We start from the raw sequence: 123,094 nt of genomic DNA on the forward strand, positions 1-123,094 counted from the left end.
AATTTTTTCAAGGACATAGATTAGATTAGGGACTGCTTCCACATCCAACATTAGTAGTGTGGTAGAAGGCGTCCCCATAGGAATATACTGTAGCACAGGGGTCGGCAGCAGGCAAGTCATATCTTTTTGGGGATTGTAGTTTTTAGGTTAAAAAAGATTGCAAAATCACCAGGAATTCAGCTAATAATTAGTATAATTACAAAATCTGTTCCCAAGTATTCCAACGAATATAAAAAGAGATATGTGATCATGTCTCAAGGTAATCAAGGAATGAAATAATAGTTACAGTGGGGAAAAAAAGTATTTAGTCAGCCACCAATTATGCAAGTTCTCCCACTTAAAAAGATGAGATTTTCATCATAGGTACACGTCAACTATGACAGACAAAATGAGAATTTTTTATCCAGAAAATCACATTGTAGGATTGTTTATGAATTTATTTGCAAATTATGGTGGAAAATAAGTATTTGGTCAATAACAAAAGTTTCTCAATACTTTGTTATATACCCTTTGTTGGCAATGACACAGGTCAAACGTTTTCTGTAAGTCTTCACAAGGTTTTCACATACTGTTGCTGGTATTTTGGCCCATTCCTCCATGCAGATCTCCTCTAGAGCAGTGATGTTTTGGGGCTGTCGCTGGGTAACACGGACTTTCAACTCCCTCCAAATATTTTCTATGGGGTTGAGATCTGGAGACTGGCTAGGCCACTCCAGGACCTTGAAATGCTTCTTACGAAGCCACTCCTTCGTTGCCCGGGCGGTGTGTTTGGGATCATTGTCATGCTGAAAGACCCAGCCACGTTTCATCTTCAATGCCCTTGCTGATGGAAGGAGGTTTTCACTCAAAATCTCACGATACATGGCCCCATTCATTCTTTCCTTTACACGGATCAGTCGTCCTGGTCCCTTTGGAGAAAAACAGCCCCAAAGCATGATGTTTCCACCCCCATGCTTCACAGTAGGTATGGTGTTCTTTGGATGCAACTCAGCATTCTTTGTCCTCCAAACACGATGAGTTGAGTTTTTACCAAAAAGTTATATTTTGGTTTCATCTGACCATATGACATTCTCCCAATCCTCTTCTGGATCATCCAAATGCACTCTAGCAAACTTCAGACGGGCCTGGACATATACTGGCTTAAGCAGGGGGACATGTCTGGCACTGCAGGATTTGAATCCCTGGCGGCGTAGTGTGTTACTGATGGTAGGCTTTGTTACTTTGGTCCCAGCTCTCTGCAGGTCATTCACTAGGTCCCCCTGTGTGGTTCTGGGATTTTTGCTCACCAATATTGTGATCATTTTGACCCCACGGGGTGAGATCTTGCGTGGAGCCCCAGATCGAGGGAGATTATCAGTGGTCTTGTATGTCTTCCATTTCCTAATAATTGCTCCCACAGTTGATTTCTTCAAACCAAGCTGCTTACCTATTGCAGATTCAGTCTTCCCAGCCTGGTGCAGGTCTACAATTTTGTTTCTGGTGTCCTTTGACAGCTCTTTGGTCTTGGCCATAGTGGAGTTTGGAGTGTGACTGTTTGAGGTTGTGGACAGGTGTCTTTTATACTGATAACAAGTTCAAACAGCTGCCATTAATACAGGTAACGAGTGGAGGACAGAGGAGCCTCTTAAAGAAGAAGTTACAGGTCTGTTAGAGCCAGAAATCTTGCTTGTTTGTAGGTGACCAAATACTTATTTTCCACCATAATTTGCAAATAAATTCATTAAAAATCCTACAATGTGATTTTCTGGAGAAAAAAAATCTCAAGTTGTCTGTAATAGTTGACGTGTACCTATGATGAAAATTACAGGCCTCTCTCATCTTTTTAAGTGGGAGAACTTGCACAATTGGTGGCTGACTAAATACTTTTTTTCCCCACTGTATTTTCAAATACAACCTATTATTGGGGTTAATTGTGGTCAATTTGCAGTGGACAAATTATTGTAATTGTGTTGCTACCCCCGACCATCCGGCCCACGGCTGAATCTAGTTGCCTACCCCTGCTGTAGCAGCTGCTAAACTACTTCTTTCACCTCTGCCTTTCTATCTTGTTGTCATTCCAGCAGAGTGAGTCATCCCATACACTATCCCCACAGAGAACCAGGTTAGGAAGTAATAATGACTCAGCAATACTATGAGGATGTTTGCAAGTATGCGCTTAAAAAAAGAAAGATTAAAGAACCAAACGGCACACTATTGGGATAGGTGAACAAAGACATGGCAGTCAGATTTTTCTTGACCTATCAGGTCACACTAAGTGATCTTCTGAAAAGCGTAGAAGGAAAAAGCATATATAGATGCAATCCATTATCAATGCCTTATCATTTTACACATGATCATCTTGGTCTCGAGTTTTACACTCTTCAAGTAGTCTTACTACAGTCAACCATTACAGAGCAAATCCTGGTCATCTACCTCCCTCTGGTGGTGACAGGTTAACCATAGAAACAATACAAAATCAAACCAACCCAGAGCCTGTGGAGGATGGACCAGGTAGAATGGAACTCATTGACCACCCTTGCAGAGCATTTGACCATATCAGGAAACATAAAACGATATTTGAGACATATTGAATGTATTTATTGAAAAGGACTGAAATTCCAGTTTAACTACCGTACATTGTAGCTACACAGTGTTTTTTTCTTAAACCTTAAACAGCAGAGAAATACAAAACAGTTATTCAGTACTCATGTGCAAAAAAAAATGGGGTCCAGCAGCAAAGTTTCCTACAGTAGAGAGTACTTACAGTAAACACACCTGACCTGACAATATAATAACATAATAATAACCCAGTCTGCGTCCGAAATGGCACCCTATCCCCTATACAGTACACAATTGTTTTAACAGGGCCCATAGGGGTCTGGTCAAAAGTAGTGCACTATATATGGAATAGGGTGCCATTTGGGATGCAGACTCAGTGTCCATATGGAGCTTAACATGTATGAGTGAAACACTGTTTTAATACTGTATTGTATAATAATAACGCAAACCAAATCGGAGGCAAATGCACAGTAAAACATGATTGATCTCAGTCGGACCTCACTGTGCAGTGTGTCGCTATGCAATCCATAGTCTCATCGTCAGCCTTCATGTGAGCATTGGACTGAAATCAATGTGATTGTATGACACTTATCAGTGTTAAAATAACTGAAAATGGGTTTTATTATATAACACTTATCAGTGTTAAAATAACTGAAAATGGGTTTTATTATATAACACTTATCAGTGTTAAAATAACTGAACATGTGTTTTATTATATCTAGCACATCTAGCATTCCAGTGTTAATACTAATTGTAATTATTTTGCACTACAGCCTATTTATTGCCTTACCTCCATAACTTGCTACATTTGCACACACTGTATATATATTTTCTGTTGTATTTTTTGACTTTATGGTTTTTTTACCCCATATGTAACTCTGTGTTGTTGTTTTTATCGCACTGCTTTGCTTTATCTTGGCCAGGTCGCAGTTGTAAATGAGAACTTGTTCTCAACTGGCTTACCTGGTTAAATAAAGGTGAAATAAAAATAAATAAAATAAAAATATAACACTTGTCAGTGTGGTATGACACTTAATCATAAGCTCGTTGCTACGTGCATGAACAGGGGACAAAGAGAGTGGTTGTATGACTTGCTCTAGACCAACTGTACTCAGTAGATACAGTATATTTCCCCCACTCAGGAGTAACCAGGTCTCAGATCTGTTTGTGCTGTATAGCCTATGGTAGTTGTGGAGTTGGCTATACAGCACAAACAGATCTGAGACCAGGTTTACTCAACAGGGACTTAAGCATGAAATGTGCTTGTATACAGTGCCTTGCAAAAGTATTAATCCCCCTTGGCGTTTTTCCTATTTTGTTGCATTACAACCTGTAATTTAAATTGATTTTTATTTGGATTTCATGTAATGGACATACACAAAATTGTCTAAATTGGTGAAGTGAAATGAAAAAAATTACTTGTTTCAAAAAATTCAAAAAAATAAATAACGGAAAAGTGGTGTGTGCATTGTATTCACCCCCTTTGCTATGAAGCCCCTAAATAAGATCTGGTGAAACCAATTACCTTCAGAAGTCACATAATTAGTTAAATAAAGTCCACCTGTGTGCAATCTAAGTGTCACATGATCTCAGTATATATATACACCTGTTCTGAAAGGCCCCAGAGTCTGCAACACCACTAAGCAAGGGGCACCACCAAGCAAGCAGCACCGTGGAGACCAAGGAGCTCTCCAAACAGGTCAGGGACAAAGTTGTGGAGAAGTACAGATCAGGGTTGGGTTATAAAGCAATATCCGAAACTTTGAACATCCCACGGAGCACCATTAAATCCATTATAAAAAAATGGAAAGAATATGGCACCACAACAAACCTGCCAAGAGAGGACCGCCCACCAAAACTCATGGATCAGAGGCAACAAAAAGACCAAAGATAACCCTGAAGGAGCTGCAAATCTGCACAGCGGAGATTGGAGTATATGTCCATAGGACCATTTTAAGCCGTACACTCCACAGAGCTGGGCTTTACGGAAGAGTGGCCAGGAAAAAGCCATTGCTTAAAGAAAAAAATAAGCAAACATGTTTGGTGTTCGCCAGAAGGTAGGTGGGAGACTCCCCAAACATATGGAAGAAGGTACTCTGGTCAGATGAGACTAAAATTGAGCTTTTTGGCCATCAAGGAAAACGCTATGTCTGGCGCAAACCCAACACCTCTCATCACCCTGAGAACACCATCATGCTGTGGGGATGTTTTTCATCGGCAGGGACTGGGAAACTGGTCAGAATTGAAGGAATGATGGGTGGCGCTAAAAACAGGGAAATTGTTGACGGAAACCTGTTTCAGTCTTCCAGAGATTTGAGACTGGGACGGAGGTACACCTTCCAGCAGGACAATGACCCTAAGCATACTGCTAAAGCAACACTCGAGTGGTTTAAAGGGAAACATTTAAATGTATTGGAATGGCCTAGTCAAAGCACAGACCTCAATCCAATTGAGAATATGTGGTATGACTTAAAGATTGCTGTACACCAGCGGAAGCCATCCAACTTGCTGGAGCAGTTTTGCCTTGAAGAATGGGCAAAAATCCCAGTGGCTAGATGTGCCAAGCTTATAGAGACATACCACAAGAGACTTGCAGCTGTAATTGCTGCAAAACGTGGCTCTACAAAGTATTGACTTTGGGGGGGTTGAATAGTTATGCACGCTCAAGTTTTCAGTTTTTTTGTCTTATTTCTTGTTTGTTTCACAATAAAAAACATTTTGCATCTTCAAAGCGGTAGGCATGTTGTGTAAATCAAATGATACAAAGCCCCCCAAAATCCATTTTAATTCCAGGTTGTAAGGCAACAAAATAGGAAAAATGCCAAGGGGGGTGAATACTTTCGCAAGCCACTGTAAATGATGTGAAGATACTTTACAGGGTTTCCAGTGTGGTGTGGTCCAAAAGACAGCAGAGCATACTGGCACATAGACCAGTGACCTTTTTGTTCATGCATTATCTAACATACATACATACACACACACACAGGAGTATTTCAAGGTGGGGCTGGTCACTGGTGTACAGTACAGCCATTGTGCTATATACAGCTCCCTCCATTGTATTTCACAAGTTCTTTTTTTCTTTCAAGAAATCAGAGTGTTCTTGTCGTTTTGTGTTGGTGGGAGATTGTGGCATTGTTTCTGCGGTGGTGGTTGTGTTTTGGTCAGGTCACGTCTCGACCTTAGTCCTAGGAGTGTGGACAGTCTTCACCACCTTTGCGCTGCTCTTCACATCATGCTCTATGATCTCTGGGAGCAGGGTGTCTTTGGATCCATGCTTCTTCTGGAAAACAACACACAACAAACACACCGATCGGAATATCAATGCTAGGAGATTAATCAACTGACTGGAGGATCTGGTAATAAAATCTAGTATTGTACTTTAGACATGTAGCACTGTCATTCAAAGGAAAGAAAGCACCCCACTATGCGCTTGCAAAGTATAACTTGTATTAATTGTTATCATGCCTGCCTCACAGCCTTTGTCAGAGCTTGTACGTGTGGCATTGACCACAGCAAAAGGAGACTGTGACTAACCTGAGAGGGGGTGGAGCTGGAAAATGGGTCTGTGACTGACCTGAGAGGGGGTGGAGCTGGAAAAGGGGACTGTGACTGACCTGAGAGGGGGTGGAGCTGGAAAAGGGGTCTGTGACTGACCTGAGAGGGGGTGGAGCTGGGAAAGGGGTCTGTGACTGACCTGAGAGGGGGTGGAGCTGGAACCTGGGATGTCTGCTGTTCGTGTCACAGGTAATGGGGGCACAAGGTCTGTCCGGGCACTGTGGAGAGGGTAGGGATGCGTTAGATCTTGGAAGACATAAACAGGATAAAACTTTAATCATATGATACTGTACATATATATTATTATTATTTATACAGCATACTGTAGCTCCCATTATCATGTCTCAAGGTGCTGAACAATACAGGAAAGAACCATCAGCATCAAGTGTCAGTACAATAACTAGACTAGGGTCGTGCCCGAGATTCAATTCGAAGCGCGTTGCAGCGTTGCAGCATTGAAGCGCGCTTGACATTTAAAGGTAATTTCCAATTGGGCAGGCATTTGCAGTGTTTACCGTGAATGCGATCTCCACGAACGTCGGTAATTGCCTTTCAAAGGCACATTGTCGACAGCCCTCTATAACGCGCCTCGGATTGAATCCCACCCGAGATAAGTTTCTAGTGAGACTCTGAAGAGTGAAAAACCATAAGATCTGGCTTGAGACCAGTTTAGACTCACTTGACCTCAGAGAGCACGGATCTCTCCCCTTCGGAGCACTGGGAGCGCCGGTACTGACGGAAGCTCCGGGGAGAATGAGAGTGCCGGATTTTTATTGGGTCTCCTTGGGTTCTGGAAGGAAGGATGAACATAGAATCATTCACGTTATCTATTGTGTAGGACAGTAGGCCTACCTCTTATTTAGCCTAGGGATATAAGCCCTCTCCATAATGAATCCATCAACTTCAGAGGAGGTGAGACATAATTCAATGGAGCATAATGTATCTCTACAGGGTGCAGTAGATTTGTGACCCCACAGAGACGACTATGAAAATGCCAGACTCAATAATTAACACATCAGTCTAGCTTTGAATCTCTTATTTTCTTATCCAAGTGCAGATCAAGAGACCCTACCCCAACGTATTGACTGAGCATGATCAATTCATAACTGTCTGTGATTATCCTTTAGACCATTTTTCATCCTTAACATGTACAGACTTTCTAATCTAGTGAGGAAGGGAGGAGCAGTCACTCACTCCACTTTCTTGTAGGGGATCTCCTTCAGCTGATCCTCTGTGAGGTCTGGAGCAGGGTCCACCAGCTCCTTCCTATAGGGATAAGACCACCAGGACATGTTATATCTCTCTTCCCATAACCCTATGAAGGCTGTGTAAGTACATATTTTTCAACAGTATACACTTTATAAATAGTTTATAAATGCTTTGTCATGGTTGGTTAAGTTATTATAGTGTTACACATTTCACTTTCCATAACACAGGAAAAAAGGCCAATTTCTAAAAGACCACTGTTGAACCTCATAACTGGAGTCATGGGACTTACTGGATGTGCTTCCACAGCTGTTCCTTAGCCTGCACGTCTGGACTCCGCCTGGAAGACATCACAGAATTATAGGGGTTAATAGTTGAAGGGTTATTTATAAGAGGGACCATCTGACAGGGAGGTTGTATTGAAATGAATGGACATTATTCTCTCTGTGTCGGGGAATTGAGGTGATACCCAATAATGTTGTATCTAAAAGCTTAAGACATTTTCCCAGGTCAGGTCTGAGGTGGGGGTTTCTGGAGCAGGGAGGAGAGGGAAGGAAGGTTTGTGTGTGTGTGTGACGTGTGTGGTGTAGTCTGTGTAACTTACGATCGAGAGCGGTGTCGTGAGCGGCGGTGGTTTGGGTCATTCTGAGATCTCTCCTTCTGACGGCGGAGCACAGCTTCCCACTGAGGACCAGAGTCCACCATCTCATTCTCTTGACGAGACCTGGAAGATCCATTATAATACAATCATAATCAATACCAGTTATATGAGTTATTATACAGTAGAACCATTTTACACTGAAAATACAATACAAGCATATTTACACGATAGACCTGAAGAATATGCATTAAAACCTCAATTCTATCTGCACAGACAAACACAGAGATGATAGTACGGTTGCAACTTGCAACTTGCAACTACTATGACACATGAACCATCTACACTACCCTCAGGGACCTCGCAAACCGATACAGTACATACATCACCATTTTCACTGTCACAACAGATACACACGATTTCCATGAAATATACTCTTTCATTTTCTTCCTAGTTCGTTTTGCTGGGTCATGCGCTGAGATATTTAGACACTTGAGACTGTCTATAGTGTATCGTATGACCCGGTTAGGGGGCCATTGTGGGCCTACAATATGATATAGCTGTTCAATAAGATATGGTATCATTCAGACAACAATAGCAGCCTGATGATATGCTTTATCTCTTCAATTTACAACGTCCACTACAGACACTGGCTTAGGAATATAGGTGTCTTGGGAGCAATACCTCCATGTACAGCATATGAGGGTGAAGTAGTAGTAGTAGTGGTAGTGGTAGTGGTAGTGGTAGTGGTAGTGGTAGTGGTAGTGGTAGTGGTAGTGGTAGTGGTGGTAGTGGTAGTGGTAGTGGTAGTAGTAGTAGTAGTAGTAGTAGTAGTAGTGGTAGTGGTGGTGGTGGTGGTGTCAGTGTCTCCCGACACCCCCTGTCTCAGCCTCCAGTATCTATGCTGCAGTAGTCTATGTGCCGGGGGGCTAGGGTCAGTCTGTTATATCTGGTGTTATTCTCCTGTCTTATCTGGTGTCCTGTGTGAATTTAAGTATGCTCTCTCTAATTCTCTCTCCCTCTCTCCCTCCTCTCCCGGAGGACCTGAGCCCTAGGACCATGCCTCAGGACTACCTGGCCTGATGACTCCTTGCTGTCCCCAGTCCACCTGGTCGTGCTGCTGCTCCAGTTTAAACTCTTCTGCCTGCGGCTATGGAACCCTGACCTGTTCACCAGACGTACTACCTTGTACCAGACCTGCTGTTTCCAACTCTCTCTCTCTACCGCACCTGCTATTTCAACCTCTAAATACCCAGCTATGAAAAGCCAAGTGACATTTACTCCTGATGTACTGACCTGTTGCAACCTCTACAACCACTGTGATTATTATTTGACCCTGCTGGTCATCTATGAACGTTTGAACATCTTGGAGAAAATTCTGGCCTTAATGGCCATGTATTGTTATAATCTCCACCCGGCACAGCCAGAAGGGGACTGGCCACCCCTCAGAGCCTGGTTCCTCTCTAGGTTTCTTCCTAGGTTTTTGCCTTTCTAGGGAGTTTTTCCTAGCCACTGTGCTTCTACATCTGCATTGCTTGCTGTTTGGGGTTTTAGGCTGGGTTTCTGTATAGCACTTTGTGACATCTGCTGATGTAAAAGGGGCTTTATAAATACATTTAATTGATTACTATAGAGCTTTGTATATGTAATTTATACCTGTAGGGAGCACAGTGACATCACTCACCGGTTCCTCTTTTTACGATGATCCCGGGTGGAGTTCTCAGACTCGCTGCCACTACTGGTGTTGCCACGGGAACGTGACCTGCAGGTGGGAGGCGGTGAATAAAACAGAGTTAATAGTTTGCGAGGGGAAAGAGAATGAGATGGAATGTTGTTTGTGTATGACCTTTCAGGGAGAGAGAACAAATGTGTGTGGGAGAGAGGGGATGAATGAGAGAGTTAACTCTTACTTTTACAGAAATGACTCCAGGACTAATGTAACTACTGACAAACAGAACCACACAATGAGTAAATTGTTATCTGTGTACAACTGTGATTGGACATAGAAATAGAGCACATCAATGACCATCTGGGCTGGTCACTGGGTTTCCACTCATCTGACTCATTAAGTCAGTGTGTATGTAAAGATGTGGCCCTTTAGTTGGAAACAGGACAGAGGCTGAGAATGTAAGAATTTAGAATTTAGCACTGTAAGTGAACTGTACCTTCTCCTCTGCTGTTTGTTCTGCTGCTGGGGATCTGTTGGATCACTGGCCTGGCCTTTCCTGAGGGACCATATCACAGAAGTGTCACTATCATGTTATTACTGTTATATTATTATCACTGTGTCACTGTCATGTTATTATTATTAAACATCAGAGGAATGTCACTGTCAGTACTATTAAAGGGATGTTTTATGAGTTTAACATGTTTTAACAATCATAAACATTCATGACTCTGACTTAAAAGTGAGAGCATCTATCCAACCATGCTTTCTGCTAATCATCAGTATCTATTTTATTCAAAGAGACTACTCCATCGCACCCTAGGTGCAATCTGATTCACTGTTTCTACCCAGAATCTCTGCATCTCTGCCGCACAACAGACAGCCCAGACTAACCTTTATGAATCATCATATTAAATTGTATCTGATTACTACAATGGCCTACTTTATACAAACATACTACTATGCCATTTTCAGTTGCTTCAGTACAGTATTGTCACATTTACAAGGCAATTTAAACAATGTTTTCACAATATTTGTTTTGTAATTAACTGCCTGTATAGGAACAATGAAAAGCTATTACAAGGTAAAAATACACAATATTGTGGTAATGCAATTGGACAGTTCCACATGACACCACTAGAAGGCAACATTATCCCATAGATGTACCAATGAGTTTTATAACTAACGCAAGATAGACCACAGCCTGTCCTTTCCAATGGGAACAAATTAGTCATAGTGGGCAGAACAAGCACAAGCTAGCGAGATCCTATTGGCGCGTTCTAGCAAATATTTGCATGTTTCGGTTCGGGAACGCCTACTCTGTGCACTGCGCGTGTGCAATACCTAAAACGCCTTTGCACTCCTTCTAAACAACGTGATTTAAAAAAAAACTTTGGCAAAGGGTAAAGTCTGCTAAATTTAGTCCACTCTGTTCATAACATATTATAGTTTTAAGAACAGAAAACTGTTTTCAGATCAAATGTTTCATCGATGAGAAAATGTGGTAGTGAGTGGAAACATTTACAACTCCGGTGAGATATCTGTCTCATTGTTCTATCTATGGAGGTACTTTTCAACAGGGAAATGACTGAAGGAGCAACAGCAGTGAATGCATTCTCCTCTCCCCTCCTGTCACTACCTGAGGTTCACGTTCTACCTGCAACAAGCACACATACCTGGACACACCTGGTAAGGCTATGGATAGCCCATATAACTGTCAGTTATTAGGGTTGACAGGTGAAATGTAATTGGCTAGGGCCTCGAAAAGTCTAAGGTACTAAGCTAACATATGGAATTGTTTTAAGATGGTCATACCATGGATCATTTAGCTATTTGATTTATAATTTTAGGACCCCTTTAGGTATAAAAACAATATATAAAGAAATGATTTGATAAAATATTTAATTTGGCCTTTACTACTATATCCCATAGAAACGCATTGAATAACACATTAATAAATGGCAAAAAAAGACAGGCAAAAAAATAAATCATAAGGTTTGAAGTGTCTGTCCTATATCTAGGAGATATATGAAACCTCAGGAAAAGTTTTCGTTAGAAGACCGACTTTCAGGATGTCTCATGGTCTGACAAACACCCCTGTAGCTTCCACCGCAGATGCGGAAGGACGCCATAGGCGGATGCGGTGGATTGAGATGCAGCCCATGTAGAAAAACGGATAGCTCTAGTTTAAACTGACAGATTCTGAAGTTTATTTATTTATTATGTTACTTAGATTGACGCACGGCTGCTCTTGTGTCACAAACCCTTCCTTATTATCCTTACTGCGTCAGAAGTTCAAAACAGCGCTAGAAAGTGTAGGCTAATGCATGTTTTCATGTTCAATTGGATGGGGGGATTTATAGCCTATATCAATCTAATCGAGGTGTAGACAATAGAACACCACCTATTCGAATGTTTGAACTTGTAACGTGGCTGCATGAACTTGTAACGCGGCTGCATGGGATTTGTCAGATTATACATTTGTGTGGTTTCGTTGTATCCAATGGCTTACGCAAGGAGCCGCTTCTGGATTTGACAGCTCTAACGTAGTTCCACCTCAAAACAACTGCTAAGCAGGTGTCGGCTAGCGCGGCTCTGATAGAATGTAGCCCTATGTGAAGGGGACACACCTCTACCAGTACAGGGTACACCTGGACAATTTATGGACAGTTCATACCAGTATCAGCTGAGATATTGGGAGGAGAGGTGAGATAGGTTGACAGGTGAAAGGTGAAATGACCAAGGTGAGGAGTACACACCTGCGTCTGTTCTGGGATGGCTCGTTCTCGCTGCCTCCTGACGGGGTGCGTCCACGTGCCGTGGGGAATTTAGGCGACTTTGTTCGTTCGTTGGCCGTGTTGTACAGTCCACTGGGGAGAAAAATAAGGAAACGTGCTCAGAATTACCATCAGGCAGCTAGCTGTCAATCCTACTGTATGATGAAAACTAACTAGTGGCCTGTTGCCAAAAACTAATTACAAAGTACAGTCTTTTTTATTTTATATATATATATATATATATATATATTTATTTATTTATTTTCTTTCTTTATTTTTTTTATATATTTTTTTTAGGGGGTAGATCAGCTTTAATATTGCAGATAGATTGTAACTTCCATCAACGTAATTGTCTGCATCACTTCCAATCCCCCATGTTTTTTTTCTCGCAAATATATATATATATATATATATATATATACACATACATACATATACATACATATGTATACATATCCTTAAAAAATATATATTTCCCTTTATTACTTTCCAACCCCACCACCCCTTCCCTAATTGGAGTAAACTAGTGAACAACAATGCTTAGGCCTCTACTTCCTACATTCTATATACATTTCATGGACACAGTCAATTTTACAATAATTCTACTTTGTTTGTTTTTACTCCTGAAGTTTTCATGATGTCCATCCGGTTTGCTTCTATATGCCATATCTTTCTAACTGTGCTCTTTCACAAAAGCTCTCAACCTATAACCTATATACTTATTATGGACACAGTATGCTTTACATTAGTTATCTTGTTGTTATTAGTTGTTGTTAGTTGTTATTAGTCCCATCCTTCAACTCCATTCAACACCTCCTATCTATCTCTTAACACCATCCATATTGGATTTCTATTTGCCATATATTTTTCAACTGTACTGTGATGTTTTGCAAAAGTTCGGAACCCTTCTATTGTCATTGTTTCTACAGATTGTAAATTGAAAATAAACATTTTTGCTAAAAGTATTATTTTATTATTGATCGATTGACTGTATGACTTTTCAGATCACCCAGTAGTTATATCTGCAGGGTTAGCTCCTGGTAAATATTGCAATCCTTTAGCCATTCCTGGACCTGTGTCCAAAAACAAGCTACAAATGGACAGTACCAAAACTAATGATCTAATGATTCTGTCTCTTTGCAGCAAAATCTGCAGAGCTGGGAAGATTGTATCCCCCATATAAATAACATTCTATTGGTAGCAAGAATTTTGTATAATAATTTAAATTGAACAATTCTAAGTTTTGAATCCGGCGTCGTTTTGCGTATCAGTTCATAAACACTATGCCATGGAATCAGTATGTCAAAAATATCTTCCCAACTATTTTGCAATCTATATGGGACGGCTGTCAATCCTTTGGCCCTTAAATTAAACTGGTATACTTTTTTATTTATCACAATTTTCTTTAACCAATTATGTTTTTTAATGCAGGGCCGACAGTCAAGTTCCTAACTTTTCCCCCTTCCACTTTCCTCTTCCATTTTTGCGGTAATGCTGCAATTATTTTGTTTTAATTTTGGGTAGAGCAGACATTTCCATATGTTTTTGTTAGCTGCATGTGCGACATAACTCCACCAGTCCTACCTATGATATAATTTTCAAAGATTATACCTTTCTTAAACATTTTGTCAAAAAATAATGGTTTTTTATCAATTAGTATATTTGAGTTTAACCACAATATTTGTTGCATTATTTGTTCTGTCGTTTCTGGAGGATTAAATTGAAATTGCAACCAACTTTCTATGGCTTGTTTTAGAAATAGTGATATTTGGGAGATGATTTCCTCTTCAGATAACTGAAAATGAGAGGTTGTAATCTGAATAAAGGGAAAAAGGCCATTCTTGAACATTGGGTGAGACAATCTTACTAATTTGCTAGAGAACCAGTTCGGATTTAAGTATAACTTTTGTATGACTGAAGCGTTTAGTGATAGGTCTAATGCTTTAATATTTAATAATTTCTGTCCTCTGAATTCATATTCATTATATAAATAAGCCCGTTTAATTTTGTCTGGCTTGCCGTTCCAAATAAATTGAATATTTTTTTCTCATATAATTTAAAAAACGGTTCGCTAGGCATAGCAAGACCATAAGCAAATAGGTAAACTGGGATAATACTAAAGAGTTAATCAGGGTGATTTTTCCACAAATTGACATGTATTTACCTTTTCATGGTAGCAAGATCTTATCTATTTTTGCTAACTTTCTATAAAAATGTATTGGAGTGAGATCATTTATTTCATTTGGGATATGTATTCCGAGTATATCCACATCACCATCAGACCATTTTATTGGTAAACTACATAATGTAAAAATTGTATTTTTTAGTGATCCAATAGGTAATATAGTACATTTATCATAATTGGGTTGTAATCCAGAGAGGTTTGTATCCTCCCGAGTGGCGGTTCGAATCCAGGCTCTGTCGTAGCCGGCCGCGACCGGGAGACCCATGGGGCGGCGCACAATTGGCCCAGGGTAGGGAAGGGAATGGCCGGCAGGGATGTAGCTCAGTTGGTAGAGCATGGCGTTTGCAACGCCAGGGTTGTGGGTTTGTTTCCCACGGGGGCCAGTATGAAAAAAAATATGTATGCACTCACTAACTGTAAGTCGCTCTGGATAAGAGCGTCTGCTAAATGACTAAAATGTAAAAATTTTAGAAAATGTATCTAGATCCTCTATGAGGCTGTGGAGGGATTCTAGTTGTGGATTTAAAAGAAAACATGAATCATCAGCGTAAAATGACACCTTTGTTTTTAAGCCCTGGATTTCTAATCCCTTGATATTATTGTTGGATCTGATTTTAATAGCTAAAATTTCAATGGCCATAATAAATAGATATGCCGATAGTGGACAACCTTGTTTCACTCCTCTTGACAGTTTAAAACTTTAGGAGAAATAGCCATTATTTACTATTTTACACCTAGGGTTACTATACATGATTTTAACACATTTTATAAGAGATTGTCCAAAATCGAAATGCTCCAGGCATTTATACATAAACCCCAGTCGTACTTTATCAAATGCCTTTTCAAAGTCTGCTATGAATAGCAGGCCTGGTTTCCTAGATTTTTCACAGTGTTCTATTGTTTCCAGTACTTGCCTTATATTATCTCCAATATATCGTCCATGTAAAAAACCTGTCTGATTAGAATGAATAATGTCTGACAATACCTTTTTTATTCTATACGCTATACATTTTGCTAGAATTTTTGCATCACAACACTGAAGTGTAAGGGGCCTCCAATTTTTTTAATGGACTGGATCTTTATATTTTCCACTTGTATCCTGTTTCACTAATAATGAAATCAGACCTTCTTCTTGAGTGTCTGATAATCTACCATGTACATAGGAGTGGTTAAAACATGCTAATAACGGTCCTCTGAGTATAACAAAAAAGGTTTGGTATGCCTCGACTGGTATGCCATCCAACCCTGGAGTTTTCCCGGACTTAAAAGTATTTAATTGCATCCAGAAGTTCCTCCTCTGTAATTTCACCTTCACATGAGTCTTTCTGTATGGCTGTTAATTTTACATTATCAATAGAAAAAAATCTCTACAATTAGCTTCAGTTAGAGGAAACGGAGGCAACTGAAACGAAAACATATGCTTAAAGTACTTTGCTTCCTCCTTCAAAATATCATTTGGTGAATCATGGGTGACTCCGTCATTTGTAACCAGTTTCATTAAATTATTTTTGGTAGCATTTCTATGTTGAAGATTTTAAAATAATTTAGTGAATTTTTTCCCATATTCCATCCAGTTTGCTTTATTTTTATAATATATTACACTTGATCTTTCTTGTATAAGATTCTACATTTCTTTTTGTTTTTCCTCTAATTTATTCTGAGCCTCTATGTTACAGGTTTTTATTGCTATCTGTCTGTTCTGTTAGAACTTCTATTTCCTTTGTTAGTATGGACTCTTTTGACCTAAATTGCTTTTGTTTTCGAGATGAGTACTGAATTGCATGTCCTCTAAAGGCACATTTAAAAGTGTCCCATACAATAACGGGATTTGCTGTACCTACAGTGGGGAGAACAAGTATTTGATACACTGACGATTTTGCAGGTTTTCCTACTTACAAAGCATGTAGAGGTCTATAATTTATATCATAGGTACACTTCAACTGCAAGAGACAGAATGTAAAACAAAAATCCAGAAAATCACATTGTATGATTTTTAAGTAATTAATTTGCATGTTATTGCATGACATAAGTATTTGATACATCAGAAAAGCAGAACTTAATATTTGGTACAGAAACCTTTGTTTGCAATTACAGAGATCATACGTTTCCTGTAGGTCTTGACCAGGTTTGTACACACTGCGGCAGGGATTTTGGCCCACTCCTCCATTCAGACCTTCTCCAGATTCTTCAGGTTTCGGGGCTGTCGCTGGGCAATACGGACTTTCAGCTCCCTCCAAATATTTTCTACTGGGTTCAGGTCTGGAGACTGGCTAGGCCACTCCAGGACCTTGAGATGCTTCTTACGGAGCCACTCCTTAGTTGCCCTGGCTGTGTGTTTCGGGTCGTTGTCATGCTGGAAGATCCAGCCACGACCCATCTTCAATGCTCTTACTGAGGGAAGGAGGTTGTTGGCCAAGATCTCGCGATACATGGCCCCATCCATCCTCCCCTCAATACGGTGCAGTCGTCCTGTCCCCTTTGCAGAAAAGCATCCCCAAAGAATGATGTTTCCACCTCCATGCTTCACGGTTGGGATGGTGTTCTTGGGGTTGTACTCATCCTTCTTCTTCCTCCAAACACGGCGAGTGGAGTTTAGACCAAAAAGCTATATTTTTGTCTCATCAGACCACATGACCTTCTCCCATTCCTCCTCTGGATCATCCAGATGATCATTGGCAAACTTCAGAAGGGCCTGGACATGCGCTGGCTTGAGCAGGGGGACCTTGTGTGCGCTGCAGGATTTTAATCCATGACGGCGTAGTGTGTTACTAATGGTTTTCTTTGAGACTGTGGTCCCAGCTCTCTTCAGGTCATTGACCAGGTCCTGCCGTGTAGTTCTGGGCTGATCCCTCACCTTCCTCATGATCATTGATGCCCCACGAGGTGAGATCTTGCATGGAGCCCCAGACCGAGGGTGATTGACCGTCATCTTGAACTTCTTCCATTTTCTAATAATTGTGCCAACAGTTGTTACCTTCTCACCAAGCTGCTTGCCTATTGTCCTGTAGCCCATCCCAGCCTTGTGCAGGTCTACAATTTTATCCCTGTTGTCCTTACACAGCTCTCTGGTCTTGGCCATTGTGGAGAGGTTGGAGTATGTTTGATTGAGTGTGTGGACAGGTGTCTTTTATACAGGTAACGAGTTCAAACAGGTGCAGTTAATACAGGTAATGAGTGGAGAACAGGAGGGCTTCTTAAAGAAAAACTAACAGGTCTGTGAGAGCCGGAATTCTTACTGGTTGGTAGGTGATCAAATACTTATGTCATGCAATAAAATGCAAATTAATTACTTAAAAATCATACAATGTGATTTTCTGGATTGTTGTTTTAGATTCCGTCTCTCACAGTTGAAGTGTACCTATGATAAAAATTACAGACCTCTACATGCTTTGTAAGTAGGAAAACCTGCAAAATCGGCAGTGTATCAAATACTTGTTCTCCCCACTGTATGTTGTCGGAAAAAATCAGTTATAAATTCCTCTGTCCTAGTTAAAAACAAGTTATCATCCAATAGGCTTTGATTACATTTCCAATATCCTCGCCCACGTGGAAATTCAGTAAGAGTAATGTATATGCCAATTATATGATGGTCTGACCACATTCTGTCCCCTATCAACACTTTTTAAACTTTTGGTGCAAACAAGAATGACATAAGAAAGAAGTTAAGACGACTAGCTTGATTGAGTCTACGCCATGTATATCTCACTAGATCAGGATATTTAAGCCTCCATATATCTACTAGTTCTAATGTATCCATGACATGCACTATTTCCATTGAGCTATTTAAAACAGTATTATAATCTCTCACCATAATAATAGACTCTTGTATTGCTTGCAGGGTTGATAATTTATTATATATATTGTCAAAGAAGTGTGGATAATCATTATTTGGTCCGTAAAGGTTAATGAGCCATATCTGTTTATGGTCCATTAACATATTTAAAATAATCCATCTACCTTGCGGATCTGTTTGCACATTCGGATCGAAATTACTGTTAATTAATATCATCACCCCTTTTGAGTTTCTTTGTCCATGGGAGAAGTATATTTGCCTGAGGTCTTGCCTGATTTCTTTTGATTTTCCCATGAAGCTTCTAAAGCCATGACATCTTTTTCTGGAATTCTCCAAGCTGTTTAAAGGCACAGTCAACTTAGTGTATGTAAACTTCTTACCCACTGGAATTGTGATACAGTGAATTATAAGTGAAATCATCTGTCTGTAAACAATTGTTGGAAAAATTACTTGTGTCATGCACAAAGTAGATGTCCTAACCGACTTGCCAAAACTATAGTTTGTTAACAAGACATTTGTGGAGTGGTTGAAAAACAAGTTTTAATGACTCCAACCTAAGTGTATGTAAACTTCCGACTTCAACTGTATCTATTCAAATATCTTGCATATCTTAATTTCCATCATTATCAATTAATATGCGTAATAATGTTGGCAGTTCACGCGTAGGATTGTCACCTATAACCCGGATTGCCATTGTGTTACATTACATTTTTGTCAAGCAATTATTATTTTAGCAAACAATTATTGTGGTTCATCCTATATTCTCTCTAACATCCTTACCCCATTGCAACAGATGTGGGATAAACACACACACACACACACACACGCACACACACACACGCACACACACACACACATACTCTAACACACTCAACCCCTTTCCTCCACAATCAACCATAAGATCATATGCTCAACGGTTGTTACATCCCCGAGCCCAACTCAAGAAAGGACCTGATTTACGAATGCATATACAGTTACAGCTGTTTGAGAAAGCATGCAAGATTGAGTGAAAATTGACAACAATGTGAGATTTGATTAATCTATGTCAAGTCCTAGGTGATGGAGCTCAGATCCATCCTCTTCCCCTGAGACACAAAACACTCTTGTTCCCCGTTGTAACCATTTTCACCAAACATTTCCGTGCAGTCAGACCTTTGATTATTTTGTGCCACCAGGGCCACAATAATATGCCCCCTCTCTGATTGTCAGAGTGTGACCCCCTCACCATTGGTTACTGCAGCCAATGTTGCCAGCACTGCCACTACCTGGGTGGGGGTACCCCACCGGAATCTCCACCGGCTAGGTACAAGGTCGTCAAGGTTCTCATTAGCAGCTTTGAGAATTTCGTTGTATATTATGCTCTCCCATCAACGGGCTCTGGCTTTGTAGGACCAACCCTGCCAGGCAGGTTCAGAATCTTGAGGGGGCGGTGCTGCTCAAGTATATAATATAATAATATAATATGCCATTTAGCAGACGCTTTCATCCAAAGCGACTTACAGTCATGCGTGCATACATTTTTTGTGTATGGGTGGTCCCGGGGATCGAACCCACTACCTTGGCGTTACAAGCGCCGTGCTCTACCAGCTGAGCTACAGAGGACCACAAGTAAGTCTCTGACCGCATTTATTTTTCTGTTTTGGCTGCATATAGGCAACTCACAGCAGGGCTATAAAACAGATGCGGACTTCTCTTTGGTGTATGGGTCGCTCAGGTGGGTGTCTAGGATATAGGGTTGGGGATCGTTCCATCATGATAGGACAATAAAAAAATAGATTAGATGTATACTTTATTTTAAAATGTATATCCCTCATCTGCACAAAATTGAAAGCTCTCTCTCACAACCCCTGCTCACAGACTGTGGTGAAGGAGTCAGGCGCAGGAGGGTAAATCACAGAATAACAGGTGTATTCCGTTGACACAGCGGTATGCAGCAATGCGTCAAACACTCCAGAGGGGAATTGAAACCAGGTGTGTGTAAAAACAAGACAAAACAAATGGAATGATGAGATGAGGAGCTGCAGTGGCTAGAAGACCGGTGACGGCGAACGCCGAAGCCTGCCCGAACAAGGAGAGGAGGCAGCTTCGGAGGAAGTCGTGACAGTACCCCCTCTTGACGCGCAGCTCCAGCAGCACGCCGACACCGGCCTCGGGGACGGCCAGGAGGACGTGGAGCAGGGCGAGCCGGATGGTGACGGTGGAAATCCTGCAACAGGGAGGGATTGAGGATATCCCTCACCTGGACCCAACACCGCTCCTCCGGACCGTACCCCTCCCACTCCACGAGGTACTGAAGGCCCCCCACCTGATGCCTCGATTCCAGGATAGAATGGACGGAGTACGCCCCACAAACTGCGGGGTCAGCTTCCGGCAGGGCAGGCGGAGGGGCAGATTCCGGGTCGAGAGCCAGACCTGATCACCCGGTACAAAAACCGGGGCCTCACTGCAGTGGAGGTCAGCGTTGGCCTTCTGGCGATGCACGGCGCACTGGAGGTGAACGTGAGCAGGAGGAGACATACACCCTCACGTCCTTAGCCAAGGTAGGCCACCAGTACTTTCCAGTCAGGCAGCGCACTGTACGGCTGATACCTGGGTGACCAGAGGAGGGGGACGTGTGGGCCCAATAGATCAGACGGTCACGGACAAGAGACAGCACGTACCGCAGCCCAGCTGGGCACTGAGGTGGAGATGGCTCTGTGCATAACGCCCTATGTCCGCGTCCACCGCCCACACTACCGGCGCCACAATGCAGAAGTCGGGAGTATGGTGGTATTGTCTATGGGCCTCTCCTCTGTGTCGTACAGTCGTGACAGACGCGTCTGCCTTCATGTTCTTCGTACCCGGGATGTATGACAGAGTAAACTCAAACCGGGTGAAGAATAGGGCCCACCTGGCCTGGTGAGGGTTCAGCCTCCTTGCTGCCCGGATGTACTCCAGGTTACGGTGGTCCGTCCAGACGAGGAAAGGGTATTTTGCCCCCCTCGAGCCAGTGCCTCCACAATGTCAGGGCTCTGACTACAACCAACAGCTCCCGATCACCAACGTCGTAGTTCTGCTCCGCCGGGCTGAGCTTCTTGGAGAAGAAGGCACAGGGGCGGAGCATGGGTGGCGTGCCCAAGCATTGAGACAGGACAGCGCCTATCCTTACCTCAGACACATCCACCTCCACTACGAACGGTAGTGATGGATCGGGATGGGCCAGTAACGGGGCTGAGGTGAACAGAACCCTCAGGTTAGTGAAGGCCCTGTCAGCTTCAGCAGACCAGCGGAGCCGGGACGGCCCACCCTTCAACAGAGATGTGATGGGAGCTGCGACCTTGCCAAAGCCCCGGATAAACCTCCGATAGTAATTGGCAAAGCCAATAAAGCGCTGCTCCTCCTTTACCATGGTTGGAGTCGGCCAATTACGCACGGCTGAAATGCGATCTCCCTCCATCTCCACACCTGAGGTGGTAAGGCGGTATCCGAGGAAGGAGACTGACTGCTGGAAAAACAGACACTTCTTGGCATAAAGGTCATTTTCCAACAGTCGGCCCAGCACTTTGCGAACCAGGGACACATGCTCGGCGCCCGTAGCGGAATACACCAGAATGTCATCAATGTAGACCACTACACCGTGACCAAGTATGTCCTGAAACACCTCATTCACAAAGGACTGGAAAACGGATGGAGCATTCATCAAACCGTACGGCATCACCAGGTATTCGTAATGCCCTGTGGTTGTGCTGAATGCTGTCTTCCATTCCGGAGATCTAATGTTGTGAAAAAGCACGCCCCATGCATTGACTCGATCGCAGATGGGATGAGGGGCAGAGGATAACTATAACGTATTGTCCCTTTGTTCAATGCTCGGTAATCAATGCACGGCGCAGACCTTCACAAAAAAAAAACTTGAGGAGACGGGCGAAGTGGAGGGACGTATGAACCCTTGGCACAGGGACTCGGAGACGTATGTCTCCATCGCCTCCATTTCAGCCTGCGACAGGGGATATACATGACTCCTGGCAGGCACAGCGTCTACTTGTAGGTTTATCGCGCATTCCCCCCCGCCCCGATGAGCTGGTAATTTGGTTGCCTCCGTTTTGGAAAACGCATGCACCAAATCAAGGTATTCGGGGGGGATCTGCACGGTGGAGGAAGTGTCTGGACTTTCGTGGTTGCACCAACGGAAACAGCTAGGCACCTATCCTGACACTCTCGCGACCACCCGTGAGAACCCTCTGCGGCCATGAAAAGGTGGGGTTGTGTAGTGCTAACCAGGGAAGACCCAACACAACAGGGAAATCGGGGGACAAAATAATAAAAAATGTGACGTGCTCTCTATGGGTCCTTTGGGTAACCATCGTGACTGGTGCTGTAACTTCCCTAACGAACCCTGACCCTAATGGTCGACTGTCAAGTGCTTTGATGGGCAGTGGAGTGGATAGGGGAACCAATGGAATACCTAGACGTAGAGGTAATGACCTGTCCATAAAGTTCCCAGCTGCGCCTGAATCGACCAGCGCCTTACACTGGGAAACTACGGGGTAGTCAGGGAAGGTGACGTGTATGGTGCAGTGTGCAGCAGAGGGCTCTGACCGAGTGTGGGTTTGCGCTACCTGGGGTGATGCGAGAGTGCCCTGCCTGCCACCTCCAGACCCGTAAAAACCCTGACGACAGCGTGCAGTATAATGTCCTCTTCTGCCACAAGAGTGACATTGAAGCTGTCCTCCTCCGTTCTTCCGGATCGCTGCCCCACCCAGCTCCATCAGAACGGACTCCAAGATGGGGGGGAGGGGGGGGAAGCAGGTTGTCCAACTGGATGGTCATGTCCACCAGCTGGTCGAAGGTTAACATGACAACCCGGCAGGCTAGCTCCCTTCGGTCGTCCTCTCGCAGGCTGCACCGGAATTTTGTCGATCAGGGCCCGCTCGTTCCACCCGGACCCAACTGCTAGGGTCCAAAACTCCAGGCCGAAGTCCTGCGCGGTCCTCGTCCCCCAGTTAAACCAGACGCTTGCCGGAAGAGGTGTGCGAACTCCCCGTTGTTGTCCCCACTCCAGGGCTTTCCCCGAGAGGCAGGAGACAAGGGCGGAAACTTTCTCCCGCTCCGATGGAGCCGGGCTAATGTTCACGAAGTAGAGGTCCAGCTGCAGGAGGAATCTCTGGCAGTGGGCAGGCGTCCCGTCAAACTCCCTCTGTCGGGATAGATGAATCCCTCGGGGTGCTGGAGTGTGGGTGGCCGGATCCGGTCGCTCAGCTGGTCCCGACGGGTCGGGTCCTCTCCTCTCCAGGCGTTGGACGACCTGGAGAACCCGATCCATCGCTTCTCCCAAGCTGGCTAGCATCCTGGAATGCTCATGGACCCGTGCCACGACTCCAGGCATGGGCTTTTCTCCTGCTAACTCCATGGCGGGTGTGTGATTCTGTGGTGATGTGATTTGAAGGAGTCAGGCGCAGGAGGGTAAATCACAGAATAACAGGTTTATTCCGTTGACACAGCGGTACGCAGCAATGCGTCAAACACTCCAGTGTGGAAATATACAGCGCACTGGAAACAACAAGGCACACGGCTGAATATCCTGGCGATACAAAATACAAGAGCTCCACCGAGCTAAACTAACCTCCACAATAAACAATCACACACAAAGATAAGGGGGCAGAGGGAACACTTATACAGGTACTGATGAGGGGAATTGAAACCAGGTGTGTGTAGCTCAGTTGGTAGAGCATGGCGCTTGCAACGCCAGGGTTGTGGGTTCGATTCCCATGGGGGGCCAGTATGAAAAATGTATGCACTCACTAACTGTAAGTCACTCTGGATAAGAGTGTCTGCTAAATGACTAAAATGTAAATGTAAAACAAACGGAATGATGAGATGAGGAGTGGCAGTGGCTAGAAGACCGGTGACGACGAATGCCGAAGCCTGCCCGAACAAGGAGAGGAGGCAGCTTCGGTGGAAGTCGTGACACAGATACACGTTGGTTCTGGGATATACAACCATTTCCTTTCTCACTCACTTAACGCCACACTTTTCCAAACGCACACTACACCTTCCATCACAATAGATACCCACATACTATGTCTTCTGTTTGCTATGTTTCTTTCTCCACTATGTTGATTGAGTACTTGTGTTCTAATTAGTTGTATTTGAAGATGTACTATTTTGCTTGTTTACCGGAAGTCTGACTTGTTTCTATCCTGTTAAGGATGCATTCTCAAACAAAGTACAGTCTTTAGTGTGAAAGAAGACATCCTGCCTACACAAACAACAACAACATTCCTGTCCACCTAGCCACATTGACACAGATATGCCAGGATGATGACATCATAGCCTCAGAGGATAAAGCTAAATGCCAAGGGTAGCAGGTCGCAACACTGGCTGCTGCTTAGTGACCCCAGGCTTCACACACATCCTGTCTGCATTCATTAGCTTCAGATAAGGCCCCTCCGACACACAGTTACGCAAGCACGCATGCTGGAACACACACACACAAACACACAGCCCCCAAGAAGGGCGCACAAATCAATATGTAGATTAAATAATGTTGAAACCAGCTTATTGAAATGCAAATGGCCCTAGATAATACTTAATTATAATAGCCTGGTCCCAGATCTGTTTGTGCCGTCTTGCCAACTCCTATGTTCATTGTTTGGCCCATGACAATGACTATAAAAGTTGGCAAGATGGCATGAATCAATTGGAAAGTCTACTATGTTTCGCCTCCTTCACTACTGGAGGGCTTTATTCTGTTCCTACGTTGTTGTCAATGGACAATGTGTGCATATGTGTGTGTATACATGCTTCATCCATGAAATATAAATAATGTAGGCAACACACATAACACAGACAGTATTAGGGATGATTAGTCTATAAGACAACAGTGTAATTGAAACATATTAGACAAGACCAATCGATCACAGAGCAGAGAATCCAATCAGACAGTACTGTACCTTTGTGGGGCGTTCTCATCCCATGGTGCATTGGGCTTCCCTCGCTGTTCCTCTGGACCACCATTCACCGCCTTGGTTACTTTGGAGCTAAAGGTAAACAAAGTATTTTGTCTGGGCTAAGCATTTTTATGAAGAGCTGTCACTTTATACTGCAAAAGCTTCTCACTCCCCACTCAACTTCTCTTTTCTCTTTCCATCTCTGTTTATATCCCTTTCTCCATTTGGTCCAAAATTACTGCCTCTCTCATTTGTACACTATTTTCTACATGTCTTGCCCATGTCTGATACCTCTTCACAGGCGACAGTGCTGTAATCTTAGCCGTTCCTTCTTTTTCCGAATTCTCCGTCTTTGTGTTTGACCGATTCCCATTGTTCAGTCCTATAAGGAAAATAGACGTTCTGTAAGGTTGAAATCTGAACCAATTTGCCTCTCTCTTTCCATTGTTTCAATACTAGAACAATCTCTGCCCGTAACTACGTGTGGCATGGTAGCCTTCCCATGAAGGGCTCAGATTTATTGAAATATACACAGCTTTGTTTATTTTCGAGCCCTGTAATTGTAATTAGAGCGAATTCAATCACTGAATGTGTCTGAGAGAAATGACTCTGCCAATGCACACAGTGAAAACAACAATGCTAAGTCAAGCGCATTATAGCAACATACTGTGTGTCTGTCTGTGTGAACTGCTGAAGTGAATTTAATATAATATAATTAGCTAATTGAAGCCCTGTGTTCAATTAGGAGGAGGAAGTGAATACTAAACTTACTGTGACTGAGACTCAACTAAGCTGCTTTACACCTGACATAAGTGTAACTGTCATTAGGAACCTGAGAGGTTCTACTGGGAGTCAGTAGAGGTGAAAGGTGGGGAAATGTTTTGTGGCTATGTATGATGTATGGCATTAGTTACCATTGATACGTAACCCATGTCTTAGTGACATTGTGCTTGTTAGGTGTTGTGTAGTGTGTCTGTAGATGTTATGTATGCTTTAGGTATGCTGTATATCCAGCTGACCTTTGGTCTGTGGTGGTCTCTTGGGGTAGGTCTTGCTGCGGGTCCTGACAACCTGCAGGTCTGGCCGAGGCAGACTGACAGACGGATCCCTGCCCATCTGCATAGCTGTCTTACCACTGTAGGGAAAGAGAAAGAGACACACACACACATACATACACACACACACACAGTTGTTTACTCTTCTTATATTTTCAGGGTTTTAGGGGGCAGATGTTCCTGGTCTGTCAAGTTCTTATGTGAGACAGAGATGATCTGGTCTTGACCTTTCATATGTCAAACCCTTTTGTTACGCACACAGTGACAGTGATACACAGTCTGATGCAACAACGAGGTGTTGAAGAGCAACATGAACATAGAAAACACAGCCACAGTTGTGACTGCAGTGACCCTAAACCTAGCAGAGGTCAGTAGTAGATCATGTATAAATATTGCAGAAGAAAACTGCAACTGGTGAATAAAACAATCACTGGTGTACAGAGTGGCAGTCTTCTCTGAGTAGATACAGCAAGTAGACAACAGAATGGAGACAAAGGAGAGATGGATGTTGTGTGATCTCTGATTTATTCAGGTCTTCCACTTCTCTGTGGTGTCACACACACACACATACGCGCACACACATACGCTCACATACACAAACAGTGTCTCTCTGTCTGTCGAACACTGTATCCCCCTTCAGCTCCTCTACTAAAACAGTCTCCATTATTCATGAAGTTGTGGATTCTAGAATGAATACATGCTGGGAGAAGTTCTCTAGGATTTACCTACACCACGCTTTCCCAACCAAAATGATAATATTTCTATGTATAATGTATACCTTTGTGTGGAGTTCCATCTTACAGATTATAGAAATGCATTATATTCTAAATATTCTATACAGTTCCTACAATACTTTTCATACATAGCTAACTGCATTTGAAGGGGATAAAGAATAGAGGTTTGCTCACCTGTACCGATGTTTAGATCCCAGGGAACCAAATTTGGATAGTTTTCTTGTCAGTGTGTTGGAATCATTTTCTGGCATTCTAGAAAAAGCATTCAACAACAATGGAGAGTAGGCCTAGATGAAGAATGTAAAAGTACTATACTTCCACTAAAGTCTCATATGGGGTGCACATTTCTACAGTACATTATTCCACAGGTAATACATTCTTTATGAATTTTGAATGTGACTAACCCATGTTAAAGAGGATTAAATGCTCAGGCTGAAAGGAAAATGTGCGTCTTTCACAAAGGTGTCCGGCGATGCGTGTTTGAATTCTGAATTCACTTTGTAGTTTTTATTAATTTAAAAGGAAGAGAAAAAAAGAAGCAGGTCTCTTGTTCTGATCATTGCTTTAATGACACAATGACTGCTGGAACACCACTAAGAGCTTTTGGGCTTCATAAAAATTCAAAGCTCTGAGTCTGAGAGAGTGTGAGTGTGAGTGGTACTAGTGGTACATTACTGTTCAGAAGTAAAGTAAAAGCCCATTATAAAAGCCTCTTGTAGTCTCTCACCCAGCCATGTTTTATTAACACAACCATCACCACTAACACCACTACAGCATTGAGCTAAGTCCTCTCTCTCACAGGGCTCAGAAACACTTCAGATAACTCAAATCACTGTTGAAAAGCACTTAGATGGAAAGATAGATGGAGAAAAGTACTGAAGGTAGGTGGACGTAGTTAGTACACCCAACCAGAAGCTCAAATTAACCTATATTTTCCCTCTCTCTTCTCATTGTTTTTTTTCACTCTTTCTTCAGGTGTCTATAAGGGCTTGTATAACATATCCACTCACATTAAAGCTGCAGCATATACCTGCCTATTTTCATCCGATTGATTATACCCACTTCTCCCACCTTCATTCCATAGTCCCATCACAGCATAACACATTCTCTCCCATTCTCTCATCCAAACCACCCAACCCCCCCAACCCTCTCCCTCCCAGAGGCCTATAAGCCAGGGGGGGGTATACCCTGTCAAGCCCCCTCCCCTCCTCTCTACCTGTCAGCTCCATGTCTGTCTGTGACACAGGGACCCAGCAGACTGCAGGGTTCACACGCGGATTAAACTGTGTAAATCCAGAGCCTCGCGCACCTTGCTGCTTCTCCTGCTCTTTAGGGTACAGTCAGTGTAAGTCTGCTCTCATTAGGCCAACACACACACACACACACACACACACACACACACACACACACACCAGGGACCGCACTGAGCAGCGCTGCCTGACAGGGGCCTTGTTCACTTTGATTAAGGACTGAGGGACGCTGGGATCTTCATGTTAAGAGGTATGTGATAGTGTTAAGTTTCTACCTGAGGGGGTAACAGAGAAGGGCTTTTGTTGGAATTAGTGTGGGTGAACGTGTTGTAGATAAAAGGGAAAATTTTTCACTGAAGCAGTGATAGTTTGGGGTTTTCCCTGTGTACGGTGGTAGAGATTCTAACTGAAAAGTTACAGTAGTGTTGGTACAGTATACTGTAGTATTTGCCTATGACAGTGTATTGTGTATGTGTGTGTGTGAATGCGTGCGTGCATTTATAGTTTTTTACCTGAAGAAAGTGTGGTGTTCTACGCAGCACTTCCACAGATGTTTACAGGCCGTCTTATTGGGTGCCTCGAAGAAGAACGACGTCTCTGTACACTGCAAATAAACAACAACATAATCTCTTATACAAACAACAAACAAACAAATAATATAAATCACATTCATCAGCTAAACCAATAAGATATATTTCGAAGTATATCACAACAAAGGCCATTTATTTCATCCGTAATTCTGAAAACAATATAATTGTGGTGGTGTTTGGTGGTGGTGGAAAGGCCTCGTGTCAAATGTACCATTAAATGTGTTTTCTCTTTAAGTGTTTATGTAAATGAACAGGTAGTGTGTAATCTCTCAACCTAGATGGGATGTCTGTGTTGGGTCATTAGGCAAATAGATATATGACTGTAGAGAGAGGACAATTCACACTCTCTCTCTCTAAACTCCCCTACAGCTAGTCTCAGAGAGGAGGTTGCTACAGTAGGCCCATAGGTCTCTATATTATTGAAATGAAGCTCCGTTCTGAGCTGCTTTGATATTGTCAATAATGGGGTTATCATGGGTCTCTGCTCCACGGCCTCTCTATTCACAGCTTATTGAGACTCTCTCAGGTTGAATAAAGTAAATAATATCATTCAGCAAGACTCACAGGTCTCAACGAGTCTAACTATCTCAACAGAGAGATGAGAAAAGGGAAAAGGGGATATCTAGTCAGTTGTCAACTGAATGCATTCAACTGAAATGTGTCTTCCGCATTTAACCCAACACCTCTCAATCACAAAAGTGGTTCCGCTTCAGTGATATATGAAGGTGTAAGGCCCACCACTTCAGTTTTTCCATCACTTTGAAAATGATCAAGAAATCCTCCCCAAAAAGCCCAAAAGTTCAGCATTAAGCTGGATGTGTTTTGAGGAAGTTAAGTTTGTGTGAAGTGTCTATCTTTTCTCATTTGCACCCGTGAAGTGAACATCAGTGAAGATGGGAGATTCGAGGCTGCACCAGCATCACGTACTCCTGCACTGTCATGTTTCTTTAATTCCTCTCCTTGAACATTAGGAGGATGTCGAAATGTCTCAAGATCAAACACACATTTGATCTTTCAAGGTTTCACATGGTGGAACTGCAGATACTCCTGGGAATATTGTGCCGTTTTATTTTATACCTCATAATAAGGTCTGATATGGGGATGATTTTTTACAATGAGGCTTCCACACCAGTGATATCCAAACAAATTGGTTTTGATTCATTCAGTCATTATGAGTTAGCTAGTGTGAATGATCTCACATTATTGCGTTAATGAAACATGCAAAATAACTTGAAGAATCACAAACAAAGCCAAGGTAAAAATACAGTATATAACTTCACAAAACATTCCTTATGCAGATAATTACTGAAAGATAATAACTGACAACTTACATCTTTTCCAACAACTCGAAGCTCAAATTGTGTTTCCTTAAAATGCACTTTAGTTATCCTTGGCCTGAAAAGATAAATGTAAACAAACAGATAATGAGGTGCATATCTACAAATTAGGGGTTCAACAAGGGTTCTTCTAAGATCTTCAAAATTCTTTGAAGGACATTAGGGTCCATGGCACTGAAAATTGCCCCCAAAAGGATCTATCAAGAACCCCATAGGAGGTGGGGTTCATCGAGGAACCTCCTTAGTTGGTGGGGGTTCTTGCAAGAACCTAACTGCCCAACTGAAACATTTGGATTTTCATTTGAAAGGACAGCAGGTGCAGGCACTTGTAATTTTCATCATAGGTACACGTCAACTATGACAGACAAAATGAGGAAAAAAAATCCAGAAAATCACATTGTAGGATTTTTAATGAATTTATTTGCAAATTATGGTGGAAAATAAGTATTTGGTCAATAACAAAAGTTTCTCAATACTTTGTTATATACCCTTTGTTGGCAATGACACAGGTCAAACGTCTTCACAAGGTTTTCACACACTGTTGCTGGTATTTTGGCCCATTCCTCCATGCAGATCTCCTCTAGAGCAGTGATGTTTTGGGGCTGTCGCTGGGCAACACGGACTTTCAACTCCCTCCAAAGATTTTCTATGGGGTTGAGATCTGGAGACTGGCTAGGCCACTCCAGGACCTGGAAATGCTTCTTACGAAGCCACTCCTTCGTTGCCCGGGCGGTGTGTTTGGGATCATTGTCATGCTGAAAGACCCAGCCACGTTTCATCTTCAATGCCCTTGCTGATGGAAGGAGGTTTTCACTCAAAATCTCACGATACATGGCCCCATTCATTCTTTCCTTTACACGGATCAGTCGTCCTGGTCCCTTTGCAGAAAAACAGCCCCAAAGCATGATATTTCCACCCCCATGCTTCACAGTAGGTATGGTGTTCTTTGGATGCAACTCAGCATTCTTTGTCCTCCAAACACAACAAGTTGAGTTTTTACCAAAAAGTTATATTTTGGTTTCATCTGACCATATGACATTCTCCCAATCCTCTTCTGGATCATCCAAATGCACTCTAGCAAACTTCAGACGGGCCTGGACATGTACTGGCTTAAGCAGGGGGTCACGTCTGGCACTGCAGGATTTGAGTCCCTGGCAGTGTAGTGTGTTACTGATGGTAGGCTTTGTTACTTTGGTCCCAGCTCTCTGCAGGTCATTCACTAGGTCCCCCCGTGTGGTTCTGGGATTTTTGCTCACCGTTCTTGTGATCATTTTGACCCCACGGGGTGAGATCTTGCGTGGAGCCCCAGATCGAGGGAGATTATCAGTGGTCTTGTATGTCTTCCATTTCCTAATAATTGCTCCCACAGTTGATTTCTTCAAACCAAGCTGCTTACCTATTGCAGATTCAGTCTTCCCAGCCTGGTGCAGGTCTACAATTTTGTTTCTGGTGTCCTTTGACAGCTCTTTGGTCTTGGCCATAGTGGAGTTTGGAGTGTGACTGTTTGAGGTTGTGGACAGGTGTCTTTTATACTGATAACAAGTTCAAACAGGTGCCATTAATACAGGTAACGAGTGGAGGACAGAGGAGCCTCTTAAAGAAGAAGTTACAGGTCTGTGAGAGCCAGAAATCTTGCTTGTTTGTAGGTGACCAAATACTTATTTTCCACCATAATTTGCAAATAAATTCATTAAAAATCCTACAATGTGATTTTCTGGAGAAAAACATTCTCAATTTGTCTGTCATAGTTGACGTGTACTTATGATGAAAATTACAGGCCTCTCTCATCTTTTTAAGTGGGAGAACTTGCACAATTGGTGGCTGACTAAATACTTTTTTTCCCCACTATATATGATCTAAATTGGTATTGTTTTATGATGATACCATCTATCTTTTGATTTTTGTGCAAATCTTTCTAAAACAGAAAATGGACACAATTCAATGGATATCAATCAACAAAGACGTAAGAATATGTATGCTATAACATAATGTGGAAGGCTAGCTGGATTGGGTGCAGATGACTGAACTGCTCACTTTTGTGTCTGTATCTGCAGGTATACAGACGAGTAGGCATACAAAGGTATGTCAATTGGTATTGGTATGTTATGCAGATCACATGTACCATCCTCCTCCCTTACCTCTTCAATGAAAATCCCATAGGCCTCTACATTATGGACAAGCTATGTGTAAAAAATTAACCCCAAAAGGTTATTTGAGGATCCATTAAAAAGGGTTCTTCAAATAATCTATAGGGCTTCCCCCACAGTTTCAATTTGAAGAACCCCTAAAGGATACTCCAGGAACCTTTTCTTTTTAGATTGTGTATTGTATTCAATGTTGTGATAGCAAATTAAAGTGGATGATTCTCATGAAATACTGCCACAAGGTATCAAATAAACATGAAGCAGGAGTTATAGGTCAAACTATCATTATTTAGTCTGACTACGAAAACAATACCTACCAGAAATACTTCCCAACTTGTGTTTTGTTTTTGTAAAGAACAACTCCAATAGGTGTCAGCCCCAGGAAGTATTCAGCCTGATTCTCTCCCTGCAAAACACCACAATAACAGGTATTATACCAAACACAATTTACATAATAAATGGCAACCAGAAATAACACACAGTAAGGATACTAAAGTGTGTGTCAAAGAAAAAAGGAAAATAGTCATCTCAGCACCCAGAACCAAATGGTTGCCATGAGAGACAAGTGAAATAGTAAGGAACAAGATCAAGGTAAGGTGATTGTGATAAACCACAGAATACAGCTCTAACAAGTATCTCATTCTTCTCCACAGTCAGCGAGTCCAGCTTCTACTTACGAACACAGGGTGAAGGTCGACTCCATACATATCCAGTGTTTTGGCTATTCCTAAATAATTGGCTTCAGCCTCTGAAGGAACCTGACCCCTGAAACACAGAGATGTTATCTTGTTAGTGAAGCATCAGGAAAGGCTTTAAAGTCCATAGAAAAGGCCACAGAATATACAGTACCAGTCAAAAGTTTGGACACACTACTCATTCCAGTGTTTTTCTTTATTTGTACTATTTTCTACATTGTAGAACAATAGTGATGACATCAAAACTATGAAATAACACATATGGAATCATGTAGTAACCAAAAAAGTGTTAAACAAATCAAAATATATTTTATTTTTTAGATTCTTCAAAGTAGCCACCCTTTGCCTTGATGACAGCTTTGCACACTCTTGGCATTCTCTCAACAAGCTTCACCTGGAATGCTTTAAGTGCCTTTGAACGGGGTATGGTAGTAGGTGCCAGGCGCACCGGTTTGAGTGTGTCAAGAACTGCAACGGTGCTGGGTTTTTCACGCTCAACAGTTTCCCGTGTGTATCAAGAATGGTCCACCACCCAAAGGACATCCAGACAATCTGACACAACTATGGGCAGTATTGGAGTCAACATGGGCCAGCATCCTTGTAGAATGCTTTTGACACCTTGTAGAGTCCATGCCCCAATGAATCGAGGCAGTTCTGAGGGCAAAAGAGGGTGCAACTCAATATTATGAAGGTGTTCCTAATGTTTTGTACACTCAGTGTATATATATATATATATATATATATATATACACTGCTCAAAAAAATAAAGGGAACACTTAAACAACACAATGTAACTCAAAGTCAATCACACTTCTGTGAAATCAAACTGTCCACTTAGGAAGCAACACTGATTGACAATACATTTCACATGCTGTTGTGCAAATGGAATAGACAACAGGTGGAAATTATAGGCAATTAGCAAGACACCCCCAATAAAGAAGTGGTTCTGCAGGTGGTGACCACAGACCACTTCTCAGTTCTTATGCTTCCTGGCTGATGTTTTGGTCACTTTTGAATGCTGGCGGTGCTTTCACTCTAGTGGTAGCGTGAGACGGAGTCTACAACCCACACAAGTGGCTCAGGCAGTGCAGCTCATCCAGGATGGCACATCAATGCGAGCTGAGGCAAGAAGGTTTGCTGTGTCTGTCAGCGTAGTATCCAGAGCATGGAAGCGCTACCAGGAGACAGGCCAGTACATCAGGAGACGTGGAGGAGGCCATAGGAGGGCAACAACCCAACAGCAGGACCGCTACCTCCGCCTTTGTGCAAGGAGGAGCAGGAGGAGCACTGCCAGAGCCCTGCAAAATGACCTCCAGCAGGCCACAAATGTGCATGTGTCTGCTCAAACGGTCAGAAACAGACTCCATGAGGGTGGTATGAGGGCCCGACGTCCACAGGTGGGGGTTGTGCTTACAGCCCAACACCGTGCAGGACGTTTGGCATTTGCCAGAGAACACCAAGATTGGCAAATTTGCCACTGGCGCCCTGTGCTCTTCACAGATGAAAGCAGGTTCACACTGAGCACATGTGACAGACGTGACAGAGTCTGGAGACGCCTTGGAGAACGTTCTGCTGCCTGCAACATCCTCCAGCATGACCAGTTTGGCGGTGGGTCAGTCATGGTGTGGGGTGGCATTTCTTTGGGGGGCCGCACAGCCCTCCATGTGCTCGCCAGAGGTAGCCTGACTGCCATTAGGTACCGAGATGAGATCCTCAGACCCCTTGTGAGACCATATGCTGGTGCGGTTGGCCCTGGGTTCCTCCTAATGCAAGACAATGCTAGACCTCATGTGGCTGGAGTGTGTCAGCAGTTCCTGCAAGAGGAAGGCATTGATGCTATGGACTGGCCCGCCCGTTCCCCAGACCTGAATCCAATTAAGCACATCTGGGACATCATGTCTCGCTCCATCCACCAACGCCACGTTGCACCACAGACTGTCCAGGAGTTGGCGGATGCTTTAGTCCAGGTCTGGGAGGAGATCCCTCAGGAGACCATCCGCCACCTCATCAGGAGCATGCTCAGGCGTTGTAGGGAGATCATACAGGCACGTGGAGGCCACGCACACTACTGAGCCTCATTTTGACTTGTTTTAAGGACATTACATCAAAGTTGGATCAGCCTGTAGTGTGGTTTTCCACTTTAATTTTGAGGGTGACTCCAAATCCAGACCTCCATGGGTTGATAAAATTTGATTTCCATTGATAATTTTTGTGTGATTTTGTTGTCAGCACATTCAACTATGTAAAGAAAAAAGAATTTAATAAGATTATTTCATTCATTCAGATCTAGGATGTGTTGTTTAAGTGTTCCCTTTATTTTTTTGAGCAGTGTATATATAATACAGGTAATCTTACGTGCCAAACTTAATATTCAGAGACAGACTTGTCTGGTCCCACGAGACGACAATAAAATAAACTCAAAGGAACTAATAGAAGTTACACTTTTCAAAAACGTAACATAACATACTTTCCCCCCTCCTCATCTAATCAGTAATGGTTTTTCTACGTTCCTGAAATTCCATGTGAGATAATGTTCAACTAAGTTGTGGTCTGGGTTACGTATCTTCTATTACTGATTAACTACAATCTCATAGAGAAAGGGTCATTTTTAAAAACCACAGCTATGGAGCAACTCCCTGTGCTTTTACGGTATGTTTATTGAGGGTGAAACGTGTCCCAACAGCCTACTAAGTCTACAATATGGTGAAAATATCTATGAATGTGGATGAGGGGTGATAGAATACCTAGGTCAATAAGGTGTTAGTGTATGTATCATGAAGCCCACAGTGTAAGCTCTGGACTATAAGCAGTGTGTCTGCAGTGTAAGCTCTGGACTATAAGCAGTGTGTCTGCAGTGTAAGCTCTGGACTATAAGCAGTGTGTCTGCAGTGTAAGCTCTGGACTATAAGCAGTGTGTCTGCAGTGTAAGCTCTGGACTATAAGCAGTGTGTCTGCAGTGCAAGCTCTGGACTATAAGCAGTGTGTCTGCAGTGTAAGCTCTGGACTATAAGCAGTGTGTCTGCAGTGTAAGCTCTGGACTATAAGCAGTGTGTCTGCAGTGTAAACTCTGGACTATAAGCAGTGTGTCTGCAGTGTAAGCTCTGGACTATAAGCAGTGTATCTGCAGTGTAAGCTCTGGACTATAAGCAGTGTGTCTGCAGTGTAAGCTCTGGAGTATAAGCAGTGTGTCTGCAGTGTAAGCTCTGGACTATAAGCAGTGTGTCTGCAGTGTAAGCTCTGGACTATAAACAGTGTGTCTGCAGTGTAAGCTCTGGACTATAAGCAGTGTGTCTCCAGTGTAAGCTCTGGCTTTGGTAAACTCTACACATTATACTGTGCTCTAAATCTCCCTTTGAGGTTGGAGTGATGCAACCCCTCCCTTCCCTTCTCTCGAGCCGTATCATTGATCTTCTGATCACAGACATTAGCAACACAAAGACTCAGACTCATTCAGCCTGTTCAAGCATGACCCCTAGAGCTCCTCACACCTATCCAACTCCTCCCCCTCTACTTCTTCCCCTTCCCTACCCTGAAGACACAATGTCACCCCGGGCTTCCTTACGAGTCCATTATGGATTCTGTTCACATGTTCTTTATAGGTGGCCGGGGCCTGGGTTGAGATGATTGCTGGTATAAATACGGCGGGTGACGAATGGCTTGGAAAGGGGGAGTTATTTACGGACGCTCTGGGGTGGGCGGGGGGAGACGGGCGGGAACGGGTCTGCCTGCCTGTGTGTATGTGTGTCGTTGGTGTGTGTGGTTAGCCCTACGTCTCTCCGCCTGGCCTGTCTGCTGCCTGTGGGACCAATGGGACCGGGACCGCCCGGTATGACGAGGCTGGAATAGGAAGTGGAAGAGTGTCAGAGAGCAGCAGATATATGACAGGGGGTGGGCTGTTGGGTGCTTGGTACTGACTCTATATAGCAGATCACAGTGAGGATGACATCCACAGGCTCTGGAGACTACTAGGGCAGATACTCAGCCCGCTACGTCTGTCTCTCTGCATCTACCTCTCCCTCTGTCTCGCTCTTCCGCCTTCTGCCTCCTCTCTGTCTCCACTCTGTTCTCTTATCCCCCTCTCTCTATTTCTGCCTCTCTGCATATAACTCTCCTGCACTCTCTCCTGCTCCTTCTGTCTCACTTTTCATCCCTCTGCTTCACCTCTGTCCCTCCTTGTTGTCATATTTCAGCGTCTCTATGTCTCTCTCTCTCTCCCCACTTAATGCTGCTGAGAAGACAACAGTACGCACAGTAAGAAGTGAAAAGGGTTCAGGCAGCTATCAATGATTAAGAGACACTGAGCATCATTGGGCTCTTAGCTCCTCTCGCTCTCTCTCTGAGTCCCACTCCCTTTGTCTATATCTTCCTCTCTCTTCCTCCCCCCGCTACTCCTCTGTTCTCATATCACAACCTCTCTCTATGTCTATCTCCATCTTCTCCCACCTCTTCTCTCTCTCTTCCTCTCTTTTGTCCCCCTACCCCAGCTTTTCTCTGACCATCAGTCAGTCAGATAGCAGTGGGAGGAAAGGAGGATGCATGGATGAACTCCCTAGTGGCTGACCTCCAATCAACCCAGCCTCCTCCACTCTCCTCTCTCCATGGAACACTTAGCTCACTGGGTAAATAATGACCGAGGCCTGAGCCTCATCAGCAGGCCAGAGGGCTGAGACTCCCTCCAGTATTACAGTCAGTCACAGTAGCGAGCGAGCGAGCGAGAGAGAGAGAGAGAGAAGAGCTGCTAGAGGAGCTAAGAGCCCAATGATGCTCAAAGTCTCTTAATCATTAATAGCTGCCTGGACCCTTTTCACTTCTTACTGTGCGTAATGTTGTCTTCTCAGCAGCATTAAGGGGATGTATGATCATAGACTAACACCCTTCAGGACTTATGGGGTTGACACTGAAGAGGTACTGTAATACATAGATGGTATACACTCTAAAAATTAGGGGTTCAACAAGGGTTCTTCTAAGATCCTCAGTTTTTTTTATGAACCGTAGGGTTCTTGGCACTGAAAATTGCCCTCAAAAGGTTATTCCAAGAACTCCATAGGAGGTGGGGTTCTTTGAGGAACCTCCTTAGCTGGTGGGGGTTCTTGCAAGAACCTAACTGCCCAACTGAAACATTTGGTTTTGAATTTGAAAGGACAGCAGGTGCAGGCACTTAACTGAAAAATGTAAAGATCTCCTCAAGTTAAGGTAAGGTTTGTCCTTTATATGATCTAAATTGATATTGTTTTATGATGATACCATCTACCTTTTCATATTTGTGCAAATCTTTCTAAAACAGAAAATGGACACAATTCAATGGATATCAATCAACAAAGAGGTAAGAATATGTAGGCTATAAGAATATGTTGAAGGCTAGCTGTATTGGGTGCAGATGACTGAACTGCTCACTTTTGTGTCTGTGTCTGCAGGTATACAGACGAGGAGGCATACAAAGGTATGTCAATTGGTATTGGTATGTTATGCAGATCACATGTACCATCCTCCTCCCTTACCTCTTCAATGAAAATCCCATAGGCCTCTACATTATGGACAAGGTACGTGTATGAAAAACATTATCAAAACAGTTTTTTTCCCCATTCACATTTACCACAAAAACCAAGGTATAAATACTGTCGTGTGAATGTTTTGTTAAACATCGGTATAATTACTATTTTATGGATTCACAGACTTCACCCGCCCTACACCTCTGATGTTATAACAGGAAACCTGTTCGATCACCATGCACTGCAAAATCATTAAATACATTAACATCAACACGCCAGAGGATATACCCATTGGACTTGGGGCTCTGCTGGGAGTTTACCTCATATTTTTATTTTTTTTATTCTGCTTTGCCACTAAAATCATAATAAACACTGACAACTAAAATATTGTGTTGTTGTTATGCATATTAATAATAATAATAGGGGAGGGGGGGTAGTTAAAAAATTTACCCCAAAAGGTTCTTCGAGGATCCATTAAAAAGGGTTCTTCAAAGAACTTATTGGGGTTCCCCCACAGTTTCAATTTGAAGAACCCCTAAAGGATACTCCAGGAACCTTTTATTTTTAGAGTGTATGATATTACTGTCTCAATCTCAGAAGAGCAACCCTATAGGATTCTGTTATAGAATAATAAACTGTCTGACTGCGAGGAGAATGTTGTTATCCACAGAGAGACAGAGGACCAGACTTGGTGGCAGAGGGTATGGTGGGTCTGGTTTGTTAGTATGTGTGTGTGAGTGTGTGTGGTTGCCTGTCAGGCTGCCGGGGGCTGCATGGGGAGATTGTGTTGGTGTAATGGAGTGGACATTAGCGAAGAGGAGCTGGCTGTTTCTCGTGTTTCACACTGAGATTAAACCACATACAGTGAGGGAAAAAAGTATTTGATCCCCTGCTGATTTTGTATGTTTGCCCACTGACAAAGAAATGATCAGTCTATAATTTTAATGGTAGGTTTATTTGAACTGTGAGAGACAGAATAACAACAAAAAAATCCAGAAAAACGCATGTCAAAAATTTTATAAATTGATTTGCATTTTAATGAGGGAAATAAGTATTTGACCCCCTCTCAATCAGAAAGATTTCTGGCTCCCAGGTGTCTTTTATACAGGTAACGAGCTGAGATTAGGAGCACACTCTTAAAGGGAGCTTGTTACCTGTATAAAAGACACCTGTCCACAGAAGCAATCAATCAATCAGATTCCAAATTCTCCACCATGGCCAAGACCAAAGAGCTCTCCAAGGATGTCAGGGACAATATTGTAGACCTACACAAGGCTGGAATGGGCTTCAAGACCATCGCCAAGCAGTTTTTCTGCTAAGGGGACAGGACAACTTCACCGCATCAAAGGGACGATGGACGGGGCCATGTACCATCAAATCTTGTGTGAGAACCTCCTTCCCTCAGCCATGGCATTGAAAATGGGTCGTGGATGGGTATTCCAGCATAACAATGACCCAAAACACACGGCCAAGGCAACAAAGGAGTGGCTCAAGAAGAAGCACATTAAGGTCCTGGAGTGGCCTAGCCAGTCTCCAGACCTTAATCCCATAGAAAATCTGTGGAGGGAGCTGAAGGTTCGAGTTGCCAAACGTCAGCCTCGAAACCTTAATGACTTGGAGAAGATCTGCAAAGAGGAGTGGGACAAAATCCCTCCTGAGATGTGTGCAAACCTGGTGGCCAACTACAAGAAACGTCTGACCTCTGTGATTGCCAACAAGGGCTTTTCCACCAAGTACTAAGTCATGTTTTGCAGAGGGGTCAAATACTTATTTCCCTCATTAAAATGCAAATCAATTTATACATTTTTGACATGCGTTTTTCTGGATTTTTTTGTTGTTATTCTGTCTCTCACTGTTCAAATAAACCTACCATTAAAATTATAGACTGATCATTTCTTTGTCAGTGGGCAAACGTACAAAATCAGCAGGGGATCAAATACTTTTTTCCCTCACTGTACTTGAAAATGTATCAATTGACCAATTCGGAACATTTGGGCAGACTTGATACAAAATAGTCCAGTATTGCAATGCTTCACTGGATCAATCTGAAACTTTGCACACACATTGCTGCCCCCCAACAAATTCATGTTTTTTGTTTGTATTATCTTTTACCAGATCTAATGGGTTGTATACTATACACACACACAGGGTCATTCCACGAAATGAGGCCATTTTCACTACCTCTTATATTTACCTCTAATATTTTAAACAAACTTCATAGTGTTTCCTTTCAAATGGTATCAAGAATATGTACAGTGAGGGAAAAAAGTATTTGATCCCCTGCTGATTTTGTACGTTTGCCCAATGACAAAGAAATGATCAGTCTATAATTTTAATGGTAGGTTTATTTGAACAGTGAGAGACAGAATAACAACAAAAAAATCCAGAAAAATGCATGTCAAAAATGTTATAAATTGATTTGCATTTTAATGAGGGAAATAAGTATTTGACCCCTCTGCAAAACATGACTTAGTACTTGGTGGCAAAACCATTGTTGGCAATCACAGAGGTCAGACGTTTCTTGTAGTTGGCCACCAGGTTTGCACACATCTCAGGAGGGATTTTGTCCCACTCCTCTTTGCAGATCTTCTCCAAGTCATTAAGGTTTCGAGGCTGACGTTTGGCAACTCGAACCTTCAGCTCCCTCCACAGATTTTCTATGGGATTAAGGTCTGGAGACTGGCTAGGCCACTCCAGGAGCTTAATGTGCTTCTTCTTGAGCCACTCCTTTGTTGCCTTGACCGTGTGTTGTGGGTCATTGTCATGCTGGAATACCCAATACTTTTTTCCCTCACTGTAATCACTTCACTCAGTTCACTGTCACAATACCATGGACCATGCCACTGTTTGGAATACACAAACAACAACAGAGAATGGATGGATGATAACCTTTGTGTGCTATGGTCAAATTCCTCATATTTCAAATGTACAGTATAACACTTTCACACTGTCAAAATGGGTTTAGTCTCCATTGTATACTAATTCCTTCTATAAAGATGGCTTCACTGAACTGACCTGATTCATATCATTACATTTTAATATGAGATGATCAAAATAACTAATCAAATGGATATTTATTTATTTTCAATCCAATCTCTCAAGGATCTGAACAGAGCTATCTGTCTGTCTGTATGTGTCTGTCTGTATGTGTCTGTCTGATTTATATTACCATGTAATTCACACTATTGCCTGCTCTCACACAATGAGGACCGTGTTCGTGAGGGCAGACCAGTCATCACAACTGTAATCCATAATCCTCACCAATAGGGTTGGGGTCCTGGCAGCATGGTGTAATCTGACCTAATACTAATATGGGGGTGGCGGTCTCTCTACCTCTTATCATCAGGCCTCTGGTATTTTCTTCTCTGTCACAGCTCTATCTGTCATCCCTATAACCTTCAGGAGGAGAGGTAGTGAAACACACCTCACGCTCGCACACTCATGCACACACACGCATGCACACACACACACACACACACACACACACACACACACACACACACACACACACACACACACACACACACACACACACAGGGTCATTCCACGAAATGAGGCCATTTTCACTACCTCTTATATTTACCTCTAATATTTTAAGTAGAAATTGTGCACCAATATTGGATTTTAATTTCCTGTTATATTAAATGAAGTGCCCTTTAATATAGACCACATGTAAAATTCTATAAATCAGATTTTTTATATGAATAAAGACTTGCTAAAGTGCCAACATTCTGCCTTTTGGCATGTCCCTTTGTGCACCCTCTGTGACTTCTAGGAATATTTTAACCCACTTAACCCCCAAATTCCTCCAACTTTTCACCATCATTGTAAAGTTATTTTGTTGCTTTGACAAAGCAATTTCTGTAGATTATTATTTATTTCATTTGATTAGAGATTCAGTAAAAAAAATAAAAAATAAGAATGTCCCTCATTTTAAGGTCAGCCCTGCTGCGTGAACTGAACTCTCGTTTTAATATGGTGAAACTATTCCTTTTTAAATATTTTTTTCAAAATAAACTTTGAACATCTAATAGTAAAATCATAGTGTACAAGCAGGTTCTACTCTTTTTAGCCATTCTCTGGTGCTTTGTTGTGAAAAACTGAGCGAGTCAAGCATCACACGTCAACCCTGTTACAGATAAGACAGGCTTGCGTTCAATTGCCCCTCCCTGCTGCACACAACAAGCTTCCATTCATGCTGTCACATTGGGATTTATGGCTGATTTAAGATGAAATTCGTCAATCCTGTTGAGCGATAGTAGAAGAGAAGTGGAGAAATTCCGTGATGTCTCTCGTCTCATGTCCCATAGCAAATAAATTGTAAATATATAACATAGATAACAGTATGTCTATGTCAACAGTCTTTGAGAGCAAACAAAACACTTCAGAACAGATAAATGAAGGACTCGACTTGGGTTCAGTATTACAGTGGCAGTACTAGCAAACAGTTACAGATAAAGTAGTCTCTGTTATATCTCACCGAGTTCAAAATCACAACAGAGTTACACGATTCCCTTGCTTTCTGAGAAATGATTAGATCAGATACTGTAGATTGTCCAATCCCTTATGAGACAGACTTTGCATTAAGTAAGGTAGCAATAATACACCACCAGAGACTGACTGCATAACCCAGCCACTGGAACAGCACAGTCACAGTAACAAACAGATTATATCTGACTCATAGAACAGTGGAGATAGAGGGGACCCTTTCACACGCATAGTCTGTAATCTGTTATGAGGGGATTAGACTGGGATTAGGGATTGGGCTGGCTGTCAGAGCAGTGAGGAGAGGAGAGTGGAGAAGGAAAAGGGGGAGAGGAGGAGGAAAGGAGAAAAGAGGAGAAGGGAGAAGGAGAGGGGGAGAGGAAGGTCATCCCTATAACCTTCAGGAGGAGAGGTAGTGAAACACACCTCACGCTCGCACACTCATGCACACACACGCATGCACACACACACACACACACACACACACACACACACACACACAACACACACACACACACACACACACACACACACACACACACAGGGTCATTCCACGAAATGAGGCCATTTTCACTACCTCTTATATTTACCTCTAATATTTTAAGTAGAAATTGTGCACCAATATTGGATTTTAATTTCCTGTTATATTAAATGAAGTGCCCTTTAATATAGACCACATGTAAAATTCTATAAATCAGATTTTTTATATGAATAAAGACTTGCTAAAGTGCCAACATTCTGCCTTTTGGCATGTCCCTTTGTGCACCCTCTGTGACTTCTAGGAATATTTTAACCCACTTAACCCCCAAATTCCTCCAACTTTTCACCATCATTGTAAAGTTATTTTGTTGCTTTGACAAAGCAATTTCTGTAGATTATTATTTATTTCATTTGATTAGAGATTCAGTAAAAAATAAAAAAAATAAGAATGTCCCTCATTTTAAGGTCAGCCCTGCTGCGTGAACTGAACTCTCGTTTTAATATGGTGAAACTATTCCTTTTTAAATATTTTTTTCAAAATAAACTTTGAACATCTAATAGTAAAATCATAGTGTACAAGCAGGTTCTACTCTTTTTAGCCATTCTCTGGTGCTTTGTTGTGAAAAACTGAGCGAGTCAAGCATCACACGTCAACCCTGTTACAGATAAGACAGGCTTGCGTTCAATTGCCCCTCCCTGCTGCACACAACAAGCTTCCATTCATGCTGTCACATTGGGATTTATGGCTGATTTAAGATGAAATTCGTCAATCCTGTTGAGCGATAGTAGAAGAGAAGTGGAGAAATTCCGTGATGTCTCTCGTCTCATGTCCCATAGCAAATAAATTGTAAATATATAACATAGATAACAGTATGTCTATGTCAACAGTCTTTGAGAGCAAACAAAACACTTCAGAACAGATAAATGAAGGACTCGACTTGGGTTCAGTATTACAGTGGCAGTACTAGCAAACAGTTACAGATAAAGTAGTCTCTGTTATATCTCACCGAGTTCAAAATCACAACAGAGTTACACGATTCCCCTTGCTTTCTGAGAAATGATTAGATCAGATACTGTAGATTGTCCAATCCCTTATGAGACAGACTTTGCATTAAGTAAGGTAGCAATAATACACCACCAGAGACTGACTGCATAACCCAGCCACTGGAACAGCACAGTCACAGTAACAAACAGATTATATCTGACTCATAGAACAGTGGAGATAGAGGGGACCCTTTCACACGCATAGTCTGTAATCTGTTATGAGGGGATTAGACTGGGATTAGGGATTGGGCTGGCTGTCAGAGCAGTGAGGAGAGGAGAGTGGAGAAGGAGGAGGGGGAGAGGAGGAGGAAAGGAGAAAAGAGGAGAAGGGAGAAGGAGAGGGGGAGAGGAAGAGGAGAGGAGAAGAGAGGAGATGAGAGGAGAGGGCTTCCTTACGTTACGGTTTTGTGAATCGTCTCGATGGCATCTTCCAGTTCCTCTTTCTGGTCCGGGACGAAACGGTACTCTGACACGTAGCCCGACACATGTTTGTACGGGTCGTAGTCGCCAAGTTCAGCTGGAGAGAAAACGTGAAAGACATATGAGCGTATGCACACATGAACACACACACATTTTGACTGTGTGAGAGATCATATAATACTAGGAACAGTGACATCACATAATACTATTATTTAATCTCTATTCATTCACAATTTTTCTCTCTATTTCTCTCTCTCTCTTTGTGGGTACTCACACTGTATGGCAAGGGCTGCCAGCTGTGCGCTGATATCGAGGGGACAGGGGATTCTGCCCTGTAGTACATCTTGCTTTACCTGCAGGAAGAACTGGTACCTACAGTACCCAGGCACAGACACTGGCCAAGTGAGACACACGTCCTTTAATCCCACACATATAGCACATTAAATACAGTACATACACATAACAACACAACAACCAAGCATGGAGGGTCCATGTGTACTGTGCAAGGTTATTATAGTTTTGTGTTTTTATATTAGTTTTTATTTATATACATACAGTACCAGTCAAAAGTTTGGACACACCTACTCATTCCAGGGTTTTTCTTTATTTGTATTATTTTCTACCTTGTAGAATAATAGTGAAGACATCAAAACTATGAAATAACACATATGGAATCATGTAGTAACCAAAAAAGTGTTAAACAAATCAAAATATATTTATATTTGAAATTCTTCAAAGTAGCCACCCTTTGCCTTGATGACAGCTTTGCACACTCTTGACATTCTCTCAACCAGCTTCATGAGTTAGTCACCTAGAATGCATTTAAATTAACAGGTGTGCCTTCTTAAATGTAAATTTGTGGAATTTATTTCCTTCTTAATGCATTTGAGCCAATCCGTTGTGTTATGACAAGGTAGGGGTGGTATACAGAAGATAGCCCTATTTGGTAAAAGACCAAGTCCATATTATGTCAAGAACAGCTCAAATAAGCAAAGAGAAACGACAGTCCATCATTACTTTAAGACATGAAGGTCAGTCAATACGGAACATTTCAAGAACTTTGAAAGTGCAGTCGCAAAAACTATCAGCGCTACGATGAAACTGGCTCTCATGAGGACCGCAACAAGAAAGGAAGACCCAGAGTTACCTCTGCTCCAGAGGATACGTTCATTAGAGTTAACTGCACCTCAGATTGTAGACCAAATAAATGCTTCACAGAGTTCAAGTAACAGACACATCTCAACATCAACTGTTCAGAGGAGACTGCGTGAATCAGGCCATCATGGTGGAATTGCTGCAAAGAAACCACTACTAAAGGACACCAATAAGAAGAAGAGACTTGCTTGGGCCAAGAAACACGAGCAATAGACATTAGACCGGTGGAAATCTGTCCTTTTGTCTGATGAGTCCAAATTTGAGATTTTTGGTTCCAACCGCCGTGTCTTTGTGAGACATAGAGTAGTTGAACAGATGATCTCTGCATGTGTGGTTCCCACCGTGAAGCATGGAGGAGGAGGTGTGATGGTGTGGGGGTGCTTTGCTGGTGACACTGTCAGTGATTTATTTTGAATTCAAGGCACACTTAACCAGCATGGCTCCCACAGCATTCTGCAGCGATACGCCATCTCATCTGGTTTGGGCTTAGTGGGACTATCAAATCAAATCAAATTTTCCACATGCGCCGAATACAACAGGTGTAGACCTTACAGTGAAATGCTTACTTAAAAAGCCCTTCACCAACAATGCAGTAAAAAAAAATAGATAAGTAAAAAATAAAAAAAATAAAAAAATTAAAGAGCAGCAGTAAAATAAAATAACAGTAAGAAGGCTATATACAGGGGATACCGGTACAGAGTCAATGTGCTGGGGCACCGGTTAGTCGAGGTAATTGAGGTAATATGTACATGTGGGTAGAGTTAAAGTGAATATGCATAGATAATAAACAGAGTAGCAGCAGCGTAAAACAGGGGTTGGGTGGGGTGGGGGTGACAATGCAAATAGTCCAGGTAGCCATGATTAGCTGTTCAGGAGTCGTATGGCTTGGGGGTAGAAGCTGTTAAGAAGCCTTTTAGACCTAGACTTGGCGCTCCAGTACCGCTTGCCGTGCGGTAGCAGAGAGAACAGTATATGACTAGGGTGGCTGGAGTCTTTGTTTTTCAACAGGACAATGACCACACACTTCCAGGCTGTGTAAGGGCTATTTGACCAAGAAGGAGAGTGATTGAGTGCTGCATCAGATGACCTGGCCTCCTCAATCACCCAACCTCAACCCAATTGAGATTGTTAGGGATGAGTTGGACCGCAGAGTGAAGGAAAAGCAGCCAACAAGTGCTTAGCATATGTGGGAACTCCTTCAAGATGGTTGGAAAAGCATTCCTCATGAAGCTGGTTGAGAGAATGCCAAGAGTAAACAAAGCTGTCATCAAGGCAAAGGGTGGCTACTTTGAAGAATCTCAAATCTAAAATGTATTTGGATTTCTTTTTTTTGATTTGGAACACTTTTTTGGTTACTACATGACGTGTTATTTCATAGTTTTGATGTCTTCACGATTATTCTACAATGTAGAAAATAGTAAAAATAAAGAAAAACCCTTGAATGAGTAGGTGTGTCCAAACTTTTGATTGGTACTGTATATATATATATAAAAAAAAAAAATAGTTTTCAGATCTGATTTACTTATTTCGTTTAAGTTTTATATAAAAAAAACTATTTGTTTTTTATATTATATTATTTAGTTTCAGTTTTAGTGTTAGGGACAGAAAGTAGCAATGCCTGGGAGGCTAGGAGCCATTTATGTGTTGTATAGTTTTTGTGTTTTTGGGGATATCCCTTCTTGCCACTGTGGGGCAGTAATGCATAAGGTGATGAGTCAGAGCATAGGTTAGGTTAGGTTTAAAGGGAGACTCAGTGAGATGACAAACAGTGAGGGAAAAAAGTATTTTGTACATTTGCCCACTGACAAAGAAATGATCAGTCTATAATTTTAATGGTAGGTTTATTTGAACAGTGAGAGACAGAATAACAACAACAAAAACCAGAAGAAATCATTTCAGATTGATCCAGTGAAGCATTGCAATACTGGGCTATTTTGTATCAAGTCTGCCCAAATGTTCCGAATTGGTCAATTTATACATTTTCAAGTACAGTGAGGGAAAAAAGTATTTGATCCCCTGCTGATTTTGTATGTTTGCCCACTGACAAAGAAATTATCAGTCTATCATTTTAATGGTAGGTTTATTTGAACAGTGAGAGACAGAATAACAACAAAAAAATCCAGAAAAAATGCATGTCAAAAATGTTATAAATTGATTTGCATTTTAATGAGGGAAATAAGTATTTGACCCCCTCTCAATCAGAAAGATTTCTGGCTCCCAGGTGTCTTTTATACAGGTAACGAGCTGAGATTAGGAGCACACTCTTAAAGGGAGTGCTTCTAATCTCAGCTTGTTACCTGTATAAAAGACACCTGTCCACAGAAGCAATCAATCAATCACATTCCAAACTCTCCACCATGGCCAAGACCAAAGAGCTCTCCAAGGATGTCAGGGACAAGACTGAAGACCTACACAAGGCTGGAATGGGCTATAAGGCCATCGCCAAGCAGCTTGGTGAGAAGGTGACAACAGTTGGTGAGATTATTCGCAAATGGAAGAAACACAAAATAACTGTCAATCTCCCTCGGCCTGGGGCTCCATGCAAGAGCTCACCTCGTGGAGTTGCAATGATCATGTGAACGGTGAGGAATCAGCCCAGAACTACACGGGAGGATCTTGTCAATGATCTCAAGGCAGCTGGGACCATAGTCACCAAGAAAACAATTGGTAACACACTACGCCGTGAAGGACTGAAATCCTGCAGCGCCCGCAAGGTCCCCCTGCTCAAGAAAGCACATGTACAGGGCCGTCTGAAGTTTGCCAATGAACGTCTGAATGATTCAGAGGAGAACTGGGTAAAAGTGTTGTGGTCAGATGAGACCACAATCGAGCTCTTTGCCATCAACTCAACTCGCCGTGTTTGGAGGAGGAGGAATGCTGCCTATGACCCCAAGAACACCATCCCCAACGTCAAACATAGAGGTGGAAACATTATGCTTTGGGGGTGTTTTTCTGCTAAGGGGACAGGACAACTTCACCGCATCAAAGGGACGATGGATGGGGCCATGTACCGTCAAATCTTGGGTGAGAACCTCCTTCCCTCAGCCAGGGCATTGAACATGGGTCGTGGATGGGTATTCCAGCATGACAATGACCCAAAACAGACAGCCAAGGCAACAAAGGAGGGGCTCAAGAAGAGGCACATTAAGGTCCTGGAGTGGCCTAGCCAGTCTCCAGACCTTAATCACATAGAAAATCTGTGGAGGGAGCTGAAGGTTTGAGTTGCCAAATGTCAGCCTCGAAAACTTAATGACTCTGAGAAGATCTGCAAAGAGGAGTGGGACAAAATCCGTCCTGAGATGTGTGCAAAACCTGGTGGCCAACTACAAGAAACAGTTTTGCAGAGGGGTCAAATACTTATTTCCCTCATTAAAATGCAAATCAATTTATAACATTTTTGACATGCATTTTTCTGGATTTTGTTGTTGTTATTCTGTTTCTCACTGTTCAAATAAACCTACCAATAAAATTATAGACTGATCATGTCTTTTTCAGTGGGCAAACTTACAAAATCAGCAGGGGATCAAATACTTTTTTTCCTCACTGTACATAACTATAGAGAATATACAAAAATGATATGGTAATACAAAATGTAAGTTTACACACTCCCAGGAATGTCATACATGATGGATCATTAGCTTATACACTAACTTTCACACATCTAGATGGAGCCAGAGACAGCAGGGGTTCAAACTGTAGAACCCAGTTCCTACATTTGAATATAAAAATGGATTTGATCAAACAAAACAATGCTACATTTTATCTCTGGGACCCTTAGGATGACAAATCAGAGCAAGATTACTGAACGTAAATTAATTTACCTTCAGAGGTGAATGTATCAAACCAGTTGCCGTGATACATTTTTTGTTGTTGTGCACTCTCCTCAAACAATAGCATGGTCTTTTTTTCACTGTAATAGCTACTGTAAATTGGACAGTGCAGTTAGATTGACAAGAATTTAAGCTTTCTGCCCATATAAGACATGTCTATGCCCTGGAAAGTTTGCTGTTACTTACAACAGTCATGCTAATCACATTGGGGCACGTTAGCTCAACCGTCCCGTATACAGGACACCGATCCCGTAGAGGTTAAACAGCCTGCGCCGCCGTTCTTTACATGTGTCTTAATAAATGCGCTCTTTTTGGGATTGTCAACTTTTTAGAGAGGGATGTTGGCACTTGCAAATGCCATATCTTCAGCATTTTTTAAAAATTTCTATAGCGAATGAAAATGGCTACTTTGTTCAGAAATAGGCTACATTTTCTTAGATAAAATGCCTATTATTTTCATATAATGTTGATAACAGACAATGAATAAGTTAAATATTTATGTTGATAATGTCCTTAAGATAGGCTAATAATTTGATGCATTAGGCTAAAGCGTAGGTTGCTGATAAGAATAATTGTCGGCAAACATTTCATTTGAAGTCAATCCACATGGTTCGACATTTATTTTGGATTAATTGGATAATTACGTTAGATGATCATGGTATGCACATCGTGATAATTAATTCACACAGTGTGAGAAGGTGCTATAATCGGCCTCTTGAGGTCAGATGATCGACATACAGGGTAGAAAAAAACTATCAAAATGCCTGGCCCTAGCTATGTGGAAGTTTCACCATATAATAATAATAATATAATAATAATATGCCATTTAGCAGACGCTTTTATCCAAAGAGACTTACAGTCATGCGTGCATACATTTTTGTGTATGGGTGGTCCCGGGGATCGAACCCACTACCCTGGCGTTACAAGCGCTGTGCTATACCAGCTGAGCATTCAAATCCTCTTAGATCTCCATCTCTCTCACTAATTGATTGCACAATGTACACCCATATTATTTCAGTTTTTGAGTGTATGATATGGGGCTTGGAGACATAGAGAGAAATAATAATTTTAAACAATAGCAACACTGCCATGTTGTTCTGAGCCTTGCTGCTGGAAACCCACATAGTGCCCGACTTTCGCACTTCTCCCGACTTCACTCCTCAACTTTCGTCTACAGTCGGTTGCTTCAGCCTTACCACTCATACGCGTCCAGTCTCAATGTCCCCTGCCAAATTTAGAAGCTTGAAAGCCGCATTAGAAAAAAAAAGCTTGAAAACCCCATTGGATTTTTGGCCAACATTTTGATAAAGAAAACTAAAACTGAACATAATTCATGTTTTCTTTTAGTTTTAGTTAGTTTGGGAGTCAAATATAATAGTTTCAGTATACTTTTCATTTTTCAAACAGGTTTTTAAAATTATTTTATTTCAGTTTACTGAATAGTTCTCATGATTCGTTTTGTTTTCGTTTCAGTTTAAGTGTACTATAATGACCTTGGTACTGTGAGTGTATGTGCTACATGTAGGCCATTTTGTATGTGTGGAGGTGCTAGCCAATTAAGTAAACAATAGTGAGACATGAGAAGTACTGACAATGCACACCTTGTTATTTCTTCTTTTAGCTTGCAGGGATCCTCAGCATAAAACTTGACCCCAAAATAGAGTGTGTATGGAGGCCCTGCTGAGAGAGAGAGAGAGAGAGAGAGAGAGAGAGAGAGAGAGAGAGAGAGAGAGAGAGAGAGAGAGAGAGAGAGAGAGAGAGAGAGAGAGAGAGAGAGAGAGAGAGAGAGAGAGAGAGAGAGAGAGAGAGAGAGAGAGAGAGAGAGAGAGAGAGAGAGAGAATTTATTTTAACTATTTGCACATTGTTACAACACTGTATATTTACATAATATGACATTTGAAATATTATTTTGGAACTTCTGAGTGTAATGTTTACTGTTAATATTTATTGTTTATTTCACTTTTGTTTACTTGCTTTGGCAATGTTAACATACGTTTCCCATGCCAATAAAGCCCTTAAATTGAAAATTGAATTGAATTGAGAGAGAGAGAGAGAGAGAGAGAGAGAGAGAGGGAATTGAGAGAGAGAGAGAGAGAGGGAGAGGGAGAGAGAGAGAGAGCCTTCTATTTCACTAACTGCAGCAACCTTCTACTGTAAATCACTGTATCCAAACAGCTGAGAGACATTCAACTCAACGCAGAGAGAAGAGGAGATACTTACTCGTTATTAAATCCTTGTGTTCTGAAAGGGTTTTTGAGGGATCTAGCCAATACTGCAAACAAACAAAAAAACACAAACAGAAAACATTTAATTACATACAAAAATAACTGCCATAATGATTATTTGTTTACATAAGTAGTACCATACGTAATATACAATATGTAACTAGTAGCCTATGTGTACGGTAACAATTACAGTATGTTCTGTAACAAGTACCTTGAGCATGAGTATTCAGTAATTGGCTGGAAGAAAGAGATGCACTTTGTCAAATCATGGCTGAGCGGTCTGTGCAGTGTGTGTATATGTGTGTGTGTGCAGTCAGTGTATTGGACGGAATGCAGGCAGCTCCAGAGAAGGATGTTCAGTCATGCAAATTCTGGCGTAATATTGAAGCCACATTAAAACCAACTTTTATCCAAACTGTCTTATTAAAAAGGAGTGTGACTGTGTGAGTCATTAAAATCTGCATAAATAAAACATGGAGTTAGAACAGGTCACAGCATGTTGCCACAGAGGCAAAAATATAACATACCATAATTTTTTTATTGGCTTTTATGAATGATCTTATCCTGTACTGGCATTTTGGATTTCTAGACAGTCTTTGGTGGATCTTTTTATCTTGTTGGGCCTCTAGCTCTCACATCAATTAACATCTGATTTGGGTAACTTCCTGCAAGACTGCCTGGCTTTCTGTGCACAATGTCCTTATGGCACATAATGCTGTTGGACTGGAATGTGATGTGACATGTATAGGACTTTTATTGTGATCCACCCATACCTGCGTTCTAATTGGCTCCTGTATTAAAGCAAGGGCTTCTGGGTAGAAGACCAGTCAGAGCTGCCATGATGTAGTGTGTGGAGGTGTCGCCATTCCCCCTCCCCATATTATTTATTTTATATCCCGTTATGAGTTATGCAGAGTCTCAGCATTAAAGTTTGCAGTCGAATGCACTGATGGCGCATTTTCAGCTTCGTCAACTAAAAGACCTACAACCCACGGCCTTACAATGCTTTATAATGTGACATAAGTGCTTGAAATAAAATAAAATAAAAGCACAGTACCTCCTGCAAGACTGCCTGGCCTGCACAATGTCCTTATGTCACACTGATTAGGCATAATACAACAGGGATCATCAACTAGATTCAACTAGGCCAATTTTTTCTTGAGTAGATGGTCGCGGGGCCGGAACATAATTACAAATAATTTGTAGACTGCAAATTGACCGCAAGAAGCCCAAACAGATATAATATTTGACTAAAACCTTGCTTACATTTGTATACGATCATGTGTCTCTCTATTATGAGTAGGAATACTTGGGAACAGATTTCCAAAATTAAAATCACTTACAGCTGATTTCTTGGTGTTTTTACAGTTTTTATGTCCAACAATTACAATTCTAAAAAGATAATATACTATATATTTATTATTGTTTTTGCTCAGAAACTTGGGGGCCAAACAAAACCACCCACGGGCCAAATTCGTCCCGCGGGCCGCCAGTTGGGGAACCCTGTTGTATAATGTGACATAACATAAGTGGTTGAAAGAAAAAGCAGAGAACACTGCTAAAATAAGGGTGCTTTTAGGTTCTATGTAGAAACCTTTCTTCTCTCAGAGTACAGTGACATCACTCCCAACAAACCTCAGCAGTGGATTAACAATAAAACATCCTGCTTTAAACAGCCTTTTCAGTGGCTAATCATTGAGCATGTTCAACGCCGCTCTAAAGACATGTACAATTACATACAATTACCCTATGTGACAATGTGTCATATAAACACTGTGTAGGTCTCAAACGAGAAGAACCTACATGAAGCTAAATAGATATGTTCCAATACCCACACTAGCATATGACTTTGAAGGAAAGGTTTGCATTCTAAGTAGTATGGTAGTGTGGATATTGGAACATGTCTTCATCTCAAACATAACAATCCACATCTACAAGTGTCATATTCACTGGTTATACAGTACATTCACTGGGTGGCAGGTAGCTTAGTGGTTAGAGTGTTGGGCCAGTAACTGAAAGGTTGCTGGTTCAAATAACTGACCTGACAAGGTGAAACATCTGTCAATGTGCCCTTGAACAAGGGACTTAACCATACTAGTATGTCTGACCCTGTAAAAAAAAAACATTTCACTGCATCTATCCAGTGTATGTCACAACATTATATATACAGTACCAGTCAAAAGTTTGGACACACCTATTCATTCAAAGGTTTTCCTTTATTTTTACTATTTCCTACATTGTAGAATAATAGTGAAGACATCAAAACGATGAAATAACACATATGAAATCATGTAGTAACCACAAAAGTGTTTAAAAAAATCTAAATATATTTTATATTTGAGATTCTTCAAATAGCCACCCTTTGCCTTGATGACAGCTTTGCACACTCTTGGCATTCTCTCAACCAGCTTCATGAGGTAGTCACCTGGAATGCATTTCAATTAACAGGTGTGCCTTCTTAAATGTTAATTTGTGGAATTTATTTCCCTCTTAATGCATTTGAGCCAATCAGTTGTGTTGTGACAAGGTAGGGGGGTATACAGAAGTTAGCCCTATTTGGTAAAAGACCAAGGCCATATTATGGCAAGAACAGCTCAAATAAGCAAAGAGAAACGACAGTCCATCATTACTTTACGAAATGAAGGTCAGTCAATCCGGAAAATGTCAAGAACTTTTGAAGGTTTCTTCAAGTGCAGTCACAAAAACCATCAAGCGCTATGATGAAACAGGCTCTCATGAGAACCGCCACAGGAATGGAAGACCCAGAGTTACCTCTGCTGCAGAGGATAAGTTCATTAGAGTTAACTGCACCTCAGATTGCAGCCCAAATAAATGCTTCACAGAGTTCAAGTAACAGACACATCTCAACATCAACTGTTCAGAGGGGACTGTGTGAATCAAGCCTTCATGGTCGAATTGCTGCAAAGAAACCACTACTGAAGTCGCTCTGGATAAGAGTGTCTGCTAAATGATGTAAATGTAAATGTAAATGTAAATGAAGGACACCAATAAGAAGAAGAGACCTGCTTGGGCCAAGAAACACAAGCAATATACATTAGACCGGTGGAAATGTGTCCTTTTGTCTGGAGTCCAAATTTGAGATTTTTGGTTAAAACCGCCGTGACTTTGTGAGACGCAGTGTGGATGAACGGATGATCTCCGCATGTGTAGTTCCCACCGTAAAGTATGGAGGAGGAGGTGTGATGGTGTGGGGGTGCTTTGCTGGTGACAATGTCTGTGATTTATTTACAATTCAAGGCACACTTAACCAGCATGGCTAACACAGCATTCTGCAGCGATACGCCATCCCATCTGGTTTGGGCTTAGTGGGACTATCATTTGTTTTTCAACAGGACAATGACCCAACACACCTCCAGGCTGTGTAAGGGCGATTTTACCAAGAAGGAGAGTGATGGAGTGCTGCATCAGATGACCTGGCCTCCACAATCAACCGACCTCAACCCAATTGAGATGGTTTGGGATGAGTCGGAAGGCTGAGTGAAGGAAAAGCAGCCAACAAGTGCTCAGCATATGTGTTAACTCCTTCAAAACTGTTGGAAAAGCATTCCAGCCGAAGCTGGTTGAGAGAATGCCAAGAGTGTGCAAAGCTGTCATCAAGGCAAAGGGTGGCTATTTGAAGAATCTCAAATATAAAACATATAAAATATAAAACTTTTTTGGTTACTACATGATTCCATGTGTGTTATTTCATAGTTTTGATATCTTCACTATTATTCTGCAATGTAAAAAATAGTAAAAATAAAGAAAAACCCTTGAATGAGTAGGTGTGTCCAAACTTTTGACTGGTACTGTATATATATTTTTTTCATAAAGACATACAGTACATACAGTCGTGGTCAAATGTTTTGAGAATGACACAAGTATTGGTCTTCACAAAGTTCGCTGCTTCAGTGTTATGAGATATTTTTGTCAGATGTCACTATGGTATACTGAAGTATAATTACAAGCATTCCATAAGTGTCAAAGGCTTGTATTGACAATTACATTACGTTTATGCAAAGAGTCAATATTTGCAGTGTTGACCCTTCTTTTTCAAGACCTCTGCAATCTGACCTGGCATGCTGTCAATTAACTTCTGGGCCACATCATGACTGATGGCAGCCCATTCTTGCATAATCAATTCTTGGAGTTTGTCAGAATTTGTGGGTTTTTGTTTGTCCACCCGCCTCTTGAGGATCGACCACAAGTTCTCAATGGGATTAAGGTCTGGGGAGTTTCCTGGTCATGGACCCAAAATGTTGATGTTTTGTTCCCCGAGCCACTTAGTTATCACTTTTGCCTTATGGCAAGGTGCTCCATCATGCTGGAAAAGGCATTGGTCGTCACCAAACTGTTCTTGGATAGTTGGGAGAAGTTGCTCTCGGAGGATGTGTTGGTACCATTCTTTATTCATGACTGTGTTCTTAGGCAAAATTGTGAGTGAGCCCACTCCCTTGGCTGAGAAGCAACCCCACACATGAATGGTTTCAGGATGCTTTACTGTTGGCATGACACAGGACTGATGGTAGCGCTCACCTTGTCTTCTCCGGACAAGGTGTTTTCCCGGATGCCCCAAACAATTGGAAAGGGGATTCATCAGAGAAAATGACTTTACCCCAGTCCTCAGCAATCCGATTCCTGTACCTTTTGCAGAATATCAGTCTGTCCCTGATGTTTTCCTGGAGAGAAGTGGCTTCTTTGCTGCCCTTCTTGACACCAGGCCATCCTCCAAAAGTCTTCACCTCACTGTGCATACAGATGCACTCACACCTGCCTGCTGCCATTCCTGAGCAACTCTGCACTGGTGGTGCCCCGATCCCGCAGCTGAATCAACTTTAGGGGACAGTCCTGGCGCTTGCTGGACTTTCTTGGGCGCCCTGATGCCTTCTTCACAACTATTGAACCTCTCTTCTTGAAGTTCTTGATGATCCGATAAATGGTTGATTTAGGTGCAATCTTACTAGCAGCAATATCCTTGCCTGTGAAGCCCTTTTTGTGCAAAGCAATGATGACGGCACATGTTTCCTTGCAGGTAACCATGGTTAACAGAGGAAGAACAATGATTTCAAGCACCACTCTCCTTTTAAAGCTTCCTGTCTGTTATTCTAACTCAATCAGCATGACAGAGTGATCTCCAGCCTTGTCCTCGTCAACACTCTCACCTGTGGTAACGAGAGAATCACTGACATGATGGCAGCTGGTCCTTTTGTGGCAGGGCTGAAATGCAGTGGAAATGTTTTTTTGGGGATTAAGTTCATTTTCATGGCAAAGAGGGACTTTGCAATTAATTGCAATTCATCTGATCACTCTTCATGATATTCTGGAGTATATGCAAATTGCCATCATCAAAACTGAGGCAGAAGACTTTGTGAAAATTAGTATTTGTGTCATTCTCAAAACTTCTGACCACGACTGTATATTCATGTGTTTATCATTGGTTATAGCAGCTACGGTGCAGTGGTGTCTATCTGATGGGATGTTGTCGAGCTTCTCATGATCATGAATGCAAACTTCTATCTTCTTATTTGCATTGTTGTCACAGTGAGCCCTTGCTTTGCTATGATTTTGTGTCAGAGCTCATTATGTCAATGCAGCTCAGGCTTCTCTTGGGACCTATCGTAAGGAGGAAGACAGACTGATCACAATGTTCCTCTTCCTCTGTTCTTTTAATAAGTTAAAGGCCCAGTGCAGTCAAAAACGTGATTTTCCTGTGTTTTATCTATATTTCCACACTATGAGGTTGGAATAATACTGTGAAATTGGGAAAATTATGATAATGCCCAATTAGTGTAAGAGCTGTTTGAAAAGACCGCCTGAACTTTCAGCTTGTTTTGGTGGGATGGAGTTTTGTCCTGCCTGGCGACATCACTTTGCGGTATAAATGTATAGACCAATAACAAAGAGAGTTTAAAACCTCTCAATAACAGCTCAGTTTTCAGGTTACATATCCCTCCCATAGGCTCATCCAATTAGGCACCTCACTCAGACCACTCCCAGACAGTCCTAGCAAAAGCGTTGCTTGAGAAATTGTTTTTTTCTAAGAAGCTATTTTTATTTCTTATTGACCATTTAAATTGAAAACAAGGACAATAAGGCACTTGATTGTTACCCATAAATGATTTGATATTGAGATCAAAACGGCTGCAATGGACCTTAAACAGTGATAAACAAAAGTCTGTTCACTTCTCATCGGCATCAAACAGCGGCAGCACATTTTCAAAACAAACGTGATAACTTATTTTCGCAGTTACACAAAATAGCAATAGGATTCAACTGTTTTAAAATGAGACTGCAATAAATATGATTATCCACTCACTATTTTCTTCTTTAATATGACTGTAGGGCATGGAGCTGATAACATGTTATTGAAATTGCTTACATTTATGCTATAAATTAATTGCACCGCACCCCTTGCATGAAGAAACAGCTTTAAGTCCTGTTTTATATACATTACATATATTTAATGTGAATTTCTGGAGATGTAGCTACTAGCCAAGCTGAAGATGGAAATTCAGCGGATGTCAGAGGAAGGAAAGAGCCTGTGAGCTCAATCTTTTTTTATTCTGGGGCATTTTTGGGGCAAGGAGATGAATACATGTTAGTGTAATGAGGTAGGCTAGACTAGAATAACCTATTTCAGACTTAAATATGCCACTGACAGATGCTGTGCACGGTGCACCATCCCCATTTCCTTCCACCTAAACCCTCACCACACCACACCACACCACAGTACAGTACATATGGGCCCCAGGGTCATATTCATTAGGGCACATCATAGCCAAATATAGCAAAATGTTTTGAAATTAAAAATTTATATGAATGTTTCTTATTGGACATGTTCAGGAAAGGTAGTCCCTCTCTGTTTCAGTACATTTTCTTCCGTTTGGTGCCTAATGAACGACTCAGAACACACCGGAACAGATGTTGGTGACCAGGGGAACGTGATTAGAGTTGTGTCTGTGTGACTGAATTAGAATAAGTTAATTGAATTGGTTAATCTTATCTAATTTACAATAATCACATCACTGCAGCTGGTGTGTTCCAGTGCATGCTAATGAATGCAAATGAGAGGTTGGGGATAGAGCAGTGGCTGACAGTGACGGGGCGGTGTCGCCATGGACAACCAGACAAAGACAGAGGAGTTCCACTTAGAAAGACAGACTGAGCAACAATCTACTACTTATTAATATTTGGTAACACTTTACTTAACTGCAGCCTGCAGGTATAATGCATTATGATGTAGTTATAATTAAACATTTTTACTGAAGAATATTATTTTGTTATACAGAAAAATCTAATCATGGTGTGTACATGGAGGAATATGCTAGCCTTAGTTAGCTAGTAACCTTATCTATTAAAGTAGGTGGTGTATGTGTGTAGTACAGCCAGTTAATGGGATATATCTATCAGCATTCATGGCACCTGCACAAAGCCCCGCTAGATCTATTAATATTTTCATATCTGTTTAAATGTAAGATTTATTGAACACCTCAAGGATTTTTATAACATGGGTTCAGAGCTTGTTCTGTATGAGAGTTATGAGAGAGTTCTGTCTCTGCCCTCCAGCACTGCTCAGTCCCCCAGTGAATGGAACTGATTAATAATAGATAGATAGATAATAAATAAATACAAATGTTCTGTCATCATGAGGCGAGTCTGCCTGGACCATGCACCACTTCAACAGAAAGCTAGGTTAGGACAGTTTGATTGACAGATCTGACTGAGAGGCCCATGCTCTGTTCCAATAGGCCAATACTGAGAGGCCCAGGCTCTGTTCCAATAGGCCAATACTGAGAGGCCCAGGCTCTGTTCCAATAGGCCAATACTGAGAGGCCCAGGCTCTGTTCCAATAGGCCAATACTGAGAGGCCCAGGCTCTGTTCCAATAGGCCAATACTGAGAGGCCCAGGCTCTGTTCCAATAGGCCAATACTGAGAGGCCCAGGCTCTGTTCCAATAGGCCAATACTGAGAGGCCCAGGCTCTGAATCACTGTTATTTACCCCCATCCCATATAATGGGAGAAAATGTGCCATCTATAGGAGGGGATAGTAGGTCTAGCTGGACAAGGCTATCTTAATGTGAACATGATAGAAGTTAAAGGCGCCACTGGTCTAAGTGGTCTAAGGCACTGCATCGCAGTGCTAGCTGTGCCACTAGAGATCCTGGTTCGTATCCAGTCGTAGCTGTGGCGGCGCACAATTGGCCCAGCATCGTCCAGGGTAGGGGAGGGAATGGCCGGCAGGGATGTAGCTCAGTTGGTAGAGCATGGCGTTTGCAACGCCAGGGTTGTGGGTTCGATTCCCACGGGGGGCCAGTATGAAAAATAAAATAAACAAATAGTGTACGCACTCACTAACTGTAAGTCGCTCTGGATAAGAGCGTCTTCTAAATGACTAAAATGTAAATATAAAGGTGAATATGAATTATTTCTTGAAGAAAAATGGTGACTGTGTGACTAAAATGACTGTGACTAAAACCAGGCTAAAGTTTTAGTCGACTGATTTGAACTAAAACTAAAAAGGATGAAATTATAAAAATATAAATGTGACTAAGATTAAAAGGTATTTTAGTCAAAAAGACTAAGACTAAAACTAAATCTAAAATAGCTGCCAAAATTAACACTGTTATGGCCCCAGGCAGCCCAATATAAATTATAGAGATGTCTCTTTTAATTGATAGGTTTTGATTATAGGCGTGCTGCAGGTTGGGATTTATTGTCATGAATCTTGACCTGGAGGCAGCTCTGCAGAGTGGTCACTAGCTGGCACAGCCACAGTCATAGAATCTGATTTTAAACCTAACCCTGAACTTAAAGAGCGACTGCCCCTACAAACCAACTAATCCCTTTGAAAACGGCCTATGTTGCATCGATATGAGTCAGAAACATTTATTCTAGTGTCAAAATTGACTACAAAGTATAAATAGGATAATTTTGGTCATAAAGTCAGTCTTGTCTAAAACAGAGTGTCACAACTAGTAAATGAAGGTTGAGTTTGGATTACAATTATGTCAACAAATCATGACCCCTTTTGCCAAGCTCCACGTGCAAATCGCCCCTCCGCCCATTTCGCTTCCCTTCATTGAATGGGGCTCCGTTGTTTCATCGCCCCCAACCAATACGTTCAAAGGATCACGGCCATTTGAGACTGAAAAACCCTATATGGATTAACCATGCAATGCATGCTTCCAGCAAGATGCACAACCAACATCTATGGTTTGCATGCCCTGTGTCACGACTTCCTCCGAAGCTGCCTCCTCTACTGGTTCGGGCAGGCTTCGGCGTTCGTCGTCACCGGCCTTCTAGCCATTTGTTTCGTCTTGTCTATTACACACACCTGGTTCATATCCCCTCATTAGTATGTGTATAAATGTTCCCTCTGCCCCCTTGTCCTTGTGGGTGATTGTTTATTGTGAGGAGAGTGTAGCTCGGTTGAGCTCCGTGTATTTTGTATTGCCGGGGTATATTTTCCCTGTGTGCCTGTATAGTTCCAGTGCGCCTGTTTTGCGCACTGGACTGTTTGACGCATTTCTGCGTAACACTGTATTCTGTGATTTACCCTCCTGCGCCTGACTCCTGTGGAATAGGTGGTTGGAGTTTATTGGTCCCCAGAGTGGTGGTGAGTATACCGGTAGCTAGACCATAGACTGCTGTTTATGTATATGGTTATGTATATTTTGATAATCATTATCACTATCATCTAGATTTGAATGTATGTTTTAGCACGATGTTCCAAATGCCTGAATCGCAAGAATCACGGTTTTTATTTGTTTCTGTTTTTATGAGTGTTTATGTCTTTTTGGTTTCGTCTTCTTTGCTCCTTCTGTGCTGTGTACATTGCACACCTTCCCATTCCCACACTGACACCAAGCCCCTCCCCCTGCCACTCACAACAAAGACGAAAGATAATCTTCTTCCTCTCTGACAACAAGCAGTTTCAACTCGCTATTTCCATTTGAGGTTTGGTCCAACATAATCGGTCATATCGACACCGAAACACATTGAGACATTATTTTACTGTAATAGAGGAGAACTTAACCTTTGTAATGATACCCTTTTTATGTCTCAACTCCCAATTTGTTTGACAGAGCAGACCCTACTAAGACAGGAGTAGCAATTAACATGATTGGGAAAATTAATGTTAAGTTTCTGTCGCGCGCGGCATTGCAGTACCACATACAGTGAGGGAAAAAAGTATTTGATCCCCTGCTGATTTTGTACGTTTGCCCACTGACAGAGACATGATCAGTCTATAATTTTAATGGTAGGTTTATTTGAGCAGTGAGAGACAGAATAACAACAACAAAATCCAGAAACACACATGTCAAAAATGTTATAAATTGATTTGCATTTTAATGAGGGAAATAAGTATTTGACCCCTCTGCAAAACATGACTTAGTACTTGGTGGCAAAACCATTGTTGGCAATCACAGAGGTCAGACGTTTCTTGTAGTTGGCCACCAGGTTTGCACACATCTCAGGAGGGATTTTGTCCCACTCCTCTTTGCAGATCTTCTCCAAGTCATGAAGGTTTTGAGCCTGATGTTTGGCAACTCGAACCTTCAGCTCCCTCCACAGATTTTCTATGGGATTAAGGACTGGAGACTGGCTAGGCCACTTCAGGACCTTAATGTGCTTCTTCTTGAGCCACTACTTTGTTGCCTTGGCCGTCTGGTTTGGGTCATTGTCATGCTGGAATACCCATCCACGACCCATTTTCAATGCCCTGGCTGAGGGAAGGAGGTTCTCACCCAAGATTTGACGGTACATGGCCCTGTCCATCGTCCCTTTGATGCGGTGAAGTTGTCCTGTCCCCTTAGCAGAAAAACACCCCCAAAGCATAATGTTTCCACCTCCATGTTTGACAGTGGGGATGGTGTTCTTGGGGACATAGGCAGCATTCCTCCTCCTCCAAACACGGCGAGTTGAGTTGATGCCAAAGATCTCCATTTTGGTCTCATCTGACCACAACACTTTCACCCAGTTCTCCTCTGAATCATTCAGATGTTCATTGGCAAACTTCCGACGGGCATGCATATGTGCTTTCTTGAGCAGGGGTACCTTGCGGGCGCTGCAGGATTTCAGTCCTTCACGGCGTAGTGTGTTACCAATTGTTTTCTTGGTGACTATGGTCCCAGCTGCCTTGAGATCATTGACAAGATCCTCCCGTGTAGTTCTGGGCTGATTCCTCCCCGTTCTCATGATCATTGCAACTCCACGAGGTGAGAGCTTGCATGGAGCCCCAGGCCGAGGGAGATTGACAGTTCTTTTGTGTTTCTTCCATTTGCGAATAATCGCACCAACTGTTGTCACCTTCTCACCAAGCTGCTTGGCGATGGTCTTGTAGCCCATTCCAGCCTTGTGTAGGTCTACAATCTTGTCCCTGACATCATTGGAGAGCTCTTTGGTCTTGGCCATGGTTGAGAGTTTGGAATCTGATTGATTGATTGCTTCTGTGGACAGGTGTCTTTTATACAGGTAACAAGCTGAGATTAGGAGCACTCCCTTTAAGAGACCTGAGTGGCGCAGTGGTCTAAGGCACTGCATCGCATTGCTAACTGTGCCACTAGAGATCCTGGTTCGAATCCAGGCTCTGTCGCAGCCGGCCGCGACCGGGAGACTCATGGGCGGCGCACAATTGGCCCAGCGTCGTCCAGGGTAGGGGAGGGAATGGCTGGCAGGGATGTAGCTCAGTTGATAGAGCATGGCGTTTGCAACGCCAGGGTTGTGGGTTTGATTCCCATGGGGGGCCAGTATTAAAAATATATATATATTCACTAACTGTAAGTCGCTCTGGATAAGAGCGTCTGCTAAATGACTAAAATGTAAATGTAAATGTATAAAGACTAGCTGGCTACTCACTAGCAGTTGTGCTTGAGAGATTGCTTATGAAACCTGTATTAATTTTCTATATTGTCTGCTACCAGAAGTTGGTCATTTAGTGAATGTGCATTGTGCATGGTTCTTGTTAAATATGTAACAAAAATAGCATTTTCATAGACAGACTTGAAAGCCAGATCAGTAATTATTGCAAAAAAGCAGGTTAAACTATTTTGATTGTTAGTGGGTCTTATGGTTGAAGGCTTATATTTAGCCTAGGTATAATTTTACAAGCCCTGAATTCATTAGATTACTCCTGACTGTTTGAAATGCAGTGTATTGACCTTTAATTGTGCAACAAAGCTTATTTAGATATATATATTTTTTAAATCAAGATACAGTATATATTGTGAATCGCCCATAAGTAAAAAAAAAGAAAATCATCTACTATCATTGCTAGCATAGCTGATGTTAGCTAGCTAGCTACTTAACTAGCTACTTAACTAGCTAGCTAGCTAATGTTAGCGTACCTCAATACAACTCGGATTTTGCATGGAAGCACTATAACATTTTAAAAGAAGGCAAATAATTAGTAGGAAAACCATTTATCATGATTGTGATGTCGCCAGATTGACTTTAGATCCAGTATAACCTTAGCCAGCTAAATAAGTCTGAGGGGACCACCGTATTTTAGCTAGCTAAGATTAGCATTGTTAGCTATTTTTGATTAACTTTGTTAGTAACAGTAATGGCAACATTGCCATCTCTCTAAAGTAAATTTGACGACATCATAATATGGCAAAGTTGTTTCCTACTACTGATTTGCCTACTTTAGCAATGTCATTGTATTTCTATTCCACTAAGTTAGTGTAATTTAGACAGAACAGTCACATTAGCCTCCGAGGTGCAACCATGTCTAGGGCATAAATAAATATTGGATGCAGTTATGGTGGTACTAGCTAACTCATGTCTGACTACAACAGTGTACTAACTAGCAGCAACAAACTCAAACCAAACCAGGGCCAAAGCAAAACATGTCACTGTTGGTTGCGTAGTGTAACGGAGCCACCGGCCTGAATCTAATCCAATCTGGAGCCAGTCAGACTACATCTGTAAAGCATAGAATTAGCTTCCAAACAAGATTACGCTATTTCTCGAGCTATGTTTATAATTGAGGGATAATGACAATTATTGACCCTGTTTTTCTGTTAGACAAAGTGCACAATTTGGTGCAAGACGGATATCCCCTGGTCATGAACAGATGCCGGGACCTACCAGAAGGAGCAAAGGTGGGTATCATAACATGTCCAGCAATGTGATTGCAATGGTTTAGCCACCTCCAAAAATCATTTCATTCACTGTTCACTTGCTATTTTCACAGCTTGTCAGGCAAGACCTCAGAATAAAAGTGTACCATGCAACACAAGTACCCTTGTAACACCTCCTCCGTTGGTGCCAGAGTCTCCCTCGACTCTCATGAAAAGGAGACACCATCATGAGGCTTCTGATAGTGACCTGAGTTACTGCCCTGATGACACAGACGGCTTCATCAACAACAACAGGTAATGTGTGTTATATGAAATGTTAAAAGTTGTATTAAAAAATACCCGACTTGATAAAATAGTAGGATAATTCCCCAGCCAAGCAGATACAACTAGTAGAGTCATTTTGGTTGTGAAGTGCATTAGCAAAAAGCTTTGTCCTTTCTTTAGAACAAAATGCAATTTACCACTTGGCTGTCTATTATATCACCATGTCACAGGCCCTCCCATTCAACACCACCTCATAAGATCGCCTGCTGCAGTTGTTCAAGAGATTTCCAGTTTGCAGCTGAACATGCAGCATAGAGAAGACCAGCAAGGGGGTCTTCATCAGCATCATGCAGACATGCCCTCGCTGTGAGCATTCCTAGGAATGGAACAGTCAGCCACATGCTGGCAAGTATTCGGAAAGCAACCTTCACCTGTCAGCGACAACAGCTTTCACAGGCTCATCATTTGTACAAATACAGAAGGTAACCAACGTCATTACTTTGATACATTTGATAACTCAATTGTGAAACATATTTTATGTAAACTGACATTATTTGTTGCTTATTCTCTACTTCTTAGATTAATATAATGTCCAGGGCATAACCTAGCCTGGTGGAACCAGCCTGATCGCTGTCTTCACCATTATATATCTAAAGAGAAATAGAAAGGTGAACACAACGATCAGGTTGGTTCCACCAGGCTATTCAAAACCACTGTTGATAATGTAATCAGTGCTCTGTGTGTGTATGCGTTTGTGTGTGACCGGCCAGTATCTATGATGATGGGCCAAGAGCTGATCTACGCTGCTATTCCCATCAATGGGGCTCTGGCAAAGACCTCACCTCTTGCCTGCTCACCAAAGTATTCATACCCCTTGACTTATTCCACATTTGTTGTGTTACAGCTTGAATTTGAAATAAATAAAAAAACACCCATCTACACGCAATACCCCATAATGACAAAGTGAAAACATGTTTTTAGAATTTCTTAGCAAATGTATTGGAAATAAAATACAGAAATATCTCATTTACATAAGTATTCACACCCCTGAGTTAATACTTTGTAGAAGCACCTTTGGCAGTAATTACAGCTGTGAGTCTTTATGGGTAAGTTTCTAAGAACTTTCCACACCTGGATTGTGCAACATTTGCCCATAATTCTTCAAGCTCTGTCAAATTGGTTGTTGACCATTTACAGGTCTTGCCATAGATTTTCAAGTAGATTTACGACAAAATTCTAACTTGGCCAGTCAGGAACATTCCCTGTTTCCTTGGTAAGCAACTCCAGTGTAGATCTGGCCTTTGTGTTTTAGGTTATTGTCCTGCTGAAAGGTGAATTCATCTCCCAGTGTCTGATGGAAAGCAGACTGAACCAAGTTTTCCTCTAGACTTGTGCCTGTGCTTAGCTCCATTCCTTTTCTTTTTATCCTGAAAAACTCCCCAGTCCTTAACGATTACAAGCATACCCATAACATGATGCAGTCACCACTACGCTTGAAAATATGGAGAGTGGTACTCAGTCATGTGTTGTAATGGATTTGCCCCAAATATATAACACTTTGTATTCAGGACAAAAAGTTAATTGCTTTGGCACATTTTTACTTTAGCGCCATGTTGCAAACAGGATGCATGTTTTGGAATATTTATATTCTGTACATGCTTCCTTTTCACTCTGTCAATTAGGTTAGTATTGTGGAGTAACTACAATGTTGTTGATCCATCCTCAGTTTTCTCCTATCACAGCCATTAAACATTGGCCTCATGGTGAAATCTCAGAGCGGTTTTGGAAAACCTCCCTGGTCTTTGCGGTTCAATCTATGTTTGAAATTCACTGCTCGACAGGAGGACCTTGTTAAACACTATTATTGCACACCAGTGGAGGCTGCTGAGGGAGGACGGCTCATAATAATGGCTGGAACGGAGCAAATGGAATGGCATCAAACCATGTGTTTGATGTATTTGATACCATTCCACAGATTCCGCTCCAGCCATTACCACGAGCCCGTCCTCCCCAATTAAGGCGACACCAACCTCCTGTGTTAAACACAGAGTGAGTCCATGCAACTTCTTATGTGACTTGTTAAGAACATTTGTACTCCTGAACTTAATTAGGTTTGCCATAACAAATGGGATGAATATTTATTGACTTAAGACGTTTCAGCTTTTGATTTTTTATGAATTTGTAAAAATGTCTAAAAATATTCCACTTTGACATTATGGGGTATTGCGTGTAGGCCAGTGACCAAAAAATCTCAATTGAATCTATTTTAAATGCAGGCTGTAACACAACAAAATGAGGAAAAAGTCAAGGGGTGTGAATACTTTCTGAAGTCAGATATCACTTATCCCAAACTGACATTTGTAATAGAACAGTGACTGTGTGTACTGTATGTGTTCACAGATGCATGAGATGCAGAGAGACCTGGCACTCAACACATCCACAATGAGGTGATTCATAATAATAAAGTACAGCACAAATGTCCAGTAATAGCAACACTGATGAACTAGGGCAAACTAGGGCGACAGGTAACCTAGCGGTTAGAGCGTTGGGCCAATAACAGAAAGGTCGCTGGTTTGAATACTCGCGCCAACAAGGTGAAAAAAATAATCTATGTGCCCTTGAGCAAGGCACTTAACCGTAATTTGCTCCAGTACTACTATGGCTGACCCTGTAAAACAACACATTTCACTGCACCTATCCATTGTATATGACAATAAAACATATACATATTTCTTTGCTCTGCCTCAACTCTGCCTATTTCTACAGATGGACTGGAGATGCTTTTGCCAGACGGCAGCCTCAGTAGTTTGATGGGGACACCATAATTGGGTAGGTTTTATCTGACCTGTTCAAACGTCAACATAGTACAGATGTAGGATCTTCATTTGCTATCTCTTTTGTTGCAGAGAATAAACTTGCACTTTATTAGAGGTTTAAAAAAGCTTTTAAAGTTGGTAATTTCTACTTTAAAATGTCAGACTTGATGAAAAAACTTATTAACCCCTAAAACAAATATCCATTATTTACAATCAACATAATACAGTGCATTCGGAAAGTATTCAGACCCCTTGACTTTTTCCACATTACGTTACAGCCTTATTCTAAAATTGATTAAATTGTTTTTTTCCCCCTCATCAATCTACACACAATACCCAATAATGACAAAGCCAAAAACAGGTTTTTATACATTTTTACAAATGTATAAAAAATGGAAATATCAATTTTACATAAGTATTCAGACCCTTTACTCAGTACATTGTTGACACACCTTTGGCAGCGATTACAGCCTTGATTCTTCTTGGGTATGATGCTACAAGCTTGTCACACCTCTATTTGGGGAGTTTCTCCCATTCTTCTCTGCAGATCCTCTCAAACTCTGTCAGGTTGGATGGGGAGCGTCGCTGCACAGCTATTTTCATGTCTCTCCAGAGATGTTCGATCAGGTTCATGTCTGGGCTCTGGCTGGGACACTCAAGGACATTCAGATACTTGTCCTGAAGCCACTCCTGCATTGTCTTGGCTGTGTGCTTAGGGTCGTTGTCCTGTTGGAAGGTGAACCTTCACCCCAATCTGAGGTCCTGAGTGCTCTGGAGCAGGTTTTCATCAAGGATCTCTCTGTACTTTCCTCTGTTCATCTTTCCCTCGATCCTGACTAGTCTCCCAGTCCCTGCTGCTGAAAAACATCCCCACAGCATGATGCTTCACCGTAGGGATGGTGCCTGGTTTCCTCTAGATGTGACGCTTGGCATTCAGGCCAAAGAGTTGAATCTTGGTTTCATCAGACAAGAGAACGTTGTTTCTCATGGTCTGAGAGTCCTTTAGGTGCCTTTTGGCAAACTCCAAGTGGGCTGTCACGTGCCTTTTACTGAGGAGTGGCTTCCGTCTGGCCACTCTACCGTAAAGGCCTGATTGGTGGTGTGCTGCAGAGATGGTTGTCCTTCTGGAAGGTTCTCCCATCTCCACAAAGGAACTCTGGATCTCTGTCAGAGTGACCATCGGGTTCTTGGTTACCTCCTTGACCAAGGCCTTCTCCCCAGATTGTTCAGTTTGACCGGGCAGCCAGCTCTAGGAAGAGTCTTGGTTTTAAGAATGTAGGAGGCCATTGTGTTCTTGGGTACCTTCAATGATGCAGACATTTGTTGGTACCCTTCCCCAGATCTGTGCCTCGACACAATCCTGTCTCGGAGCTCTACGGACAATTCCTTCGACCTCATGGCGTCTGTGGGACCTTATATAGACAGGTGTGTGCCTTTCCAAATTATGTCCAATCAATTACATGTACTACAGGTGGACTCCAATCAAGTTGTAGAAACATCTCAAGGATGATCAATGGAAACAGGATGCACCTGAGCTCAATTTCGAGTCTCATAGCAAAGGGTCTGAATACTTATGTAAATAAGGTATTTCCGGTTCTTATTTTTAATAAATTTGCTAACATTTCTAAAAACCTGTTTTGCTTTATCATCATGGAGTATTGTGTGTGGATTGTTGAGGTAAAAAATGTATTTAATCCATTTTAGAATAAGGCTGTAACGTAAAAAAATGTGGACAAAGTCAAGGTGTCTGAAAACTTTCCGAAGGCACTGTAATTCAAATGTCCTGATGCAGCAGGATTATTCTCCTGCTGTAGCAAACGAGCTCAAATTAAAATCCTACATCTGTACCTGTTTGTGTGTCAGATATTACCTATTCTAACTGCCATTGGTAATAGAACAGTGACTGTGTTTGTGTTCACAGAAACAGGTATGACGCCAGCAAATGGAGACTTGCAGATGGGCTTGATACTGATGTCTCTGAATGGAGAGAGACCTGGTTCTTGGCATAAACATTTTACTAGACACAACTGTTACTTATGTTGTCTTTTTTAATTATTGAATTAAATGGTATCAGTCAAGGAGAAACCCTGTGTATTCTGCACCAGGATCAGGGAACTCCTGTTGTATACCAAACACCATACAGGAAGGTATGACCACTCTGACATGTTTGTCAAGATAGCCCCATTACCACCAGACAAAATGCCGATAGGCACAGTATCTGTATCGGCTGGGAATGACAATGAAAGATGAAAGGTGCACATTGTTATATCAGCAGAACACTGTTTCTATGGTATTATGTAAAGGGTTGTTTAATCTAAATGGACCTGTTACTACATTTGAAAGTTATCAGAACACTTAGTTTAGAACAGGGATCATCAACTAGATTCAGCAGCGGGCCAATTTTCTTTATTGAGCGGCTGGTCAGGGTTCCGGAACATAATTAAAAAAAAAAATGTGATTGCAAATTGACCGCAAGAAGCCCAAACAGATATAATATTGGACTAAAACATAGTAATTTCTCTATAGGTGTCACGATCGTCAGGGAGAGACCAATGCGCAGCGTGTTGAACGAACATAGTGAACTTTATTATCTTTAGTGATAATCGACACAATAAACAAAACAAGAAACGACTCGTGAAGTCCACGGTAACAATGACCGAACACGGAACAAAAACCCACAAACACAAAGGGAAAATAGACAGTATAAATATGGCTCCCAATCAGAGACAACCAACGACAGCTGACACTCGTTGCCTCTGATTGGGAGTCACTCTAGCCAACATAGAAATAAACACATAGAATGAACACACCCTGGCTCAACATATAGAGTCCCAGAGCCAGGGTGTGACAGTACCCCCCCTAAAGGCGCGGACTGCGACCGTGCCTCAACCTGAACAAAACAGGGGAGGGCTGGGCGGGCATACCTCCTCGGCGGCGGTTCTGGCTCCGGCCTTGACCACCACCCTCCAATACACCCCCATAGCGCCCCTGGTCCAGTCTGGGCCCCGCCGGCTGGAGCTGAACTGGACTTAGCAGGAGCGGTTAGCTTCAGCTCCATAGTGGAGCAGTTGACCGGTACCTTACCAGGCACCGGTGACCCAGGCACGGGTTGTGCTGGACTGACGACGCGCACCCCTGGCTTGGTGCGTGGAGGAGGAACGGGCTTTACCAGGCTGACGACGCGCACCCCTGGCTTGGTGCGTGGAGGAGGAACGGGCCTTACCAGGCTGACGACTCGCACCCCTGGCTTAGTGCGTGGAGGAGGAACGGGCCTTACCAGGCTGACGACTCGCACCCCTGGCTTGGTGCGTGGAGGAGGGACGGGCCTTACCAGGCTGACGACTCGCACCCCTGGCTTGGTGCGTGGAGGAGGAACGGGCCTTACCAGGCTGACGTCTCGCACCCCTGGCTTAGTGCGAGTGGCAGGAACAGGCCAGGCCGGGCCGGGCTGGCGACGCGCACCGTATACTTGGTGCGAGTGGCAGGAACAGGCCGGGCCGGGCTGGCGACGCGCACCGTATACTTGGTGCGAGTGGCAGGAACAGGCCGGGCCGGGCTGGCGACGCGCACCGTAGACTTGGTGCGTAGAGCAGGGACAGGCCGGGCTGGCGACGCACACCGTAGGCTTGGTGCGTAGAGCAGGGACAGGCCGGGCTGGCGACGCACACCGTAGGCTTGGTGCGTGGAGCAGGGACAGGCCGAACCGGGCTGTGGAGACGGATAGGAGACCTGGAGTGAAGAGCGGCCACAACCCGTCCTGGCTGAATGCCTACCCTCACACACTCTGTGTGAGGCATCCGCACAGGACGTACAGGGCGGTGTATCCGTAACCTGGTGGCCTTCTGGATCCGCCCCTTTTCTGCCTCCGTCAGCCCCGTCGTCCATGCCGTGTGCCCCCCCCTAAAACATTTCTGGGGTTGCCTCTCGCCTGTCCGACGTTGACCCGTTTGGCGCCGCTGCTCCTCTCTACGGCGCGCCTCCACCGTCTCTTCTCCCGGCGCTTCCTCCCATGTCCAGCCCAAGAGCTGCCCCTGGACACGCTGCTTGGTCGTTGCATGGTGGGTTCTTCTGTCACGATCGTCAGGGAGAGACCAATGCGCAGCGTGTTGAACGAACATAGTGAACTTTATTATCTTTAGTGATAATCGACACAATAAACAAAACAAGAAACGACTCGTGAAGTCCACGGTAACAATGACCCGAACACGGAACAAAAACCCACAAACACAAAGGGAAAATAGACAGTATAAATATGGCTCCCAATCAGAGACAACCAACGACAGCTGACACTCGTTGCCTCTGATTGGGAGTCACTCTAGCCAACATAGAAATAAACACAACAGAATTACCAACATAGAAATAAACACATAGAATGAACACACCCTGGCTCAACATATAGAGTCCCAGAGCCAGGGTGTGACAGTACCCCCCCCTAAAGGCGCGGACTGCGACCGCGCCTCAACCTGAACAAAACAGGGGAGGACTGGGCGGGCATACCTCCTCGGCGGCGGTTCTGGCTCCGGCCTTGACCACCACCCTCCAATACACCCCCCATAGCGCCCCTGGTCCAGTCTGGCCCCGCCGGCTGGAGCTGAACTGGACTTAGCAGGAGCGGTTAGCTTCAGCTCCATAGTGGAGCAGTTGACCGGTACCTTACCAGGCACCGGTGACCCAGGCACGGGTTGTGCTGGACTGACGACGTGCACCCCTGGCTTGGTGCGTGGAGGAGGAACGGGCTTTACCAGGCTGACGACGCGCACCCCTGGCTTGGTGCGTGGAGGAGGAACGGGCCTTACCAGGCTGACGACTCGCACCCCTGGCTTAGTGCGTGGAGGAGGAACGGGCCTTACCAGGCTGACGACTCGCACCCCTGGCTTGGGTGCGTGGAGGAGGGACGGGCCTTACCAGGCTGACGACTCGCACCCCTGGCTTGGTGCGTGGAGGAGGAACGGGCCTTACCAGGCTGACGTCTCGCACCCCTGGCTTAGTGCGAGTGGCAGGAACAGGCCGGGCCGGGCTGGCGACGCGCACCGTATACTTGGTGCGAGTGGCAGGAACAGGCCGGGCCGGGCTGGCGACGCGCACCATATACTTGGTGCGAGTGGCAGGAACAGGCCGGGCCGGGCTGGCGACGCGCACCGTAGACTTGGTGCGAGTGGCAGGAACAGGCCGGGCCGGGCTGGCGACGCCGCGACCGTATACTTGGTGCGAGTGGCAGGAACAGGCCGGGCCGGGCTGGCGACGCGCACCGTATACTTGGTGCGAGTGGCAGGAACAGGCCGGGCCGGGCTGGCGACGCACACCGTAGGCTTGGTGCGTAGAGCAGGGACAGGCCGGGCTGGCGACGCACACCGTAGGCTTGGTGCGTAGAGCAGGGACAGGCCGGGCTGGGCTGGCGACGCACACCGTAGGCTTGGTGCGTGGAGCAGGGACAGGCCGAACCGGGCTGTGGAGACGGATAGGAGACCTGGAGTGAAGAGCGGCCACAACCCGTCCTGGCTGAATGCCTACCCTCACACACTCTGTGTGAGGCATCCGCACAGGACGTACAGGGCGGTGTATCCGTAACCTGGTGGCCTTCTGGATCCGCCCCTTTTCTGCCTCTGTCAGCCCCGTCGTCCATGCCGTGTGCCCCCCCCTAAAACATTTCTGGGGTTGCCTCTCGCCTGTCCGACGTTGACCCGTTTGGCGCCGCTGCTCCTCTCTACGGCGCGCCTCCACCGTCTCTTCTCCCGGCGCTTCCTCCCATGTCCAGCCCAAGAGCTGCCCCTGGACACGCTGCTTGGTCGTTGCATGGTGGGTTCTCTGTCACGATCGTCAGGGAGAGACCAATGCGCAGCGTGTTGAACGAACATAGTGAACTTTATTATCTTTAGTGATAATCGACACAATAAACAAAACAAGAAACGACTCGTGAAGTCCACGGTAACAATGACCGAACACGGAACAAAAACCCACAAACACAAAGGGAAAATAGACAGTATAAATATGGCTCCCAATCAGAGACAACCAACGACAGCTGACACTCGTTGCCTCTGATTGGGAGTCACTCTAGCCAACATAGAAATAAACACAACAGAATTACCAACATAGAAATAAACACATAGAATGAACACACCCTGGCTCAACATATAGAGTCCCAGAGCCAGGGTGTGACAATAGGGAATACTTAGGAATAGATTTCCAAAATTAAAATCACTTGGAGCTGATTTCCTGGTGTTTTTACAGTATTTTATGTCCGCGGTCCGCCAGTTGGGGAACCCTGGTTTAGAATATCTACATAAATTCTATATTACTCTGTAGGCTACTGACCTATTCAAAGCTTCCTCTGGCATCTCACCATTTATATGCCTGTAGTTATTGAACTCAACCTGCAGGATGTTTGTTTGTTTTGATTGAGTGGGGGGAAACAGCTGCGGGCAAGGTTCTAACAGATGGGTGTGTCTTGGTGGTGGCAAGGACACACCCAAGAAACACCCACATCAAACCACACACCGAATCCAACTCAAGTTTGGCTTCTGTTATGGCCGTCAGCATTTATTGAGGAGCAAGCCAAAAAACAAGGCCAAATCAGCGGGTGCATTTCCCCTTTAACCCTAATCTTAACCACACTGCTAACCCTAAATCCTAACCTTAAATTAAGACCAAACACTTTTGTTTTCATGAATTTTTACGATATAGCCAATTTTGACATTGCAGCTGGTCCATCTAGCGGAAATCTGCCTCCAGGGCAAGATTCATGACAATAAACGTCAACTTGCTGTCTATGTTGGTATGTCATTTACGGCTCCAGAGGGTAGGAATGATGTGAATGTGCATGCTGATGCAAACACACCCTTGGGCCAAATATTACCCAAGCACAGGGACGATAACCTGCCATAAACAATAGATGTGTATACATTGGTAAAATAAATATTCTATCAACTTTATGATGAAACCTGACCGTAAAAGGCCTGTTTAAGACTATTTTCTGCAGAATTATTAATTAGCTTAGACACACCCTCCGTGCTCATCTCCAAAAAAACTAGGTTGGCTAAAATTCTAAATTAGATCCCACTGTCAAACATAGTTAAACATCAAATCAGCGTTATAGAGATTTATCATCTCTAATTATCTCAACAGGATACTGGTTGTCAGACAAACTCAATCTATTGGAGATAAACTGGAAAAACACAACACTGATAAAAACAAGGGTGAAGGTGGTAAATGAGAGAGAGAGTGAGAGAGTGAGAGAAAGCGAGAGAGAGAAAGCGAGAAAAAGAGAGAGACAGGTAGATAGAGGGGGGAGGCATAGAGAGAAAGAAGGAGAGAGGAGGGGAAAGGTAGAGAAAGAGGGGGGAGAGATGGCGAGACAGAGAGAGAGGAAAACAAACTGAGCTATGTGGGTTAAAGGTAGACTCAGCGATATGACGTAGATGCAGAAAGTAAACAGCATATTGGGTCAATTTCCGCAACAACTAAGAGCGTTGAAGTGCGAGGCTCAACTTATCTGCTGTTTATGTGCCCTGGCTACCATGCTGTGAACAGCGTGAAGCGCACCCGTGCATATGCGCAGATACTGTGGGTGACTGTGTGAGAGCAAAGTCTTGCATCTCAATATCTGCGGTTCAGCTCGTGGCAACGTTTTCAGTCTCCTTTTACTGTTTTTCTTTTGCTGAAACATAGCTTTTGAGTCTTGACACATGTACAGAGACATGCTTTCATCCTGCGCAGGTCTGACGATAAATCAGGGCTTGGCCGACAGCCCCCAGAAGGCATTGCACAGGATACTGCCCATCCATGTGAGAGGATGTTGGGTGATTATGTCTGTGTCCCAAATGGCACCCTATAGTGCACTATTTTTGACCAGAGCCCTATGGGCCCTGGTCAAAAGTAGTGCACTAAATAGAGAATAGGGTGCAAATTGGGATGCAGCCTATCATTGTGTTCATTTATGGCTCTGTACTCTGAGTGTGTGGAGCCCTGGGGCCCTGCATGGGTATTTACTACTCCTCCCCAATCCTACTCTACCCTGTCATGGCCTGGATGCAACGCACTGTGATGGCACCTTCTGCCAATATTCACAGAGCTGTTGTTGTCTTGTCTTTAGAGCATAATAACGCATACTATTTTCACTTTGACTGGGGCAAGCTGAAGCTACCCTTCTCAGATTTCTATCCCAGACATCTGCCTTGAGGGACATAACCTTTCTAATCTCACCAGCCACTTCAATTAGTGTATATGAAGGAAGGAAATATCCTCTCCAGTGCACTATTCAAAATGTAATTACATTTACATTTACGTCATTTAGTAATGTCATAAGCATGCAAATGCATAAAACCTTCCCTGGTCTACTGTGAGAGTATCATTGGTGTGCTGAGAGACTCTCACTCACATGGACACACACTCATATACTGTACATCTGTATAAAGTATATGCATAAATATGTTTATATAAATAATTGGTGACTCACCGTCTGGTGGCTGCGGTCACAGTAGCGCAGCCCGAAGTAGTCTGTCTCTACCAGGTTCACATGGTTGAACACAAAGTCCAGCACCACCGACCCCTTAGTGGACTTCTGTGTAACACAAGAGGATAGGAATTAGCGTCTCAAATGTGTTGCCAAGCAAAACCATTCTCAAGTTGATGTCAGTGTAATTATTTACGGAATATTTTTTATTTTTATTTTTAATTTTTTTTCACCTTTATTTAACCAGGTAATATACACTACCAGTCAAAGGTTTGGACACACCTACTAATTCAAGGGTTTTTCTTTATTTGTATTTTTTTTTTTACATTGTAGAATAATAGTAAAGACATCAAACTATGAAATAACACATATGGAATCATGTACAGTTGAAGTCGGAAGTTTACATACACTTAGGTTGGAGTCATTAAAACTTGTTTTTCAACCACTCCACAAATTTCTTGTTAACAAACTATAGTTTTGGCAAGTCGGTTAGGACATCTACTTCGTGCATGACACAAGTAATTTTTCCAACAATTGTTTACAGACAGATTATTTCACTTATAATTCACTGTATCACAATTCCAGTGGGTCAGAAGTTTACATACACTAAGTTGACTATGCCTTTAAACAGCTTGGACAATTATGTCATGGCTTTAGAAGCTTCTGATAGGCTAATTGACATCATTTGAGTCAATTGGAGGTGTACCTGTGGATGTATTTCAAGGCCTACCTTCAAACTCAGTGCCTCTTTGCTTGACATCATGGGAAAATCAAAAGAAATCAGACAAGACCTCAAAAAAATAAAAATGGTAGACCTCCACAAGTCTGGTTCATCCTTTTCCAAACGCCTGAAGGTACCACGTTCATCTGTACAAACAATAGTAGGCAAGTATAAACACCATGGGACCACGCAGCCGTCATACCGTTCAGGAAGGAGACGCGTTCTGTCTCCTAGAGATGAACATACTTTGGTACGAAAAGTGCAAATCAATCCCAGAACAACAGCAAAGGACCTTGTGAAGATGCTGGAGGAAACAGGTACAAAAGTATCTATATCCACAGTAAAACGAGTCCTATATCGACATAACCTGAAAGGCCGATCAGCAAGGAAGAGGCCACTGCTCCAAAACCGCCATAAAAAAGCCAGACTACGGTTTGCAACTGCACATGGGGACAAAGATCGTACTTTTTGGAGAAATGTCCTCTGGTCTGATGAAACAAAAAGAGAACTGTTTGGCCATAATGACCATCGTTATGTTTGGAGGAAAAATGGGGTTGCTTGCAAGCCGAAGAACACCATCCCAACCGTGAAGCACGGGGGTGGCAGCATCATGCTGTGGGGGTGCACTTCACAAAATAGATGGCATCATGAGGAAGGACAATTATGTGGATATATTGAAGCAACATCTGAAGACATCAGTCAGGAAGTTAAAGCTTGGTCGCAAATGGGTCTTCCAAATGGACAATGACCCCAAGCATACTTCCAAAGTTGTGGCAAAATGGCTTAAGGACAACAAAGTCAAGGTATTGTAGTGGCCATCAAAAGCCCTGATCTCAATCTTATAGAACATTTGTGGGCAGAACTGAAAAAGAGTGTGCGAGCAAGGAGGCCTACAAACCAGCTCTGTCAGGAGGAATGGGCCAAAGTCTATACAGAAGATAGCCCTATTTGGTAAAAGACCAAGTCCATATTATGGCAAGAACAGCTCAAATAAGCAAAGTGAAACAACAGTCAATCGTTACTTTAAGATATGAAGGTCAGTCAATACGGAACATTTCAAGAACTTTGAAAGTTTATTTAAGTGCAGTCGCAAAAACCATCAAACGCTATGATGAAACTGGTTCTCATGAGGACCGCCACAGGAACGGAAGACCCAGAGTTAGCTCTGCTGCAAAGGATAAGTTCATTAGAGTTACCAGCCTCAGAAATTGCAGCCCAAATAAATGCTTCACAGAGTTCAGGTTACAGACACATCTCAACATCAACTGTTCAGAGGAGAATTGCTGCAAAGAAACCACTACTAAAGGACACCAATAAGAAGAAGAGACTTGCTTGGGCCAAGAAACACGAGCAATGTACATTAGACTGGTGGAAATTTGTCCTTTGGTCTGGAGATTTTTGGTTCCAACCGCCGTGGCTTTGTGAGACAAGGTGTGGGTGAACGGATGATCTCCACATGTGTATTTCCCACTCTAAAGCGTGGAGGAGGAGGTGTTTAGGTGTAGGGGTGCTTTGCTGGTGACACTGTCTGTGATTTATTAGAATTCAAGGCACACCTAACCAGCATGGCTACCACAGCATTCTGCAGTGATACACCATCCCATCTGGTTTGGGCTTAGTGGGACTATAATTTGTTTTTCAACAGGACAATGACCCAATACACCTCCAGGCTGTGTAAGGGCTATTTTACCAAGAAGGAGAGTGATGGAGTGCTGCATCAGCTGACCTGGCCTCCACAATCCCCCGACCTCAACCCAATTGAGATGGTTTGGGATGAGTTGGACCGCAGAGTGAAGGAAAAGCAGCCAACAAGTGCTCAGCATATGTGGGAACTCCTTCAAGACTGTTGGAAAAGCATTTCAGGTGAATCTGGTTGAGAGAATGCCAAGATTGTGCAAAGATGTCAACAAGGCAAAGGGTGGCTATTTGAAGAACCTCAAATATAAAATATATATATATATATACAGTGGGGCAAAAAAGTATTTAGTCAGCCACCAATTGTGCAAGTTCTCCCACTTAAAAAGATGAGAGAGGCCTGTAGTTTTCATCATAGGTACACGTCAACTATGACAGACAAAATGAGAAAAAAATTCCAGAAAATCACATTGTAGGAATTTTTTATGAATTTATTTGCAAATTATGGTGGAAAATAAGTATTTGGTCAATAACAAAAGTTTCTCAATACTTTGTTATATACCCTTTGTTGGCAATGACACAGGTCAAACGTTTTCTGTAAGTCTTCACAAGGTTTTCACACACTGTTGCTGGTATTTTGGCCCATTCCTCCATGCAGATCTCCTCTAGAGCAGTGATGTTTTGGGGCTGTCGCTGGGCAACACAGACTTTCAACTCCCTCCAAAGATTTTCTATGGGGTTGAGATCAGGAGACTGGCTAGAGCCACTCCAGGACCTTGAAATGCTTCTTACGAAGCCACTCCTTCATTGCCCGGGCGGTGTGTTTGGGATCATTGTCATGCTGAAAGACCCAGCCACGTTTCATCTTCAATGCCCTTGCTGATGGAAGGAGGTTTTCACTCAAAATCTCACGATACATGGCCCCATTCATTCGTTCCTTTACACGGATTAGTCGTCCTGGTCCCTTTGCAGAAAAACAGCCCCAAAGCATGATGTTTCCACCCCCATACTTCACAGTAGGTATGGTGTTCTTTGGATGCAACTCAGCATTCTTTGTCCTCCAAACACGACGAGTTGAGTTTTTACCAAAAAGTTCTATTTTGGTTTCATCTGACCATATGACATTCTCCCAATCCTCTTCTGGATCATCCAAATGCACTCTAGCAAACTTCAGACAGGCCTGGACATTTACTGGCTTAAGCAGGCGGACACGTCTTGCACTGCAGGATTTGAGTCCCTGGCGGCGTAGTGTGTTACTGATGGTAGGCTTTGTTACTTTGGTCCCAGCTCTCTGCAGGTCATTCACTAGGTCCCCCCGTGTGGTTCTGGGATTTTTGCTCACCGTTCTTGTGATCATTTTGACCCTACGGGGTGAGATCTTGCGTGGAGCCCCAGATCGAGGGAGATTATCAGTGGTCTTGTATGTCTTCCATTTCCTAATAATTGCTCCCACAGTTGATTTCTTCAAACCAAGCTGCTTACCTATTGCAGATTCAGTCTTCCCAGCCTGGTGCAGGTCTACAATTTTGTTTCTGGTGTCCTTTGTCAGCTCTTTGGTCTTGGCCACAGTGGAGTTTGGAGTGTGACTGTTTGAGGTTGTGGACAGGTGTCTTTTATACTGATAACAAGTTCAAACAGATGCCATTAATACAGGTAACGAGTGGAGGACAGAGGAGCCTCTTAAAGAAGAAGTTACAGGTCTGTGAGAGCCAGAAATCTTGCTTGTTTGTAGGTGACCAAATACTTATTTTCCACCATAATTTGCAAATAAATTCATAAAAAATCCTACAATGTGATTTTCTGGATTTTTTTTCCTCAATTTGTCTTTCATAGTTGACGTGTACCTATGATGAAAATTACAGGCCTCTCTCATCTGTTTAAGTGGGAGAACTTGCACAAATAGTGGCTGACTAAATACTTTTTTGCCCCACTGTATATTTGTTTAACACTTTTTTGGTTACTACATGATTCCATGTGTGTTATTTCATAGTTTTGATGTCTTCACTATTATTCTACAATATAGAAAATAATAAAATAAAGAAAAACCCTGGATGAGTAGGTGTGTCAAACTTTTGACTGGTACTGTAAGATGGGTGATAGTCATATTATACTGTAGCCATTAATGCACTCTGAAGCAAAATGTAAAGTATTCTGAAATACCATGGTGGGCTTCTGTACGGACAGTCATTTTTTGAAGAATAAAGAGTTTCAACAATATATGACATACAGCAGTGGTCGCCAACCGGTCGATCACGATCGACTGGTCGATCTCCAAGGCATTCCTAGTTGATCGCCAAACTTTTCTGTAAAAATCCCAACGATAAAGCCTTGCATTCCTATTTTTTTTGTTTTGTTTTGTGCTGTTGGCGGTAGGTGCACTTGATTCAGCAGCCCTAGAGCCGGGAAGGCAAAGTGTTCCCATTTATAACCATTTAATGTGTCTGAAGGTAGAACTCTGCCTACCCGGCAGGCCCAGAGAGAAAATCAAGTGCACCTATAGGCCTACCGCTGGCCAATCAGATAGGTCAGATCACCTTGTCTGCACAGTTTCCTCGAGCCATAGACTGTAAAAAGAAGCCTCGAACATACAGCAAAGTTCATACTTTAAGATTAAATTTTTTTGAAAACCATGACTAGAGAGAGACTCAACGAATACAGCAAAATTCTGCTGTTTTTATGTGTAAGTTCAGCACTGTTAACACTTTGTTCAACACCTTCATAAGCCATAAAATGAACATTCTCCCTACTTCCACATGATACAACCAGCACTGCAGCTGCAATGAATGAGTATAGCAAAGTGTTCCGATAAGGTTGCGTTGTAATTATTAGCGGCTTGTGTCTTTTTTAATATGGAGGAATACTTCACTTTCTCTGGTCATATGAGTAACAATATGAATTGGTGCATGAGGCAGAAATAATGTAGTGCAACTTGAGTTTCGCCATCAGCTGAAAGACTGTGTCCCCCTTTTCTCAGTGGAGGGAAGGAGGGCGGAGGGAAGGTGAGGCGGGTGCTCCCTCACTCCCGTCATACAGATGCAGGCCATCAGTCCAGTAAAAAAAAAAAGAAGCTAATTATTATGCTCACTTAGCTGTGCTTCACAAGTAATACAACAAATTATCTATTACCAGTGTGATCATATTCATCCCCCTTGGCGTTTTTCCTATTTTGTTGCATTACAACCTGTAATTTAAATGGATTTTTATTTGGATTTCATGTAATGGACATACACAAAATAGTCCAAATTGGTGAAGTAAAAATTAAATAAAAAACTTGTTTAAAAAAGAAATAAGAAATAAGAAATAAATAACGGAAAAGTGGTGCGTGCATATGTATTCACCCCCTTTGCTATGAAGCCCCTAAATAAGATCTGGTGCAACCAATTACCTTCAGAAGTCACATAATTAGTTAAATTCAAGCATGGCCAATATGCAGTGATAATGTATTGGGCCTATAGCCTACTGCATAAACCTCATTGCTACATAACTGTTTTTAGTTGGTTAATGTTGCATAGGCTTACGTTTTTTACGTCATGTTTAGATCTCAGCTTGCATTTTGACTCATAAAATGATATTGACTCAGAAAAGGTTGGTGACCACTGGCATTCAGTATAGCACATCTTTTATTCACTTCAGAATGAGGAGAGATAGTCTCTCTTTCAGCTTGCTGTGTCTGGATTTAGAAATAACATGAAGAGACTCTATAAGAGAGCAGACCTATGTCTCCAGGGAAATATAAAGAGAGATAAATTACTACTCTGCTATGCAGTGAAAACAGCCTTACACTGCAATTTACGCACTTCACCTCTTATTACCATTTTCAGAGGCTTACAAAAGTTATCTGCTAAAAGAAACAAACTCAGGACTCAGATTTTAGTATGAACCAGACAAACCCTGGTTACAGTAGCATTTCCATAACACCTATGCCACTGTTGCAAGATAATTGCCATACATCTATATCTCCTTTGTAGGATGAAGAACAATCCTTGACCGTATCTTTAGCTCAGTCAGCACTTTTGCTTTCCCTTGTATCCACAGAGGATATACTGTAAGTATTTCTTGCGATAGATAACCAATCATGTATCACACAAACCAATCCCAATTGGCCTCAGCGAGGAGCAAAACCCAACCAAACCCTCCTCTCTCACCTGCATTCAGTTACATTTATCCTGAGGGCAATTTGACTGCATCCCAAGAGAGGAAATGGATTTCTACTATGGAGGCATCGATGCATAGCCTATGCCAGTAATGAAAGATGGGGTTTTACTCACAGTAAACATAATCTCAAGGTGAGTCAGAGGCTGAAACACACTACAAACACAGAACACACTAACATTCCAACCCAACCCAGGGTTTCCTAACCTCCTCTCTTTCCTTTTTCCTTTTCAAAGTCAACACACACACATGCACGCACACACACACTCAGTTCCCTAGGGTATGATTGAGAGATCATATTGGGTGGATCATTCACTGACCAGCAGTGTATTTGCATTGGGTTTGTGTGTGATTTGTTCTTTAGCAGGACACCAACATCCATCTTGGCAGGAGGACATCCCTCTCTCTTCACCGAATTCTTTCTGTTTGCTCTTGACACAGAGAGGAGGAAACTGTGTGTGTGAGTGAGTGTGCATCCAAGTGTGTGTGTGTGTGTTTCTCTCTGAGATACAGTGGAGAGGACTGCTCTTCTTAACCACAAAGCACATCTTTGATGAATCACGTGGTGTACACTGACAAACAGTCAGTATGATTTATGCCCACAAAGGCACAGACCATGCTCGGCTGGCTAGAGATCAAATGTGAATGCTTAGAGCAGACTATGCCATTTTCAGCAGTAGGTTTACAATCAGCAGTGTGGGAAAACCTAGTGAATCTAGATGGGGTTTTAGAAGTCACAGCGTACACTCCTATTAAGAATTCAAGAAGTCCAAGAAGTATGTGATGAGTTGGTCCAAGTTAATTCCTAAGGCATCTAAAGTAGAGCACTTCCTCATGTTAACAGTTCATTACTTCCTCCTCTGTGATTCAGGACTCATCTGCATGTTCTCATTATCTACTCAATCCGCAGGTGCACTCCCAGGGAATCACAAGTGGGTTGCCTGTGTCTGACACAGGAGACAGGCTCTCTCTCTCGCTCTGTTTCTCTCCTTCTCTCCCCCCTTTAACTCTCTCTTACCCTACTATATATACACGTCTCTCTCTTTCTCTCCCCCCATCTCTCTCTCCTACCCTCTCCCTTTCTTTCAGCAAACTGGTGAGGGCCCAAAACAGTGTCAATAAAACATTTCAGATAAACTTTTTTTTTTGGGACCATCTACCAATCGGTGCCCTTCTTTGAGAGGCATTGAAAAACCTCCCTGGTCTTTGTGGTTGAATCTGTGCTTGAAATGCACTTCTTGATTGAGGGACCTTACAGATCATTGTGTGTGGCGTACAGAGATGGGGTAGTTATTCAAAAATCATGTTAACCACTATTATTGAATACGGAATGAGTCCATGCATTTTATTATGAGTCCATGAAACTTACTTGCTAAGCACATTTTTACTCCTGAACTTATTTAGGCTTGCCATAACATACAGTACTTACTTACTCAAGACATTTCAGCTTTAATTTGTTTTATTAACTGTCTACAAACAAAATTCCACTTTGCCATTATGGGGTATTGTGTAGATCAGTGACACAAAATCTCAATTGAATACATTTTAAATTCAGGCTGTAACACAACAGAATGTGGAAAAAGTAAAGGGGTGTGAATACTTTCTGAAGGCACCGTAACTAGGCCCTCAAAGAAAGGCCTTATGATATACTGTATGTAATTGTTTTCATAAATAATTAAATTGTAAAGGCTAATAAGGCTGGTGGAACCGTTCATAGATAGTTCTAGGAAGAACCCTTCATATAGGGTTCCAGGTAGATCCATATACAGGGGGTTCTATGAAGAACCGGTCACGTTCGTTCATGAACGGGTCAGACCAAGGCGCAGCGTGATATGCATACATGTTTATTAGAACCAAATAAACAACTACAAAACAACAAACGAAATGTGAAGTCCAAGGTACACAAACAACATACCTAACACGGAACAAGATCCCACAACCCACTAGTGCCAATAGGCTGCCTAAGTATGGTCCCCAATCAGAGACAACGAGCGACAGCTGCCTCTGATTGGGAACCACACAGGCCAACATAGATCTATACATACTAGAATGTACAACATGGACAAACACAGCAAGGAAAATACACACCCTGACTCAACATACAAGCGTCCTCTGAGTCAGGGCGTGACAGTACCCCCCCCCCCCAAAGGTGCGGACTCCGACCGCGCAACATAAACATAACAGGGTAGGGGCCGGGTGGGCATTCCGCCTCGGAGGCGGATCCGGCTCCGGGCGTGACGACCACTTACTCTCCGCCTCCCTGTTGCGCCCCTGGTCTGGTCTGGACCTCGGCGCGCTGCTTGCCCTCTCCTTCCTCCCACGAAGTACCAAGCCCTGTCTGGACCCTGGTGTGGGAGACCCCGAACCTGGAGAGGGGCTAACATCTGGGTCTGGACTGGAGCCGCTGACCGGAGCTGAACCCGACGACGGTGGAGCGAACTGCTCTGGCTCCGGAGTAGAGCCGCTGACCGGAGCTGGATCAGGCACCGGTGGAGCGGACTGCTCTGGCTCCGGAGTGGAGCCGCTGACCGGAGCTGGACTGGACCCCGGTGGAGCGGATTGCTCTGGCTCCGGAGTGGAGCAGCTGACCGGTGCCGGACCAGGCACCGGTGGAACAGGCACGGGCCGTGCCGGACTGGACACACGCACCACTGGGCTGGTGCGAGGAGCAGGCACGGGCCGGACCGGACTAGGAACACGCACCATTGGCTTGATGCGAGGAGCAGGAACAGGCCGGGCCGGACTGGTGACGCGCACCACTGGCTTGATGCGAGGAGCAGGAACAGGCCGGGCCGGGCTGGCGACGCGCACCACTGGCTTGGTGCGAGGGGCAGGAACAGGCCGGGCCGGGCTGGCGACGCGCACCACTGGCTTGGTGCGAGGAGCAGGAACAGGCCGGGCCGGGCTGGCGACGCGCACCACTGGCTTGGTGCGAGGAGCAGGAAGGGGCCGGGCCGGGCTGGCGACGCACACCACTGGCTTGGTGCGAGGAGCAGGAACGGGCCGGACCGGACTGCGAAGGCGGACTGGAGGTCTGGAGCGGAGAGCTGGCACAACCCGTCCTGGCTGGCTACCCACTTTCGCACTACACGTGCGGGGTGCTGGCACAGGACGCACTGGGCTGTGCACGCGTACTGGCGATACAGCTCGTAGAACCGGCGCAGGATATGCGGGACCGAGGAGGCGTACTGGAGACCAGGAGCATTGAGCCGGCACACCCCGTCCTGGCTGGATGCCCATCTTCGCACGGCACGTGCGTGGTGCTAGCACAGGACGTACAGGACTGTGCCGGCACACTGGCGACACAGTACGTAGCTCCGCATAACACGGAGCCTGCCCAGTCACATGCCTCCTCGCGTGAGTACGGGGAGTTGGCTCTGCTCTAACGCTAGGCTCTGCCAACCACCCTTTTAGCCCCCCCCAAACTCTGTGTTGCCGTTGCTCCTCTCCTGCCTGGGCATCTACCTTCGCCCATGGCCCTTTCCCCGCAAATATCTCCTCCCATGACCACCATTTGCCCACCTGTGACATGGCTATTCGCTCTTCCTGGGCACGCTGCTTGGTCCTCGTTTGGTGGGATCTTCTGTCACGTTCGTTCATGAACGGGTCAGACCAAGGCGCAGCGTGATATGCATACATGTTTATTAGAACCAAATAAACAACTACAAAACAACAAACGAAATGTGAAGTCCAAGGTACACAAACAACATACCTAACACGGAACAAGATCCCACAACCCACTAGTGCCAATAGGCTGCCTAAGTATGGTCCCCAATCAGAGACAACGAGCGACAGCTGCCTCTGATTGGGAACCACACAGGCCAACATTGATCTATACATACTAGAATGTACAACATGGACAAACACAGCAAGGAAAATACACACCCTGACTCAACATACAAGCGTCCTCTGAGTCAGGGCGTGACAGAACCCTACATAGAGGGGTTCTTCATAGGGTTCACACACACACACACACACACACACACACACACACACACACACACACACACACACACACACACACACACACACACACACACACACACACACACACACACACACACACACACACCCTATTCTCCCTAGTAAGTGGTTCCTTCCAAGCTGCACAGCGGAGCAAATATACAGTGGCTTGCGAAAGTATTCACCCACCTTATTTTTTCCTATTTTGTTGCCTTACAATCTGGAATTAAACTGGAGTTTTTGGGGGTTTGTATCATTTGATTTACACAACATGCCTACCACTTTGAAGATGCAAAATATGTTTTCTTGTGAAACAAACAAGAAATAAGACAAAAAAACTGAAAACTTGAGCATGCATAACTATTCACCCCCCCAAAGTCAATTATTTGCAGCAATTACAGCTGCAAGTCTCTTGGGGTATGTCTGTATAAGCTTGGCACATCTAGCCACTGGGATTTTTGCCCATTCTTCAAGGAAAAACTGCTCCAACTCCTTCAAGTTGGATGGCTTCCGCTGGTGTACAGCAATCTTTAAGTCATACCACAGATTCTCAATTGGATTGAGGTCTGGGCTTTGACTAGGCCATTCCAAGACATTTAAATGTTTCCCCTTAAACAACTTGAGTGTTGCTTTAGTAGTATGCTTAGGGTCATTGTCCTGCTGGAAGGTGAACCTCCGTCCCAGTCTCAAATTTCTGGAATACTGACACAGGTTTCCCTCAAGAATTTCCCTGTAGTTAGCGCCATCCACCATTCCTTCACTTCTGACCAGTTTCCCAGTTCCTGCCGATGAAAAACATCCCCACAGCATGATACTGCCACCACCATGCTTCACTTTGGTGATGGTGTTCTCGGGGTGATGAGAGGTTTTGGGTTTGCGCCAGACATAGCGTTTTCCTTGATGTCCAAAAAGCTCAAGTTTAGTCTCATCTGACCAGAGTACCTTCTTCCATATGTTTGGGGAGTCTCCCACAGGCCTTTTGGCGAACACCAAACGTGTTTGCTTATTTTTTTCTTTAAGCAATGGCTTTTTTCTGGCCACTCTTCCATAAAGCCCAGCTCTGTGGAGTGTACGGCTTAAAGTGGTCCTATGGACAGATACTCCAATCTCCGCTGTGGAGCTTTGCAGCTCCTTCAGGGTTATCTTTGGTCTCTTTGTTGCCTCTCTGATTAATGCCCTCCTTGCCTGGTCCGTCAGTTTTGGTGGGCGGCCTTCTCTTGGCAGGTTTGTTGTGGTGCCATATTCTTTCAATTTTTTAATAATGAATTTAATGGTGCTCCGTGGGATGTTCAAAGTTTCTGATATTTTTTTATAACCCAACCCTGATCTGTACTTCTCCACAACTTTGTCCCTGACCTGTTTGGAGAGCTCCTTGGTCTTCATGGTGCCGCTTGCTTGGTGGTGCCGCTTGCTTAGTGGTGTTGCAGACTCTGGGGCATTTCAGAACAGGTGTATATATACACTGAGATCATGTGACAGATCATGTGACACTTAGATTGCACCCAGGTGGACTTTATTTAACTAATTATGTGACTTCTGAAGGTAATTGGTTGCACCAGATCTTATTCAGGGACTTCATAGCAAAGGGGGTGAATACATAAGAACGCACCACTTTTCCGTTATTTATTTTTTAGAATTTTTTGAAACAAGTTATTTTTTTCATTTCACTTCACCAATTTGGACTATTTTGTATATGTCCATTACATGAAATCCAAATAAAAATCAATTTAAATTACAGGTTGTAATGCAACAAAATAGGAAAAACGGCAAGGGTTATGAATACTTTTGCAAGGCACTGTATGCAAGGCAGGACGCTAGATACTCTAGTGCGTGCAGACAGAGGAAGAGAGAGTGTAGAGTCTCGCAGGAGGTATGTTTGTAAATAAATTTGATCAAGTTATGTAGCCTATTGATTCCTTCTTGATGAATAAATAAAACAAAAATGTTTTGGGGAGTCTTTAGCAACCTAGCAATTTTATGAATTTAGCTTTAGCTAGCCAGCAAGATAGGTTCCCAATCAGTCAGAAGGATACAGACAGGACAAGAGGTATGCTTAGATATGCATCTCATTCCAAAATCATGGGCATTAATATGGAGTTGGTCCCTCTTTGCTGCTATAACAGCATCCACTCTTCTGGGAAGGCTTTCCACTAGATGTTGGAACATTGCTGCGTGAACTTGCTTCCATTCAGCCACAAGAGCATTAGTGAGGTCGGGCACTGATGTTGGGCGATTAGGCCTGGCTCGCAGTCGGCGTTCCAATTAATCCCAAAGGTGTTCGATGGGGTTGAGGTCAGGGCTCTCTGCAGGCCAGTCAAGTTCTTCCACTCAGATCTCGACAAACTATTTCTGTATGGACCTCACTTTGTGCACGGGGACATTGTCATGCTGAAACAGGAACTTCCCCAAACTGTTGCCACCATGTTGGAAGCACAGAATCGTCTAGAATGTATTTGTATGCTGTAGCGTTAAGATTTCCCTTCACTGGAACTAAGGGGCCTAGCCCGAGCCATAAAAAACTGCCCCAGACCATTATTCCTCCTCCACCAAAACGTACAGTTGGCACTATGCATTCGGGCAGGTAGCGTTCTCCTGGCATCCGCCAAACCCAGATTAGTCCGTCGGACTGCCAGATGGTGAAGCGTGATTCATCACTCTAGAGAACGCGTTTCCACTGCTCCAGAGTCCAACGGCAGCGAGCTTTACACCAATCCAGCCAACGCTTGGCATTGCGTATGGTGATCTTAGGCATGTGTGCAGCTGCTCAGCCATGGAAACCCATTTCATAAAGCTCCCGACGAACAGTTCTTGTGCTGATGTTGCTTCCAGAGGCAGTTTGGAACTCGGTAGTGAGTGTTGGAACCGAGGACTGACGATTTTTAGGTGCTACGCGCTTCAGCACTTGGCGGTCCTGTTCTGTGAGGTTATGTGGCATACAACAAGCACAAGCATTTCGTTACACCCGCAATTTCGCTACACCCGCAATAACATCTGCTAAATATGTGTATGACCAATAAAATTAGATTTGATTTGTGTGGCCTGCCACTTCGCGGCTGAGCCATTGTTGCTCCTAGATGTTTCCACTTCACAATAACAGCACTTACAGTTGACCAGGGCAGCTCTAGCAGGGCAGAAATTTAACTAACTGACTTGTTGGAAAGGTGGCATCCTATGACGGTGCCACGTTGAAAGTCACTGAGCTCTTCAGTAAGGCCATTCTACTGCCAATGTTTGTCTATGGAGATTGCATAGCTGTGTGCTCAATTTTATACACTGTCAGCAACGGATGTGGCTGATATAGCCGAATCCACTAATTTGAAGGGGTGTCCACATACTTTTGTATATATAGTGTATTTGTGCATTAATTATGATGCCATGATATGCCTGTATTGATGATGTGTGTTATGATCCCATCTACTGTGTTGTAATGTGGATGTAATATCCTGGGCATGTTAGTACAGTATATTGATATGTGTGCTTTACAACAGTCAGAATGACACCCTCATTAAAATCACAATTGAACAGGTAAAGAGGTATGCTAAGATAACCTATGCAGAAAAATATACATATTGTTTTTTACATAGAATTAGGCATAATGATTATGGCTCTAGGAAAAAGCTGTTTTAGGTGTTTTCCAACTCCACCCCCCCCTCCATACTCACGTACTTCGTGCCCCCTCTACAAAAATTGTTACCCTGAAATTATTAATATTGAGATAAAAACAGCTGCATTGGACCTTTAAGGAACACCAAAAATATAATTACATTGATTAGGCTTATGCATCCTACCTTGGAAGCACACCCTTTTCCGATCTTCCTGTGCCATACAAATTTGTGCATTGCCTATTGGTCAAGTTACCAGGTTATTAGCTAGCTAGGTAACATGACTAAACAAGGTCATTTGTTATCAAACCAAAAATGTGCGGCCTGCAACACCGTTTATGAAATTATATTACATTCGCACAAATTGGCACGGATAGGGTAGCTCCGGTAGGCCGAAATGGGCCATTACTTTTGAATGGTTTGCGCTAGAGACATGGAGTTTTCAGCGATGTAAAGGCGCAAGCATGACTGTCACTGTGCTCTGTTTGTCCTCTATGGCACTCAGAGGCTGCGTGACAGAGAAGCCTAGTCAGACTGGCCTGTGCACTTGGTTCTAACAGGCAAAATGAAAAGATACAATGTATCTACTTGGCTGCAAGCCGCTCCAATAATTAAACAAATGTAACAACAGAAGACTCATCAGTGTCTGCACACCCCAGCTCTCCATCATGGGCCCAGGGGCGGACTGGGACAAAAATTAAGCCCTGGAATTTAAGCCACACCAGCCCACATCACCGTGCGCTCATCGCACGCACCCCCCATAGTGCTCCTCTTTTTTTTAACCAGCTCTTTTTAACCAGCTCATGTTTAAGACAAATACAGCATAAAGCACCACTGGAGATACAACTTACCACTATAACTGTGCCTCTCTTGCCTCCCTGTTGTGCATCTTCTCTGATGTCACTCTGTTTGTTTGTCTGTCTGTCAGTCAGTCCGTCTGTCTGTCACTCTGTCTGTCTGTGATTCTCCTTGTTCTCCTCTGTTGTCATTCCGTCTTTGCTTCACCTTGTGCTCCTCTGTTGTCACTGTCTGTCACTCCTAAGTGTTAATTGCTTTAAATACAGCATTGAGCCAACATATTAAGGAACTGGCAGTACATCTGTGTCTCTGTTTTCTTCCTACCTCCACTGCACTCACCTCTGAGCTGTCTCTGCTAAGCCTAGCATCCTTTCCCACAGCACTGGTACCAGAAGACCAGGGGACTATTACATAGAGCCAAAATATCAATAAACTGTCAGTACATGTGTCAATATGTCTCTCTTGCTCGCGCTCTCTGTTTTCTCCCTAAGTCCACTACACTTGACTGCTGCAGCAGCAGCTGAGATGTACAGTTGAAGTCGGAAGTTTACATACACCTTAGCCAAATACATTTAAACTCAGTTTTTCACAATTCCTGACATTTAATCCTAGTAAACATTCCCTGTCTTAGGTCAGTTAGGATCACCACTTTATTTTAAGAATGTGAAATGTCAGAATAATAGTGATGATTTATTTCAGCTTATATTTCTTTCATCACATTCCCAGTGGGTCAGAAGTTTACATACACTCAATTAGTATTTGGTAGCATTGCCTTAAAATTGTTTAACTTGGGTCAAATATTTCGGGTAGCCTTCCACAAGCTTCCCACAATAAGTTGGGTGAATTTTGGCCCATTCCTCCTGACAGAGCTGGTGTAACTGAGTCAGGTTTGTAGGCCTCCTTGCTCACACACGCTTTTTTAGTTCTGCCCACAAATGTTCTATAGGATTGAGGTCAGGGCTTTGTGATGGCCACTCCAATACCTTGACTTTGTTGTCCTTAAGCCATTTTGCCACAACTTTGGAAGTATGCTTGGGGTCATTGTCCATTTGGAAGAACCATTTGCGACCAAGCTTTAACTTCCTGACTGATGTCTTGAGATGTTGCTTCAATATATCCACATAATTGTCCTTCCTCATGATGCCATCTATTTTGTGAAGTGCACCAGTCCCTCCTGCAGCAAAGCACCCCCACAGCATGATACTGCCACCCCATGCTTCACGGTTGGGATGGTGTTCTTTGGCTTGCAAGCCACCCCCTTCAGTTTGTGTCGATATAGGACTCGTTACTGTGGATATAGATACTTGTGTACCTGTTTCCTCCAGAATCTTCACAAGGTCCTTTGCTGTTGTTCTGGGATTGATTTGCACTTTTCGCACCAAAGTACGTTCATCTCCAGGAGACAGAACGCGTCTCCTTCCTGAGCGATATGACAGCTGTGTGGTCCCATGGTGTTTATACTTGCGTACTATTGTTTGTACAGATGAACGTGGTACCTTCAGGCATTTGGAAATTGCTCCCAAGGATGAACCAGACCTGTGGAGGTAATTCTTTTCATACTGCCCCCCCGTGGGAAACGAACCCACATCCCTGCCGGCCAAACCCTCCCCTACCTTGGACGACGCTGGACCAATTGTGCGCCGCCCATGGGTCTCCCGGTCGCGGCCTTAGACCACTGCGCCACTCGGGAGTCTGACAGCTTGGTTAGCCTGATCAAGTCTGTGAGCACCATGGTGCTGAATCCACTGGCAAATGTTGATGTACTCAAAGGGCCAATAGATGGATACATCAGTCCCAAACCGTACCTTGGTTACCTTTTTGAGTCAAAGGCAGCTGAGCTCCACCTTGCGCCTGAGGATGAAAACAATGTCCGAAAGCGGTGTGTAGCCTTCACCATCTCCCTCACTAATGAGTTGAGGGAGAGACTGCCGTACAACATCGAAGCATTGCAGTACATGTCAGTTTTCAATGTGGAGGAAACTCTAAAGCACAATAAGAGCCCTGGAGAAATAGAAAAATAGCCAAGCTCCTTGGCTACTCCCCTGCAGAGATAGACAAGATTGTCCAGCAATGGCGTGCCATCTATCTTAGCAAATGGAATGAGACAAAAACACACTGGGCTTCTGGAGTGAGATTTGGAAGTTCAGGGATCCAGCTGATATCAACCCGTTTCAAGAACTTGCCATGGCTGCTGTGTCTGTGTTGTCCTTGCCACACTCGAACGCTGAAGTCGGGAGAGTATATAGCCAGATGACTGTGGTAAAAAGCAAACTTAGAAATTGGATGTCCTTGCAGACCCTTAACTCCATCCTGTACATTCGATATGGACTGAAGATGTCTGGTGAGGCTTGCTATGAGCACCAGCTGCCTGTTAATGTTTTGCAGCTTTTTGGCACATCAGCTGCTTACTCATTTAAGTCAGCTCCCTCAGTTGCTGAACCTGCCATAGAGAGCCTTGACCAAAATGACGATGACCCACTCTTTCTGTGAGCCAGCACAGCACAGCCTGTGTGTGTGTGGAGGGGGGTCTGAAAAAAAAGATTTACCTGAATTAGGGCCAGACTAGTTACCATCGTTTTCTCACATTGCCATTGACAGTTTTTTCTATTGTCTCTTTTTGGTCCATTTAGATTGTTAATGTAGATTGTATACAAAAAAATGGTAAAAATGTTTCATGTTTTACTGTGACTTGTTGTAGGCTCCTAAGTGGACCATAAGGTTAAAAACCAAACCAAACGTATGAAAACTAAACTAAAAAATAAAATAATAATAATAAATAAATAAAAACGAAGTAACTCCGCCAGAGTGTCTCTTTTGGGTCACTTTTGCCAGTCCCAAGCCCAGATAAAGGAGGAGGGTTGGAATTGTGACATAAAAAAAAACACGAATCGACAGAAGAAAGTTCATTTGTAGTTCTAAACATATTTAGAGTGTTTTTAACTCACTTTTTGTCTCTCCCACGATGTTATTCCTCTCTCCTACAGCGTCCATCACAATTACATGCACATGGCCAATTATGCAAATTAGGTGATGACGTCATTTAGCAACTTCTAGCGACTTTTAGGACAGCCAATAGCTACTTTCCTTACTGAGGAGTTGGCAACACTGCAAGAGAGGCACCATAACGTTGGATGCCAACCACCGATAAACCTCACTGAAGAAGAAGAAGATGAGCAAGAGAGAGGATGAGGTAAAGAAAAACAAAACAATCTACTTGAAGGTAATTATCTGTGTACATAGATTGTTTGGGTGAAAAGGCATGACAGTAGTTTTCTTATCATGTGAAATATAATGGTACATTTCAGACAAACTCCAGACCAGCCATTGCATTGACAGCCGCTGCTGCATTAACTATCTGGCCTCTGACATTCATCCTAGCTTTACCATCAACTGGCTAGCTTTATCAGACAGCTTTAGATATGAGGGGAAAACAAATATATTTGCTAGTTAACCATCTGATTGACAGTTTATATAAATGCCATTAACGTTAGCTAGATAGATAGCTAAATTGAAACTGCAGTGGTGCTAATGTTAGATAGGTTTCTAGAAAAAAAAAAATATATAGCTATAGTTGCTAGCTATATTTTAAAGACAAACTTCTTCATTCCACTGCCTGATTATTTATTAATTGGTGACTGAAAAAGTTGGCAAGAAAAATTCCCCTCTCAATTTCACTGCAAATAGACTAACTAGCTAAAAATAAACTGGTGACAACTTGATCAAGATATGAATATGTAAAACTGTTTACAAAATTATGGCACATTTAAGGTAGTTGTGGTTCTTGGCAACTTGAACCATCACTGAAATTTCAGCAGTGAGGTTAATTTCTTCCCCCTCTCTGAGTGGTTACATACAGTACATGTCAAATGACTACGAGACAGAGATAAGGAGACTCTGGCTGTAATCAAAGGGAAGGTACCACTGAAGGCCCCAGTATACACGCAGGCAGCTTGAAGCAGATGTGTGTCACCACCCAGGCCCTTGTCACAGCATGCAGTGGTCTGATCGGGAGATGACAAATTCATTATGTACCTTTCATCCCCAAAGCCGTGTTAGCATTTACTGCACATGTTACTGAACAATTCAACCATTTTGTTAGTATCTTTGATCTAAATGGGCAATTCACATACAATATCCAATTCGTAAGCATTGACTAATACCTCTAGGGTCATGTGGTGGTCTGGCAGCATGCTGCTTTCCCTCTCCACCTGAAATGCAATAACAAAAACATGAACAACAATGTGCTTAGTCAGTCAGTAACTTGGCTAACTAGGCTAATTAAACACATGTAAATGTGCACATCAGCCAAATGATACCCAACCATACAGCCTACTAGTCTAGTTGCAGTGAAATTGGGAGGGGCATTTTTCTTGCCAACTTTTTCAGTCACCGATTAATAAATAGGCAGTGGAATGAAGTAGTTTGACAAAAATGTGTTCAAAAGTCAGTAAAATGTCTTTAAAATATAGCTAGTAAATATAGCTATAGTTTTTATTTTCTAGAAACCTATCTAACATTAGCTACACTGCAGTGATGAAGGTGGGAGTTAGTTAGCTACCTATCCCCCAGCAGTTTCAATTTAGCTATCTAACTAACATTAATTCCATTTATATAAACTATCAAATCAGATGATTAACTAGCAAATATATTCATTTTCTCCTCGTATCTAAAGCTGCCTGATAAAGCTAGCCAGTTGATGGTAAAGCTAGGATGAATGTCAGAGGCCAGATAGCTAACGCAACAGCGGCTGTCAATGCAATGGCTGGTCTGGAGTTTGTCTGAAATGTACCATTATATTTCACATGATAAGAAAACTACTGTCATGAATTTTCACCCAAAAAATATATGTACACAGATAAAAGAGACGATTACCTTCAAGTAGATTGTTTTGGTTTCTTCTTCAGTGGGGTTTATCGGCGGTTGGCATCCAACGTTATGGTGCATTACCGCCACCTATTGTACTGGAGTGTGGACCAGAGACAGGGATAATCTAAATCCTACCTATCAGCCCTGTTGCTCTTAAAAAAGATAACAAAAATATTTGAGACTATATCTAATGACGTTCTACTCAATATACACTTTAAACTAATTTCCTGTATCCCTTTCTCCCTCATATTAGATCTAATCCTCTCTCTTTCCCTCTGATACTGCCCACACAGTAGCAATACATGCTCCACGGTCTCTGTTTCCTGACAATAATCACACTTTCCTGTTGGATGCTTTCCTATCACATTTAATGTCTTATTCAACTGGCTGCGTCCCACCCTTAATCTTGTAAAAATAACCTCCTCTCTTCTGTCCCTTCCTGCCGTCCTCCCGTCCCCGACTTTCCTCTGTAGTTGAAATAGATGCCTTCCCTTATTATCTCTATTCCACTGCTCCTGCCATCTCTGCACCATCACTGTATATATCAGTCTTTTTGCCTCTGCCTTGCTCATTGAAACTTCAACGTCAACATCCCCACTACTAAGTGCTTGTTTAGCCAGTACCTCTACTGCCCTGTTCCCCTCCACCCCCACATGGGCTGGGACCCAAGTAAATCTTATCTGTACACCCATCTTTTTAATCCTGCCATGGGTTTGTAGCACCTCATAAAGCAGGTCTTGTCTGCTACATGAGCTAAAGGACTGGAGACTCATTAACACTGCACATGAATCAGAGCAAATAACTACTCTGTCTTGTTTGACTTCCTCCACCTACTGCAAGGCCAACAGTATGGCCATCAGCTCTGCCGTATATACAGCCAGATTATCTGTAATACGTTTCCTGACTTCCACCCCACATTCCTGCACTACAAATGCTGACCCAGTACGTCCTGTCCTTGGATCTTTTGAACCATCTGTGTAAATGGCCACAAAATCCTGATACACAGTATGTTTTGGTTTTCTTTACCTCATCCTCTCTTGTGCATGTGGGTAGCTACTTCCTGATATTTGATTGATGGGACAATCCAGCCAATGGTTAGGTGGCTATGGTTTTGGCAGAGGGAACTGATTGGTCAGGAGTAAAAGGTCCTGCCCCCAGAGCGCAAATCAAGATTTTACTTGCAAATCTCTTCCTACAAATTTACAAAACTTTCTACAACGTGACAACAATGACAGAACTCAGAGCGTGCGCAGATTCAAAATCTGCAAGTGTATTTTTGATTCACAGCAGAATATTCATAGTCGTAAATAGACTTGCAATAATTCTGAAAATAAATTATGCTTGCAAATCTTATTGAATATATTCAAATGTCAAATTACAAGTTTGCGACCGTTGTTAAATCTTTCAAACATCATGATGATACAAGCTTGTGAAATTAAATTATACATTTGCATATCGTACTTGTAACCACGAAACTCAATTTGCGACCACGAAATGTAAAATACAAACTCACGTAGTTCTGTCATCATTATAATCCCATATTGACCGAGGAGAGAGCGAGAGAGACATTTCAGCAGAAGATAGCCTATAAAATAATGATAGACTAACTAAATAGCCAATTCAAAACATAACTAGCCATGCTACAAGTTATCTAGCTAGTTAACTTTTTAGCTATAAGCATTAATGTCGTTGACTCATTGTCACCTTTCCACCAGCACTGTTGAGAAATAAATCTGACACCATTATTTGAAAGATGGGATTCCCTTCTATTAAACAGTAGGCTAGCCATGTAATTCTGACAATGTTAAAAATAGTCTAAGAATAGCCTACTTGACAAATAGCTTCCATGCTGTGCATAGATCTCCACTGAAACCATATGTTAGCCTTATAAGGTTATAGATAAACATGTTTAAGCCCCGCTCTAACACACCACATTGTAGCCTAAACAGCAGCTGCTCAACAGGACCTTGATCGGCAGACTCGGGTGTGTTTAAGGGCTGGATCCAAAGCCTGCATACCCAGTAGCTCAGCAGATGGAGGGTTGACCACGTGTTTTATACAGTAGCCTAACAGTGCAGTTATTCTACTTTGTTGGGGGTTAAGTGCCTTGATCAAGGGCACAACGGCAGGAGATAATAGGCCTACATGGGATCAGAGAACAGCAGCCTTCTAGTGTCAATACCACATTTATGCTGTCTTTTTCATGCAGGCTACATAGACACCACCAATTATTGGTCATGGAAATATTGTTAAAAGTATGGCGAATTCATGGAAAAGTCATACTTCCATCTGTCAAAATGTGTATGAACTCTTAATAGTGAAAAATCAGAGGTCTCTATAGCATAATGTCATTTGGGAATTTCTGTAAACATAGTATAATGGACCGACTTCAAAAAAGACAGCTCCTGCATCTCTTTCATCCCAAGTCAAGCACTGGGTACCGTAGGGATGCATCCTGTGCTCTGTCAATGATTTTAAATGAAAACGGTAAATATCGACGAAAAGCGACAAGTTTGCATCCCTCTTTACCTGCCTTTCTCCCCTCTTTCCTTTTCTCTTTCTCTCCCTCCCTCTCGCTCTGATTAAACCACATGATGCATACTAGCTAGACAGCTGTCTCACACGTCACACCAGCTCTGTACTTCATTCTCTTTATGACTCTGTGTGATGGCTGTGTGTGTTAAAGACATGCTCTGGAACATTGGCAACTAGTAAGTCTTTTTTAAACCTTTGGGCTGGATGTGTCAATGTGTAGCTCATACATGCATAATCTATGAGCAGAATTACTGTCTTACCTCAATAAGCCACGAAATCCCTAGTTTGAAAGCGACCGTTTACTGGAAGTGGTGTGGCGCCATTTTCCCTACATTTTCCCCTTCGTGGGCCAGCCCCCTAGCAATTCGAGTTTCAGCCAATGAAACTTGCCATTTGAGTGACAGCTAGCAAGATGCACACACAGCAGAGCAAGAGAGCGAGAGAGCAATGACGTGGTGCACATATCTATCACATATACTATATGTGACATAGTACGCAATTTTCGGGGACCACTTTTGGCTCGTGAGCACTACTTTCAGAACTACTGGCCAAAAATATATACAAAAGTACCAGAGAATCTCTGTAACATCCTCTACACTTCCTCCCATTGATACATTCTCACATACCAGACAAACCTTTGACAACAACAAATACACAGGTGTGGAGGCCTACTGTGTCAATGCAGGTATTCACAGTTCTGCCAAGACTAAGTAGAGAGACTGAATTAGTGCAGTTCTGTAAATTATTCTCAAAGCATGAATTCAACATTGTTGTTCATTCAACATTGTTCAACCAACCGACACCACAAACACAACAACGAAACCTCAGCTGTAGTCTTTTGATATCACATAACTGCCGTGCCCAACTTGTTTTCATTTCAAAGACGCCACATGTCGACTTCACTTGTCTCTCTGCACCTCATTTATCATAAGACATTATGAATACGACTGCTGTGATTCGACGTGACATGAGTTCTGTGATTATGACCGCTTTTGACAACCTCATATCGTTCGTCTCTGCTACGCTGAATAAAACCTACGCTTATCAAGTCTACTATAATAATACAGTATATTGAGTCTGATTGCTTTGGATGAGAGAACTTCTCAATGTCTATGTGAGCACAGTATCTCTATTCTACCCCATGTTGATTACAGCGTGTACAGGATCATGGCATGATCACAGCCACAAATGGGTAGTGTTCATGTTCATTCATGACTCACAGCTATACCACAACCCACTTTAACATCATTTTTGCACTCAGTTACCATTGTGTGATTAGCTGTGGAGAAGAAAGCATCAAACTCATTTTCAGACTGGCCAGGCAAACAGGGAATAATTGTGATCACTGCTGCTTTCTCTGCCCCTAAGTGCCCAAAGGGGAAAACCCACTGAGGGAGCTACAAATTGATCATCCATTTGAGTTAATTCTTACTGCAACGTTTTACTCTTGTTTGACATTCTACTTCTTGCTTGTTGACTTGACCTCTCTCTGACTGGTTTGGGAAGCTCAGTAAAACACGCAACTATGTTTTCTGTGTTAGGCTAGGCAGCCCCCAGCAGTCAGATATGGTAGATGCACTCAAGCAGTAAGGATTCCAACTAACTCCAGAATCCCTCAATCACAATTTCTGTTTTAAGACCAATGGCTGGAAATAAGGAAGTTAGTGTATGGATGTTACAACTTACAACACATCTTTCCCTTAGGAACTCATTAGTACAGTACATATGGTCTCAGTGAATGTATGTAGACTACATACTATGGAGGCCTACATACTAAGTACATGGTCTCAGTACAGTATGCATGGTTGGTCTCGGTTGGTCTCAGCACTTCAACCAGGCAGGGAGGAAGGCCCTAAAAATGGTCAAAGACTCTAGCCACTCAAGTCATTGACTGTTCTCTCTGCTACCGCACGGCAAGCTATACCGATAAACCAAGTCTGGAACCAACAGGACCCTGAACCACTTCTACCCCCAAGCCATAAGACTGCTAAATGGTTAGTTAAATAGTTAACCATATAGCTACCCGGACTATCTGCATTGACCCTTTTTGCACTAAGTCTGACTCATCACATAGGCTGCTGTTACTGTTTATTATCTATCCTGTTGCCTAGTCACTTTATTCCTGGTTATATGTATATATCTACCTCAATTACCTCGTACCCCTGCACATCGACTCGGTACTGGTTCCCCGTGTATATAGCCAAGTTATCATTACTCATTTTGTATTTATTATGACTTTTATTATTACATGTTATGACTTTTCTATACCATTATTGTATTTATGTCTGCATTGTTGGGAAGTGCCCGTAAGTAAGCATTGTACTGTTAGTCTACATTTGTTGTTTACGGAGCATCTGACGAATAAAACGTTTAATTTGTCACAGTGCCTCCCAGAGAAGAGCAACAGCCATTGTTATAGGGCTCCTCCTGACTACAGTAACTAACAGTAACTGAAAACCCTGACCCCCGGCAGGAAAGATCTGTGGTGTGACTGACTGTACTGTATGACATCATCCAGATGCCGACCAGACCAACACCCTCAGGGTCTGCAGTGGATCCAGGGCCAGGCAGCAGCTAGCACTGTCACGGAACAGACGCTGACATGTTTTCCCATAGGGGCCCCTACCGACCAACCCTCTCTCCCTCCCAACTCTCCCATACACACTCCCCTCCTTCCCGCCCTACTAACCTTCCCAAGCACACTCCATACCCTTCTTCCCAACACTTCCATAATTGCTCACTAGCCTCCCTCTCATACCCTCTTCCTCCCTGCATTACTCCTCTATCTCCCCCACTGATAAGGTAGCTCTGGTGGTCAGGGTGGGATTGTTAAAATAACACTGACTAGGAAAAAGAGGAATGTTGAGAAAATATACAGGTAACTGCTTGAGTAAATGAGGGATACAAAGTATATTGAAAGCAGGCGCTTCCACACAGGTGTGGTTCCTGAGTTAATTAAGCAATTAAAACATCCCATTATGCTTAGGGTCATGTATAAAAATGCCCAGTTGGCAATTATTTAGGCTACCATGGCTAGAAGAAGAGATCTCAGTGACTTTGAAAGATGGGTCTCAAAGGAGCGTAGGGGGTTTAAATGGTGTGTGTGTGTATCACCAGATCTCAACCCCATTGAACACGTATGGGAGATTCTGGAGTGGCACCTGAGACAGCATTTCCACCACCATCAACAAAACACCAAATGATGGAATTTCTTGTGGAAGAATGGTGTTGCATCCCTCCAATAGAGTTCCAGATACTTGTAGAATTTATGCCAAGGCGCATTGAAGCTGTTCTGCTGGCTCGTGGTGGTCCAATGCCGTATTAATAAGACACTTTATGTTGGTGTTTCCTTTATTTAGGCAGTTACCTGTATGTGTCCTAGTTTTGTTTTGGGCAGAATCATTGTGTCAGGGTTATCTTTGTGTATCATGCTGGAGTCAAATAAATGCCTGATATTAAGAAATCCAGTCCACACAACATGGATGTTACTCATTGTTACACAACATGGATGTTACTCATGTTACTCGGTTAACATTGGTTTTGAGTTTGTTCTTATATTCCTCTGTATCCTATGAACAATAGACTGAGACTACTACAGACACTAAGAGCAAGTACTGTATATTCTTTAGAATCTGATTTCATCTCATCAGCTTTCTTTAACACACATGTTACTGTTATATTACCATTGTGTCATTAATTCTTGACTACATCTCTCTTCCTCATTTAACGACACTAATTATAACTGTATCACATACACACATAAGACATACCTGTAGAGAGATCCACTTCCAGGTCAGAGAGTTCATGTATCAGAGGTCAGAGTTTACAGAGTTCACAGCCAATTAAAAAGTGTGTGAAATGAGCCCAGTGTGAGTGATGATGTGATGTGAACGTCCTCTAGAGGTGAGACTAATACATAAAGAGGTGTCAGACTCTTTGTGACCTCACCTGTCTCTACTCTCTAACACCAGACCACTGGGTTGATAATGACAGAAACTATATCACTGATCAGCCATCAAACCCTTATGAACACAAACACATCCTCATGCACAATAATGAGAGAAACATATAGATTGAAAAGGACAGCACTGTAAAAGGATAATCTTCTGTAATTCATGTATTGCCTTAATAACAATGATCCAGCACCCAATAGTTTTTGAAGTGTAACCTGTGAGTGGAGCACATTGTCTATTATTTCATAATGAGAGAAATGCCATCACCGGCCAGCAAACACATCCTTATGAAAACACATCATAGACCTATCAATCAACACTGTAATTCCAGGTATGTATAGGGAGGACACAAGCAATTACCAGTGTAATTTAAAGATCCAGATGTCATTTGTTGTATTGACAGACACACACACACAGTGTATCTAAATAAAGGTTATACCCTAGGGAGAGGGAGAGAGAGAGATAGAGATAGAGAAAAAGAGAGAAAGAGAGATTGAAAGAGGTGACGGCTAAATGTTGTTGATGCTGGAGGCGGGGTATGGATCAGGGCCATCAATAGAACACAGAATGATGGATTAGTCTCATTATGTCCTTATATGGCAGTACCTAGACAGACCATACTAATCAATACACCTGTCATATTCATATTCAGCTGGCATCTATTTAGACAGTAGACAAGGGTATGATATGACAAGTGACAGGCATGTTGATGGCCTTCAGAGGAGAAGTAAGTATTATATTAACAGGGTTAACATTTTTGGAGGGTGTGTGTGTGTGTGTGAACGTACAGTATATGCAGTATGTGTCTAGTAAGGGTGTTACTCTCCTCTGGCTTGTCCCCCCTATCCCCATGGTAACAGGGTCATCACATGATTATGGTGCGGTCGGTCCGTCTGGCCATCTGCTGCTCTGCTCTGGGTATTTCTGGCTGCTGGGACGTGGTGGTGCTGAGTGCTGCTGGTTAAGGCAGTGTTTGTGTGTGTGTGTGTGTGGTGGGGGGAGGTTTGGGGGGAGTGTAAGGGGACAGTTTTGGGTTGTAGTGCGGAGGACGGAGGTTTGGATGAGGGCCACTGACTCCTCTCAGACCAGGCACATCAACTCCATGGGGGGCTAAGGGGTAGGTGGGAGAGGGGAGGAGGGAGGTCGTGAGCAGATGTTCCCTTCTCCCACTGGAACCTCCACAGAGCCTTTGTAGAACCACTTTCCCTCTCAATTCTCTTTAAATGAGCGGAGCGTGCTCACTGCTCCGGGGCGAGGGAGAGAGAGAGAGATAGAGGGAGAGGCAGGAAAAGGGAGAGAGGGAGGGCATATGGAGCTGTTACAGCACAACATGTTGCCTAGCTGGCAGGGTCTCTGTCTCTACCCCAGGGACGTGGATCTGTGTTAGACAGCCTGCATTTGAGAAACAGACTACTTAGTTTCTCCTCCTTCTTCCTTTTTACAACAGCTCCATGTAAACATGTTTCATTGGTCTCCTCTCTAGTTGTAGCTCTGGGATTGGAACAGTGGCCTACTGCCTGTAACTGCCTCCTTAGTTACTACTCCTCCTCCTCCTCCTCCTTCTTCTTAGTTCCTATTTCTACCCCTGTCTAGTTGCCACAGAAAACCGTCCATATGCCTGTGCCATCCCATCCATCCAGGGCCGGCCCGCCCATTAGGCGGGATTAGGCGAGGGCGGCATTTTCCGAGCTAAATTTACCAAGACACACCTCCAACAAAACATAAAACCTCACATAATTATACTAAAAAAAGTATGACAATTTCTCTCACCCAGTGGCATATGGGCTATTTAGGTCAGCGCTTATGCAATATATTTTGCTTGTCCATGCCGAGCGCACCTCTCCAGGGTGCTGTTGGAGAGATGCACCGCTGCGGTGCTCCACCAACGGTCCGTCAAAGAATCATCTAACATATATCATGTAGCCTATAGCCTATGGTAGAAAGAGTGTGGCCTTTTGTATAGTCTACAGGCTGGAGATCAAATTCATGACAATGTCATGATACAGATACTTTTTACATTATGCATGTATCTCTTCAAATAGCCAAACCTAAATGGCACCCAATCAAACACAACATGCGCTTCGATGTGAATATGGCATGTTAACAATACATATCCTCAAAACTGGACAGGTCAAAGTAAAATGGACAATATGGAATGGAAAATCAGGCTACTCACAACTACTGCCCAGGAGTTTCACCCCGTGGGCTAAATTTTCATGATTATCAGTGGTTTCAAGTTTGTATCTGTCAACTTTTGACGAGATGATTATAGCGAAAAATTCTATACTCCTGCATTTCCCGCAGTGTAAACATTGATTCTCATTGAAAATAGGCTCAGGATAACTCCTGATAAAGTTGGGTAGCTGATATGCAGTGCTGAAATAGACAAAATGATTAGTCACAGTAATAAAGACTAATAAAGCTAATGCAACTGCTTGTTTTACAAACGGTTGGCCTACCACATGGAAGGACATTCGTAAAATTCCACTGCAGGCCAACGCTGTAGGCTACACCCCAGTAAGCACGGACCGACACCGAAGTCTTTTGGATGTATTTTTTTGGTCCTGTCCTGACCGTCTTTTTTTGGTGCGGTCAGGAACTGCCTTGATTTCAACGTCTACAGACAGGACCAAATCTGAATCAATCATAGACATCTATATTTAGTTCAGATTTGGTCTGGTCTGCACCTGGCTTGAGTTCAAGTTTTATTTGTCACATGCACAAGTACAGTGAAATGCTTAACTTGCAAGCCCTACCCAACAGTATTCAATTTTAAAAAAGTAAAAGTAATAAAAAAAATAGAATAATAATAAAACACGAGAAATAAGAAATATGTGAGGAATACTGGAGTATTGAGGTAGATATGTACATGTAGGCAGGGATTAGGAGGAAGTGACTGGTAGGTTAAATAATGATAATAATAATAATAATAATAATAATAATAATAATAATAATAATAATAAACAGTATGGCAGCAGCATAAGTGGTGGGTGGGTGTGTATGTAAGTGTAAGTGTGTGGGTGTTAATGTGAATGTGTGAGTCTGTGTGTGTGCAAGTGTCAGTGTAGGCATGATATGTGGAAATACATGTAAACAGGGCTGAAAAGTGACTGGTAGCAGGAATATATACAGTGGAAGTCGGAAGTTTACATACACTTAGGTTGGAGTCATTAAAACTTGTTTTTCAACCACTCCACAAATGTCTTGCTAACAAATGTCTTGCTAAAAAATCGTTTTGGCAAGTCGGTTAGGACATCTACTTTGTGCATGACACAAGTAATTTTTCCAACAATTGTTTACAGACAGATTATTTCACTTATAATTCACTGTATCACAATTCCAGTGGGTCAGAAGTTTACATACACTAAGTTGACTGTGCCTTTAAACAGCTTGGAAAATTCCAGTAAATGATGTAATGGCTTTAGAAGCTTCTGATAGGCTAATTTACATAATTTGAGTCAATTGGAGGTGTACCTGTGGATGTATTTCAAGGCCTACCGTCAAACTCAGTGCCTTTGCTTGACATCATGGGAAAATCAAAAGAAATCAGCCAAGACCTCAGAAAAAACATGTCAGACCTCCACAAGTCTGGTTCATCCTTGGGAGCAATTTCCAAACGCCTGAAGGTACCACGTTCATCTGTACAAACAATAGTACGCAAGTATAAACACCATGGGACCACGCAGCCGTCATACCGCTCAGGAAGGAGACGCGTTCTGTCTCCTAGAAATTAACGTACTTTGGTGCGAAAAGTGCAAATCAATCCCAGAACAACAGCAAAGGATCTTGTGAAGATGCTGGAGGAAACAGGTACAAAAGTATCTATATCCACAGTAAAACGAGTCCTATATCGACAAACCTTAAAGGCCGCTCAGCAAGGAAGAAGCCACTGCTCCAAAACCGTCATAAAAAAGCCCGACTACGGTTTGCAACTGCACATGGGGACAAAGATTGTACTTTTTGGAGAAATGTCCTCTGGTCTGATGAAACAAAACTAGAACTGTTTGGCCATAATGACCATCGTTATGTTTGGAGGAAAAAGGGGGTTACTTGCAAGCCGAAGAACACCATCCCAACCGTGAAGCACGGGGGTGGCAGCATCATGCTGTGGGGGTGATTTGCTGCATGAGGGACTGGTGCACTTCACAAAATAGATGGCATCATGAGGAAAGAAAATTATGTGGATATATTGAAGCAACATCTTAAGACATCAGTCAGGAAGTTAAAGATTGGTCGCAAATGGGTCTTCCAAATGGACAATGACCCCAAGCATTCTTCCAAAGTTGTGGCAAAATGGCTTAAGGACAACAAAGTCAAGGTATTGGAGTGGCCATCACAAAGCCCTGACCTCAATTCTATAGAAAATGTGTGGGCAGCACTGAAAAAGCGTGTGTGAGCAAGGAGGCCTACAAACCTGACTCAGTTACACAAGCTCTGTCAGGAGGAATGGGCCAAAATTCACCCAACTTATTGTGGGATGCTTGTGGAAGGCTACCCAAAACATTTGACCGAAGTTAAACAATTTAAAGGCAATGCCACCAAATACTAATTGAGTGTATGTAAACTTCTGACCCACTGGGAATGTGATGAAAGAAATAAAAGCTGAAATATATCATTCTCTCTACTATTATTCTGACATTTCACATTCTTAAAATAAAGTGGTGATCCTAACTGACCTAAGACAGGGAATTTTTACTAGGATTAAATGTCAGGAATTGTGAAAAACTGAGTTTAAATGTATTTGGCTAAGGTGTATGTAAACTTCAGACTGTAAATACTTATGGTAACATACTAATGGTCATTTATACAAAGGGTGGGTCTAATCCTGAATGCTGATTGGTTAAAACCGCATTCCAGCCGGTGTCTATTCCACAAGTTACCACCGGCTAAATTTATGACGTTAAAATGCCTATTTACTCTGTTCCATCTGATTGCGCAATCCACTGTCTCATCAGCCCAGCCAGGTAATTTATGAATTTGATCTCCACTATAAAAAGCATCTAGACATTATCTCACATTTCTTTTAGACTAACATTTCGTTTTCTACAAAGGAGATTTGTATAAACCTTGCTGTCTGTCTCTCTGACATTTTCAACATTGTTTCTATATTCAAATTCGATCTCCAGCTGTCCCATAGTAATGAACGTGTCGGGAGTTGGGACGAGACAGACAGGCAGGCAGCTTTTCTCAGCCAGTCGAAATCATGAATCAGCTGGCATCACCTTTATGGATATAGTGCATTCGGAAAGTATTCAGACTCCTTGACCTTTACCACATTTTGTTACATTACAGCCTTATTCTAAAATAGATCAAAAATATTTTTTTACTCATCAATCTACAATACCCCATAATGACAAAGCAAAAACTGGTTTGTAGACATTTTTGCAAATGTATAAAAAATAAAAAACGTAAATACCTAATTCAGACCCTTTGCTATGAGACTCGAAATTGAGCTCAGGTGCATCCTGTTTCCATTGATCATCCTTGAGATGTTTCTACAACTTGATTGGAGTCCACCTGTAGTAAATGTAATTGATTGGACATGATTTGGAAAGGCACACACACCTGTCTATATAAGGTCCCACAGTTGACAGTGAATGTCAGTGCAAAAACTAAGCCATGAGGTCGAAGGAATTGTCAGTAGAGCTCTGAGACAGGATTGTGTCGAGGCACAGATCTGGGGAAGGGTACCAAAAAATGTCTGCAGCATTGAAGGTCCCCAAGAACACAGTGGCCTCCATCATTCTTAAATGGAAGAAGTTTGGAACCACCAAGACTCTTCCTAGAGCTGGCCGCCCGGCCAAACTGAGCAATAGGGGGAGAAGGGCCTTGGTCAAGGAGGTGACCAAGAACCCGATGGTCACCCTGACAGAGCTCCAGAGTTCCTCTGTGAAGGAAGGACAACGATCTTGGCAGCACTCCACCAATCAGGCCTTTATGGTAGATTGACCAGACGGAACCACTCCTCAGTAAAAGGCACATGACAGCCCGCTTGGAGTTTGCCAAAAGGCACCTAAAGGACTCTCAGACCATGAGAAACAACATTCTCTGGTCTGATGAAACCAAGATTGAACTCTTTGACCAGAAGACCAAGCGTCACGTCTGGAGGAAACCTGGCACCATCCCTACGGTGAAGCACGTGGTGGCAGCATCATGCTGTGGGGATGTTTTTCAGCAGCAGGGACTGGGAGACTAGTCAGGATCGAGGGAAAGATGAATGGAGCAAAGTACAGAGAGATCCTTGGTATAAACCTGCTGCAGAGCGCTCAGGACCTCAGACTGGGGCGAAGGTTCACCTTCCAACAGGACAATGACCCTAAGCACACAGCCAAGACAATGCAGGAGTAGCTTCGGGACAAGTCTCTGAATGTCCTTGAGTGGCCCAGCCAGAGCCCGGACTTGAACCCGAATGAACATCTCTGGAGAGACCTGAAAATAGCTGTGCAGCAACGCTCCCCATCCAACCTGACAGCGCTTGAGAGGATCTGCAGAGAAGAATGGGAGAAACTCCCCAAATACAGGTATGTCAAGCTTGTAGCGTCATACCCAAGAAGACTCAAGGCTCTAATCGCTGCCAACAGTGCTTCAACAAAGTACTGAGTAAAGGGTCTGAATACTTATGTAAATGTGATATTTGAGTTATTTATTTTATTTATTTTTTGCAAAAATGTCTAAAAACCAGTTCTTGTTTTGTCATTATGTGGTATTGTGTGTAGATTAATAAGGGGGGGGGGGGGAAACAATTGAATCAATTTTAGAATAAGGCTGTAACGTAACAAAATGTGGAAAACGTCAAGGGGTCTGAATACTTTCCGAATGCAATGTACAAAGAAATGTCAATTGAAAAAAGGTCAAATGAAACAAAGTGCAGCTAGTTTGCAGTCTTTCCAGCTACAGTTTGAAGTGATTGTGTTAGCTGTGTTGCCTAACAACAACTGTGCCTATATATCCTCCAAACACTGTCTTCTCGGGCATTATCACTTAAATAAACAGGAGTATTAGTGACCAGTAGCAGGATAAATACAGTAGATAATATACTAATGGTAATGGCAATCAATAATCAAAGAACAGCAGAGTAGGGGTAGTAATAAATATAATCAATTATAATTTTAGCTGCAGGGTAGGGGAGCAGACCAAACATAGATGTATATGTTTGGTTCAGATTTGGTCTGGTCCGGCCTTGATTTGAACGTCCACAGACGTCAGGTCCGGACCGGCCTATATTTGGCCCAAACATAGACATCTATAATTGGTTCAGATTGGGTCCGGACTTGATTTGGCCCAAACACTTAAACCAAATCTGAACCAATCATAGACATCTATGTTTCACAAGTTTGGACAGCACAGTACAGCACAGCAGAGTATAGTTCAGTACAGGAGAGTACAACTGTACAGCATAGAAGAGTATAGTACAGTATAATGTACCCTACTCAAGACGTCTTTTCAGCTTTCATTCAGAACCGAAAATGAACCTGATTTCAACGTCTGGAAAATACGTATTTTCAACGTCCAGAAACTATGTCTTTTCACCTTTCATTCAGAACCTGAAATGAACCTAACTTCAACGTCTGGAAAAATACGTATTTCAGACATCTTTTCAACGTAATTTTTACTTACTGGGACTATTCTAGTTTCAGAGGACAAAATAAACATCTCGCCTAGGGCGGCAGAACAACAAGGACGGCAAATCAGCTTCCAAAATGTTTGTTTGTGACACAAATCGGCGCCACGGTCAGTCAGATTCGGTAGGCAGTCAGATCTGGCACTGACACCAGGCCTGCAACCATCAGGTGCCAGAGCAGACCCCTTTCCATTGCCATTGTTACCCTGATGTTTATAACAGTTAGCCTCTGCTACAGATTATACCAGTTTCTAGGTTGGGTATGTTTCTGTGAGGCCCGGACAGTTAAAGATATTACCAAATTTGCATAAACACAACATTTAAAACACCATTTAAACCATCTTGATTTATGGGTCTAGCGAAAGATGGGACCCAGTGGTATAGGGTCATTTGAAATTATATAGATTTTTTTTTTTTACTCAAACCACCCGCAGGCCGGATTAGACCCCCGGGCCGTATGTTTGACATCCCTGCACTAGACTGTTACGCAAAGAGACACGGTCTAGCCTAAATAATAACGGAACACCCACCGACCATAAGAACCTTGGACCCAAACACACAGAATGCACAAAGCTATACACACTCGCTAAAAACAAAAAGTTCTGCAGAGGTTTGTAAAGCACAGGCCAAATACATTCACCAAAGCGAGAGAACAAAAATAGCTGCATGCTGACTGCAGGGTAAAAAGCCATGCACATATTTTGTTTAATAAGGAGCAACCTCGGCTTGCAGAGATTTCAGCTGCTCAAAAAACTCAGAGGTGGGTGATCACACATACATACACACACATACACACAGAAACAGACACACACACACACATCCACAAGTGAATTGTCCTCACACCACTGAACAGATAGATCATAACAGAACAGAATGAAACTGTCTGGAACAGAATGAATGGAAAGTGACAAGTGTACTGTGGTCACATTGTGTAGTGTCCTGAATGCTGAGTCGTGCCTGGTGGTCACCAAGGAGACTAAGGTCAAAGATAAGATTAGAGCTTTAGAGCAGAGGAAAACACCACATAATGGACTTTTAATGATGATTATGATGATGATAACGCCTACCCTAATCAGCAGGCAAGATAGTAAAGCACAATACATGATTACAACTGTGACATTACAATTGTATGATCTGGGGAATTGGTGTGTGTAAACTAGTTAAGTTGACAGGGGGTATAGATCATTGAGATGTTTTATAAGCTATTACAGTGTTACATATACACACTATATGGTACAGTAGCACAGATAGGGCGTGGGAGAGAAGGACAGGGTGGTTAAAAGCTTGCTGGTTGTTTTAATATCACGTTCTGAAAATGTCTATCAGGTGAAAAATGGAAGCAACCATTTGTAATACAGAGTATTTCATCATCTCTGACTAAGGAGAAAGAAACCACTTGCAGCATGTGGCCAGTGTTGATGACATCAGCAAAGATGGGTTAGAGCATCATTGTTTATGTCAGTTATGAAATACCTATTAGATCATGCTCCAAAGTATTTCTTAGGCCAGGAATATGCCATGAAGAGATTATTAAACTGTTCTTCTCCCATCCCCCTGAAATCCCACCACTCTCACTGTCTCTCTCCCTTTCTCTCCACAGCTCACACCCTCCTGCCTGGCTGCTTGGCAGACTGAGCAAGGACGTGCTCACTCACACCTCGGGTTGCAAAGGGAGGGTATACCAGTAAACTATCAGAATTTGGGTATCTTTCAAGGATTTTATGTAATCTATCACAAGACATCTTGTGGCCCTTCTGGGTACTTCAGATTATCACAGGTGTCTGTAATTATCTCTGGCCCTCTGTGTGGCCTTCACATGTAAAATATATGAATTAATTAAACAACATGATTTTAAAATCAAAAATAGAATGACAAAGTTTAAAACATTATCCTAAATATAAACCATCAACTCAGTGTTTAATATGAGGGTTTCAGCATGAAATATTTTTGTATACTTTTATTTATTTTATTATATCAATATGTATTTGTTGTCAATGTTTCGGTGTCAAACTGGAGGCAGTCAATAGTTGGAAGATTTGTAGAGGTAATTGAAAATAATGCCATTGTTGATTAGATGCTTTTTTCATTAATTAGGCTATTTTCTCTTGAACCATATGGTCTATCTACTAGAAACTAATGGACAATACGGACACATATTTAACAAATGAATACTATATACCAATACATCTGTTTCAAGTTATTCAAGTATAAATTACTAATGTTACGATAGATTGCCATAGATTTTCTGTTAATTACCAAAATTGCTGAAGATTCTGGTAACTTTAGTAAATGATCAGTAGCTTTGCAACCCTATTCACACCTCAGTACCTCTGATTCTCCCTACTACAGCCCCCCTCCCCCCTGCCCTGTCGATATCTGTTGCTTACACTTGTTTAACAAATATCTGATAAGCTTAAAACGTATCAGGGTAAGAGATCAGATCAGACTGTTGCAGGTATCTGGTAATAATAAAAGTGATAATTTATGATTCGATTTTTATTAGGATCCCCATTAGCGACAGCTATTCTTCCTGGGGTCTGACACAGAACAGCAATTGTAATCACACACAGCATGCTGTTTATTCTCCTGTTATAATGAAAGAGAAATGGTGTGTGATTGTGACAAGCAAGTCTAGCAAGGGGCAATCAGTTTCATTTTGTATAGCTCCTTTCAAAAAAATATATGTCAGAGGGCTTGTGATAATTAAACTGAAGATGCAAGCGAAGGTGTGTGTGTGTTTGTGTGTGTGTGCATGCGCGCTCTATTTCTCCAGGGCCGAGTCTACTATCATTCATTATCACTTTCAACCAGCAGAGGTAAGTGGACACTGCTGGTGTCTAATCAGTTATCATATCTATTTGATTAGTGATGTGCTGACTCACAGTATCACGGCCACACACTGTGAACCTCAAAGTTGGTTTTCTCAATGTTGGTTTTCACTTCAAATCACTTAACATTGTTAAACCGATTTTTGGATAGTCTGATCATGTGAACAGGGTTTTTCACCAGGTCTATTGCCTACAATGGGTTGTCTTAAATCCGAGAGGGCAACAGTGAGAGTATCCTACTAAATCAATAAACAGATCAATTCCATTTATTGGATCCACACATACATGCCAGCCCCAGAATTGAGAATTGGAGCATGCCAAATAAGACTATTACTGTTCCCTGCACCATTAGCAGTAACGTGTTAGTAAATAATTCACAGCTGAGCCTGTGTGTGTGTGTTTGTGTGTTTGTGTGTGTTAGTGTGTTTGCGAGTGTGTGTGTGTTTTTCACCAGCCTTAGGTGGTAATAGGTGGATCAGTACTGAGTCCTAATTACATAATGAGCTGCTACCTGGCCTTGGATGCTCTGTCCGACAGGTAGGTACTGTATGTGGCAAGACAGGTTCCTTAAGAGCACTCAGGCTAATATACTGTATACTAATATACAATAATGTTGGGAATGTGGACAATGTTCTCTCCTAAGAATTATTATGACATGGACAAACTATTTTGCCTCGTAACAAACATTACATTGCCAAACCCACCCCAAAAATACTTCCATCATGTAATGGAAATGTGTGTGTGTGTTTACATAGACCACAGATGTGGGATGTTCGTCTGTCACTCCCCCTTTGATCCAAATGGTGTAACTGTTTATTTCCCCAGTGCTCTACCCTACTTTGAGGGAAGCCCGGGGGACGTCTGTCCTTGAGAGAGAGAGAGAGCTCTGGGGGCCTCCCAAAGTCATATATTTCTTAAAGTTAGAATCCTTAATTGAAACAATAACAAAGTGGTCACCCCAACTCTCTTTTGGTAAAAAAGCTGAGGGATGGGTCTGGAGAAATGTAACCACTCTCAAATTCATAGACCGAGCTATGGATGCAAGGACTGACCATCCATGATATCAAAATGATGTTTTGAGGCAATACAGAGTTTGTTTACATTTACTTTGTTTACAAACATTGTATTTAAACAAGCTTATATTTTGGGTTCTGATGGGGTGCGACAGTTGATCTATGTTCATGAGGCATTTCTAAGTTATATTCTTTAAGAATCAATGGGTATATTCATTAAGTCCAAAAATGGATGTAGCAATTAACGATTCTAGCTTTAATATATGGCTCTGGTGCCTCCTAGCATTTTATGTTTATTGCTGTGGGATGTCAGCTAACAGAGGAACAAGCTTTTGACAGTTTCCACCCACCTGCTACAGTAAATTAGTGTATGGTGATGGAACTGAGCTAAGTGTCATGACAAATTACTTATAATTTACCTAGCTAAAGACATACTGATTGTCTCAAGGGAAAATGAAACACCAATTTCACACAGTCATACACAGTCTGGGGTAGAACTCTTCACAGTTTCAAAGAGGGAAATGTGAATGTTGCATCCCCACACAAAACAGCCTGAGCTGAGATGAAGTGGAGAGATATTTTTTTCTCTCTCTCTATTGACTCTTCAGTAGCAGAACCCAGAGGAAGCATTAGTAGCCACCAGGTTCATTAGAAAGTAATATGTTTCCATAGCAACCAGCTCTTGACTTTCACTTTCAGGAATTCACTGATTTTACATATCAATCTAATCTCTGAGGATATAAAGCTGAGGAATCTATCAGTCGACACTGTCAAAAATATTATTTTATGTCTAAAATAGGCTAATGTGATCTAATGTGTACCGATCTCTAAAAGCACAATGGAATTGACACATTCCGCATATGCAGGAATTTTTATGTATTTCTAATTTCACAATGGAAAAACTTTGCCTTGAGCCAAGCATATCAAGTAAATCAACATGTCACACAGCTGCAGTGTTGACCTAATGTACCCAAACCCTCTCTCCTGTTCTGGCATGAATCAGGAAGAACTTTATAGGTACACTGACATTAAATGCTGCCTATTCTTTGTGACAACCTTAGGAGGTGACCTGTTGTACAAAAAAACACCATGTTCATTGTATTTAGTGGAAGTTGGAGAACAAAGACATTCTGAATGACGACAAGGAAGGAAGCAGCTGCTGCTAACTGTTCCCAAAAAGCTTCCATGTTTTTGTTAATTGTTATCCAGAAAGCTAAGAGGTCGGAGCATCTCTCTCTAGCCATGGCCAGAGAAAACAGACGTGGCCTTCAGGGTCAGTGGCCGCTGTCTTTGGGACTGCTCTGCTTTGTTGAGGTAGCAACACGTGAGCAGTTCTGTACCTCACGCTAAATCCAACACAGCCCCCGGGCCAAACTCAATGGAGCCTTTGTGTAAGAGGCTCAGTGCTGTTTAATACAGCTATAGCACAGACTGGATCAAGCTTACAGGAGCCAAATGCATCAGCCCACCTAGCCCCGATTCTCTCTGTGCTCCCAGCAGCCAAGCATAAAAACTTTGACAAACGTGAGAAATAATACATAATATCAAAATATAATTACACGTGCATCAGGAACTCAAGGCCCAATAATGTAGGTTAGGGAACTTCTGTTCACATTTTGAACCCTTTCAAGTCTCTTTTTTCTTATTAATTTACAGCTGAGAGCAACATAAAATAAACAGCCTAGATGGGAGATCTAGAGGAGGGTGACAACACACCAGAGTGATAGCTGGAGTGGTGTTGCGCAACACCTTGGGTACACGCGTGTGGAGGTCAACTAACCAGCAACTTTGCAGCTCTCTTGGGCTCTTTTTCTGAAGGGAAGACAAAAATAAAAAATAAAAAATAACCTGACTGACAGACAAAGTGCCTCCCTCCACGAGCGTCCCTCCGGAAAAATGTGTCACCAAATGCACACTTTGTTCTGCCCCGCATTCCATCTCTTTCTTTTGGGCCAAAGCCTTTTAACCCAAACCCTTTCATTGTCTTTGTCTGGTCTCTCACTCTTGTGGTTTTCAGTCACAGTAGTGTCAGGGGCCAGGGAAATACAGGTGTATGTCATGCCACACTGCTGAACGTAAAGCTAATCTTTATCAGTAACAGAGAGCAGCATAAATAGGATTAGTGCCAGCTTCACTTCAAGAGTCACTCTAGTACTTTGTTCAGTACACATATTTTTGTGTAATACAAAATAAGTTTGTGATAACCAACTACAAAACCCCCAACAAACTTGACTTTTCTTACAAATTGTTATGCTGGGATCAGATGAATCCTAGAGCCCAACAAATTATACAATAATATTCATAGAACCAACCCAGAGCTAAGCTCCACTGCGGTAGAGCTGGTGTTTTTAATCTAACCACTGACAATACCAGGATTATAATGCTACTCTGCTGGATCAGTACAGTCAGAAGGCATTCATTCAAAATCTCACCACAGCAGCTTTACTAACTTACACTAGAGCCATAAAGGAGAAAATACACATTACACGCGTACTGTACACAACACGACAATAATGCATAATACAAAGCTGATACTGCACTATTCACCATGCACACAGACAGACATGGCTTCCAGAGAGCCCACCTGCACAGCCTCTCACATTAACAATTAAAAGAGGATGAGCAACCTGATCTCTCCAATGGACAAGTCACTAGTGGAACACACACAGGGAGAATATAGCCAAGCCAAGAGGGATAGGGCGCCGAGGTATCATGTGGGGCCATCTTGAGGAGAGGGGGGGTTGTGTGGGTGGTGGCATGGCAACTAAAAATCAGTTAGAGGGTCTGTCTCTTTCCAAATGCACAATTTTAGGAGTTGCTTTCCACAAACTACCAGCAAAACACACCTGCTACAGTAACAGGTGGCCAATGGTTAGGCCTGCTCTAATATTTACATAAAGGGCTTATCAAGATAGACCAAAAGCTATGGACTATGAAAGGTTTATATGCTATGAAGGGTTTATATTTGGAACATTATAATAGGGAAATAAAGGTATGAGCGTCAACGGGCAAGGTGAGGCCAAGCAACCAGATGCTGTTTAGCCCCAGCAGTCATCAGAACATCATTCTCTGCCTCTGGCCCTCTGAAACACAGACAAACCTGAGTTTCTTCTTCAGAGATTATATCCAACCCATAAACTAAACCCCATATTCACAGCTTTTAAAGAACTCCCAGTCTGGCCTGCTCTGAGTTGGAAATTATTTTATGAAGCTAGTCAAGAGAAAATAGTACATAATACCAATAGCATCATAACAGTCATTGAAGAGCAGTCATGGAGTGGTTCGCTTTAGAGATATTATGGCTGTGTTCCATGACACTAAATAATGCACCCCCCCCCACCCCCACCCCCACCCCCTGTAGAATGACAGACAGTGTCTCCTAACAGACTTTCCTGAAACTGAAGTTGCATCGCAGTATTGTATCTATCATCATGAAGTCTTGGTTTACACTGTGCCCCAAGGTGAAGAAACCAGAGAAGATACTTACAACTGATATTGATACATTCAAGTCTTTGTTTTCCACTTAGACAAAAAAATGTAAGGCATGCTCTGGGTGTTTTCTTTATGCATTTTTTGACTGTGTGTTGTGGTTGACTTGTGGATTTAACATACCATGTGTTATAAAAACATTATGAAGATCCAAATGAGCATTACTGAGAGAATGTGGCCTATACAGTAGGCTGCTATAAGTCAGACATGTAACGAAGTTAAACTAGAAAACTGGTTGGTTGTCATCAAGTTTCAGGATTTCAATTATGTCATTATCATGCTTTTGTTGGGATGGAAATCCCCTAAAGCCTAATTTCAGATTTAATTCACAACCAGAAATAAGTCATGGAGACTATCAAAGGCACTTACATAGCCAAGATACTCACCATGTTTCTTTACAGCCCTTGGGGCCTGTATTTTGTTTCACAGAGAGTTCACAGCAAATTACAGTAGAAGCCTGTGCTACTTTATGGGCTCCTGTAGGTCAGCTACCAATAGCCAAATGTACCCTCAAGAGACACCTACATGGTCGGGCAACCTGTAGCTTTGGGCTTTCTGTTAATAAACGGCCACATTGTACTTTTTCATACATTTAAAAGTGAGTCAAACATTCAGATACTATATTCCAACAACTGCATACTTCAGTCAATGTAGAAGCACAGATTCTTGACAAGCGTCACCGCGCGCGATGTGATGACAGACCGCTTATTAAAGGATGGCTACCTGTCAACCGCCTAACCTGACAGACAGAGGAGCGCGTGTAAAGGGATCTTCTCTTACCTTTATTCCTTGTTGTTGAGTGGTTAACGTCAATTTGGTTTCATCCAACAGTAAAACTTCACAATAAAACTCCTCCTGAGCAGCACAGAAGCAACTCATGTCTTTTTTGGGGGGAAGGATAAAGCAACACAGCACTGATTTAGCGGACTTCTGTCAATTCAATGATAAAATAGTATTTATACGAAATTATGGACTAATGTTGGGAGTAAATAAAAGTCAAATTCATCAGGGGTTTTTCTTCAATAAAACACTCCTTCGTCAGTCCTTGTTTTGTTTATGATCTGCAAAAAAAGACAATTATAGAATTATCAGAAGACATTGCATTGAAACGAACCTTTAGGCCAATAAACTAGTCACAATACTGTAAAAATGCGTATAATAACAACATATTGTAGTTTTATTAGGGTCCAAATAGGCTACACACCTTTGTGCTCTCTCCCAAATAATTGCGAAACCTTTTGCTTTGGCTTGCAGGTTGTTCTTTCAACAAATCAGCCTCCTTTAAATGTTCAGCTTTGGGTACAGTATGTGAAGCCTATTTCTTTATAAGCCGTAGTTTATAGTTATTTCATTTTCATTAAAAACTGGATAACTCCCAGACCGCAAGGTTCCTTCCCTTTATTGTGTCCAATTAACACGAGTTATGCGCTCTTCAGTGCCCTCCAGCTCCAATATTCATAGATATGCAAGAAAAATATGAATTCCTTTCAATGTGATCCGCTTTTTGAGCTCCAAGTCTTTAATTTGTACTTGTCTTATATCCAGCAATCCTACTAAAAGTGAAGACAGAGGCGTACCCTGCACATGTCCTGTCGGTTTCGAAAAATGAGCTAAAGTCTCGCCACTCTTCAACATTGCAGACAGCCCGTTGCTAAGGAGCGGTGCCCATCTTTCACGACAAAGCTTCCGGACACAAAATGACTCCGCCCCTCTGGACTTTCCACCAATTGAAGCCATACGGACAATATGCATTCATAGATAATACAATCCTGCCACCTGTCGGAGATTTGCAAAGTGGTCTCTCTCTCTCAATTCAATTCAATTTAAGGGCTTTATTGGCATGGGAAACGTATGTTAACATTGCCATAGGCAAGTGAAGTAGATAGTAAACTAAAGTGAAATAAACAATAAATATTAACAGTAAACATTACACTCAGAAGTTCCAAAAGAATAAAGACATTTCAAATGTCATATTATGTATATATACAGTGTTGTAACAATGTGCAAATAGTTAAAGTACAAATGGGAAAATAAATAAACATACATATGGGTTGTATTTACAATGGTGTTTGTTCTTCACTGGTTGCCCTTTTCTTGTGGCAACAGGTCACAAATCTAGCTGCTGTGATGGCACACTGGTTTTTCACCCAGTAGATAAGGGAGTTTATCAAAATTGGGTTTGTTTTCAAATTCTTTGTGGATCTCTGTAATCTGAGGGAAATATGTGTCTCTAATATGGTCATACATTTGGCAGGAGGTTAGGAAGTGCAGCTCAGTTTCCACCTCATTTTGTGGGGAGTGTGCACATAGCCTGTCTTCTCTTGAGAGCCAGGTCTGCCTACGGCGGCCTTTCTCAATAGCAAGGCTATGCTCACTGAGTCTGTACATAGTCAAAGCTTTCCTTAAGTTTGGGTCAGTCACAGTGGTCAGGTATTCTGCCACTGTGTACTCTCTGTTTAGGGCCAAATAGCATTCTAGTTTGCTCAGTTTTTTGTTAATTATTTCCAATGTGTTAAGTCATTCTCTTTTTGTTTTCTCATGATCTGTTTGTGTTTGTGAACAGAGCCTCAGGACCATCTTGCTTAGGAGACTCTTCTCCAATTTCTCTGTAGGTGATGGCTTTGTTATGGAAGGTTTGGGAATCGCTTCCTTTTAAGTGGTTATAGAATTAAATGGCTCTTTTCTGGATTTTAATCATTAGCGGGTATCGGCCTAATTCTGCTCTGCATGCATTATTTTGTGTTTTTTGTTGTTCACTGAGGATATTTTTGCAGAATTCTGCATGCGGAGTCTTAATTTGTTGTTTGTCCCATTTTGTGAATTCTTGGTTGGTGAGCGGACCCCAGACCTCACAACCATAAAGGGTAATGGGTTCTATAACTGATTCAAGTATTTTTTGCCAGATCCTAATTGGTATGTCAAATTTTATGTTCCTTTTGATGGCATAGAAGGCCCTTCTTGCCTTGTCTCTCAGATCGTTCACAGCTTTGTGGAAGTTACCTGTGGCGCTGATGTTTAGGCTGAGGTATGTATAGTTTTTTGTGTGCTCTAGGGCAACGGTGTCTAGATGGAATGTGTATTTGTGGACTTGGCAACTAGACCTTTTTTGGAACACCATTATTTTTGTCTTACTGAGATTTACTGTCAGGGCCCACGTCTGACATAATCTGTGCAGAATATCTAGGTGGTGCTGTAGGCCCTCCTTGGTTGGTGACAGAAGCACCAGATCATCAGCAAACAGTAGACATTTGACTTCCGATTCTAGTAGGGTGAGGCCGGGTGCTGCAGACTGTTCTAGTGCCCTCGCTAATTCGTTGATATATATATTGAAAAGGGTAGGGCTTAAACTGCATACCTGTCTCACCCCACGGCCCTGTGGAAAGAAATGTGTGTGTTTTTTGCCAATTTTAACCGCACACTTGTTGTTTGTGTACATGGATTTTATAATGTCATATGTTTTTCCCCCAACCCCACTTTTCATCAATTTGTATAGCAGACCCTCATGCCAAATTCAGTCAAAAGCTTTTTTGAAATCAACAAAGCATGAGAAGACTTTGCCTTTGTTTTGTTTTGCTTGTTTGTCAATTACGGTGTGCAGGGTGAATACATGGTCTGTCTTATGGTAATTTGGTAAAAAGCCTATTTGACATTTGCTCAGTACATTGTTTTCACTGAGGAAATTAACTAGTCTGCTGTTAATGATAATGCAGAGGATTTTCCCAAGGTTGTTGTTGACGCATATCCCACGGTAGTTATTGGGGTCAAATTTGTTTCCACTTTTGTGGATTGGGGTGATCAGTCCTTGGTTCCAAAGATGCCAGAGCTAAGGACGATGTTAAAGAGTTTAAGTATAGCCAATTGGAATTTGTGGTCTGTATATTTTATCATTTCATTGAGGATACCATCAACACCACAGGCCTTTTTGGGTTGGAGGGTTTGTATTTTGTCCTGTAGTTCATTCAATGTAATTGGAGAATCCAGTGGGTTCTGGTAGTCTTTAATAGTTGATTCTAAGATTTGCATTTGATCATGTATATATTTTTGCTGTTTGTTCTTTGTTATAGGGCCAAAGAGATTGGAGAAGTGGTTTACCCATACATCTACGTTTTGGATAGATAGCTCTTCGTGTTGTTGTTTGTTTAGTGTTTTCCAATTTTCCCAGAAGTGGTTAGAGTCTATGGATTCTTCAATTACATCGAGCTGATTTCTGACATGCTGTTCCTTCTTTTTCCGTAGTGTATTTCTGTATTGTTTTAGTGATTCACCAAAGTGAAGGCGTAGGCTCAGATTTTCTGGGTATCTATGTTTTTGGTTGGATAGGTTTCTCAATTTCTTTCTCAGGTTTTTGCGTTCTTCATCAAACCATTTGTCATTATTGTTACTTTTCTTCGGTTTTCTGTTAGAGATTTTTAGATTTGATAGGGAAGCTGAGAGGTCAAATATACTGTTTAGGTTTTCTACTGCCAAGTTTACACCTTCACTATTACAGTGGAACATTTTGTCCAGGAAGTTGTCTAAAAGGGATAGAATTTATTGTTGCCTAATTGTTTTTTGGTAGGTTTCGACACTACTTTCCTTCCATCTATAGCATTTCTTAATATTATTCAGTTCCTTTGGCTTTGATGCCTCATGATTGTGTATTGCTCTGTTCAAGTAGACTGTGATTTTGCTGTGGTCTGATAGGGGTGTCAGTGGGCTGACTGAGAACGCTCTGAGAGACTCTGGGTTGAGGTCAGTGATAAAGTAGTCTACAGTACTACTGCCAAGAGATGAGTTATAGGTGTACCTACCATAGGAGTCCCCTCGAAGCCTACCATTGACTATGTACATACCCAGAGTGTGACAGAGCTGCAGGAGTTGTGACCCGTTTCTATTGGTTATGTTGTCATAGTTGTGCCTATGGGGTCATATGGGGGAGGGAATGCTGTCACCTCCAGGTAGGTGTTTGTCCCCCTGTGTGCTGAGGGTGTCAGGTTCTTGTCCAGTTCTGGCATTTAGGTTGCCACAGACTAGTACATGTCCATGGGTCTGGAAATTATTGATTTCCCCCTCCAGGATGGAGAAGCTGTCTTCATTAAAGTATGGGGATTCTAGTGGGGGTATATAGGTAGCACACAGGAGG

At 42.7% G+C, this 123,094-nt stretch overlaps 1 protein-coding gene across 3 annotated transcripts; it reads right to left on the reverse strand.

Moving 5' to 3' along the window:
• Window positions 1-5,330: 5,330 nt before the first annotated feature.
• epb41l4a (erythrocyte membrane protein band 4.1 like 4A) lies at window positions 5,331-119,622 on the reverse strand. 3 transcript variants are annotated; one of them, XM_045225207.1, is made up of 24 exons: window positions 119,177-119,622; window positions 118,753-119,033; window positions 76,800-76,904; window positions 52,177-52,228; window positions 51,557-51,632; window positions 45,245-45,342; window positions 44,947-45,067; window positions 33,035-33,122; window positions 32,675-32,763; window positions 30,208-30,271; window positions 28,799-28,890; window positions 27,211-27,288; window positions 26,267-26,382; window positions 25,539-25,629; window positions 25,251-25,337; window positions 12,323-12,433; window positions 10,063-10,122; window positions 9,582-9,659; window positions 7,904-8,023; window positions 7,592-7,639; window positions 7,288-7,359; window positions 6,773-6,883; window positions 6,233-6,311; window positions 5,331-5,818 (listed from the first exon to the last, which is right to left on the reverse strand). In XM_045225207.1, exons 2-24 carry the CDS (start codon window positions 118,849-118,851, stop codon window positions 5,705-5,707), a joined length of 2,049 nt encoding a protein of 682 aa, XP_045081142.1. In that variant the 5' UTR covers window positions 118,852-119,033; window positions 119,177-119,622; the 3' UTR covers window positions 5,331-5,704. The 3 variants fall into 3 exon arrangements, with proteins under 3 accessions (XP_045081142.1, XP_041754883.1, XP_045081143.1); XM_041898949.2 differs by having other exon boundaries at window positions 51,557-51,635; XM_045225208.1 differs by lacking the exons at window positions 118,753-119,033; window positions 119,177-119,622 and adding an exon at window positions 95,828-96,100 and having other exon boundaries at window positions 51,557-51,635.
• Window positions 119,623-123,094: the final 3,472 nt, after the last annotated feature.

This window comes from Coregonus clupeaformis, chromosome 15, assembly GCF_020615455.1.
Source record: "Coregonus clupeaformis isolate EN_2021a chromosome 15, ASM2061545v1, whole genome shotgun sequence".
NCBI classification, from domain to species: domain Eukaryota; kingdom Metazoa; phylum Chordata; class Actinopteri; order Salmoniformes; family Salmonidae; genus Coregonus; species Coregonus clupeaformis.

What these genes read in the sequence shown, in the direction of transcription:
- epb41l4a (XM_041898949.2), bottom strand. Translation starts at nt 118,851, where the DNA reads ATGAGTTGCTTCTGTGCTGCTCAGGAGGAGTTTTATTGTGAAGTTTTA. An exon ending in ACACAAGGATTTAATAACGA is followed by an intron (nt 51,636 to 52,176) that starts GTAAGTATCTCC and finishes TCTCTCTCTCAG; the next exon opens with CAGGGCCTCCATACACACTC. An exon ending in GGCAGCCCTTGCCATACAGT is followed by an intron (nt 45,068 to 45,244) that starts GTGAGTACCCAC and finishes TTTTCTCTCCAG; the next exon opens with CTGAACTTGGCGACTACGAC.